Source organism: Glycine soja, chromosome 18 (assembly GCF_004193775.1).
Source record: "Glycine soja cultivar W05 chromosome 18, ASM419377v2, whole genome shotgun sequence".
Lineage (NCBI taxonomy): Eukaryota > Viridiplantae > Streptophyta > Magnoliopsida > Fabales > Fabaceae > Glycine > Glycine soja.
This window is the reverse complement of record NC_041019.1, coordinates 14,870,304-15,014,482: the sequence shown is the minus strand read 5'-3', so window position 1 is coordinate 15,014,482 and position 144,179 is coordinate 14,870,304. Positions and strand designations below refer to the sequence as shown.

The 144,179-nt window shown below is 32.0% G+C and overlaps 6 protein-coding genes, 1 long non-coding RNA gene and 3 pseudogenes across 7 annotated transcripts; 7 read left to right on the top strand and 3 right to left on the bottom strand.

Annotated features, from left to right (window-relative positions):
- The first annotated feature begins 9,237 nt into the window (after nucleotides 1–9,237).
- Nucleotides 9,238–11,004, top strand: LOC114394808. The gene is made up of 2 exons (XM_028356479.1): nucleotides 9,238–10,463; nucleotides 10,782–11,004. The coding sequence occupies exon 1, from the start codon at nucleotides 9,356–9,358 to the stop codon at nucleotides 10,220–10,222; it is 867 nt and encodes a 288-aa protein (XP_028212280.1). The 5' UTR covers nucleotides 9,238–9,355; the 3' UTR covers nucleotides 10,223–10,463; nucleotides 10,782–11,004.
- Nucleotides 11,005–25,816: 14,812 nt separating this feature from the next.
- Nucleotides 25,817–31,489, top strand: LOC114396991 (annotated as a pseudogene).
- Nucleotides 31,490–39,312: 7,823 nt separating this feature from the next.
- Nucleotides 39,313–41,429, bottom strand: LOC114395669 (protein PHYTOCHROME KINASE SUBSTRATE 1-like). Its single transcript, XM_028357501.1, has one exon. It carries the CDS (start codon nucleotides 41,097–41,099, stop codon nucleotides 39,549–39,551), a length of 1,551 nt encoding a protein of 516 aa, XP_028213302.1. The 5' UTR covers nucleotides 41,100–41,429; the 3' UTR covers nucleotides 39,313–39,548.
- Nucleotides 41,430–50,098: 8,669 nt separating this feature from the next.
- On the bottom strand, nucleotides 50,099–58,816 carry LOC114396990. Its single transcript, XM_028359137.1, has 11 exons — nucleotides 58,742–58,816; nucleotides 58,120–58,666; nucleotides 52,370–52,522; nucleotides 52,076–52,242; nucleotides 51,773–51,951; nucleotides 51,650–51,737; nucleotides 51,329–51,543; nucleotides 51,200–51,236; nucleotides 51,130–51,168; nucleotides 50,498–50,557; nucleotides 50,099–50,413 (listed from the first exon to the last, which is right to left on the bottom strand). The coding sequence occupies exons 1-11, from the start codon at nucleotides 58,814–58,816 to the stop codon at nucleotides 50,099–50,101; spliced, it is 1,875 nt and encodes a 624-aa protein (XP_028214938.1).
- A 12,213-nt stretch (nucleotides 58,817–71,029) lies between these two features.
- LOC114396989 (importin subunit alpha-1a-like) lies at nucleotides 71,030–74,632 on the top strand. The gene is made up of 10 exons (XM_028359136.1): nucleotides 71,030–71,188; nucleotides 71,282–71,384; nucleotides 71,477–71,568; nucleotides 71,678–71,812; nucleotides 72,378–72,551; nucleotides 73,119–73,282; nucleotides 73,420–73,498; nucleotides 73,595–73,729; nucleotides 73,886–74,025; nucleotides 74,276–74,632. The coding sequence occupies exons 1-10, from the start codon at nucleotides 71,030–71,032 to the stop codon at nucleotides 74,409–74,411; spliced, it is 1,317 nt and encodes a 438-aa protein (XP_028214937.1). The 3' UTR covers nucleotides 74,412–74,632.
- LOC114396988 lies at nucleotides 74,461–78,425 on the top strand (annotated as a pseudogene).
- A 3,191-nt stretch (nucleotides 78,426–81,616) lies between these two features.
- LOC114395073 lies at nucleotides 81,617–82,085 on the top strand. The gene is made up of 3 exons (XR_003662943.1): nucleotides 81,617–81,682; nucleotides 81,844–81,942; nucleotides 82,039–82,085. It is a non-coding gene; the product is annotated as an uncharacterized LOC114395073 (long non-coding RNA).
- A 2,005-nt stretch (nucleotides 82,086–84,090) lies between these two features.
- Nucleotides 84,091–84,639, top strand: LOC114396987 (protein MANNAN SYNTHESIS-RELATED 2-like). Its single transcript, XM_028359134.1, has 2 exons — nucleotides 84,091–84,453; nucleotides 84,544–84,639. Exons 1-2 carry the CDS (start codon nucleotides 84,091–84,093, stop codon nucleotides 84,637–84,639), a joined length of 459 nt encoding a protein of 152 aa, XP_028214935.1.
- Nucleotides 84,640–105,339: 20,700 nt separating this feature from the next.
- Nucleotides 105,340–110,312, bottom strand: LOC114396566 (probable methyltransferase PMT2). Its single transcript, XM_028358619.1, has 7 exons — nucleotides 110,167–110,312; nucleotides 108,771–109,422; nucleotides 108,422–108,632; nucleotides 107,943–108,237; nucleotides 107,255–107,626; nucleotides 106,931–107,008; nucleotides 105,340–106,008 (listed from the first exon to the last, which is right to left on the bottom strand). The coding sequence occupies exons 2-7, from the start codon at nucleotides 109,413–109,415 to the stop codon at nucleotides 105,783–105,785; spliced, it is 1,827 nt and encodes a 608-aa protein (XP_028214420.1). The 5' UTR covers nucleotides 109,416–109,422; nucleotides 110,167–110,312; the 3' UTR covers nucleotides 105,340–105,782.
- Nucleotides 110,313–140,314: 30,002 nt separating this feature from the next.
- Nucleotides 140,315–141,099, top strand: LOC114396986 (annotated as a pseudogene).
- Nucleotides 141,100–144,179: the final 3,080 nt, after the last annotated feature.

Below are 144,179 nucleotides of genomic sequence, written 5' to 3'. Positions count from 1 at the left end.
ATATCCGAATAAATGTGGACAACAATTAATGAATTAAAAACAATTATACCACTTAAAATTTTTGCAATAGAAGATACTTAATTTATTTAGGAAATAAGATACTTAATTGACTATATTAGTCATCAACTTCAATTTCTATTATAAATAATAAATTATAAAAATATTAATAAATCAATGAAAATATTTATATTCATTATTAAATAATTATCAAACTTTGTTGGTCAATCTCTAAAAAATATATTAAATAAGTAATAATAATATTTTTTTCACATTTCAAGCTTTATTTAAAATTAAAATTAAATCATATATAAGTTGATCGACAATTATTTTCATAATGTTTAAATAGTTCATTAATAATTATAAATATATATTCCACGTTTTGATTTAAAATAAGTTAATAACACCACTTAAAAATTTTAAGTAATTAATATAAACAAGTACATTTTTCATCTAAAGTGTTTATCTAAGTTCATGTGTTATAAATATTTAGCCACCAGATTTAAATATTAATAAAATTTCACATTTATGTATAAATATGATAAATTATATTTAAATTAAATTATAAAAATTTATAAATCTTGCAAACATAGATATTAATATTAAATCACACACACATATTATGAATTAACACTAAAATGGATATAAAGAAAATCTTATACATAATGGTCAATTATTTTTTTGCAACAATACAATACAATAATCTAAAATATATATTAAAGCTATAATCAATAAAATTAGCTGAAAAGTTAACTAAATGTTAAATAACTAGTCATAACTGAAAAGTTTGCTGTTGAAAATTAGTTTATTAAATTATAAGTGGTCGGTATTGTTGAATTAGATGAAAAGTATAAAATGATATAAAAATAGAAATCATAATTTTTTTAAAAATGATAATCAAAAAAATTGATAAATATATTAAGCATAAAAAGAAGAAAAATATAAAAAAGCTTGAAGTTAGTATTTCAAAAAACACTAAAAGTTATTAAAAAAATTTGTTTACCAAAGGGTCAAACAAATTTTTCAGCTAATAAAAAAACTAAAAAATATATTGCCGAATATAGCCTAAGTACAGTGTATTATCTCTCTATTCTTCAATATAAGATTTTTTTAATTAATTTACACTCTTTGAGAAAGTTAGTTAATTTAGACTAGGTTCGATAGAAACTAGTTGAAAAATTTATTAGAAACTGAACAATTATCTGAAAGCTAACTGAAAAGTATAAAATGAAAAAAATAATAAAATCATGACTTATCTAAAAAAAGATAATTATAAAATTGGATAAATATATTGAGAATAAAAATTAAAAAAATATAAAAAGTTAAAAATAATGTCAATGTTTTAGAAGCTAATAAAAAAAACTTGTCGAGTGTAAAATCAAACAATATTTTCAGTAAAAAAAAAAAAACTAGAAGTTTGTGGAAATACCTGGTAAAACATAGCGGTTAATATCCTTGAATAATTGGAATTCATCGTCTTTCCTCTTTTCATTTAATTACTTTCTAATTAATTAATTAATATATGTTAATTTTTATCTCCAATCCTTATAATAGAGAGAATACATTTTTATAATATTTATTGTAAAATAATTAAGGATATATTAGTAAAAAAATAATTAATAAAAAACAATTTGATAAGAGTCTTATAAAACAGAACAAATAAAATTGTAAAAAAATATATATTTAGGAAAGAAGGAAGGAATTAACAATTTTATTACTTTTATATTTCTATGACAAAATGTAAGAAAATATAAATTTTTTTCTTTCAATAAAAATAAAAATTAGTAATTAAGTATATTTATAATATTCTATATTTAAGAATTTATAATATAAAAGTAAACATTTATTTCAAATACTACTTTGCAGGAATCAATTTGTGTAGAGGTATGTTTTTTAAAATTTAAAGTAATTTGAAGACTCGGCTTAAAATAAAGAATTACTTAAACTATTGATAAAATGATAAATGTAAAAAATATTATAATATATTGTTGCAGATAATGTACTGTGAGAAACAGATTATAATTGATACGAAGATATAGACGTAAAAAGTATTTTTTTTTACCTATTTTATATTTAATTATTGATTATTGATTTGAATAATTTTCCTATTTAATAATTTTTGTATACAATCATAAGTAATTTAAATTAGATGGTCATATAAAATTCTTATTTAAATTAAATAAAGATCAACTATAAATATCCTTGGACGATTAAATAAAAAACAATTATTCAATTATAATTGTTTCCTTTCTAAATTGTATTATTTCAATGAGTGTTGTGAAAATGCCCTGGGTCGGCCGGTCGGACCGGTTCGGTCAGGTCTCGAATCCCTTACTAGTATGAGAAAGCAATCAGATCTGAAATATATATGATCCTATTTGGCCAGGTGAGAACCGGTTGGTTTCGGCAAAACTCGGTAACACGATCGGTTTTGCAAACCTAGTCTGGGTTGAGCACGCTTTTTTTTTTTTAAAAAAAAAATATCGCAAAATGGCGCTGCATTTTGTCATGTTGATGAATGATGAAATATTTCCGTCGTTTCCCTCTTCCCTGAGTTCGTTCCCTGATGAATATTTTATTAAACAATCTTCTAAAAAAAATTATATTTAAAAATCAATATATACTTGAAGATCTTTTCATTTAATTTCAACTTGCTTTGATTTTGTGCATTGTTAGAATTTGATAAATATTAAACTTTCTAGTAATGGATTGATTAATTAAATTATATTATACATATAATTTATTTTAATATATATGAGATTAAATCGGACTAATTGCTTATTCACTGGTTTAACCATTACTAATTCGGTTATCCGGCCGAGTTTAATAACATTGATTTCAATCAAGGGGGATTTAATTGAGCATGAGTTATTATAAATTTTTTAGCATTATTTTTTATACCCACAAATTAAAAAAAATTGTATTATTTCAATTAAACTTTCTTCTCCAAAATAAATGTTGTAATAAATTATTTTCACAGTAACTATTTTCACTTAAAATTAAAACATGTCCAAAAAATTTGACAAAAATAATTTCCATATCAAAGATTTTAAAATTAGATGACTATATAGATTTTATATTACTTTACATAATAAACATGATTATTATATATTTTATATAATCATGCACATGCACTCAGTTTTGAAAACTGGACTAGTCTCGTTAGTCCGATCGAGAACTGATGCTCTAGGGCAAAAACACTAAAAGAGGGCTTTTTTACAAATTATTTACCAAAAAGGGGCTCTTTTGCAATTATTTCTGGGGGGGGGTCTGTTTTTTTATTGCAAAGCGCCCCCCAGCCAGGCGCTTCCACTGTGCGCGTGACACGTGACACAGGCGCGACGCACGAGGGAGCAGCAGGTAGCGCCCCTGACGCAGGCGCGTCTGGTAGCACCCTGCCACTGGGTGCGACTGGTGGCGCCCCTGCACCAGGCGCGACCCTAGGCGCCACCCCCCCCCCCCCCCCACCCCACCCCCTCCTGGTCCCCCCTCACCCCACCCCCTCCTTCACCCCCAAACTCTCCTCTGTCTCAGGCTTGTTCCCCCCCCCCTCTGAACACTCCATTTTTGTTTCCATTCTCCCCAACAAGCTATGTTATTTTTTTAATTGTTTCAAATTTATTTATTTTTTATAAATTATTATATTTTATTATTTGTATGTTTTTTTTTTGCAGGTGGTCATCTTGTGTAAAAGAAAATTGTATTAACTTACAACATAACAAGTTTATTTTTTTTATCTTTATATATTTTTGCTGTTAGTTTAATTTGTTTATTATTTTAGTTATTTTTTATTAATTAAATAACAAATTATTTATTTGTGTTACGGTTGTTTAATTTTTAGAATATAAATTTAATTAACATTCATAATAAATATTACTGTAATATTGTTATTAGGCGTATTTAAAAAAGAAAGGCATATTATTATTATATATAAAAAAATATATATATACGTGTTCTTATATTATTTTCTGAAATTGGTGAAATTGAGGAAAAATATATATATATTTTCTGAAAGTTGAGAAAAAAATCCTCAATGTGAAGAAATTATTTTTTATTATATATATATATATATATATATATATATATATATGTTTATTGAAATTGCTGAAATTGACAAAATATATATATATATTTTCTGAAAGTTGAGAAAAAAATTCATCAATGTGAAGAAATTATTTTTTATTATATATATATATATATATATATATATATATATATTGAAATTGCTGAAATTGACAAAAAATATATATATATTTTCTGAAAATGAAGAAAAAATTTCTGAATGTGTAAAAATTATTTTTTATTATATATATATATATATATATATATTGAAATTGTTGAAATTGACAAAAAATATATATATATTTTCTGAAAATGAAGAAAAAAATTTCTCAATGTGTAGAAATTATTTTTTATTATATATATATATATATATATATATATATATATATATATATATATATATATATATATGTTTTTTGAAATTGTTGAAATGGAGAAAAAAATATATATATTTTCTGAAAATTAAGTAAAAAAATTCCTCACTCAATGTGAAGAAAATTTAAATTACGTGTTTGTTTCTAAAATTTAAATTACGTGCTCGTTTCTAAAATTTAAATTACGTGCTCGTTTTTAAAATTTAAATTACGCGTACGTACTTGACTTTATTTATTATTTATGATATGTGTGATTATTAAATTTTTTTTCTTTCTATACAGGAGTTTTAATATGGCTAGTTTGTCATCTTCTCATCATTATGACGTGGCATCTGGACCATTAGAGGATGATTTATTGTGGATGCAAAAAAATCATGTATCCCAACATATTTGGAATGGTGCTAATGATAGGACATTAAAAATTCGACGAGCCACACCACTGTACAATCATAGAGAAGCACCGCCCGAAGAAATTATTCCTCTATTACAAATTTCGGGTTTGTACCCGATAATGAAATTGGCGCAGCTGAAAGTGAATGGAGCATTGGTGAATGCTTTTATTGAAAGGTGGAGTCCAGAAACGCATACATTTCATTTGAAGTGTGGAGAGACAACTATTATACTTCAAGATGTTTCTGTGCTACTTGGTATTCCTGTGGATGGAAGACCATTAATTGGAAATACAAATATTGACTGGTTTGAATTGTTTCATGAATTATTGGGTGTCATGCCTGACGATGCTGCAATTGATGGGAACTCAATTAAATTGAGTTGGTTGTCTTCTCATTTTGCAAATATTCATGATTTTACAGGCAACCAAGAAGGCCTTGAAAGATTTGCTCGTGCTTGGATCTTACGATTCATAGGAGGGGTAATGTTTGTTGACAAAAGCAGCAAACGGGTGCATTTGGAATATTTGCAGTTTCTGAGAGACCTTAGAGAGTGCAACAGTTATGCATGGGGAGCTGCTGTTTTGGGTAACCTTTATAGAGAGATGTGCATCGCAACAGACTATAATGCTAAATCAATAGGCGGTTTCACTCTCTTGATTCAATTATGGGCATGGGAACGATGTCCAACGTTAGCCCCCTCAGTTATTCCTCCACAACAACAAAACACGCCACTTGGTTACAGGTATACTTTCCTTTACTATTTTGAATTCATTATTAATAAACATGTTTGGTTGATGTTAATCATTATTCAATGTAACATTTTATTTTGTTATTTAATTTTTTGTGAAGATGGTTGGGAGGTGAATTGCATCACATAGGCAATGACAATTTAATTGAGTTTCGTCGTAAATTAGATGTCATGAAACGCGACGAGGTAACAATTTTGATGTTTGTTTATTAAATGATGTTGTATTTCTTAATTAATTTATTAAATTTAACTTTTATATGCAGTTTGTATGGGTCCCTTATGCTGGACATGTGGAAATGAATTTGAGTCAAGTTTGTTTTTTTGGGTCTGTATTATGGACATGTATCATACCACTTATTTGTTTTCAAAAAGTGGAATGGCACCAGCCGGATAGAGTCATGAGACAATTTGGAATGCAGCAACCTATTCCGGGACCAGTAATGCAACCCAACAACATACATGACTTGACATTAAAGGGAAAAGAAGGAAAAAATTGGATGCGACTAATGCAACCCGCGCTTAATGAATGGAATAGTCGCTATGAAAGGAGAGTAGAGCAGACGCCGCCATAAACAGGGACCCTCAGTCTGAACTCTGAATATATGAGGTGGTACAGGCGTAAAACAAAAGTTTATGTCGACCCAAAACATGCAAGAAGAGGACTATTGGTATACATTGTCCATTATAATTTAGAAAAGAATGTTGCGCTTATTTAAGATTATTTTAATAACTATTAATTTATTTTCTATGCAGGGTGAAATCGCTGAAACACTACATTTTATGGTGTCTCCTGTTGGGAGAAGGGTTTGTACTTTTGACGATTTACTGCCATGTATCGAGAAGATCACTCTTTTGTCTGAGGAAGAGGATAGGATACTTGAGGCACATGAAGATGCTCCCCCTTCTCAGCCACAATTTGAACATCAACAGTTTAATATACTACGGCAAAGTGTGGAGACTCGAGGCTTAGCGCGACGTCGGGAAACTGTTGATGCAACAACATATAGTTTGCCTCCGATGCCAGAACGACAACATGGAATGTATTACACACCGCCGGCATTCACCCAAGAACCGTCTCAGATGTCGCCGATGTATTCATACTCACATGATTTTCAACCAGGGTATAGTTTTGCAGGCATATTTGGGTCCTCTCCTTCTTCAACGGAAACTCTTTCATTTACCCAAAGTGGTCAAGTATCGACCCCAAATGCCCCACTTGCTGGTTCGTGGAATGTACCTGGAGATATACCCGACATGGACGACTTATTAGGGGTCGATTTACGTCATGATTTCTCTGCCGAGGCTGACCAAGTGGATGAAAGGGCGAATCCTAGAAGAAGAAATCCTGATAGGGTAGCTAGAAATTGGGACCGGCCATGTGGGACTTCGTCGCGACATCACAGACATAGTGATGATTGATTAATAATGAGTTTAACATTTTCATGCACTTTGTATTATTTTTTTTCATGTGTTTCATATTGTCATGTACTTTGTATGATTTTTTTTCATGTTAATTTTATATTATTGTCACTTCAACGTTTCAATCTTATTGTGCAATGCTTTTAAAATAAATAAAAATAAATAACCATAATGTTAATGACACATAAACCAAAAGTGATCTCTAACGTAATTTAATGGCCAAATCAAAAAAGAATTGACCAAATCAAAAAGCATTTTAAAACATTTTAGGATTTCAAAATGTATTTTAGGTGAAAATGTATTTTATTGAAAATGTACTTATATATACTTCAAAAAGAGAGAATAATAAAATATAAAAAAATAACAAATAATACTAATAATAAAAATGAAAAAAAATTTAAATTTTTGATAAACAAATTAAAAAATATACAATTTAGAGTGTATAAAAAATAATCTTATTGAAATTTTGGGGTGGGGGTGTGAGAATATAAAAAAATAACAAATAATACTAATAACAAAGATGAAAAAAAAAATAAATTTTTGATAAACAATATAAAAAATATAAAATTTTGGGGTGGGGGGGGGTGTGGGAAGAGACTGGGGGGTGTGAGAAGAAGAGAGGCTGGGGGGTGTGGGAAGAGACTGGGGGGTGTGAGAAGAAGAGACTGGGGGGTGTGAGAAGAAGAGGCTGGGGGGGTGTGGGAAGTGGCTGGGGGGTGTGGGAAGAAGAGGCTGGGGCCCGTGTGGGAAGGGGCTGGGGGGGGGGGCAGGCGCCTGGCTGCCCTGCGCTACCCGTAGTGCTTGCAGCAGGGGCGCCACCAGTAGTTCCTGACCCCTGGGCGCTACCAAAGGCGCCCGCGTCAGGTGCGCTACCTGCTGTGCCACGTGTCACGTGCACAGTGGAGGCGCCTGGCTGGGGGGCGCTTTGCAATAAAAAAACAGCCTTTTGGTGTTTTGTCGGAAATAATTGCAAAAGAGCCCATTTTTGGTAAATAATTTGTAAAAATGCCCCCTTTTGGTGTTTTTGCCGATGCTCTAGCCTTGAATTGATTGTGATTGAGTCCGTCCACTCCGGTTTGATTTAAACTGGTTCTATGGTTAAACCGATAATCCGACCGAATTGCCTCGGTAAACCAGTTTAGTTGAACCAATTGACCCAATATTGATTATTTCTCTTAAAAAAAATAAAAATTTAATATAAATAAAAAAATGTGATACACTTAAGAATTAAATCAAAGACTTAAAAATTATTTAATGGATCAACTTATTATCAAACTATGATGATTAATTATTAACTTTTGACACAATTAATACAAAAATATTTATATTTTATATTACTTACACCGGTTTGTTTTTTATTATTGACCTACTAACTCGACCAATGATCCATCAAGTCAGTGTCTCAACTAGATCGATTTTTAAAACACTACATGCACTATCAATGAATTACTTACTTAAAATCAATTTACCCGTTAAAATATAATTTGAATATGGAAGAAAAATATTATTTAAAAAAATTAATGCAATATTTGTGATAAATTATTTACTGATTCAAAGCAAATACTTATTATTTTTATATTTATTAAAATGTACATAAATGATAATTAAAATATATCTATTAGTTTCCTTTTTAATTTTTGGTTATTTGTTTAAGTGTATTTAGAATTACAAGACTGACATTTAAACTTTAGACTAACTTTTTTAGGTGATTTTCCCTGGTAAATAATACTTTAAGGGGGGATTTGATTAAGTTTTTGGTTTTTCGAAAATCATAAATTGAAAAACTTAGTTTCTTATATTTGGTATGCATTTTAAAAAAATAATATTCATGGGGAGGTGAGAATCTTATTTTTTCAAGTTAATTTTTTTATTACAATAAAAAAATCATGTTGTTTTTTTATTAAATTATATAATATGGTACATAATTAAAATAATTGGTAAAATATATGTAATTCTTTTAGGGACTTCTTGGATTGAGATTTTAAGAAACTGTTTTGACATGAAAAAGTTTGTGGATTTTAAAAAATTATGTAAAAATGTTATGACTTTTTAATTTTTTTTTAAAAAAATTATGATCAAGATTTGATAGTTTATCTCACGAATAATAGTATGTTAGAATAATAGTTTGTTATAACTATTTTTTTATTATCTTTCGCTTTCTGTTATAAGTTTTCTTCTCTCTCCACGTTGTAATATATATACTCTGTTTTTGGCATTTTATCGAATAATGAGTGGGCATTATGCACAACATATTTTCCCTTGCCATTCTTATTTCATATCTCGTCATCGTATTAAGAGCTTGACGATCATCATTTTCATTTTCGATCTTCATCCTTCTCGTTTGGTTTTGTCATTATGCAACCATGAGTGGTGAAGTTGATCCCTCACTTGATATTCATAGTTTCTTGTACTTGAATCCAAATGAAAACCCCGCTATGGCATTAGTTTCTCCCTCACTTGATTCCATAAACTATTACTCTTGGAGCAGATCCATGCTCACAGCTCTCAGTGCTAAAAACAAAGTAGAATTTGTGGATGGCAGTGCTCGACAACCGTCTTCCTCTTACTGTGTCTACAGTGCATGGAAACGATGTAATATTATGGTGGTTTCCTGGCTTGTGCACTCTGTTTCTTCTTCAATAAGACAAATCATTCTCTGGATGGACTCTATAGAAGAGATTTGGCGCGATCTGAAATCACGTTATTCCCAGGGAGATCTTCTGTGCATATTTGCTCTACAACTCAAAGCTTCCTCGATCAAACAAGGTGACTTATATGTCACTAACTATTTTACTCAGTTACGGATTATATGGGATGAGCTTGAGAACTTTCGACCAGACCCGATTTGTGTGTGCACTGTGAAATGTGTGTGTAAAGTTTCATCTATTCTCGCTCAAAGGAAATTGGAGGATCAAGCCATGAAATTTCTTAGAGGGCTTAATGATCAATATGCAAATGTTAGATCTCATGTTTTCTCCTACGCTGCACAACAGGAGCGACAGTTTTTTGTTCCTGATTCCTTAGCTGAAGTTAATGCTACCATCATGAATTCTATGTGCAATTTTTATGGACGAACTGGTCATACTGAAAGCACTTGTTACCGTAAGCATGGATTCCCTAACAAGAATGGCAAGAGCACCTCTAATCGTGGAAAAGCTTGCTCCCACTGCGGAAAGAATGGTCATACAGTAGATACATCTTATAAGAAATATGGCTTCCCTCCTGGCTAATGTTTCTCCAATAACAAATCTGCATCTGCTAATAGTGTTTTGACCACTGAGGTGAAGGCCAATAAGAAAGATGTTTCTGCCCTCACTGAGCACCAAGAGATTCGCTTCACTCCTCAATAATATCAAGCTTTGTTAGCCTTAATTCAGCAGCCATCACATGCTCCTTCAGCATCACACTCAGCTCATATAAATCAAATTGGTTCTATTACTTCTTCTTCTGCACACACATCTCAACCTTCAGGTAGTGTTCAACCTCTCATTTGCACCACACACTGCTTTGATACTACTCCTTGGATCATTGATTCGGGAGCCACTGATCACGTTACTTGCTCACTTCAATTTTTCACTTCTTACAAACTTATTAAGCCTGTTATTGTCAATCTTCCCACTGGTCATAAGGTCACGGCAACACTCTGGCACAATTTGTTTTTCTTCTAATTTTTAGCTCACTGATGTGTTATATATATCTTCATTTGCCTTCAATCTAATCTCTGTTTCTAAGCTAGTTTCCACTACTCCCTATCAAATGACATTCACTTATAATGTTTGCTTCATACAGGATGCGAGAACCAAGATGAAGATTGGTTCAGTTGATGTGCAGGGTGGTCTATATCAGCTCATACCTCATCATTTCAAATCTCATTTTATACATTCTACCATAATTCACCCAAAATGTGATGTAATACCTATTGACTTGTGGCATTTTCGCCTTGGGCTTCTGTCAAAGATTTTACTTGCAACACTTGTCATTATGCCAAACAGCATAAACTTTCTTTTTCATCAAGTCATTCTACTGCGTCACGTCCTTTTTCTCTTTTGCATATGGACATATGGGGACCCTACTCCATATCTTCCATACATGGTCATAGATTCTTTCTTACCATTGTAGATGACAACAATCGCTTCACATGGATTTTCTTAATGATCAATAAATTTGAAACCTGAATGCACATTGCTAATTTCATTAATCTAATTGAAACTCAATTTAATACTCGAGTTCAAACAATTAGAACAGATAATGGTGCTGAGTTTTTAATGCAGAATTTCTTCAACTCTAAAGGGATTGTCCATCAAACTACTTGCATTGAAACTCCGCAGCAAAATGGAGTGGTCGAGCGCAAACATCAACATTTGTTGAATGTTACTCGTGCTCTTCTTTTCCATTCAAAATTACCCTCTTGTTTTTGGAGTTATGCATTACTACATGCCACTTACTTAATTAACCGCATCACTACACCCCTACTTGATAATAAAACTCCTTTTCAAAAACTTTATGGTCAAACTTATGATATCACTGAACTGAAAGTATTTGGATGTTTATGCTACATGTCTACTTCCACCGCTAACCGAAAGAAACTAGACCCAAGAGCTCACCCCTGTGTCTTTCTCGGTTTTTCACCCGCTGCTAAAGGCTACATCACCTATGATCTTCATACTAGAAACATTACAATTTCACGTAATGTGTACTTTTATGAAAATCATTTCCCACAATTGCAATCACCATCATCTGCATCAAATATTCCCACCATTTCTTTTGGCCTTAATTCTCCTCCCCATGACTTGATTTCTATCACACCCGATCCTCTACAACACACTGTCAATTCTCCAAATCTTGTTCCAACATCACATGATTCTATTCCTTCAGCCCAAGACTCTGATCCTGCAAATTCTCCTCAGCCAAATTTTCCTTCATTGCGTCGTTCAACCAGAATACACAACCCACCCTTTTACTTGCAGGATTATCACCACTCTCTCACATCAACTTCTACCAATCATCATCCAAGTATATGTTATCCAATTGAGCAATACATTTATTATTCTCGTCTTTCTAATGATTTTCGAGCTTTTGTATCTTCCATTTCTACTGTTTTTGAACCCCACTCATATGCTGAAGCTGCTAAGCATGACTGTTGGCTTAAGGTAATGCAAGATGAATTAGAGGCATTGCAAATGAATCACACTTGGACTCTCACTCCTTTGCCACCTCACAAGCAAGTTATTGGTTGTTGTTGGATATACAAGATCAAGTATAATGCAGATGGTAGCATTGAGCGGTACAAAGCGAGACTTGTTGCAAAAGGATACACACAAGTGGAAGGCTTAGATTACCTTGCGACTTTCTCCCCAGTTGCTAAGCTTACCAAAGTTCGACTCCTTGTTGCCCTTGCAGCCATTTTTTATTGGCATCTCAAGCAATTAGACGTGAATAATGCATTTCTCCATGGAGAATTGAATGAAGAAGTTTACATGAGTCTTCCTCAAGGAATGTGTCCAGCCTATTCCAATCAAGTATGCAAATTGCAGAAGTCCATATATGGCCTGAAACAAGCTAGCAGGCAGTGGTTTGCAAAATTATCTTCTTTTCTTATTCAACATGGATATCATAAATCTGCATCATATCATTCATTGTTTTTTAAATTCTTTGGTTTCTCTACTACAACCCTCCTTATTTACGTGGATGATATTGTTCTAGCTGGCAACAATATTTCTGAAATTCAGTTCATTACTAGTCTTCTCGATGTTGCCTTCAAGATCAAAGATCTAGGCAATCTTAAATACTTTATGGGGCTTGAAGTAGCTCGCAACAAGTCTGTCATTCATCTCTCTTAGTGCAAATATGTTTTAGATATTTTGTCTGATTGTGGAATGATGGCATCTTGTCCTGTTTCCACGCCTATGGATTACACTTCACGCCTCTCTGTAACCTCTGGAACTCCCCTCACAGATCCTTCATCATTTCGCAGATTACTTGGACACCTTATTTATCTTACCACAACTCGTCCAGATATTTCATATGTTGTCCATCATCTAAGTCAATTCACGTCTGCTCCATCCACTGCTCATTCACAGGCCACTTTTCGCATTCTGTGTTATTTGAAGCAAGCACCCGGATCAGGACTCTTCTTTCCAGCCAACAGCTCCCTCCAACTAAAAGCTTTTAGTGACTCAGATTGGGCAGGATGTCTTGATATTCGCTGCTCTATCACAGGGTTTTCCATTTATCTTGGTGATTCTCTTGTCTCATGGCGTTCTAAGAAACAACCCACTGTTTCACGTAGTTCATCGGAAACTGAATACCGTGCTCTTGCCACCACAACTTGTGAGCTTCAATGGCTCACTTATCTCCTCAATGATCTGCATGTTTCTGCTAATCAACCAGCTCTCCTATACTACGATAATCAGTCCGCTTTGCAAATCGCAGCCAATCAAGTATTCCATGAACATACAAAGCACATAGATATTAATTGCCATCTAGTTAGAGAGAAAGTTCAATCTGGTCTAATTAAATTACTTCCTGTTGCTTCTCCACAACAGCTTGCCGACATCTTCACCAAGTCTCTCTCACCTTCAATGTTCACAGCCTTATGTTCCAAGCTGGGAATGTTGAATAACAAGTGTGCATTATGCACAACATATTTTCCCTTGCCATTCTTATTTCATTTCTGGTCAGTTTTGATTGGATTTTTATGATAAAAATTTAAAAGATTTTAAAGTATTTCATATATTTATGAGATTTGAACAGAATTCATAAATTTTAAAAAAACGTTCAAGATGATAAGAGCCATTAAAGATTACTCCACTATAGCACACAAATGCTGATATATAAATGCATAAATTTCCAATAAAATTTACGTGTAGAGAAAGATTCATGAACGAGCAACATTTGATACTAACAAGTGATTTTCCGTCGGCAATAATTAATTATAAAAGGCTATTCTTCACAATGCTAATGATTTTAACATTGAATTCCAATTAGTTATTTACGATGCAGTTTTTGGCAGGCAACCAGTGCCTAGAATTATATGCCAAGTAATTTTGCTGTCGAATGACAATTTTGCTCTCACAAAACTGATGCTTTAGATCTGACGAAGCAATTTAACTGCTTATAGCTCCAGTCGTCGATTCACGATCTGAATTGCAGAGTGACAAATTTAAAAACCCTAATCTCGAATTTGTCACTATAATAAAGGAAAATTTGCTTCCCTTCACAATACAGAAGTTGGCTCAGCCTGACGGTGCATATCTCTTATTTTTCTGAATTTTTAGGAGAAAGTTATGAAGTGCAATGAACTGATGAGAGAAAGACAAGTTAGAAAGAGGGAAAAAAAGAAAGTCAGAGGGAAAAAAGAAAATCAGAAGATTTTTACTTATCTAAAGATTTCTAATATATAACCAAACAAATTTTATTCATCGGATTCATGATTTTCATGATTTCTGGACATAAAAAATTTCTCTCTTACTAAAATTTCTTTCCTACTAAACATACCTAAGTAATAAAAGATATGAGATTAATTTATGCACATATAATATAATTGTTTTTATGCCATAAAAATAAATCTTACCAGATTTATTGTCAATATCTGAGATATGATTATAAGTAAAAAAAAAAAAAACTTGAAGATATGATTATGTGATGATAAAAAACTGTCATACAAAAATTATGGGAATATTTGCTTTGCGGATAATTTTTTAGTTACAAGAACATAAAAGTGAAAAAACTTATCCTACATTTATTTTAAAGTGATAAATTAATTAATTTCAAATCTATTTTATTTTTGAATAAATTATAATTTCACATTGAACTAATATTTAATTTCACTGTAGAAGTAGGAAAAAATTATTTCATGTGACTAAAATCCCTCTTCATAAGTAAAAATCTAAATATACTTTCCTTACTGGTCACTATCCTCTTAATGGTCCTTCACATTAAGTGTTACCATTTATTTCCTTTCCCACAAATTTCTTTCCTACGTGCTGTGCAAATTTTATTCCCAATTTGATTCACGTTACCGCCAATTTAATTCCCTCTCAATGTTCTTTTGTGAGTAAATCTCACTCATATTACCCCAATTTCCTGCGTGTTGGATAGAAATAGTGAGGTCTTTGCACATTGGTTACATTTAGTAAAAAAACATTCTTTTAATAAGATATTTTAATAATTATAATATATATTCTCAGAAAAAAAAAACTCAACCAAACATATGTATTAATTATTTTTAACCAATTTTAGTAGTTAATCAAATAACATCGTTGTCTTATATTCGTGAGACTAATAAAAAAATCTAGTATCCAAGGTTCTGTGAACAACATGACAATGTGACAATGTTAGGCATCTTTTGAGGGCTATTGATGAGAAATTCACTACATGAAATAGTTCTCATCCACTAAACTCACCGGTGTAAGAGGTCTCTGTGATCACATCATGTATATAATGGATATAGTGGCTCAATTGAAAGATTTGATGTAATACTTCGATATTTGTTTTTCTATATTAAATAAATATACGATATATTGCAAAATATTTTTAATAATTAAATAAATATTATTTTAAGTTATTATTGTGGAAAAATAAAATGGGTTTATGTTAATAAAAAAGAAGGAATAAAAGTTTTATTATAATTAATGTTTTTTATGAGTTAAGTTTTGGTTCTAACCCTTAGTATGTTAAGTAATTACCAATAAAGAACAATTTTTTCCTCTTTTCAAAACAAGCTTGAAACCTAAACCTTTTCCTTTCTCTGTCTGGATTTTGGTGTCACCGTAGAGTGAATGGGAGGATCGTTACATAGAATTCCGCTGTAGCTGAATCGGAGTCGGAAGGAGTGTCTTTTATGTTTCTATTCTTTTAAGGTAGGGAGGAATGAAATTATGATTTTTTATTTTTCCTTTTTTTTTGTCATTTAGGGTTTTGGATAATTAAATTTGGAATTAATAAATTAATTTTGTATTCCAATAATAAAAAAAATTAATTCCAAATTTGATTATCAAAAACTCTATATGACACAAAAAGAAGAAATTATAAAATTTATTAATTCGAAATTTGATTATCAAGAACCCTAATGAACAAAAAGGAGAAATTATAAAATTTATTAATTCCAAATTTGATTTCGAAGAATCCCATGTGACAAAAAAAAAAAAGCCAAAATTCAAAATCATAATCTCACTTCCCTTACCTTAAAAGAAGAAAAACTCCTTCCGACTCCAACTAATTACTGTGCAGCGATCCTCCTGTTCGCTCTATAGTGGCACCAAAATCCAGAGAGAGAAAGGAAGAGGTTTAGGTTTCAAGATTTTTTGGAAAAAGTGAAAAAATGTTTTGTTCTTTATTAGTAAAAAAACTTATGAGTAATGAGACAAATACCAAAACTTAGCTCATAAAATACATTTTAATAAAACTCTTTTGTTTTAACATAAACCCACTTTATTTTTCCACAATAATAACTTAAAATAATATTTATTTTATTTAATTATTAAAAATAATTTTGCAATATATATATATATATATATATATATATTTAATATAGGAAAACAAATATCAAGAAGTTACATTTGGAGTCATGTCAGAATTTTTTTGGGTACACTACATTTATGCATCCTATCTCACCATTATGTTATTTTTAAGATCTCTTATAACACATAAATATAAGTGATCAATTAATGAATTACTAATCATATGTGTTTAATATGAGGAAATATTGATGATGGAAGAGCGTGCGAAGATGAACTTGACTATTTCTAGAAAGAATAAGAGTCAAGCCAATGTGAAGGACAAGATTGTTGCTTGGGAAGTTAAAAAAAAAAAACAAAGAATCAAAGTGTTTCTTTTGAAATATGAAGTGACACATGAAGAAAGGCTACATGAAGTTTAAGAATTGACTTAAAAAGAAAAGTTCTCTTTTTGCATTTTTTTTGTTATGAATCTAATATGGTTGGTGTCAAGCCATTGGGATGTGCAATTTGATTTTAAGTAGTGATTTTTTTTTTAGGTTTAGAAAAATTTATATGTTTTAAGTTTTTTAAGAATTTAATTTTTGTTTCAAGACTTGCACCTTTGGGTTTTCTAAGAATTTAATTTTTGTTTCAGGATTTAGAAAACTTAGGAACACAACATATTTTTCCTAAAACTAAAATAAAATCATTACTTAAATCAAATTTCATGTCCCAATAGCTTTCATATGTGAACTTTTACTCCTGAATAGATGTATATTAATTGTTCATTTCCCATTGGTTTCCTTTGACTTTTCATACCATACAAGGTATTAGAAACATATATTGTTGAATTAAAATGAATCCATCATGTATCATGATTAACACTAACCATATTAGATTCATAACAAACAAATGTGAAATATCTTTCCTTTCAAGTCAGTTATTAAACTTTATACCACCTTTTTTCATGTCTCATTTTTGCAGAAGAAACACTTTAATTCTTTGTTTATGAGTTACTACTCAAGAATCTTACCCTTATTATTAACCTATTTATTATTATTCTTTTTGGAAGTAGTCAAGTCCACCTTTTCACCCTCATTCATTATCAATATTTTCTCTTCTTGGACATACATGGTTAATAACTCATTAGTTGATAACTTATCGTTATGTGTGTTGTAAGAGATCTTGTAAGGGACATATTGATGAGATAAGGTGCAAGAAATATAGTGTACCAAAAAAGAATTCTATGGCCACTACTGCATAAAAGGGCTTTAACATTGGTTCTGGAGGAGTCTCAATTGATGTTGAAACAACCATTGTTGAAGGTAGGCATTTTCAACATTGATTTTAAAATTGATGTTGAAAATCATTATTTACATCAGTTCCAGCTACAATTGATGTAGAAAGTGTCTTTACAATATCGATTTTTGGCAAAATCGATGTTGAATGTGCTTATAACATCAATTTTAAACCAACTGATGTTGTTTGCTTTTCAAATTTTTTAATAATAATAATAATAATAATAATAATAATAATAATAAGATTGCAGTCCTTTTGTGAGTTTGCAAGTGAATTGTCACATGCAATAAAAAAAACTCTACATATAAACCTATCACACACAAATCAAGCACATGCAATAAAAAGTTAATGCTTCGACCAAACATCTTAGAAGAAAACTAGCTTTCGACCATTGATTGTTTATGTTGAAAAACATTAATAACTGCTACCAACACAATTTATAGGGGCAAGTAAGAAATAACATACCTGCATCATAAATGCAACTACTAACACAATGATAAAAAGTGTGGCAGTCTCGAATAGTTGAAAATTTAAGTCCATTTCTTTTCCCATGCACCATCTAACAATTTTCAAGAAAGCAAGAACCATCAACTTTCTCCAATGATCATCATCTGATTAACTAATTTTAAAAAGTTAATAAACTCAAGAAATGTCCTCCTATGACAAGAAAAAATCCAAGATAGTTTAATCACAAAAAGATACAGTAAATGCATGCCTCAAATAACTTAATAACATTTAATAACAGTTCAAGGCCATACCACAAACATAGATATCTATATAGACAAAATCCAATAGCAACTGTGATAGTGATATCTTGAGGGGAGATTGAATCCATTAGCAGATTAACAATATTTGTAGGATAAAGAGTAGACTTTGAAAGCCACTTACAAGCTTGTCCTTCACGGAAAACATGATAGCACTGACATGTTCTACGACATTGCCTATAATTGAAAGCAAGATGACCAAAATAAAAGCCACAGACATATTCAATGACTCAAATGTCATATTTCCTTTTCTATGGAAGACTTTCAAATCTCCCATTAATCACATTTTGTTATATAGCATGGGTCAATGGGGACAGGACATGTATTCCTTTTGTCCTCTTCTCTCATCACCCAAAAGATATTTTAAATTATGATTGTAAAACAAATAGAATAGTAGTCATTTAGTAATCTGCTATAATGTTTTTCGGGGTGACACCTTTGTGCCATTATTGAATACTATGATTACAAGAGTGTAAAGCCTTAAAACACTCATTTTTGTTTCTTGCCATATCTTAAATACCAGCGTTCCACCACCAAAATTATCTCAGTCCAAAATCTTTTGATTCACTTAAGTTAGAGCCACTTTTTTTATTTTCAATTATCTTCAATAATTTTTTCTTAGAAGTCAAATGTTTATCACCCTTGAGTTGTCACCACCTAGTTCTTGGATTAGTAACTTAGTTTTCTATTTATAGCTCTAAAAAAAACATCAAGGATCAAGATATTATATTGTGAGTGAAACTCTTTTTTGAAATCATTTACAAACCTTGCAAATAAAATCAACAAAAATTAAGAAAATCAACAAATATAAAGGCTCAAATTCAGCAATCCATGAGAAAAGAAGCTATAGTGGTACAATAATAGAAATTAATGAGCAAGAAATTCTGAAAATGATATAGCTATACCCATATGGCCTCTACAAGGTATCCAGACAATATAGATACCTCTGTTGTCAAGATAGCAAGCCAGATTATTGCCTCCCATTGAGTTAATTCATGTTCTTCCTCATCAGAATTTTCCCCATTATCTCCTTCCTACATTATGAAGTGGGGAGATTATGTGAAAATGCACAGTTGAGTAATAAAGAAAAAAAGGCATTCAATAGGTACCAATTAACTCATAAATTCTTTTATATTTCAAAATATATGTAATAATTTAATATTCTGATCAACTTTAAAATAAAAAAAGGCATTTTAAACCCCCACTAGAAGAGTGTAATAATTTAATCAGGTGTCCCTTTCAAATTAGACACACACCTTTATAGTTTTTTTTTTTCAGAAGGTAGTATTCATTGATTATTGCCAGAGGGAGCAACAAAGTTTGTTTAATGCAACAAGTATTACCATTAGTTTGCAGAAAAATTGTTTTTCCTATAATAGCATTGCCTTAATTTTCTTTGTAGTATGTGATTGTAAGTATATCAGATGCAAACACAGTTGAGTAAACATGAAAGTGGACACTTCATAAACCAACCAAGGGAACCAAATAGGTGTAAAGAGACATTGTCAACTTATGCAGTTATAATGATGAGAATAAAATTAAGAACTCAAGAATTTATAGATGTTATATTTTAATAAAGATTACCTTGTACTAAGTCAACCATTGATTTGTAGGTAAGGTAGATTTTGAATTGCATTGTCCGAAATTGCCACTAAATGGACCTAAATCTTCATATTTAAGGCCAATCTAATATAAATTTACAAAAATATAAACTGTATTCTAGCTATGACTTCAACCAAAAAGGAAAAATGAAATTCAATTTACAGTATTTCAGTTGTATCTCTTCAGTTAATGGAGTCAACAAAACTCAAAACGAGAATACAAATAATTGGCTTTAGTTAGGCCGAGACTAACCTAGTATGTCCACTTGTTGAGGGAGAGATCAAGAGTATTGCCTTTCTTCAAACCTTTTAATACCATTGAGCCGGTGATCCCTACACCCCATGTGTCAAAAAAAGCTCCACAGTTCTGATGCAAGAAACTTCAACAAGGGCATTATTCTCGTGAAAAGCTTGCATTGCTAATCTTTCAGCATTCCTTGCCTCCTCAGAAGTTAATTTCTTTTTCTCTAAAGCCTTCTTCATGGCAAATTAGAGTCAAATTTTACATAACTACTGGCAAAGAAAAAATGAAACAATGTTTTCCAAAACTAGTGACAAGATTCAGGTTAAATTGTGGAACTAACGGAAGCAAGATAGTCCAATAACCCCCAATTTAACATTCAAACAAGCAGATTGTTTGGAGAAGTGCAAAGTATGCCACATTTTTGTAGCTAGAGAAGGGATGGAAGAAACTACATTGGCTTTGAGCTAGTTGATGATCTTCGATCTGAGGGCATCAATTAAATATCATAGGCTTATGCTGTCGAAAGAAATTGAGTAAATGAATCTGGTACATTAATTGGTCAACTAAAATTGAGCTGAAGTATGAACTGAAATGTATTAATATGCAGAAACAACAAGTACACACTATGCACCACGATCTTCATGTTGTGAATCACATTCACAACCTTAACCCAAAGGTTGTTAATACTCTTCGACGCTAAGGTCTCTCCTCCGTCATATGTAGTAATGAGCAATGACTAGCCTGGCTGCAGCGTCGGCAAAGTAGTTCCGATCGAAAGCTTCTCGAGGTCCATGATGGACAAGTAATAGTTTGGCACGATGTAGAACCTGACGTTGCTGATGTAAGTGTGCGAACCGGAAAAGATTGAAAGGTCGTCGACAGTGAACATGGTCATGTTGTTCAGCATCACGAGTTTTGCATACTTTACCTTCATCGCTAGGGCGAGGATGCTAAAGCTATTGTTGTGGAGACGAAGCATCACGTCTCGAAGCATTAGGAATACCTTCGCAACAATGTTGTTTGTGTTCCAATGGAGCATATCGGAGGTTACAGTGATGCAATGGTGAAGTGGGTTTGATGGGGGTTTCGAGAGAGAGAGGGGGTTTGAAGTGAGAGAGCGGGTTTCGAGATAGAGAAGGGGGTCTTTTTAAAAAAAACCTCAACATCGGTTTTTTAAAAATCGATGTTCTCTAAGCACTTACAACATCAGTACTTAAAAAAACTGATGTTGAAATGAGAATCTTAACATCGATCAAGTTTTTTAAAAAATCGATGTTCAGTGAGTATTTATAACATTGGTTTTTTTAATAACTGATGTTAAAATTGTCTTGTTAATCAATGTTAACGATGACATTTTAATTAGAAAAATACCACCGCGCATTTTGTAACATCAGTTTTCATCATAACCGATGTTAACAAGGATATGTTAAAACTTATTTTTGTAGTAGCAGGTAACGATTCCATGCATGGTAACCGCAAACCTTTTAGTTAAGTCACTATATCCCTTATGTTCATGATCTGATCACGCACAACTCTTATCCCATTGAGCTTCATGGATGAGAACTACACTGTAAGGGTGTTTGTAAGAGACTTGTCAGATTAGATTAGTGAATTGCTCACCAATAGCCTTCAAAAGATCTCTAACATTATTATGTTGTTCGATGGAACCTCAGATACTATCAAATATCTTGGTCTTTATGAACATCACATAGAGGTGATTAGACCTCACTTTTCATAAAGATTAACATTTAGAATGTTGTTTTGAGTAATACCTGGTGGTTCATCATTTCTAATAACATAATTCATGTCTATCTAGTCTAAATGAAGAAGAATTTTTTATTCCTCCTAAACCTTATAATTATGACTTCTTAATTCGGAAATACAACAATTAATATTAGAAATATCCACATATTGCATAACTACGAAGGCCAAAATTTCATACTTGTTATTCATAATTTGAGACTAAAATAATGTCATTTACCAATATAGATTATGTTTTAGTTTATGAATATAGAGACATTAAACTTTGTGTTAAAGTTTTATTCAATTAGACTCATCATATAATTTTATGAAAAAATAATCAAATTATGTTCATTTTGTTGATTCCTATTGCTAGATTCATAATTTTAATTTGACATTTGGTCCTAATAATCCATACAAATATAATATAATTATAATGGTTAGATTTCATTATATAACACATGATTAGTTATAAACTGGAAATATAAATATCTTGGTTAAAAAATGAATTATAAATATCCCAAAATATATTTTTATCAATAAAATAAATTGAAACTTCTATAAAAATAACACATAAATATGTCTGTTTCTGTCATTTGATATTTTTCAGCTATTCAAACAAATAATTTTGTAATGTAAGCTAGCTTAATAACTTTCTATAGCTACTAATTACCTTATTAGCTTCAAGCTAGTACATCATTAAGTGTTTTTAGTACTTCCTTTATCCCTAATTATAAGACTTATTAACTAATTCATACATATTGAAAAATTGGTTAGTTTAGTTATTAACATTAAATTTGTCTATAATATTAATATTTTTTAAAACTACTCTTAAATAATTAATGTACAGAGAAAAAGTAATAGTAGTGCAGTTATAATTTTTAAAACTAAACACTTCAATTCTCCCATTCTCCAATTCTCATGAGAGAAAGAGTCAATTCATAACATTTATTATTTATAAACTAAAATAATTAACGATATTTTGGTCAAAAAATATTTAGTGCAAGGTACAATTAGAAAATAGTCTAATAACAAGCATAAGGAAATTTCAAAATAATATTTTATATTTAGGGAGGAAAGAAATACTATTTATAATTAGAATTAGAGTATGTATTTTATCAAAAATGTTATTTGATTTCATAACAAAATTTTGTGTTATTTATTATTGCTTATTTCTCTCTTTAATTTCATAACAAATTTATAAAATAATAAAATAAAGTATATTAGATTTTTTACATGCTTTTTATTGATGATATAATTTTGGTTGAGGAATCCAAAGAAGCATTTAACTCAACTTCAAGTTTGGAGACAAACTTTAGAAACAAAGAGTTTACACTAAAATAGAAGTATGTTCTTTGTAATTTTTACAAGAAATAAGAACAAAATAATTTGGAAGTAAATATTGGGGAGAGGGGAGATGTCATATGGCAGGTTTCTAAATTTAAATATCTGATGTCAATTTATCAAAATGATAGAGATATTAATGAGGATATTACAATCAAGAGATAGGCCGGATGAACTGAATGGAGATCAAAATGCATCATAGATTATTTGTTGTGCCAAAGTACTTATCAAATTCAAGGGTAAGTTTGATCATATTGTTGTACATCCAACTTTGCTCTATGAACCCCATATATTATCATGGCCTGATTTTCTTTTTCATGAAATTTTTTCAGTCAAAAACTAAAAAACTAACAATTAACATTTGTCGATAAAAAACTCTTTGATTGTAAATATTAGACTTTAAAGGGACAATAAGATAAAAAGGTTACAATCAAAATGATATTAATGATAGAGATATTAATGAGGATATTACAATCAAGATATAGGTGGGATGAATTGAATGGAGATCAAAATGCAAGGGTAAGTTTGATCAAGATATTTGTTGTGCCAAAGTACTTATCAAATTCAAGGGTAAGTTTGATCATATTGTTGTACATCAAACTTTGCTCTATGAACCCCCTATATTATCATGGGCTGATTTTTTTTTTTTTCATGAAATTTTTTTCATTCAAAAACTAAAAAACTAACGATTAACATTTGTCAATAAAAAACTTTTTGATAGTAAATATTAGACTTTAAAGGGACAATAAGATAAAAATGTTAGAGTGAAAAAAAATGAGAAAGTTAAGATAAATATGTGATCATACAAGAAAAAACAAGACACAAATGATTGTACATAAAGAGTAAGTGGTGCAACACAAATTGAAAAAAAAAATGTAAGAATACAAATTAAGGTGATTTTGACAAATATAAAGAAGGCTCTATGAGGTATTAATGAGAAGAATAGTTTTTTTGGTTTGTTGTTTGATGAAGAGGACGAGAGGAAAATTAAGAATGACATTTTAGATGGTTAAGATGGATTTCAAAGTAAACAATATCTCTGAAACTTTGGTCTTTAGTTGAGTCAATGGAATTGTGTGATCCATGCATGTAACCAATTTTATCTAATGGGATACGATCCTCTTGTTGTTGGTTGTAAAAAATATATTGAATGAAATTAATAGCAAATATTACCTTCAACTTTTTAATCATCAATAAAAAGCAACAACATTTTGTCTAAACAATTATATTTTAAAAAATAATGAATGTAATAGAACCCCTTTTTATTTAATGAAAACTTTACACACACTACTAGAAAAGCTCCTTTCTAAGTTGGTTAAATTCAACTTTCTAAGTCAGTTTTGACCTATCGTCAAAGTGCGTGTCGTAAATTGTTGAATACTCTAAGACGATGGTTCCGCAATCGTTTTAGAAAGTGGAACATTCTAAGACGATTATATCCATAAAACCTTTGTAGAATATTTTACCTTTTAAGACAGGTTTTGATCCAAACATGTCTTAGAATGAGGTACATTCTAAGACGATTTTGGGACCATACCCATCTTAGAATGTCCAGCATTTTACGACGGTTTTTGGGTCATAACCGTCTTAGAATCTTTTACATTCTAAGACAGTTTTTGGGTCATAATCGTCTTAGAATGTTTTAGCATTCTACGACGGTTTTTAGGTCATAAACATCTTAGTAAGCTGAAAAGTCATTAATGGTGCAAAATATCATTGTACGCTACCTGAAGCTCTGTTGAAGATTCTCATGATACACATCAACCCCTTCTACCCATAATTTTGTCAGGTGTTCAATCAAGGGAGCAAGATAGACATCAATGTCATTTCCTGGCTGTCTTGGACCGGCTATCATCATATACAACATAATGTATTATCGCTTGATGCATAACCAAAGAGGAAGGTTGTAAATCATCAGCAAAACAGGCCATGAACTATGGTTGTAACTCAAGTTACCAAAATGATTCATTCCATAGGAAGCAAGACCAACCCTTAGGTTTATGGGATCCTATCAAATTTTGGATACAACTGATCAATTGTCTTCCATTGGGGAGAATCAATAGGATGACGGAGCAATCCATTATTTGTCCTCCAATCAACATGTCATGTTAGGTTTTTTGTGTCATGTGCATTAGCAAACAATCACTTAAACCTTGGTATTATTGGAAGACACCAACACACCTTTGTTGGACGATCGTTGTATGTGGTTGCATCATCACTGCATTCATCATACTTCACTTTGTAGCGTGACACCCCACATGTAGGGCAGTTGCGCATTTGGGCAAATTGATTTCTATACAAAATACAATCATTAGGGCATGCATGTATTTTATGGTATTCCATACCCACGAGACATAATATCTTCTTCGCCTTGTAATGATTCTTGGGTAACATGTTATCTACATCAAGTGTATTCTTCAATAACAAAAGTAATTCAGTGAAGCTTTTGTCACTCCACCCAAATCTTGCCTTTAAGTTCACCAAAGCTAACACCCCCGATAACCGTGTGAAGGTTGTGCATCCTAGATACAATGGTTTCTTAGAATCAGTTTCTAATTTTTCGTAATAAGGTGCATGCGTTTTCCTAAAACCCTCTTGTCCAAGATTACATATCATGTCTTCTATACGATCACCGACTTGTACATCAACTGCCTCAGTAGGAGGGACTATTGACATTTGTGGTAACTCACTATGCCATATCCATTTTGTATAAGTAGGATTGATACCATCACATATAAGATGTGCTCTAATGTCATTCAATGATTGTCGTTGCCCATTTAGACATTTAACACATGGACACAAATATTTTCCACCCATTTCTGGTGCATTTTGTTGGGCAAATTACAAGAATTTTTCAACCCTGTTCTCATACTCGTGAGTTATGCGTGGTGCTTTCATCCAACTTCGATCCATGTTTGGTGTACTGTCATATGGGATAGATTATCCAATATGCATGAAAACCTCTCTTTTTTCATAAAAAGGTGTGACCCTATCCCATTTGGGAAGACAATTTTTTACTTGATTCATACGTACAAGTTAAGACAGTTATGTTAAATTTGATGAAATTTTGGTATCATTTCGCTTTGGTCTCCAAGTCCACGACATGAAAGCGGTGACATCAATTCACCACAATCATGTATGCACCCGAAGAATAAAGCAACATGCACTAAATCAAAATTTAGTCAAAATTAACACAACATACTTAACCTATAAGTAAGAATTAAGTAAAAAAAAAATAGTCTTCCCAAATTGTCCAAACGGACAATTCAAGATTCAATACAAGGATTAATCCAAACTGCCCGCATTAATCGTTGTATTCAATCTTAAATAGGGAACTATGGTTTGCTCACAATGCAGAAAAATGTAATATTAAACAACAGTCACATGTGAACAACAAATGTAATAATTAACGACACAAGTGTCAAAATGACATACATACCTCGAAAGATGTTGCTAACAAACGTTGAGTGTGGTAACGACAGTGATTATTAGATGAGTGTATGTTCAGTCAACCAAGAAGAAGTTATTCGGTAGCCTTAACAGACGATACACGGTTTAATAGTACTACCTACAAACTATACAAATTGTTTAACACCAAAGTAGGAGTACAATTGTCAAAACAAAATTAATTCAAACACACAGACGACATATGTATTTGTCATCCACAAAAAGGAGTGGATATGGCTTTTCAACGGACCACATTTCTGTAACTGGTCATTAAACTACAACAAATCATGTTAATAAGCAATACATATGACACGGCTTTTACTTGCCTACCTTTATTATGTACAATAATTGGTTTGTGATCATAAGGTTACACACTTTTGTTAACAAAGACAATAACTACATATGTTATTTTGGGGGTCGTGGGGGAGGGAGTTGACAAAAAGTCTTTAACATAGAAATACAGGAGGGTGTGACAAAATTGTTTATTTCATTATTTAGGAAGGAGGACTAGATGTCATTGAAACCTATGTTTTTTGGAAAGGCCATCAACTTTCTCCAACCAATGTAAGTAATTTAGAAGCAATACATAGGCCATGCTTCGATAAACTTCTCCCTATGCACTCATGGGAGAAGAAATAAAAATGTTAATGTTTTTAGAGAAACTCTTTAACTACCTACTTCTCCAAAAGCTGAAATACATAACTTCATTTTAATATGAAGATGAGTAAAGTTCATTTCATTTTGCCTTTCTTATTTTCTTCTCCACTTGTAGACAAGATTATTAGTTGTAAGATACATGGATTCATAGATAGATACTATTAGGGCTTACAGTGTGAATTACAAATTTTTTCAGACTCTCCCCTCTCACTTGTTGTGTAGTGTTACTTTGGAGGAAGGTTTGATGTGGTCAAGTTTTCCCAGACTATTGAGGAGGCTGGGCTATAGTTGATTCTTCGAATAGGCCCATTTGTTGTTGCATAATGGAATTTTGGGTCAGTCGTCATCATCATCTTTGCTATTTTTTTTGGCCAACAATAGGAGAGGGAGTATGTAAAAGAACTAAACACAGCTATAAGTTTCAGTAGTGTATGCTGGAGGAATTAATTAACATGAGTAATTCATATTTCATTATTTAGGGCAAATCTTCTCTCAGGGTCCAAGGCTTGCAATTATAGGAAGCTTTCTCACCTGCAAAGTTTGGTTCTTTCCTCTAATAACCTCATTGGTCAAATTACAACTTCCATTTTTTACCTCACAAACATGTCAACATTTGCAGCAAATGTAACCTATATCTATGTATCTTTACAATTTGGTTTTTCTACTATCCACTGGGGTTACATGTTCCCGAATTGTATATATTTTTATTTCTTTTGACTTTATTCCTACTAAAAAAATTAAGCTTTTGAAGAACAACAACTATTTCGGTATAATTTTGTGGAGATGAAACTACAATATGGAATGTCAAGTCTAAATGGCAAGGCCGTGATATTAACAACAACAACAACATAGAGGATAACATTAGTTTTTATTATTAAATTATTGATATTTAAAGGATGCATGGTGGTGCAGTGCACAAAGCTATTGAAGCCAGCCAAACAATCTACATCCCTTTGTTGTGTTGTGCAATTATGACTTGAAATTACAAATAAATAAAATGTTATTTTTTTTCTCTGTTTAGTTCATGTTGTACTAACAAGTTGGCACCAAAGCTATCTTGTTAAGGTGTTGTGAGTTAGAAAAAAATGACTGAGCCTACATAGCACCAGCTAAAACCTGTTGTTGATGGTCACAATTATCATATTTGGGCAGGTAGAGCCTATAATAGAGACATACCTAGAGGCAATTGGTTTTTGGAAAGCTGCACAAGAGAACTATCCTGTTGTTCCTTTGCCAGATAATCCAACAGTGGCTCAGATTAGAAACGGGAAGGAAAGCAAAGCTAGAAATGTACAAGCAAAGCTAGAATATTTTTTGCTATTGAACAACAAAATTCACTTGGATCAGCATTGGGAATTTGACAGTTCCTCAAGGATGAATGTGAAGGAAAACAAATAATAAACATGCTGGAAGTGTTGAATCTGGTTACAACATTTGAGATACAAAAATTCAACAAGTCAAATAATGAAGATTCAAGAGTATGGCAATAAACTTCTCAACATTGCAAATAAGTAAGATTGCATGGCTTTCAATTTTCTGATTCTAAAATGGTTAACAAAATACTTATTAATGTTCTTCAAAGATTTCAAGCCACAATCCATTCTTTAAAATACATAAGATCTGTCTAATATTACCTTAATATAACTATTAAATGCATTAAAATGGCACAAGAAAAAAGTAGAATTGTGAGAAATGCCTAACTCTAAAGAGGGTGTTGTCCAAGTTTAGATAAAAGATTGATGAGGAAGAACAACAATGAGAAGAAGACTGACAAGGCTGACAACAACAACAACAATATCGATTGGATTTATCCATCATGTCCATACTAAAAAAACAAGAATCATCCACAAAGAAGGTGTTGGTTGAGGCCTAATGTTGACTGCATGATAAGCTTTGGATGCATAGACCATGTAATAGTTATAGTGATTCATGACTAATTTATAGTGGCAACAGAAACCACATGAGCAAAACCTATTACAAGGTTTCCTCCAGCAACAGAGGGTCTATTTTGTAGCTACAACAAGGTCTTTTATATGAACCTTATACATGTTTGTAGGGGAGAATTTCTTGCTACATGTTTAACATCATGTACTAGTTCTCCTAGTTTTATCTAGTTTATTTATTTTCTTACGAGCAAAATGACTTCTCCAAGTGTATGGACCATACATCATAACATCACTAAGTGTCTGTCGTCTTGTCAAAACGGCACACAAACAAGCGAACAACCCACTACTAGCTCTGATCTCAAAACGACATATTTTCAGTCAGTGCCCCTCTTTCATCAATCTGGATTTGTTGCCAGATGCTTGTGACACTTTTCATGTAAGGAATTAGTTTTTCTTGTTATAAAAAGAAAAGATACAAAAAAAATTCAAACATTAGTTATCACATTATTGAAATATTAATTCCTTTGGATAAACTTAACTCTCGAAGCTTTGATATTAGTAATGATAGTTCTTTTTTGATTTTTCACATTTATTTTTTTAAGCAATCTTTTTAAAAGCATAGAGTACTAACATTTGTCTCCCCAAAAGTTTGAACTTAACTCACCGTATTATTATGAAAGAACCCCCTAGACTTCACTCTAGTACCTCCAGTAAAATGATAAAATTAATATGACCACAATAGAATTGTGTGGGGATGGAAACTTAAATAAGAAACTAAAAATGAAGTGGAAACAAAAGAAAAAAAAATTGCCCGCATATAATAATATTCCAACATCTCTAACTCTCAACACAACACATCACATTCCGAACTCGCAAGTCTTGCCAATGAAACATTATATTCCAACCTCTCTCTCTCATCCCTTGCTATTCTTCTTCATCACTCTTTTCTTCGATCTTCTCCCCTATAATAATATAATAATATTACCAACACAACACTCACAAAAACAACAGATAAGTAGCCAGAACAAGAAATCCTTTGACACATTAATCACTTTCTTTAAGGAAACAAATTAACATGGGAGGAAGAGATCACATGGGATGGCTACACACCCTTGTTTGGTGACCATAATTTGGCCATCCATAGAGATGGCAAATCAGTTCACCTTTCACTTGATAAAAGAAGAGGTTTTCATTTTTTTTTCTTCTTCTTATATGATGCATTTATTTTTATTTTATTTTCTCAATTATTCTGAGTTATGATTATAGGTTCTGGATTTGTGTCTAATGACCTTTACCTTCACAAGTATTTCAGTGCCTCGATCAAGTTGTTTGCAGATTACACCACTGGAGTTATGGTCGCATTTTATGTAAGTAATGGCTTCTAATGCATGATGATCAAATAAAAATCATACCTTTCTTATTGTAATTTCAAACCCTTTTTACATAATTTTAATCATCCATCATAATTTGTTAGAAATTGTACATGTTTTCCTTTTTCTTCACTCATTCATGAAAAATGATCATTCATATCAATTTGCTTTTTTTTTTTTCATTTTTTCCAATTAGCTAAGCTATTAATTGAGGAATTTCTAGAAGATGTTTTGAAGCTTGCTTGTAAATAATGCGTTATGAGAACAAAAAAAGAAAGCATATTGCTTTCAGTTTCATTTTCTTCATGAGGTTACTAATGGGGACAAAAAAATATTTTTTTTTTCAGTTTTTAAGGGAAACTCCAATGTATGTTTGTATTATTGAAATTAAAACGCCAGTTAGTTTGTTTGTCTCGATTTTCCTTTTTTTTTTAACTCCTTTCCCCAGAAGATAGGGGGCACGAGTCATTTTAATTTATTCCTAACATTTTTCTGCTACAAATGTCAAACGGTGACATGTTCTAGATCAACCATGAGTTTTTGGGGAACATTAGAGGCAAAGACTGGAGGATTCAGACCAATGTTTATGGTAATGGAAGCATCGATATTGGTAGAGAGGAAAGATATGGCTTATGGTTTGATCCTACTGAGGATTTCCATCAGTACAATATTCTTTGGACAAATTCTAAGATCATGTATGTATGATGCAATCTATTTGAATCCCACATGCCATATTTGGTTATTACAACACTTTCAACCACATGGGGAGAAACTCCAGAATATTGGACACTTGGCTAATGTAACCATAGGTAGGTTGGATGGATAAGACTAAAGACAAATGTTAGCAGAGATATGATTAGAAACTCCCAAATCCAAGGACAGAGCGACAAAAACATTGGTAGTTGACAATACAGGTTGATAGGCAACATAATATGCTCATATGTAGTGGCAGAGATAGAAATAGCAGCCAATTTTGGAGTTTGAAAAGAGCAACGAATCTGTTTGAATAATATTGGCAATGCATTGTGGTTTTCCATTGAATTCAAAGAGTAAATGACAAAAGACTTCTTTGGGAAAGCAAGCAGAGAATAGAACCAGTCTTGAGTATGTCATGTGCATTAGCAGACTTGTTTGAAGGATTTAGAGGCACCATTTTTCTTTGACAACTCAATGGTGGCAGAGGATGAATCTAATCTAGTGATGACATTTGACTAGAAAATGAAAAATATAATTTGACAAACATGTTGATAAACAGGTATGATGCATCAATGATAATGAGCACAAACAACACAATGCATGATTAAACAATGAAGCCTTGACCTTCTGACCCCTCGAATCGTAAACCAACAAACACAATGTCACAGGCAGCAAATTGAAATGGTTGTTATCAATGCCAACTTTTACTTTTAATTTTAAATCTTGAATTTCCCGAATACAACTAAAAGCATGTGAGTGACTGAAAAACAAAAATGTAAGTCATAAATTCAACTAATGTTATCGCATTCAAAATGAGACAGAACAATATAGGGCAGTGCAACACAAAAACATTTCGACAGTGAGTCTTCCACATTGCATATGGTACAAAGTGACTTACAATGGATAAGGTAAATCAATTAAGACATACAAAATTTGATAAAACTAGTTATTGTGTCTATCAATTTGGACCGCTTTAGAGTTGAGTTTACCAATAGAAGAAGGAGTAAACTCTTAGCAATACTTCGACATTGCCAGAGTAAAATGCACTTACCTGGCTGACGATGACCAGGCGCGACACCGGGGACACACACGAACGGGACGCCAAACTGGGGCACGAGCTATAGGACCGAGGACACGAACAACAGCAACGTGGGACACAAGCTCTCAACACAGGGTGTTTGAGCGAGAGTGATGTGCCAAATTAATTAGGGTAACAAAAACGACGACGGTCCTTTAGCCAAAATCGTCTTCATTTAAGTTTCTCATAATTACAAAAATATCACCGTCATACATTTTAAGACGATTCTATAAAATCATCTTAGAATGTACGATGCAAAAACAAAATACATTGTCCCTAATTACAAAAATACCACAGTGTCACATTCTAAAACGTTATTTATAACCGTCTTAGAATGTGCATCGTAGAAATACTATTTTTCAGTAGTGACAATTTCAATAAATTTCAAGTAATAACGAATGTATTAAAAAGAAAATATCATTCATTTAACATTTTTGCTTGAAATTCTATGGTTGTGCTAGTATTGTTTTTCCTTGTTATGACTAACGAGCTTGTGCTTGCCCTATCGTTATTTTACTTTCCCTTTTGTCCATACTAGTTAATAAAGAAATTGAGGAATTGGCTATCTACTGCAGTGTCATTTTCACTCTCGCATTGCTGACTTAAGTCAGTTCAGTGGTTATTGGCGATATTTTGCATTTCTAGTAGCTAAGATCGTGATTCTTTTATTTCCAAAATATTCCATTTACCATATATGTGCCTCTTTGGTTCTATTTTTGAGAAAGTTTAAATCATGTCCAAACAATGGTTATGAATATGATAGTTTTTTCAGTAATGAATAAAATATCCGTACAAAACACCTTTTTATTTTATCTTATTTTTATATTTGGAGCCCACAACTAATAATGATTCAATGACATGGATGCATTTATCATCTGTATTCTAGTGCACCCTATTATTTGGATTGTGGATATAAGGAGAAATGTTTGCGTGGGGGCTAATGCACTAATGCACTAATGCGCTATGCAGGATGCTATTGTTAGGAGCGAAAGTGATATGTGCATAGAACATTTTAAGTTGAGTCCGCACAAAAATACAATGACTGTTTGAGCGAGAGTTTATGAAGTTAATTTTGAAAGAAATAAAATTTGTGAAATTGATTATATATATGAAGTAAAAAAATCTACATGTATGATGAGTATTTTTATTATATAAACAAGTTATACAGTAATAAACTTTGGTATACAATTTTTTATTTTAAAAAAATATGTAAAATTACTTCAAATGAAAAATTAATTATAAATTCAAAATGAATTCTTTAATGTGAGACAAAACGTACTGAGTATTTACTTAAATCACATTAGTTCATATTCCAATCTGATTTTAGAAAATTTAACATGAAATAAACATGTAATATATTGAACATGCAAACGTAATTTTAAAAATTCTAATACATACGTCTAGATTCCAAAACACAAAATAAATAAATAAAATAGCATGATATAACATAGGTGGTTAATAATCTTGTTTATTAAGAATACGATTATGAATTCAATTCCTGATTCATACACATGAAAAACATATGTTTAAATAGGTTAATTCGTTAGATAAATCTCAGTATCTCAGGAAATTGATCTTTGATTTTTAATTTAGCTAAGAAATACCTTGATTAAAAAAATAGAATTTATTACTATAAATGAAAATATATAAAAAATACTTTGTAGCTTTCCAATCCAAATATCCACTAAACTTGTTTGTTGCTAGATACTGGATGAAGATAATTGATTATCATGATACACACAAAGAGTTAAATAGTAGCACTTATAACGGTAAACGAGGGTGACGCGGCCGACAAGGCTTTTTTTAAAAGTTATTTTGTTTTCATATTACTATATTTTATAGTATTTTTTATTTATTTTTATCTATCTTATCACTCATTTTACAATGATTTTCTCTTCTCTTTTTTTAAATTTATTGTGAAAAACAAGAGTAAGAATATATTTTTTTAAGAAAAATATAAGTGAAAAATAAGAATCTTTTTAGAAAACTCATATTTGAAGTGTGTAGTTAAAAAGGTATTTATTTTATTTAAATTAAAGTATATTATTATAATTCATAAAAATTAAAAATAAATATATTTGAACTTGTATAATTTACAAATAAAATTTTTAAAAGACTTAAAAAATCATAATTAATTTTGTAATTTCAAGTTTAATTTGCATGTTGTTCCTTTTAGTTTGAAATTCTCACCGGGCAAATATAACTTTGAATCTCAATCAATTTGAGATGAGATGAATATTTTTGACATAAGTTAAATATTGAAAAAGCTCTTTCAATGTGTATTTTTTTATTCATCAAATTCAACTCATTTAAAAAGTTGTCGATATAAGTGATATCATCTTGGATTAAAGAGTCTTATAAATAAATAAAAAATATGAACAGAGATTACTTATCGATAAAGTCTGATAAATATTATAATAATAAAAAATATTTCAACGCTAAGACATGATTTAAAAGAAATCCGGGTCTTTAGTAATTAGACCAATAGATATTAGTTAATTTACAATTTTTTCCATTCTCTCTCTTCTTAATTATAGCTTTTTTTGTGTTTTTTTTCTACTAAAAATGTAGTTGTAGTTCTCTATCCTATAGTTGTGAGAAAATCATTATGATTTTATTAACAAAGTGTTTAATTGAAACGAAACAGTGAGGGAGCTACTGAGGGGTGTTCACAATGCAGTATGATTCGGTTTTTAAATAAAAGAAAAATAAAATATGTTTGATTTTCTTGTAAAATTTAAAAAATATTTATTTGGTCATTACAAATTTTTTTATATTAATTTGGTTTCTGTAAAAAATAAAATATATTTTTATTGATTCTAGTGATAATTTTTTTAAATGGTGATCTAAGGTGACTATTAGATTTATACGAATAATTAGATTAGAGATGAACAAAAAATCTGTGATAATTAAAATCCTTAAAAATTATAATTTTTTATTATTTTCTAAATGATTTTTTCACACTATTTGATCAAATTAGGGAGAAGATGAAGCAACAATGGCTTCTAGTGTCTTCTGATAGTATTTAGGAAGATAGAGAGAAAATAATTAAGTTTTTCAATCAAGTTAGAAAATCGTCTAACAAGTTATTATTAAGGATTAACAAAAATATATTTTATTTTTGCAGGTATCAAATTAATACAAAAAATTTTGAAGACAAAATAAATACTTTTCAAACTTTACAAGGACCTCAAACATATTTTATCTCCATTTTTTTCATCAAAAACCAAACCATACCACCTTGCGAACACCCCTAACTTTGTCCCTTTTTTTACTACAATATCATCTATGATTTATATACTTTATTTTCATCTTTTAAATCATATTATATGAAAAAATAATAATAACAATTTGTAAAGCTTGTTAATATGCTAAATATTCTATGATAAAAAATTTACCAATTTTCATATATTTTAAATCAAACATATCCTGAAAAAGTTGTATGAAAAAAAAGTAGTGTATGTTATATAAATTTTATATACATAATACTATAAAACACTATGAGATAATATTATAAAACACTATGAAACACAAGTAATATACAAAAAAAAAACATATATAACACTAATTAAAGTAGTATATAAGGATTGTGATTTGATTTGGTTTGAAAAACATGAATTGCAGTCAATCAAACCGATCAATTTGAGCACAAAATCATTTAAATAAATCAAAATATTATCAGTTTAATTTGATTTTTAGTATTTTTTTTAAAGTGGTTTTCTGTTGTCATTTTGGAACGATTTGAACCCTAGAGGGAGCTAGAGGAGGGAGAGATTTTTGTGATTTTTTCTTATTTGATTCAGAAATTTATAAGGAAGAGAAGACGAGGATTAGTAGAAGAAAAATGATTTATAATATTTAAAACAAGTTAATTGAATTAACTTAAGATGTTATTTTTTGTATATGTTTACCCATTTATGTATGTGCCATCTTCTTTTTTATTTGGCCATATTTTTAAAATACGATTTTACATACAAGTACAAATTTCAAAATTTATACTTGTAAACTGCCACTACTACAACAGACACAACCTACATCGGTTAAATTGGTCATTCTACATCGATTATGGACCGATGTTGTAAAAGATGTCGTAAAAAAGAGGTTGGTGTTCTACGACGGTTGCAAAGACCGATGTAGAATGACGTTAATTCTACAACGATCGCTTGGTTGGACCGATGTAGGTTGGCTTCTATTCTACTACGGTCCCTTGGCGTGGATCGATGTAGAATTCCATAATTTAACATCGGTTGTCTAGTTAATCGATGTAGAATGTCAGTCATTCTACATCGATTTTTCAGATAACTGATGTAGGATATTCATAATTCAACATCGACTGTCCTAATAACTGATGTTGAATCATTATTTTTATTTTTATTTTTTTCGTATTTCTTCATCAATGACAGTAACAATATTATACCTGCAGTCACAAAACTAATCACTTTATCAACAACAATTTCTGTATAACCGCTTTTAAAAAGTTGGATTTAATTTTAAAAATGTCACCGCTTATTTTTCTACATCAGTTTTTAAAAATCGACTTAAATTTGACAATGTTAAAACATGTTTTTTTAGTAGCATGCTACTTATGATTTAATGTTTAATATCAATTATTTTTTCGTTTCAAAATAATTATTATTTATGATTTTATATATTATAATGTGACATCGGGCCTTGGACTTTAGTATCTAATTATCTTGTCGGATTTTGTTTTCATGTTTCTTTTTTGATAGTTTTATTTAACCATTTGTATAGTATGGTTTTTGGAGTGGCAATGATGTTTAAACTATTTATGTTCATTTTCGATATTTGGATTTGAGGTGAGACACATGTGTGATGTTCTTTTACCGCAATTTTTTTAAAGAAAATTGTCGTATTTACTCCTTTATTTTAATTCTGAAATGTTAATCAGGACTGTATGTTTCTCGAAGCAGAAGGATGCCGCAATATTAGTTTGTACAAGCATAATAATATCATCTCAATGATATATAAGATTTTTTGTTATTTTGTATCTCCTTTTCTTAATATCCTTTTTACAGACCTTTTATTAGTATGTTGTTCTTTTAATGAATCGTCAACGATGAATAGTACTATATATTAAAAATTTTATGACTTCTACAATTTTGTAACACCTCTGCAACACGTGGTTGTATATTTAGCATGAACGTGCATGTCCACGCAATTTTAATCTAATAATTAACATTAATTCTTTTTACTTTTACTGAACATTTTCATATGATATATCACCTCCATCTCTTTTTATGATATTTTTTTATTAGTAAAAATTAAATATTTAACGATTAGACTACTTGAAATTTCTTTATAAACAATGCATAAGTTATCTTTTCTTTGCCATTATTGCTTGATTCCAAAATATTAAACATTATGCATCCATCTATATCAACATTCTAAAGACTTTTAATGTGTAGCCAGAATATGTGGCTATACTTTTAATAGGGATCGATAGGTCGTATTCATCTTTTAAGTTGGAACAAATATACCTTTATAAATTTCTTGGCTCATAATGAAGATATTAAATTGCTAGAATATGGCCCTGGGACAAACATTTCTTTCGATATATAATTTTTCAAATTCTGAATTTTTGCCAGGCTAATTTAGCTCCACGAAGGGCTTCTATAGCCAACTCAAAGACCTTAAATGTCATCATATAGTTAGTCAATTATTCAACATTAATGCACAGATTCCTAACAAGTTGAACAATTTTTAGCCTTCCAATGTGTAATACATATCTGGAACTACTATCTGGGGGATTGACCTATGCCGCTAAAACATTATTGTAGCTTGCATGGACCACCTCATTTAAGAGGTGGTTTAGAATTTATTGCAGAAGATAAAATTCCTTGGTTCTCATATATAGTTGTGGCTTTCGTTAGTTGCATGTCACTGTAACGACATTCTATTCTTGAGTCTTGAAGGTTTCTCTGTGTGATCAATAAAGCTCAAAATTAATTAGTAGCATTCTTCATATCATCAATGGAAGACTTAATTAATAGTGAGCATTCAATATTGTAACACCATCAGATAATTCAAATGAGCCCCTAGCATGAATTTTGCATTATTGATTACAAAATAGAAGAAGAAATTACTAGTATATATATCATGTTTCAGTGTAGCAGATTTAGTAAAGAAGACTCGAGCTAAATAACAAAAATGCATATGGTACCTGTACTTTTTCCATGTAAAAGATTTCATTGTATTTGAAGAGTAATTGTTGAAGATCACGTATTAACTAATGATATATACAGTGAAAATAATGTATATAAGTTGAGAATAATCATTTCTGACTCACCAATTAACTTTTGAAATTGAATTAATTCAGTTACAAATTCTAAAATTATATGGCGGGATTTGCTATAACTTTATTAATTTTCTTTTGTCTTGATTGGTTGGAATTGGATGTACTATTTCAAATATAGCCAACAATTACACAGCAATAAATTTGGCAAGGTATACTGTTTTTTTTACAGGTGGCCCTTTAAGAAAAATATCTTGAAAGTAAAAAGAAAAAACTGTTTTTTCCAATCTATAATGAACTTTCTGAACATGATTCTAGTCTAAGGATCATCAGATCCAACAAAATGCTTAAAAACAAAGGCTTTGTATCATTGGAAGGGGCCTTTCTTCCATGTCTGCACTATACGAGGTCACCTTTCACACCCCTTTCTTTTTATGAGACCAAATGCATGATTACAAAAAACATCCATTTTTCATCACTTTTTTAACCAGATTCTGCAAATACTGTGAATCGAAAAATTATATATGATACCAAAGCCAACAGAAAAATACAACAAGATTACTAAGAGGGGATATAGTACTATAGTACTACACAAGAGACACCTTAACCCTACTTTTGACGTGGGAATTTGAAGCCCATAAGATGCACTCTTTGCCTTTTTCTCTCATACTTTCCATATACTCAAAAATATAATTGAACAAGCTAGTTCCAAAACCAACAAATATCTCAAACTAGTGCTAAATGTATAGAAGTTTTGAGGCATGTGGTGATGAGTGAGAGTGCTGCAGTGGTGATGGTGTGGCATAAGCATGATGATGTCCATGTTTTGCACCAAAATTTCCCAGTTTTGTCTCTGAAGGAAACCTTGCCACCATCGAGGAACTATTAGTCCTGTTACGAAGTTTTGGTGTGGAACTTGGATTCTCATATGTTATGTAAGCATCACCTGCAACTCTAACAGATTTGTGGCTCTTGCAACCCAACAGCATGCTAGGGCGCCTAATTCTCTGAACCTCTTTGGTGGATTTTGCTTTTCCATTAGCAAATGTTGTTGTTCTTATTGGACTTCTTATGGTTACCTCAGACATCTGTTCTTCACAATCTGACATTACTGCAGCACTGGCAGTGGCCACACTCCACTCTATGCTTGCCTCACTTGGTGCATAGCCATTTGTGGGGCTCACACAGCTTGAAGCAGCAACATCTGATGTTTGCCTTGCATGGAAAGGATTGGTTTTGCTTTTGATGCTCTCAATCTCAAACAAGTCTGAACTTGCATCACTTGCAGCATCATTGATGTAGTTTGAGTCAATTTCCTCCAATAGTCTAGGAGTGCCATCTCTTGATGAGGCCATCACAAACCTTGTGGTGGTTCTGTCAAAGCTCAATGACTTGAGCTTGTTTTTCAGTATTGGGGAGCCAAACACCTCTATTGAGTTTCTTGGCTTCTCAGCTTCCACTTCATCTAGTTGTTGATGTTGTTGCATTTTGGCAAGATGGTTTTGGTTTCCTGAGGCAGAACTCAAGGGTGAGAATGAGAGTAATTTTTGGCTATTCCCAAAAGTACTCTCTTGCTTTTGGAAGTAAACATTGTTGATTTTCAAGAGTTCTGCATTAGGCTTGCTTATTTTGATTGAATGGCTAGCATCTAGAGCAGCAATATCCACAAGCTTTCTTCTAGTTTTTCCATGAACTGAACCATATGTGGCAGGTTTGCTGAAACTGATTTCACCTGCATCAACAGAATCTTTATCAGAACAAGAGCATTTGAAGCCAAGGCCAGCAAGAACACTTTTGGCTTGATGACCCTTGTTCTCCTTTTTGTTCCTTGAAGAGTTCCTCATCATCATTCCACTCTGAAGTAGTGCATGTTGGCTGTTGCAAGTTGTTGATTCAGAGCGAATGCTTGGAGTTCCATATGGAAGTGTGTTCTTTCTAGTTGCTATGGCCATTTGTTCATCTCTATGGTGAAGGTATTTTGGAGTGGTTATGCAGTTGACAGATCTTGGGGTCTCAACTTCCACATTGAAGTACTTTTCAGCACCAAATACACCTATTTCTCCATTCTCTTCTTTCTTTTCTAGCTTTTGAAGAGGGGACTTAAAAGGTTTAAGCTTTTGGCTTGGTTCACCAAGCTTTCCTACAATAATGGTCCCTTCATTATTGCCATTCAAATATGGAGAGAAAGTGGCATCAAAGAGGTTGTTGTTGATGTTGTTCTCTGAGTTGAAAGTATGCAACTGATGATGGAAGTTGCGGCTTGTTGAGGATGATATGGTAGTAACCATAGTTGAAGGAAATCAAAGTTGTTGGTAAAAACCAAAAAGAGAAAATAGAACCAAATTGGAGATAGATAGGTTAATAGAATAGGCAAGAAGAACAAATTATAGGCAAAATGAAAATGAAGGAAAAGAACAACACATATATAGGATCAATAAAACAACTGATGATTATGTGAAAGTTGATCATAAAAAGGGCTTGAAATATATGCAGCAATTCCCTAGGTGCTTGTTGAGGATCAAAGTTGAGTGAAAAAAAAACTTATTTTATGAAATGAAAAGGCAAAAGGGTAGATAATAGAATAGGGAAAGAAAATGGATGCAAGAGAGGGTGTGAGATGAAGGGTTGAATGGATGCCTTTCCAATTTAGGAGTGGCTCTATATGTAGGAAAGTGGAATATGCAAAATGTCACGTGGTAGGGTCATGTGTTAGTAGCTGACCTGACATTTCACCCATTGTTTTCACGCGGAAATTACTTTCAATTCAGACACAACTGTTTTTTTATTGGAAAAAATATATTTTTATACTTTTTGCAGATACTGTATAACAAAAGAGATAGGAAGAGAAAAGAATGTTATGTTAAGATAAGTGAACTAATTGAGATAAATAAAAAATAATAATATTATAAAAATATCATAAAAAATATTTTGTGAATAACATTATTAGTTTACTTGGTCAAGTAACATGGATAGAATCATAGATTTTTTTTTTATTACAGGGTAATCATATATAAAGTTAAGCAACTAATATTATTAACATCTAGGAGGGTATTTGTTTTAGATTTTTCTTTCATTAACTTTTTTTTTTACTTAAAAAAAATTTCACAATTTTTTAGTGTGTTTAATATTTTCAAAATAAAAAATAGCTTTTAACAATTGTAATAAAAAAATTTCTTTTTAATATAATTTAAAAAAATAAATTTTTATATATAATTAATTTTTTTTTTAATTTAAGCAAATAGGTTTTACATTTCTTATATAAGTTACATTATTTTTATTCATACTTTTAAAGATACTTTTAACAACTTATTTTTTATTTAAATTGTATTATTCATCTTATTTGATTCTTCTCTTCGTTATCTATTTGTCTTATCTGTAAAACAAATTATGCAAAAGTTTGATTGCAGTAGGATTTCTCTTAATGATTTGTGTCTTTTCGGGAGAAAGGATAACAATTAACAACTACTGAATAGAAACTGTTCAATATACACTCTGATCATTACCTAATTCGTACTGCCTACACGCCTTTTGAATTAAAAGCCAAAAATCACATCCTGACATGAATATCCCTACGGAAGACAAATTATCCAATTAATTCAATTCTTTGAGTTAGAGGAAATATAACTACGTCAGCATCATTATCATTTGGTTCATAAGATAACATTCGAGACTTTATAATAATAAGAAGAAGATAGAATTCGAGATGTTACTTAGAAATGAAAAGAAAATAAACTCCATCACTTAAGCGTCAATATTATATTATTTATTTGATAATTAGATATATGTTGTCCATTCAAAATTGACTAGATTAACAGTGAGAAATAAACAACTTTTTGTTCTTCTTAAAATATATTTTGATTATTAAATTTGGTTGAAATATAAATTTAATTAACCTAATTTAATTTAAATTCAATTAGTGTTTTTTTAATTTATTTTAATTATTAATATATATTCATTAATCTTATCAAAATATATCAAATGCAAGTTTATATGAGTTCATCAAAACATGTTAAAGAAAATTTTTAAAAATATTAAAATATGTCAAAAACACAAATTTAACTTCTAAATATAATTCTAAATAATTGTCAATCTCACAATGTGTCTAGATGTATAATATGTTTGACTAAAGGGGAAAAATTAAAAGAACATTAACTACTGCTCCAAACTTGACACCCTAAGTTTTCATTTCATCTAATTTAATTAATTCTTAAATTATAAATATTAATTTGATAGTACATATTATATATATAAAAAAATGTAGATAATACATGCATCCACATCATACATACAACATTGTACCCTATTGGTCCTAGCTAGGGTTCATAGTTAGTCTCATTAAGTCTTTTCAAGCAATTACAACACTTGCAACTTGCAAATATGTGTACTCTGACTCTCGCAGTCCCAAGGCCAACGACCATTCTTTTCACCTTACTGCACTCACAGCTTGTAGGGTTTTGTTTTTTTGTACATGGGACGAAGAAAACAAAAACTAAGGCCTCACAAAAAAGAGTCCTGATAGCATTGGCCGAGAGCAGCAAGCTAATCTCAGGAGGGGGAGATACAAAATCAACAAAAGACCTCATCCTGATCCACTCCAAATTTGGCAAGAGCATTCACACATTGATTCCCTTCGCGGAGAACATGATGAAGAGTCACCGAGAGGGAAGGGAGGAAAGCTGATCTTTGATGTTTTGGATCAAGGGAGCATATAAATGGGTAACCAACATGCCATCCCTAACAAGCGAGACTGCATGAGCTGAGTCAGGATACACAATAACTTGCTGGAGTTGCATTCTACTGATTTGACAAAGGCCTTGATGAATAGCATATAACTCAGCAAAGAGGATATCAACACGACCCAAATAGCCACTAAATCCCGAAATCCAGTTACCATCCGAGCCTCTGATTAAGCCGCGCGCCATACCCAACTAGACCTTGGGTGCCTTGTCTGTGAGGGTTCCAAGAAACCAGAATAGATGAGAGTTGTGTTAGAGGTTTGCTATGAAAAACACCATTTAATTGCTCAACAAGCAATGTTACAGTATGGAAGAGTTGCTAAAAGGTCGTTTGGATATCCTCAAAACAGTAGCTATTCCTAGCACGCCAGATACATAAAATTGTAGCTAGAAACCCACTATCAGTTTAACCACAAGCCTGAGTCTTGATCCAATTCATACTATTAGATTCATGAAGGAAAACGTCATCCATAAATCCCATGTGGTCCCACAATCTGCGAGGCAATAAATAGTCCCTAAAACAATGAAGAAAAGTCTCCGTGCCTTGGAGGAAACAAGGGCAAGTAGAAGAATGTATAGCATGCATATGATGTAAAAGCTCCCTTGTTGGGGTAGAGTTATGCGCAGCCAACCATATAAAAAACTTAACTTTCTCATGAGCTTTAAGTTTCCAAATCGACACTACTAAGAAAAATAAATTTAACATTACTATATTAATATCGGTTTTTAATAAAATCGATATTAACGAAAACACAATGACATATTTATAAATAACAAGACCTTGGTACTAAGGTTAATAAGGTAACCCCAAAATAAAGGTCTGGTAGAAGGGTTAAGGCTTGCCTACACAATAGTACAGGTCCAAAAGAGATTCCCTTTCTTGATATCAAAATTAACTAAATAATTGTTGGTATTCCTAACAAACCAAGTGAAAGGAGAAGTCACACTAGAAAGGACCCAAACCCCTAATTGATTATGAGCATCAATAACGTGGACAGGGACATAATTTGTTTTTCCAAAATGTCTCTAGCTTGCTGAAAAGGATATGAGGCTAAAAAATAATAAAGAAAGTAGGATGGAAGTTTTTTTTTTTTATTAAATCCTTTATATGTCTCCTCAATTTGGAATTACATGCTCCCTTTATATTCAAGATAGCACTGATATTTCATCAAAATCAAAGATTTTATCCATAAAAATAGATAACAAGAAAGACCATCGATAGACATGACTAACCAATGAAATTGTTTGACAAGTTTGCACTACTACAAAAATCACTTTTACGATATTGATTTTATGTCAGTTGATAAAAAATTGACCTAGAAAGAAACATGATGACATTTTTGTGTGGAAGCAATGTCTTTCAAGATTATTTTGATGATGACAAAGAATCAAGAGTTAAGCAAATTCCAAAAATTCAAGAATCAAGTTTTAAGGATCAAGATTCAAGAATCAAGTTTCAAGAACAAACAAGATTAAGATTCAAGACTCAAGACTCAAGATTCAAGAATCAAGAGAAGACTCAATCAAGATAAGTACTAAAAAAGTTTTTCAAAACATTGAGTAGCACAAGAATTTTTCACAAAATCTTTTACCAAAGAGTTTTACTCTCTGGTAATCGTTTACCAGAAGGTAGTAATCGATTACCAGTAGCCAACATTGTTTTCAAAACTGATTTACAAAGTTATAATCGATTATCATGAGCATATAATCAATTACCAATGTTTTAAAACGTTAGAATTCAAACTTCAACAGTCACAACTAGTGATAAAACATTTTCAAATCATTTTAAACTTGTGTAATCGATTACACAATACTTGTAATCGATTATCAGAGTTTCTAAACGTTTTGATTTTCAAAATTTAAAATGAAGAGTCGCATCTATTGATGTGTAATCGATTACACCTTAATAGTAATCGATTATCAGTGACTGATTTTGAAAAATAAATTTCCAAAAGTCACAATTCTTAAAGTGACTTGTATCTGAAGATTTTTTCAAAAGTCACAACTTTTTAAGTGACTAGTTTTCAAAAGAGTTACAATCTTTAAAAGGTGACTAGTTTTAAAGAAATTGCCAAGAGTCACAAACTTTAACTTGAGTCATTAAATGATTATAAATATGTGACTATGACATGAATTTCTTAACAAGTTCTTTACAAAAATTTCTGATTCATTTCTCAACTTCTTTCTAAGAGTTTTTGTTCAATACTTTCTCTTCCAAGAAAAGTTCATTGTTCAAAAACTTGTGTTATTCTTCTTCTTCATTCACTTTTACCTTTGCCAAAAGAATAGAAGGACTAACCGCCTGAATTCTTTTGTGTCTCCCTTCTCTCTTCCAAGAGAATTCAAAGGACTAACTGCCTGAGAATTCTTTTGATTCTTCCCTTCCCTTTAAACAAAAGATTTCAAAAGACTAACCACCTGAGATATTTTTTTTCCCTTTTACAAAGATTCAAAGGACTAACCGCCTGAGAATCCTTTGTCTTAACACATTGGAGGGTACATCCATTGTGGCACAAGTAGAGGGTACATCTACTTGGGTTGTTGTACTGAGAACAAGAGGATACATCTCTTGTGGATCAGTTCAAGTGGAGGGTATATCCACTTGGTTTTTCGAAGAGAACAAGGGAGGGTATATCCCTTGTGGATTTTTGGCTTGTAAAGGATTTTACAAGGTTGAAAGAAATCTCAATAACCGTTGGTTGCTTGGGGATTGGATGTAGGCACGAGTTGTTGTTGAACCAGTATAAATCTTGTATTTGTCTTCTTCTTCCCTACACTCTTTAATTTCCATTGTGTACTTTTAATTGCCACTTTTACTTTTGGTTAAGTTTCTATTTCTGTTCTTTACTTTCTTAACTTAGTAGTAAAAACCTAGTTGAATCTAGTATTATTAAGAAGGATAAATTTTTAATTAATCAAGACATGCACATTAATAATTAATTCAACCCTCCCTTCTTAATTATTCCGAGGCCACTTGATCCAACATTTTATAAATAAATACAATATTTTTACGATGGTTTTGCAAAAACTGTCTTAAAAGGCTATCATACGGTTTTTACAAAACTATCTTAGAATATTTTCCACTGAGTAGTGTCTCCTCCTCCTCTCCCACGACATCTATCACACCATCGTCTCCAACACCCTCCACAAAGCTACCTTCAAGGTTGTCGATGTTCTCACCGCCATGACCATCCCCGTCGAGCTCTCTGATCGCGACTCCCTTGTGAAGTCTGCCAGCACTTCCCTCAATAGCAAGGTCATCATCCAATACTCCATGCTCCTCGCTCCCCTCGTCATCGACACCGCTCTCTTCGTCGTGGATGCCACCAAGCCCGACATGGTTGATCTTCGCGATGTCAAGATTGTGAAGAAGCTCGACGACACCGAGCTCGTGAAAGGTTTCATTTTTTACAAGAAGGTCAACTACGCCACTGAGGTACCCACCCGCATGTAGAACACCAAGATCGTCGTCATCCAATTCCAGATTTTGCCGCCCAAAACTGACCTTGATTAGAGCATTGTGGTGAGTAATTACTCTTAGATGGATAGGATTCTAATCGGGTATTTACATTACAGTGTTGCATCTTCTTTAGGAACATATTTCCTGCCACAAATCACATTGATCTTTTTGGACATGTTGAATCTGTACATGTATATTCTGTTAACTGAAACATCTCTATATTATTTTGGCATAGATACTTGTTTACATTGGATTAGATTCTTTTTCCCCAGTACATATTAAATAGTATATGTTTTACCTGCAACAGAATGCATAGTGAGAAATTTGCGTAGCTCAGCTGGCTACTGGAGCCAGTTAATGATGCGTAGGGAAAACGGAAAGAGAGAATGCTAATAATCAATTAATCATGAACTTTTTCGGGATTCTAATTGGATACTAGTGATTGAAGTGTCATCCATGTGGCAATTTAGTTTATCTTCCAACTTTTTTCTAATTATAAATTTTTTCTCTTGTTAATATTTTTTGAAAAAATAAAATAAAATATTTTCTATAAGTATGTTTTGAACTGACTTAATGGATGATAGATAAGTTTCATTGACGAGGAGAGGTTGCTGAAGAAATAAGGGAATGATGCTATAAAGTTTAAGTAGGGATCTGGTGCTTATTGTTTGTTTGGCTTGTTTTTGGTGTTGTTGTGCACTAGATAAAGAGTGGAGTTTATCTTCCAACTTTTTTCTAATTAAAATTTTTTTCTCTTGTTATTATTTTTTGAAAAAATAAATAAAATCCTCTATAGGTATGTTTTGAACTGACTTAATGGATGATAGATAAGTTTCATTGATGAGGAGAGGCTGCTGAAGAGAGGCTGCTGAAGAAATAAGGGAATGATGCTATAAAGTTTAAGTAGGGATTTGGTGCTTATTGTTTGTCTGGCTTGTTTTTTTATTGTTGTTGTTGTGCACTAGATTAAGAGTGGAGTTTATGGACTGCAAGACATAAATTGATAAAATCATTCTTGTGTGAGCTTGATTTGTTGGGATAATGTTAGATATAAAGTCATTCATGTGCTTTCACCAATTAGCTCGAGCTTTTGGAATAGTTGGTTCATGACATAGCATTGAAACTTTCATATCACACTACTAGAATTATTACTTTTTAAGTCGGTTAAATCGTACATTTTACGACGGTTTTGAACCGTCGTAAAACAAGGCGTCGTAAAAGGCAAAAAAATTATAAAGACAAATATGAGAACCGTCATTGTATATGTCACTTTTTACAACGGTTATATGTTAACCGTTGTAATATGTTGTATCAATCTACGACGGTTATCTGCTTAACCATCCTAGTAAGCGTGCATGGTAATTGACATTCTACGACAGTTGTAATTTAACCGTCTTAGAAAGTTCCACCTACTACGACGGGCTATGAAAGACCGTCTTCATTTGTGTCTTCAAGAAATGACTTTCTACTACGGTTATTGGATAACCGTCGTAATATGTCCACACACCCGTATTATGTCTTTCTAGTGCAAATTAAACAACTGACAATTTTAAATTGAACTTGAAATTATAATCAGAGAACTAGAATGTAGGTGTCTCCCATATCATGGTAAAGAAAACAAAAAGAAATGGCTTTGTAAGATAAGACATATCCAAGGAGGTGACTAATCTAATATCACGAATGAATGAAATTAAAACTTACTTGCACTTGAAGCTGGAGCTGCTTTAAATATTCTATGGCCTCATCTAGCATTGAAGCTCTGTCTATCTATTGAAAACAAACACAAAGGAGTCATAAAAAAATAATAATTCTATATATAAAAAAGAAAATAGTAATATTTTTTAAGAATATTATGTTTTTGCTTGTTGAGAATTACGCGGCATGGTGCACTTCTATTTATAGTCTTCTTTGGAGGAAAGTTTGATTAGTTTGACCTGTATGGCTTATTAATAATGTACCTGAATATGCCTATAACCCAACTAGTGGGACTCCACTAGCCACTAGGAGTTGTATATTTCTTGAACCATTTTATTTTTCATCTTATATTATATTTTTATAAAAAAAATATTTATAATTTTATTTTTATTTAATAGTATTGATAAAGATTACATTAAAATTTTAAATTATTCATTACAAAACAAAAATTTAAATACCAAATTAGCAATATTTAGAAATTATATATGAAAGTTAATAAATTGTTTTTTAACTAATTTTAAATTATTTATTCCTAACATTTTATTAATTTAAATATAAAATTAACTTCTGTAATACCCTTAAGAAGTATTTTTGGACTTTTTTATGGCAACCCTAAAAGGTACTAGACAAAATAAATAGGTGTGTGGGAGTGGGAAAGTTGGCTAATGAATTTCCACCGTAAATAGGAGTTGAAAGCAACAAGTAACAGTGTCCACCGCCCAAAATTCTTCAAATACATATTTAAATAAATAAACGTTAAGTTCTAATCTCTAGCTAGCTAGACCTGTGAAGCACCATCATATACTTATTTGAGACACAACTAGACACTAAATATAGATATTTTTCTCAAAAGAATTCAAACTTTGATTCATTATAGACTCAACTTGTATTTTAAATAAAATATTTATTGCAAAAATTAATGATTTTTAATGATATCATAATTCAAGATTAGTTGATATATATATAAATTTACGCATAAATGTCCACCACTCATAATTCAAGATTAGTTGATTTGTTCATCATAAATTTATGCATAAATAACAGTGTCCACCGCCCATAATTCATGATTAGTTGATTTGTTCATCATAAATGTTCCTATCCCACATTCCCACTCCTCTATTTGAAAAAAAGCTACCAATTTTATTATATAAATTATACTAAGTGTTAGTAGTATTTTATAAGTCATTTTAGCTAGCAATGTTTCATACTAAAACCCTACAAATTAATTAATAAAAATACTCGTAAAAATTATACGTATTTTTCGGTCTATAAAAATACTCGTAAAAATTATACATAACAAAAAAAGTAATTTACAATATTAATACCTTTGAAGTAATGCTGGACATTGAAATGTTAATGAAATTTGCTACAGCTTCAGTTGCTACAAAATAAAATTTTATCCACAGAAACAACTTCTAAAATGACATTGAGCATTTCTAAGCGCAGTTAGGAAAATTTCACAAAGCCAATGCATGAGATTCCACATATTCCAAAGGCAAATCACACTAATGCACAACAAGTGAAAAAAATAGAAACATGCAGAAAAAATGCAATAAGAGGAAGCATAGGATAATAAAAGCAAAAAAGGCACATAAAAACTATCAGATGTTTTCGGACTTACTGTGCAAACGCTGACAATATTGGATTGAACTTTCATAGTTTCAATATCACGTTCTAATTGTTGCTTCCAATCAGAAAGTAAAGCCTCGTCCTGTACAAGTTGATTTAAAATGGATACATGAACTGTATATAGCAATGGAATAAATTTCATATTGAAGTTAATCTAACATCAAACCTGAGGCAGCTGTATTGTCACTTTGTTTGGGAAAAGACGCCCAAGTTGCTTCAAGGTCATCTATATCAAAGAAGAATACACTAAAAAAATAATGAGTACATCTATGTAGCATAAAGCATTACCCCGTCTCAAGGCAGCAACTTGAAAAAATAATTAAAGTTGTGCCAAGACTCATCCTCCCCTTACATTTTACAAAAATGAAAAACAACAGCAACTTGAAAAAGTTGAACCGGATTCTTCCACCACTTATAGAAAAGAAATTCAAACCATCCATCTATTTAGGCATTTCAAACTAAACCATGGAGAAATTTATCATGTTGCAGCAAAAGCAAAATAATATTACTTTTATATGCACAGAATTCTAGAATCCAGAGAGTATAAGATCTAAATAATTGACAAAATATGCTCCATGGTAAGTACCTATCAAGCATGAGTTATATCCTTAATAATTTTAAGGAAGTATCTGAAGTCCAAGAGGAATAAAAGTGAAAGAGGTAAAGACAAAAAACACAGAGCCAACAGTCAGTCAATTACTACAACATTAGGTGGCAAGCTTTCAAAATTATTTTTCAAAACTTCTACTCTAATTAGAGGTAACCTATGCACAAAACAGAGAAGGGTGTTAGATATACTTCTTCAGGAATAGAGGCATCTTTTGGACCGGTAAAGAACTGGCACAACCTCAAAAATATAATTAATTGCAAATTTATTTGCATCATCCCCTCCAGAATCATCTACCCGTAGTAAATGATTTATCAAACCAGAACAAAAATTATAGCATTCAATATGCTAACATGCAGCTAAGGCAACAAAACTGCAATAAAAACCAGTGAATTACCAGAACAAAAGAACCTACGATCATCCTCACAAAGGCCTCCAAGATCATTGCCATCTGGAATTGATTTATCAAACCTAACCCCAATTTTTGAAGACCTATTATCTTCAAAAGCAAGCAGAACTTTGCCCCGGGAGCCATAGCTTGGTCCCCTGATCAATATAGAAGAAGAATAAAATCTTAATTTTCCAGAATAAGACAAAAATATAAACTAAATGATTAGATATCAAAAAAATAGCAGGAGGACAAAATATCAACATAAACAGATACTTAAAAAATGTGAAACTGAAATAAATAAACTGCAAAGCTTTGTAGACAGTCTGCATAACAGAAATTGAAACACCTTTTGAATAGCTATGAGCAATGCACCAGAGAAAAACCATAAAAACACATAACACGGTAAATCTAGAGCTTAAGTGCATTTAGGTTTAGTTAAATGCAAAGGAGAATGATAAAAACACAAAAATATCTGAACTGAAGTACTAAAAAAACATACACCAGGCAATGAGAGACAATCGACAATTAGTAGCCTGGCACCAAAATGCTTCGCAAGTGCCTTGCACAAAGTCTCCTGATATATTTCCGAACCTACGCAAGAATCATATAAAATATCACTTCTCTATTACAAAAAGGGAAAATAGCAGCAAAGAATATCAACATAGCTATAGTTCACATGTAGTTCAGGCAACATAATCAAGAGATAAAATAATAAGCAATTGTATGCCAGAAGAACCAAAGATCACCTCATCACCTCCACTTAAAATCAGACGGGAATTCTTTCGATATGTCTTGCCATTAACTTGAATAGAAGCTTTGCCCCCTGTGATTTCAAGTAATGCAACAAACAAGCCTCCACGCTGAACAGAATCCAAATAACAACTGGTCAGTAATATTGAAAGACATGGAAATGCTCAACTGTAATTTTCTTCAATAATATCTTTAATCAAAGGCGCGTGCGTTGTCGAGTGAGGTGTCTCGTCTCTATGTTGAGGTGGTTGGACACTGAACACAAAACAAAGGCCTTCATGGAGGCAGACTCATCGAGCGCGTCAGGGCCAAGAGGAACAACATCGGACGGAGGCGGAAGTGGCGACAGAACCTTGGGGACGGGGACCTGAACGGTGGCGTCGTCCCTGCACGTGTCGACGAGGAAGTCGTGGAGCGCTCAAACGTCGTGGAGCTCAAGAACCCTAGGGTATGAGGGAGACAGAGCTTGAGGGGGTTAGAATGTTTCCATGAGACTCTAAGAGGGAGACCGTGCTTGAGGGCATTAGAATGTTTCCATGAGACCCGTTCTTCGTGGGAGACAACGGCGGAGAGGGAGAAGAAACAAAGAACGCTCGTTCTTCGTGGGCTAGGGTAGAAATTGAAAAGGATATACAAAGACGGTCATTAGTAAAACCCGTCGTTGTCTTAGTTTCATGTAATTACAATATTGTCACCGAAGAACATTCTAAGACGGTTGTTTACAACCGCCTTAGAATGTGCGACGTTAAATACAAAAGTTATTTTATTTATTACAAAATTGTCACCGCTCTATATTCTAAGACGGTTATTGACAACCGTCTTAGAACACACGTCGTAAAAAATCCCTTTTGTAGTAGTGTCATATGATCTGTAGTTTGGCCTTATTACCCTATTCTTCTAAATAAAAGATAAATTTCTGCACAAGGTAAAGTGGGTGTCTATGCTTCAAGCCAAGAAGGGTTTCTGCGTGAGGAGGTGTGTAGTCAAATGTTGGACTAGTTCAAGTGGTGAATCCAGATCATGTGGTTTAAGTAAATTTTAGGTTTACAGATTCACAAAAGAAATAGCGAAACAAGGAATTTTTTTAGGTATTCTAAATCATAATTTTGATTCAAGTATGATCAAAGATCAACTTTTATTTGCTACCACTTTCTTTTTCTTGATGATGAAGCAGTAGACTTATCTCTTCCCTATCATTCGTTGTGTGTCACGGATTGAAGAAAATGTAAGAGAAATCATTAATCACAGGTCTTTAAGACATCCTAACATTATCAGGTTTAAAAAGGTTGGTATATTTTTATATTTATATATTTTTATGTTTAGAGGTGGAATAATCGTATTCGGGGAAAATGTTCTTTGAAATTTCACTCGGGTCATTTTAACACCTATTCATCTCGTCATTGTAATGGAATATGCATCTGGTGGAGAACTATTTGAGAAAACCTGCAATTGGGGGCATTTTAATGAGGATGAGGTTCTTATACAATTTGTTTACTTTTTCTTATGCTAGGTCCTTATTTCCTGTGTAACTATTAACCCATTGTTATGCCACATGCTCGTTTCTTCCTTCAACAACTCATATTGGGGTCAGCTATTGTCATGCAATGGTAAGTGATCTTTTTCTCCCTCACTATCTAATATAAATTGTATTTAACCTATGCGAGAATATAGTATAGGCAATGTGTCAATCTTGAGTATTATGTATGATGTGATGTATGAGTCTTATGTATCATAATATGTCTCCTCATGAAGGAAGTGTGCCACTAGGACCTGAAGTTGGAAAACAATTTGTTGGATGGAAGGCCAGCACTTCATTTGAAGATATGTGATTTTGGATACTCCAAGGTAAGTGTTTCTTCTTCATAGTGTGGGTTCCATGCTTATATATTTTACTGGATGTGTAAGCTTTGTTTCAGTAAGATTACCTTTAAATGATACTCTTGTCATATATTTAATTGCGCCTTTCTAATAGCAGCTCAGGCTCCTTCGAAAACTAGCATATCTGCAATTACTTTCTCGATAAGGTTGTTCTTCAGTTTTCTTATGAAGCTATTTTGTTCTACTAATATAGACTACTATATTGAACTTGGGTAACTATCTCCTCGAGTTACTAAAAGGTGATTTTATTCATTTTTTTTATTAGAAGGGACAATTGTGCATGATTATGATTGTGAATTTTGATTATTTGAATTATTAATTAAGTTTGTACTTGATCCATTCATTAAAATTGGGTTTATCCCAAGTCTAAGTAATAGAGTGCTAGACCAGAATGTAGGCTTGAATTCTGAAATGCTCAGGATTTGGAAAGTGTATGTTTGTAAGAAAAGGATTAGGAGAATGATAAGTTCATTATTACGATATCAGTTTTTTAATGAATAGATTAGATGACTGATGCATAACTAATAGACAAAAGAAAAAACAAAGAAAGGGAAAAATTTATTATTATTCCACTAATGTATTGATTTTTTTTTCTTGACATAGCAACTATGCATGTGCCTAGTTAGATCTAATGATTAAAATTTCATGTCATGTTTTGGTTTTTATTTCTTGTGACACAGCAACCACTAAAGTTAACCACTTATTCAAATTTCATATCATATGACTATTAAAAAGTCACTTGACAATTTAAAAAACTTTATTAATTTTGACTATTCAGGATAAAGTTAAACAATTCATGTTTATTTTTTCACTCTCATTTAAAAGGGCATCTCACTATATGCATTTTCATACGTATATAAAGTATCAAATAAAATTTTCTGCTAGAAATGAAAATTCTAAATATGTAACATCTGATCATATTTAAATATTAAAAAATAAATACATATAGTTTTTTGTTATTATTTAATTACTAATCATCACGTTTGATTTTTCTCACTGAATATGTTTTGTATCTATATATGTTTATAATAAGTAAGAAAAAACTATATAACTTTTTCCATTTGTACGAGCAATGGTTTTTTTATGCAATGTTGTTAATAAGTCGTTTGTTTATATTTAATATTCCATCTTTTATTTAATGCTCTATCTCTGCTCATATAATTAATACTTGAACTAATCTTATGAGAGGTTTAATTTATTTTGAAGAGTTGTGCTATTTGGTTCCAATTTTGCTTGAATGAAGGTGTACAATAATTAGAAGAAAAAAGCTAAACTAATATGAGTTAAAAGAACAATTGCGAATTTTAGTATCAAATCAAATCCGTATTGCAGTAGTTTTTTTTTTTTTCCTATCTTAAAAATTAGGAATTTATAGTTTATACACGTAAAGATAAAAAGAGTTGTTACAGATTAAGAAAATTGATATCATGTCCAGTAGCTTTAGATAACTCTATTATCTCTAAACAAAATCAAATCTCCAGTTTAGTTTTGTTTGCCTTATCTAATCTGATATGTAAATATATGAATTTGAATTAATTCTTATCTTAGGAAGTTAGTCTTAATTTGCAAATCCTTCCCAATTGACAATTGTTGTATGCACATATTTTTTGAACACCGAAACCAAGAAAGAGATGAAGGAGAAAATAGAATGTGTACTGATTACATTCAATGTGTACGTAGTTCTTGCCATAAGAAGTTATATAATCTGATTTAATCTGCATATTTAAATTTGAATTAGTTCTTATCTTCTTTTTTTTGAGGAATTGATTCTTATCTTAATAACTAGGTAAGTTTCACAAATCCTTTCTGATCCATATTTATACTATGTACACATTCTATTTTCTCCTTTCTTTCTTGGTATCAACCGGTGGTCAGAAAATGATGATTCTAATTAAAGTTGGAAAGGTTCAGATTGAAGGGAAGCGAACTTCTGGACTTCGACAATTCAAGGCGACAATTTAAAATCATTCTTGTAGTTCTTTATCAGTAACATCATCATCACCAAACTTTCAGGTAAAGGACATTGATGATAGTGTTATTGATAAATAACCACAAAATTTGTTTAGTTCATGTGGCATGATAACATGCCTAAAAGTTATGACGCAAGAGCGAGGAGTTTGGTTTTTTCTCCTTCTCCAACCATGAGGAGGCTAATAATCCTGTGATTACATTTCATGGCTTCATGCAAGACCCTCTCTTTATTTTTATTTTCGTTTTCATCTTCTTCCTCTCTTTACCTTAACACACTCTCACTAAGGTTTTCAAAGAAAACTCACGAACTTGAATTCTGAGAATTGTAGCAATGTTTTAATTTTATATCTTGCAGATGGGAATGTTCCTCTTAAGTCTTGAGGTAAGATTAAGTATGCTTATTTTGCGTTGTATATACCCTATCTAAGTGTTGGGCTTAGGGTAGAGAATTGTTTGTAGCTAAGGAATTCTTCAATCTTCATAATTAGATTTGAGGTAGTATATTCAGTTCGAAGATTTGTTAATTCATATCTCATACCTAACTATTTGGAGTTAGATCCTTGAGGCCTAATTCAAAACACGTCAATAATGATCAAATATTTGTTTATTTATGTTCTTTCAGTAATTTTAATTTTGAAAGCTTTATGCCAAAACAAAACTCATAATTGGACGAAATTTGAGGTTGCAATCGAATCTCTCTATTTGCAAGTTTCATTACTTTTCTCTGAACTCATTATTTATCATATATGGACAAAGGAAAAACAATCCTCCTGACTCTTAACCAACTTCTTTTCATATTTTTCTCGGGACGTGTGTCTCTGTGAGTTGTGACCCCTACTCATTGGCAACTTTCATCACATACTTTGCTTAAATTGTAAAATGATCATTGCATTCTAAATATTAATCATTTCTTTTTTAGTATAGGCAAGGAAAGGATGATAATTTTGAGTAGATAAGAGATGGACAAATTCGTTAGCTTTCTAAATAATTTTAATGTGCAAACACTAACGAAGCACCTACAGATAAGTGTGCATTCTTGAGTCTCAACCAGGTGATGAAATTGTATTGCACTATTATCAAACATTTATTTTTTTTTGTTTTTCTATTGTGTACGTTGGGTATCTTAAACAGATTTTTTTTTTATGTTGTCATGCAGTTAATATCATATTGCAGATGTCTGGTCATGTGGAGTAACCTTATTTGTGATGCTAATGGGATCATATCCTTTTGAAGATCCTAATGATCCAAAGGATTTCCAGAAGACAATTCAAGTTGATCATATATTTAAGATATTTGCATGTTTTCATTACAAGCATCTGGTTGCGTGAGCACAACCTGTTTTGGTTGGTTCCTTGCAGAGGGTTCTCAATGTCATATAAATCAGATTGTGCATGTAGGCAATTAATGTATCTTACAACTACCATTGAAAATTCAATTTTGAAGGAAAATGTTTTCGATTGAAATTTGATGCTAAAAAGTGATAAACATCACCTATTGGTTGCGTGGTGTTTTAAAACTGGTCTCCACTGAACGGATTTTTTAATTTTTTTAGAAAAAGGCATTGTAAGACAATTCTCCAAAGAATTATCTTAGAAAGTCTACTTTCTAAGATGGTTTTAGAGAAAACCGTCTTAGAATTCACAATTTTTTTAAAAAAAGATATTATAAAACAGTTTTTTAGAAAACTATTTTAGAATCCTCAATTTTTTTTAATTTTTTTTAAAAATCATTCCAAGACGGTTTTCAAGTCAAAACCATCTTAGAAAAATTGTCATTCTAAGATGGTTTTGACTTGAAAATTGTCTTAGAACGGTACCCTTCCAAGACAATTATTTGCCTGAAAATCGTCTTATAATGATAGCTTTTTTAAGACGATTTTTTAGGAACCGTTATAGAAAATCTTGATTTTTCACGACATTGGCTTCAAAGACGATTTTGAATCGTATTTAAATTTATAAAATAACTGTCGTTGATTGACCTTTTTCCAATAGTGTTGCTTTATCTTCAATGACCATATTTGCCATTGAGTCATCAATGTGGGGCTCACAAGCCTCGCCCGATGTGGATTCCATAGGCTTTTAAGCACATTGATGTGAGTCAATAGTTATAGAATTGTCATTTACTGACAAGACTGGGGTATTACTCACCGGTTCATGAATAATGGTAGGTTTGAAAGGTTGTGACACCTAACATTGCATGCCCTTCCCATTTCTTAATTGACTATTGGGTGATTTGGGGGGACTAGATTTGGCCTCAACTTTGGTTGGTGGCAATTTGCTAGCTCGTGACATGTTGTTGTGGCAATATCTCCTTCTTTTTTGCACAACAACAATGGGATTAGGGTTACGTTGGAATTTCATAGGAATTGACCCTTTCCCCTCAATAATGGTAATATTTTTCCTCTGTATATCTTTACTCCTAGCATGAATTGACCCCATCACTTTAAAGGGATTGATATGATCATAGACCTTTTCATTAACACCTTTGTTCCTTGGCTTTTTCCTCCTAGGAAGAACAAGCCAATCTCCATGCACATTATCACCAACATTAATAACCTTAACATCTTCTTGTCCCTTCACATTAGTCTTAGAGGGACTAGTCATTGGAGGGTCTTTTGTACTTGATGGAGAAGGTCGGTTCTTGTTAGGGCTTTCATGTTGTGCCGTACACTTCACACAGTTTCTCTCCAAATGGCCATAATAGCCACATCCAACACATATAATGTAAAGACCCTTATACTACACTTTATACCAATGCCCATTCAGCCATATTTCACCCACAATTGGTTGAGTCAAATTTATTTCCACACAAACATGAGCAAAATGGCCATGCTCCACCTTTAGGGTATTTGAATCCACTTTTATAGGTGTTCCAACTCCTAATTCCATAGCTAGTAAAAGAAAACTTTCATCATAGTATACTAGGTTTAGACCTGGAAACCTAATCCACACCAAAGTTCAGTCTATTGTTGCCCTAGGAGAGACAAATTCAGGGCTCCAGTTCATAACAAATAAGTAGTGATCAAAAAGCATTCATGGCCCTTCCATAATGATCTTCTCCTTGTCCTATTCTAGATCATATTTTACTATGTAGAATCCATTATGCACATCTATAATGTCAAATCCCCATTTCAATTTCCAAAGCTTCTTCAATTTCTCTTTCATCAAGTTATAGCCTAGGTTTTTGCCCAGAAGTTTAACCTTAATAGCATCTTTCCAAGGGTTACACAAGTCCTTAAACACTAACTCGTCCAAGAAAATCTTAGGCAATAAGCGGTTCCTACCCTCATGTTCAAAGCGAACAAGTTTTTTCTTGATAAGATCTACTCTTTCTCTCATAGGTGGGGGTTGTTTCATAGCAGTTGGGCTAAGGTTGGTTGGCCATGTGACACCCTCTACCCCATACATATATATACTAATAATAAAAGGAATAAAAAATCAGAGTTAATTAGAAGTTCTTAAAACACATTTAAATACAAGCCTTTCAAAAGGGTAAAAGGCTCGCATTCACTTTTCTAACATCATAATAAAATTTGTCCAAATAAATAATAAATTATCTCAGCTCAAAACAAGGTCGTCCAAGACTTCATGCAATTAATATAGAAACCTATACCCCAATGTCACATCCTATCAAAGCATTGTGTTGTCGTGTCCTCTAGCATGAGGTTCTTCATAGTCATTCACCTAATCATCTGTTTCCACGAATACAAAGTTCGAGATCATCACAGGATCCAAATACAAATAGTACACGAGGAGAAAGTTATCACATTCCTAACTAATGGAGGGAAACAAGACAACATGTAGGTATAAATATCATATAAACATAATAAAACTTACTCAAATATAGCTCACGTCATTTCACCACTTTGTTGCCCAACATCACATCACAACACAACACGTCTCATTCATTTTCACAACACTCACGTACTCACGGATCAAAATACAATATCACCAAGTCAGTCAATATCAATCAATACACAAACATTATGCAACATATACACTAAGACTCAATCCTATATGCAATGTGGTATCATGTCAGTGAAAATCCTCGTCGGGTGCCTAGGAGTACATGACAAGACAAACCACACACTAGTAAGTCAGGTCACTCTCACTAGGTAAAATCATAAGAAGACCAGTCAAGGTCACGCTGTTTTGCGAGAATGCTCCAACCATATGGGATCAACATAGGCTTAAAGGAACACTCAAATCATGTGTATTTACCCCCAAGGCCTACACTTCGAAGAGTCCGTCAGGGCCTCTCCCTCCTGATTCAGGTCCAACAGAGAAAACATTTTAGCACACAGACTCTATCTATGAACTGTACAAAATACACGACTACTCAATTGTTCTCAAAATAGTTTTATCTCGTCGCGCTTGTGATTAAACTCATCGGGTCCCTACAGTGGTTCCCATCACAACACTCATTGTGCATTAACTTGTCACCCTTAAAGGGTCTTAGCATTCACTTGTCGCCCTTAAAGGGACATAACATTAACTCGTCGCCCTTAAATGGACTTAATATCAACTCGTTGCCCTTAATGAGACTTAGCATTAACTTGTCGCCCTTAAATGGTCTTATAGTCGTGTGATTGTACAATTCATAGTTCACAATTCAATGCACACAACATCTTAATGCACATATATATCTCAATCACATACATACTCAATTTATCACATAAACTCGATCTCAATCACAATGGTATAATCTCAATTTAACACGTTATCACACCTCTTGAATCATATACACTTTACCTCTGAACTATGTAATACACACAACTACTCAATTGTTTTCAAAATCATTGTAACTCGTCGGGTTTCCACAGTGGATCCCATCACAATACTCGTCGTCCTTAAAGGACCTTACAATTATGTGATTGCACAATTCATAGCTCACACCTCAATACACACATCTCAATACACATTTATTTCACCATTCATCACAGGTTCAATTTATTACCTACTCACAATTTGAATCACCATTTCATAATCTCAATATAACAATTTATACAAAAGGTTTAGGACAAAATGGGGAGTAAAACCCCTCAAATAATTTCCCACAATTATATCAAAATCAATTAATCAAAATCATAGGTATATAAATAAAACGAAAACACCAAGAGCACTTTATTTTATCAACCAATTTGCATCAGAATATCAATATTGTATTTATAATCATAAAGGAAAAATTGTAATTCAATAAACATCCATAAATAAATCCCAAATTAATCCCCTAAAGATCCCTACACATATTCATTCTAACCCAAATTGTAATAAACTCATCACTTACCTCTAAGCAGGCTCACGTGTGCATTGTGACAACAATAGCGGCATCTCTAATGGTTTCCTGAGATTCCTCAAGTTTTTCCTCCAATTGCTCTGATAGGATTCCCAAACGTCAGAGAGAACAAGGGATTAAGGCCTCCATTTTGTACTTCTCCGTGCGATCCATTTTCTCTCTCCTTGAACATTACCTCGCAAATCCCAATGGTTGAGACGTGTGGAAATGAATCAAGAACCACATATCAAAATTTCACGACAATCCAACGGTTAAAAGATCCAGGATTTTAGTTATACTGAGACAATTTTGGGTTTCTATGGGAAAAGAAAAAGCTACAATTCAAAGGGTATTTTTCTCAGCTTCGACATCTTTTTGTAATTTACAACGGTGAGAATGCTCCAGATTAAGTTTCGAACCTGGTGCTTAAATTTCACAATGATCCAACGGTGAATGAGTCATAGATCATTGTTTTTTTGAGATATGTTTGGTGGTATGCGGGAAAAAAAGAGAGTTTTGCAAGGAGGAGAGGGAAAAACAAAATTGAGAGGAAGATGATGCATCGTCAGTGTGAAAACTGACCTAACACGTAATTATTTATAACTAGGGTATATACAGCTTATTATTTACTCAATTTATTTATTTTTATTATTTTATAAAAATAAACTCTATTTTATTTCCTATTAAATGAATAAATAAAATATTTTTTTATTTTCTCTCAAACCATTATTTTAATTAATAAAGTTATTTATCCTTATTTATTTAATTATAAAAACCTCATCATTTTTTTAAAAATCTATTTATTTATAAATAACAATCCTTTTTAAATTAGTTTACAAAAAATGGGATGTTACAACCAGAGAAAAAGACGCCTTCCATGAGCTAGGGTTTCTTTTAGTAGTTAAAAGGCCATGAAATGGGAAGTCTAGAAGTATGGTTAATTACCACAGCTTGTAAGGATTTGTACACCTCGGTTAATGGTGAATCTAGAATATTTATTTAATGAGAGTAAAAGAAATAATATAAAATATTTTTACAAGACAAAAACATTATAGATCTTTACAAAATACATAGTTTTGTGATAAAAAATAAAATTATTTATATACTTTGGACTCAAATATAAATAAAATTAGCTAACCTTTGTGTTAATTAAGGAATTTAACTAATATAATTGGAAATTACTGATCAAATTAAAATCTAAACTTTTTTTCTCTATAAAATACCTTTGTTTGGAACTTGCTACCAAGAATAAAAAAAAGAGTCATTAGAATTAAAATCTTAATTAATTGAAGAATTTTTTGGGAAGATATCATTAAATAGAGTAAAACTAAAGTAGTTAAAACTTGTTTAATTGTTTTTGAGTCTATTTTTTTCTTTCTTATAATTAAGTATGAAGGAAGATTTAAGTAATTACAATTGGATCAATGTGTGTATTTGTCTCATTGACTTACTATATGTCATAGTATTAGAGGAGCAAAATGATCAAAATTAGATGAATAAAATTTTAAATTAGTACTAATTTATTTTCTCTTTTATCTCTTATAACTTTATACATTCATTAAAAAAAGTTGTCTTATAGGGGTAACACTTGATTTTTTTTTGGGGGGGGGGGGAGCGAGGGGGACAACTTTTTTTATGATGCATATCTGAGAGAAGTGCTAGCAACACACTCCTCCATACACACTCCCTCTTATTTGTTAAAATATAATGAAAACTACAAAATCATGAGTCATTAAATAAGATGTGGGACTCACTAAATTTTGTGATTTCCAATCAATTTCAACCAATAAGAGATAGTGAGTTCAAAAGAGTGTGTTAAAGAGAGTGATCCTAACATTTTTCAATATACATAAGTAAAGAAATAAATATTTTGTGGAGGATATTGCTCTCATACTGCTTAACCTACATTCACCCATGTCTCTGATCCTAAGGAATTAGCCACAAAACACTCACATCTTGCAGGGTAAATCTACCTTTTTGGTCCTAGGATCCATAATTAGCCTCATTAAGCCTTTTTGGCTTATAGTGCTCATGACTTGAAAGACTCTATACTCTACAGGATCTAGTCTAGTTTGCTCAATTAGAATGCTACCTCCTCAATAATCTTGTAGTTCACCTTGTCTATAATTTCTAACCAAGTCGACATGCCATAAGCCCAAAGGTCCAATGATCAATCACATGACAAAAGACTTTAAAACCTCTCAAATGACACCACTTATTATTAGAAAGAATCTTGATTACAACAAGGTATTAAATATATAGGGTCAACAATTGTAATGATTGATTACATGACTCCCTCAATCAAATATCCTAATCAGGCCAATCCTTGTAAAAGTTGTTCAAATCATACCTTAAAATGAATAAGTTACTCCACTATATTACACATTCTATCCTTATATAAACACATATTAAGGGGTATACTAGGTATGTTCTTCTCAAGTCATATTCTGTTGGGCTTATAATTGATTTAAGCATTAGAGTCTTGCCAGTAGCCTATGACTTGGTCTATGCTTGTAGATCTTCCTTAACATATGATCCACCAAATATCAACAAAATATTTGTAAGAGCATTGAATCCCATTGTGGGGCTCGATATAACTCTCCTTGACCACATGAATCAAGAACTTATTGTGGTATTATTTGAGCTATCTGGTTGATTATTCATCCTTGTGGTTTGCCTATTCAAGATTGTTATGCACAATGCAACATATTTTGTAAATAGTATTTTTTGACAATGTGACATTCAATGGAGATATTTTCTTTTTCCACCAAATGAAGCAACACCTCTAATTAAAAGAGTTTCCACTAAGAGGTATGCCACTTACCAACCAACTGTCTTTCTTAGTTTCCATTGGAATTGTGTACCTTTTTGGCCCCAATGTCCATGATTAACCTCATCGAGCCTTTTTGGCTTTCAACACTCACAACTTGCAAGGTTGTGTACCCTTTTGGTCCCAAGCTCCATAATCAATGTTTTCAAGCATTTTCAACTTACAATATTCATAATTTGTGGGATTTTGTACCCTCTTATTCCCAAGGTCCATAGTAGTCTTCATTAAGTTTAATTAGCTTATAATATTCTTAACTTGAGAAATTGTGTACCTTCTCATACCCAGTTTACTCAATTAGCATACTTCCTCCTTCATAATCTTGCATCTCACCCTTTTATAATTAATAATTGATCCATGTTGAGAAGCTAAACATCCCATGATCAACCATGCAACAATAGACTTTTCAATCCCTTGTATCTTACCAATTATTTATTAAAAAAATCTTAACCATATTGAGACATTAAATACACACTATCGACAACCATAGTGATTGATTTCATAATTCTATAAATCCAATCCCAATAAGAGCAATCCTTATAAAAGTCATCCAAATCATACCTTAATGGGAATGAATTACTCCGTCACAATACACATTCTTTTGTTATACAAATGCATATCAAGGGGTATCTCATCGTGTTCTTTCTAACCCATATTCTTTTGGGTATGTAACTTAAACATCAAAGTCCTTGGAGCTACCCCACTACTCAATCTTTACTCGTAGATCTTCCCTAGCACAGTTAGGCAAAATCAACAGAATATTTATAAGAATGAATACAATATAATACTATACAACTTTTAAAAGAAAATGTGTTCAATTAAAACAAAGGTAAGTTGATTTTTAATTCAAGTTCAAAATATTTTTAATAAAAAAAATCATTTTGATTTTGTTAGACCAGCGGCCTTAATAACTTAAGAGGGATATGCTTAGAATGCAGAAGAAGCAACAATCAATTTAATAATGTTCTTTAAATATGAAAGATAAAATTGATTGCAACAAAATAAATGAGATAAGGGAAGAGAGAATGCAAACTTAGTTTTATACTAGTTCGGCCACATCCTTGTGCCTACGTCTAGTCCTCAAGCAACCCACTTGAAATTTTCCTTTCTCTTTGTAAAATCCTTTTACAAAGTCTGAACCACACAGGGACAACCCATCCCTTGTGTTCAGGAATCCTTACAACTTAAGAGACCCTTGGTCCCTTAAACAATCTCTTTGAATAAGAAGAAAGAAAGAAGAATTCTCTCTTGAAGAGAAGGATATTACAATTGAAGTCCATGGAGAAACTCTTAATGGATTTGCAAGTGTTTGCCCAAGAGTTTCTTTTGAGAGAGCATTTGGCAATGAAGTTCTCTTGGAATCTCTCTCATTTCCTTTTGAGAGGATAAGACATTTTGAACCAGCAAAACTCTCTCTTCAAAATTCGTGCCCAAGTCACCTATTTATAGGCCTTTGATGGTCATTCACAAATCCAATAAAAAATGTGATTGTTGGCAGATTTTCTGAAAACTCTCCACTGGTAATCGATTACAATATTTGTGTAATCGATTACACAGTTATAATTTAAAGGGTCATGACTTTTGAATTTGAATTTTAGGAGTTTCATGACTGGTAATCGATTACAGACATATGGTAATCAATTACATGTTCAAAATTCAAATTCAAAACCCTTTTCAATAGCTCTTTTTCATTCTTCCCTTCTGGTAATCAATTACACTTCCTGATAATCGATTACCAGAGCCTTGCATGACTTTGAAACCATTTGTTTTGAGGCAAGGCTTGATCTTTAGTGAATCTTGAAACAAGGCTTTGCTTGTTGAAGCAATCTTGAATTAATCTTGAAGCAAATGTTTATCCTTTGAAGCGGCCTTATTTGATTCTTCTTTGGCATCATCAAAATTCATGTATTCATACATTCACAGATTTTTAGTTGTCAAATAATTTATTCAATTCCATCTCTCTCAAAGAACTTACATGATGTCATCACTGTCATCATTCATATGTACACCAACATCACAACAAGCCAACTACCTCCACTACTATGCGATGCCCTCTTTGTTGCTACCACCATAATCACCACCACCATTGATCTCATGATCATCATCAACATTGCCACCACTATCAATCACCATTGCATCTATCTCCTTACTTCCGATTGGCCATACTACCAATGTCCACCATCATTTTCATTAGCAGACCAGCATTGTTACTACTGCCACCAACAACAATTGTCCCCCCCCCCACGCACAAGCATCATTATCATTGTCACCATAACCACTTGTCATTGTCGCAATTACTAATTATCAATCATCATCATGATCATTATCATTACCATAACCATTGCTACAATCAATATCATCAGATCCGTTATCGTCACCACTATGATTCATCTCTTGCACCACTAGAATACCATTGTCTCCATTTCTCTTATTGTCACTCCCCCATCCATTGTTGCTAATTAATTAACTATAATCATCACTATTAAACTAACCCAAGTAAAAAATATTAATGTAGTGAGTGATTTGTATAATTTAAATTAAAAATTTTAGAACTGAAAATCACAAAATAATTAAAAAAAATAAAAGTTGCATTACATTTTAAGAAACTCAAAATTGATTAAATTCAAATTTATTCGTGATTTTCCTCCTCATTTTTTTCCATTTTGATTATATGTAGTTTGACTTAGATGGACATTAATCTTCCCTAAAAAGAACAAAGTTGGAAAAGGGAAAACTGAAAATTTATTCATGCTTATTTAATTTGAAGAATTTAAATCAACAATGATAAATCTTTATTTTATCATTTTACAATTCTCTTCGGTTAAAGAAGTCAAGCCTGGAATTGAAACCCTTAAATACAAATATGTTCGATGCGAGTAGAAAGGATATTAATTGCCCTAAAACTCAAGCATTCTTCCCAACCAAACAATTTTTTTTAGACAATATCCACATTGTTTTTTTCGCCACATTCTAAGCAAAAATCAAATCAAAGAAGGAGAAGAAAGAGGCTCTGCCAACCAGATTACCATTGCCATTGATGCAGACAGAAGAGGTTGGTTGGTCCTTCAGTTGAATTTTTCAAAATTCATACTTAAGCATCATACGGAGTCAGGCTAGACAAGTTTGCGAGCTATTTGACTTGTTATTAGCTAGCAACTATAAACTAATAAACACTAATTAACATTTCTATTTATACTAGCCAACGTGGATCATAATAATTCCAATTACTTTATTCAAGTGGTGGGTCTATAAAGTAACTAATGAATGTGATTCGATGTGCAAAAGAAACTGAGTTGATAACAAATTTGACAAATTTGGGACACACATGATATGGTTATTAGCATAGTATATCATTCCTAAAAATGCAACTAGTACAAATTCAAGCTTGGTTTATTAAATAAAGTGTTATGTGTAAATAAATCACTTGAAGCGGACTTAACTTAAATCTAGAATTAATTTCCTTTTCGTATCTAATCAAGCATTTACTTTCGAGATCGACAAGCCTAACCTCGATCATAATTCCTAGAACTTGGTTAAAAAATGGTGGGTAATGAATGTGATTTGATGCGACTAGAAATTCAGTTGATATGATGATGGATGTTTCTCAAGAAAAAAAAAAAAACTTGATCACAGATCAAGGGCATACATAGATGGAGAGTTATATATTACCTCTTTCTCATGTTTATTTATGTTTTAACTTTCTAACAAAAATTCTTCGTTTTTTAGAATTTTAAAGTCTAATTAATGTTTTTAAAAAATATATACTTATTTAATATCTATTATTTGTAGGACAAGTATCAAAGGTCAATATATTAAATAAGAATATTTTAATCAAAATGTAATAATTTTTAATTTCATTAAATTTTTCTTAATCTAAATGCAATAAGTCAATAATCTTAAACATCAATAGAGATGACAAGGAAGTAGTAATATTTAAGGTTGATTTTAAAATTTGTCCATATATCAGTCTTAAATCTTAATTAATGAAAGCCTGCCGAACAAGAAGTTAGGAATATCTATAATATATGATTGAAATATTAGTTTTATTTTAAGCAAAGAAAATATGAAATATTTGAAATCCACCCATATATCAAGTCTTAAATCTTAATTAATGAAAGCCTAGAAAAAAAGGTGTGTAGCAACTAAACTAAAGGTTAAAGGGAGACCTTTTCCCATCTTTCCTAGTTTTAATTGAGGTTGGTATTTCTTACACCTCCAAGTTGCTTTCCCCATCCCTTTTTTGATTTTGGAATGACCCATTGTAGATTTTGGCTTTTAGAATGATCAATCTAAAAGGTAAAAAAAAAAATTTGAAAAGGATGCAAGAAAATACTGGAAAAAACAACTTTTAATTGAAGACCACAAAATGATTTTGTTCATGAATTTTGAAATTTTACTTTTTGTACCTCCAAAAAACTTAAGAGACTAAAATACTCCTCCACTTAACCACCTAATACCACCGTGCCTCACCTCCATCCAACCACCCAACACCACCGCTATGTGCAAACACCAGCAGCCAACACCATCGTCAACGACCATTGTGCATGGAAGAAGACACAATGGAGTTGAGATGACAAAGGAGGTGGAAAACATGATCCCATTCTAGAAAGACTATTTTGTAAGACACTATTTTTTTTATACTTCTAAATAGCCTATTTAGCATATGTACCTTTGGAATAACCTTTCTAGAATTATTTTAGCATGCTTTCGGAAAAGGCTACTCTTGAAGACATTGTTTTTTTTATACTTCCGAAATAGTTTTTCCATAAGCACGCTAACATACTTTTGGAATTACCTCTCTGAAAGAATGTTAGCATGCTTTCGAAGGCTATTATGGAAGTATAAAACAATATTGTCTTCTAGAATGGGTCACCTTTCTCACCTCCTTCGTTATCTCGACTCCATCGCATCTTCTCCCTAAACCAAACCAAACCATGGTCGTCGACGGTGGTGTTGGCGGCTAGTGTTTGCAGTTGCAAGGGTAACGATGGCGTTGAGTAGTTGTGTGAAGGTGAGGCATGATGGTGTTGGGTGGTTGGGTGGAGGGGTAGTTTGGATCTTTTTTTTATTTTATATTTTAAAGTATGATTTTTTTGCAATATAAAACTACTTGAATCAAATCAATAAAAAAAGTAAAGCGTTATTTAAAAAAAATAATTTTTTTAAATTTTTTTATTGACTTGAATGCTAAGAATTTTTAACTGCCAAAAACCACAATTTGAAATATAAAATAAATAAAAAATCATCAGTCAAAAGTTGTCACAAAATACAAATCTCTTATTCTCTATTTGACTCATACTTTAAAAAATAACTAAAAAGAACATTTTGCATATTCCAGAGACTAAAAAAATAACTTTAAATTTAAAGGGAAAAATAACTCAAATATAAAAACTAAAAATATATTTAAGTCTAAATTAATATAATTCCCACATAAGAGAAATTGACTTTTCTGGTGTCCCTTTTTAAGTTGTCCATGTGTCATCCCTTCAAAACGACGTCAAACTTAAAAAAAGGACACCAGAGAAGTCAGGTCCCACATAAGACGAATCAAACAACAATTCACTCAATTATAACCCAAAGCTTCAGAGTATCCACAACTTATCCAAGAATTAAACATAAAACTTAAGGATTTAATAACAAACCCACTACCCACACAAGAAATCACGAACAGTAAGAATAAACTTACTCTCCCTTACCTTAAAATTTGTGTTCCCCTTATGTGAGGCATAATAGCATCCTACATCAAACGTTTTGGCAAAAAAACACCAATCAACACTCCTCTTCGAATAAATTTAATTTAGGAATATTAGAGTAATTTATTATTTATTTTTTGAAAAAATAAAAACTCATTTTGTTCTTCTCTCCACCCATTTTGTCTCCTCTCACTTCTCACCGCCATTAATTTCAAGAACACAATAAACGAAAATTTAATTTGAGATTAGTGTTGAAGTACAAGTGTGAGATGAAGTCCTACATGGAGTAAAAGTGAAAAAGTTGAGCACCATATAAGTGACGAGAATACCTATAAACTTGAGCCTTAAGATTTTGGGTTAAAGTATGGTGTTTAGATTCTCTTATGTGTGGACGCTCATGGCTCATTGGATGAAAATGACTTCTCCTCCATAAAGAGACTTGCACTTGAGGGGAAGATTATTGGAATAGTGATTGTGAGAGATGAGAGAAGATTGAAAATAGAGGAGATACGCATGAGTTTTTACTTTTGTGAAAAAAAATGATAAATTACTTTAATATGATTTTAAAAAACTTTTGATATAAGGTAAAGGTGTTAATGCATGTACTCATATTAAAAAAATATATAATAATAATAACTCTTTTTTAATATATTTTACTTATCAAATAACTTTAATTCAAATACTCCTCTTATATTTTACACTATTTCTCTTAAATCATATAATATTATTTTCATTTTATTTCTCACTTATTTATCTTATTTTCTTTTCTTATTTATTCACTTTCATTTTCATTTTTCTCTCCTCACATCAATCATAGGATTCATAGGGTTAATGATTAATTTAAATATTTTATTTATTTTTAAATAAAATATCATAGTTTAAAGTTTAAAATTCCCTTGTAAAGTTTCATACCCGAATTTCATTTATATAAGGGGTTTTTGGCTTTTCCTTAGAGAAAGGGTTTTATTTTTTGCTGAATATTTAATATAACGGTTTTGATAATATTTAAAAAAAGAATATTGATTTTTTCTTTATTTAATACCTTACTCATTAAATTTGAAAACTCTTTAATCTTCATTTCCATTCCTCGTGCATACATTTTTCTTAGTTAATAAAGAATCAGTATTGGAAGCAAAAGACACGTATATAGTAGCGCCCGCTTGCATTGGTTTGAATAAACAAAAGATATTAAGTTTTCAGTTGGAATGGTTGCACATTGAATGATTGAACTCATTCACTCTCTGTGTCTCTCACCTCACTGTTAGTTTCTTCAAAGAAAAAGCTGTCAAAACAAGAAGTGAAGAAGAATGTCACTGCAACCTGGTTCTGGTTCTGGTTCTGATTCTGGTTCTGGTTCTGAGAAGAGGAAGAAAAGCTATGACAGTGAAATCAATCTCGTCGATGACACCCCCCTCAAGAAAGGAAGAAGAGAAGAATTGTCTTCAGAAATCCCTTCCAAAGAAAAGGTATGCATGCATCTTTTCAGCCACAACTTCTTTTTTCTTTCTTACCTTTTTTTATTTAGTAACGTTTTTCTGCCTTTGAATCTTGTTTATCAGCTTTTGGAAGCTATTCCCGAGATGAAGCAACGTATATGGTCTGAGTGCCCTGACGAACAAATGGATGCAATGATGCACTTTACAAATCTGTTAGGATCTATAGGTACCATATATCATCAATTCATATTTTATTTTTATTTTCAATTCATGTAAATAGTTAGTTGGACACTAATTTTTAACATTCACTGGGTTAAGAGCCCCCTCGTCCAATTGATGAGGTGATTGAGGCAGAAGTTGTCCCTCGCTTTGTGCAATTCTTGGATATGTATGATAAACCCGACTTGCAGGTATGCATTGCATTCCCCTCATCTTTCTGATACCTAAAGTAAACGTGGAGGTTTTGGTTGAGTTTTGACCTTACTCACACAATAATTTTTATGTTCCCTCCTTGTGCAGTTTGAAGCTGTATGGTCGTTAACCAATATTGCTAGCGGAAAATCCCATCACACAAGAGTTGTCGTTGAACATGGCGCAGTTCCCTTGTTGGTGAAACTTCTCATCCTTAGCAACAATGAGGACGTCATAGAACAGGTCAACTCTTCCTCACTCCCCTTCTCTAATTGCATTTTAAATTGTTCGCTTACCAACAAGAATAGTTGGTCTTCTAGTACTGAACTCGATCTTTGAAAGCAAGATTTTGGATTTGAGATTGAAAAACATGATGGTCAGAAGGGGAGACTCTTTGATGATTAGTTCTTAATAGAAATTAATTATTAACAAAATTTGTGGATATTTTGTAAGTAGAGTAACATGATAATAAAAAGAAAAATTGTTAAATTTCCTTTGTTATAATGACTCATATTTTATCTGTTTTCCTAAGTCTTATTATTTTCTTTTTTCATATAATTTCTCTTGTGTATGAAGCATTTTAATTTGTTGAATTAATAACTAATTATTTTCTACTCAATGTTTTTACTCTGATTACGATGATTTTACTTAAAATTATCTTAATTTTTGTTTCCTCTAATTATAGAATTGTCATTGCGTCACATTTTAAGATAATTTCTCATAACCGTCTTAGAATGTGCATCGTAATAAATAAGTTTTTTAGTAGTGCTTGCTTGCTCTCAATTTTGGTTTCCCATGTCTTTTACAGGTAGTATGGGCTATAAGTAACATTGCTGGTGAATCCCCAAAATATAGGGATCTTGTTCTTGAGGAAGGTGTTCTTCTACCGTTAATATCTCTGTTGGGTCCACCACTTCCAACAATGTCTATGTTGTTGACTACTACATGGACTTTATCTAATTTGGTCCGTGGAAAGCCTCACGTACAATTTAAACAGGTTGGGGAGATTTCATAAAATCTAGCTTCTGAGACTATAGTCAACATATAAATTTAGTTAATTTGCTTATTCATTGTTGTTATCTTTATTAGGATATGAGACGTGGTTATGTCTTTTTTTTATGGAAGGATATGGTAGAAATGACGTATGATATAAATGATAGGAGTAGGAAGAGGATAAATTTTCAAAAAATTGACACCTTAATTTGAATTGTGTTTATTAACTTCTTAATTTACATTCCCTGACTTGTTACAACTTATGCCTTTATATAGATGATTTCTACATACTTTTATATTACTTAGTCCTAGAGTCTTCTAGACTCATCATCATCTACCATTTATCTCTATAATGTTCTAAGTATTTCTATAAGATATTTTTCTACATCCATCAAGAAGTTTCAACACACTACAACATCTCCATAGGTGTAGAACTCTCTAGATAATTGATCACAAATTATAGATCTACACTTTTCTAGATTAATCTTCAACAATCTTTTCTGCTCCATAATATGCATACTGTTAGTGATAAATGGGCTTGATTGATCTTTGTCAGGTAGAGCCTCTCATGCCTGTCCTTAAGACACTCATCGACATGGACAACGAAGAAGTTTTATTAAATGCATGCAGTGCTCTTTATTTCCTTTCAAATGTCTCAGCTGGCGCAACTCAGGCTATTATCGAAGCAGAAGTTTGCCCAAAACTAGTGGAGCTTTTGCTGTATGCCCTCTCATTGAATTTATTTGATGCCTATAGTATCTTTTTTGTGTCTTTCATTTTCAGGAAGAATCATGTACTCCATTTTCTTTTTCTATTTTTTTGGACAATTTGGGATGATTAATTTTTCATTTTAGCAGGTATTCATCAGATTCAGTTAGTTTACTTGCACTTCAGACTTTGGGAAACATCGCTGCTGGTAATGATGCTCAGACTCAGGTACGGAAAGCATTTTGCCATGATTTTTAAATTATGTGGGCAAGGAATAACTATGTATCTAGCTAGGAGCCTAAATGAACTATTATGTATTTCCAGCATGTAATTGATAACCAATTTCTCCCACCTGTTCGTCTACTTCTTTTTCTCACGCGAGAACGAAATGAAATCATCTTCCGAAAAGCTTGTTGGGCAATCTCAAATATCACAGCTGGTAATAGAACTCAAATACAGGTAAGGAAAAGAGTACAATCTTGATTTTAGGTATCATATGCAAGGGAATTTGAAATTTAAACTGTCATTTTATTTCGCTTGCAAGTTGCCATACAACTTAATGTTTACATAAAACAAGAGAAACCTTATAAAGAATTATTGGGATTATTGTCGCAGGCAGTGATTGATGCCGAAATTTTTCCTATTCTTGTTGGGTTTTTTTGTCATCATCATGCTGACTCTGATTTTGATATCAAGAAGGAGGTGGTCTGGGCCATCACCAATGCCACTAGAAGAGGATCTGCTGACCAAATCATGTATATATGGTTCACTATTACATTTTATTTTCCTTTATCATAATTTTTCATCGTTCTGATATGTACTTTTATTAGTGGAAAAAACAAAGAAAAGGCAGCATATATATAGTATATATGGCTCGAAAAGAAAATGCATGTTGTGTTACTCCTGGTTTATTAATAAAATTATTTAATTATAATGTTTGATTCCTCTGCAGTATGTTCCAATCGATGAAACTTAATTAGGTATGTATGATGAACATTATTGTAGGGACCTGGCGGATCAAGGTTGCGCTAAGCCTCTAAGTGAACTCTTGACCCATCCAAACCCAGAAATTGTGTCAATTTGTGTCGAGGGGCTACAGAAAATTTTGATGGCTCGGATAAGCCAACAACAACGAAGATAGAGGCAACATCTTTGCTGAAAGGGTTGATAAATGTGATGGATGCAGAGCCATGACAAGAAGGAGAGAGATCAATGAGAGAGCTGTGAGGATTTTTAAGACGTTGAATTTTTGGGCTGAGAATGACTTGGAAGATCATATGAAACTTCAGGATCTGGGAATATGGTAGTCAACAAGATTTTTCATATTTTTGGATTATAGTAGTAAAGTAATACCATGATTACATCTGTTAATAACCCAGGTTTTCATGTTTTTCTGTTTTTGTAGTGAATTTTTTTATTTTTCATCATTGAATTTTCACAAGTCAATTTAATTTCTCCTTCTATCTTATTATTATATATTATTCTTTTTATTAAAAGCATGAATACGAGTATACTTTTTCAACGAAATTTAATTTATTTAATTGTTAATTATACGTATTCATCCATTCCATTCAAAACTAATGCAATGCGTATATGATCACTTTGATTTCATAATCCATGTATTGATAATCAAGTCCAAGACAATAATAAACATAAGGCTAAAATGTATTTTGGTTCTCCTATGATACCCAGTTCTTACACAAAATCAAGATAATGAACCACTAAGTTTCATAATTTCTTAAGTTAATATTGTAAACAACTTTTGTTATATATGATTACTATACGAGTTATTATTTTTTTTCTTATTTTATTCTAATTACAAAAATTAATTTAATTGCGTAAATTAGTATTTAAATCATTTACATCAATTATTTTACATATTAGTTTATGTAATTATAATGATTTATATAATTAGAATAAGCATAATTTATATATTAAATAAATTAATTTTTTTCATTTTATTTATACAATTTTTTTCGTTAAAGATATCAAGGAAAGGTGGAAGGCGTATTTCCACAACTTATTTAATGATGGATATGGATATGACCCTAGCAGTCTAGACATAAGAGAAGAGGACCGGAACTATAAGTACTATCGTCGGATTCAGAAACAGGAAGTAAAGCGTTGAAAAGAATGAGTAATGGTAAGGCGGTGGGGCCAGACAACATACCTATTGAAGTGTGGAAAACTCTTGGAGATAGAGGTCTTGAGTGGCTCACCGAACTCTTTAACGAAATTATGAGGTCAAAACGCATGCCGGAGGAATGGAGGAGAAGCACGTTAGTGCCAATCTATAAGAACAAGGGGGATATACAAAATTGTGCAAATTATAGGGGAATCAAGCTCATGAGTCATACCATGAAATTATGGGAAAGAGTGATCGAACGGAGATTAAGAAAGGAGACTCAAGTTACTGAGAATCAATTTGGTTTCATGCCGGGAAGGTCGACCATGGAAGCGATTTATTTATTACGGCGGGTGATGGAGCAATATCGCATGGCCCAACAAGACTTGCACTTGATTTTTATTGACTTGGAGAAAGCGTATGATAGAGTGCCTAGAGAGATTTTGTGGAAAGCTCTAGAGAAGAAAGGGGTTAGGGTTGCATATATTCGAGCTATCCAAGATATGTATGATAGGGTATCGACTAGTGTTAGGACACAGGGTGGAGAGTCAGACGATTTTCCCATCACAATTGGTTTACATCAAGGGTCAACCCTTAGCCCCTACCTTTTTTCCTTAATTCTGGATGTCCTCACGGAACAAATCCAAGAGATAGCGCCGAGATGCATGTTTTTTGCAGATGACATAGTCCTCCTTGGAGAGTCGAGGGAGGAGCTGAATGAGAGGTTGGAAACTTGGAGACGAGCTCTAGAAACACATGGCTTTCGCCTAAGCAGAAGCAAATCGGAGTATATGGAATGTAAGTTCAACAAAAGAAGGAGGGTTTCTAACTCAGAGGTGAAAATAGGAGACCATATTATCCCTCAAGTCACACGGTTTAAATATCTTGGGTCTGTAATACAGGATGATGGGGAAATTGACGGGGATGTGAATCATCGCATTCAAGCAGGATGGATGAAATGGAGAAAAGCATCGGGGGTGTTATGTGATGCAAAGGTACCGATCAAGCTAAAGGGAAAGTTTTATCGGACTGCGGTAAGACCGGCGATTTTGTACGGAACAGAATGTTGGGCGGTCAAGAGCCAACATGAGAATAAAGTAGGTGTAGCGGAGATGAGGATGTTGCGGTGGATGTGTGGTAAGACTCGACAGGATAAAATTAGAAACGAAGCTATTAGAGAGAGGGTTGGAGTAGCGCCTATTGTAGAGAAGATGGTGGAAAATAGACTTAGGTGGTTTGGGCATGTAGAGAGAAGACCGGTAGACTCTGTAGTGAGGAGAGTAGACCAGATGGAGAGAAGACAAACAATTCGAGGCAGAGGAAGACCCAAAAAGACTATAAGAGAGGTTATCAAAAAGGATCTCGAAATTAATGGTTTGGATAGAAGTATGGTACTTGATAGAACATTATGGCGGAAGTTGATCCATGTAGCCGACCCCACCTAGTGGGATAAGGCGTTGTTGTTGTTGTTGTTGTTGTATTTATACAATTTTTTTAATAATTAACATATTATAATTGCATAAAGTTTTTTGGTGGATAACTTACGTATTTTAACTATTCAAATTTATTTTACGTATTAATATAAATTTAATTAAAAAATAATTTATATATCAATTAAAATTATCTTTAATATACAAATTATTTTTATTTTGAATATTTTACATATTTTTATTTAATTTATGAAACTTTAATTAATATATAATTTTTTATTTTAATTATATAAATCAATATAATTACATAAATTAATATGTAAAATATTTATATAAATCATTTTATGTAATTAACTAAATATGGCAAATTAATGATCAATAGTGACTGGGGTGTCAGTCTAGTTACCATCATTCTCTTTATTGTTATGTCTTTACATTTAATAAAATGAATATGACATATAATAAGTAAAAGTCAACCCAATCATATAAAAAATATATGAAGTTTGTTTATCTAAAAGGGTCGATAAAGTACATACATAATATTAGTCATATGTATCATAACCAAATATACTAAATCTCCAAAGTGAAATATACAACACAACCCCGCACTTTCAAAATACTCCATCAATGTCATGGCATCTAATCCATGAGCTAAGTGGAGGAATAACAAAAGTCACAAAATATTCTCCTACAAATATGTAATCGTGTATTTTTACGACAATCATTCTATGACGATTCTTTTGGAACCGTCTTAGAAAATGAACCGATAATATTTTTGTAATTATGTTACTCTTGTATGACATACATTCTAAGACGGTTATTGAAAACTGCCTTAGAACGTGTGGTGGTCATAAAAATTATGACGGGTTTTATTAAAACACAATCGTTACCTCAATTGAATGTGTATTGGTCTTGTCCACACTCTTATCTTCAACCTTGTTTTAAACCCTTCACTCACTCACTCCCTCACTCAGTCCTGTTCGTAAATGTACGTCTATCACTTTCATCACTATGGCCGAGTCTTGCCTCCTCTCTTCTCCCTCCTCACTCTTCCACACCAAATCCAAACCCTCTTTCTTTACATCCCCCTCACACTCCAGTTTTCATGCCTCAACTCCTCCCTCATCGCACGAACTCGCGGTTCTCCCCTTGTAACTTTTGGGGCCTAAACTTTTGATTGGGCCCAACAAGAAGAAGAACAGAGCCTCGGTGAAACCCAACAGCGAAGACGCCGGCGAAGATAGCTTCGTTGAACCACCAGAAAGAGGCCAAGCTCTTCGTTGGGAACTTGCCTTATGACGTTGATAACCAGAAATTGGCCATGCTTTTCGAACAAGTCGGAACCGTTGAAATCGCTGAGGTCAGAAACAAAGAGAGAGAGGCTTTTTACCTTCTCGTGTTTTAATTTGAATTAATGTTATGTTATTGTGTTGGGGTTGAAAACTTGAAATGAGCGTGTGGTGTGGTTCTTTCTTTTTTGTTATTTTAGGTTATTTATAATAGGAAAACTGACCAAAGTCGCGGGTTTAGGTTTGTGACGATGAGTACTGTTGAAGAAGCTGAAAGCGCTGTGGAGAAATTCAACCGCTATATAAGTTGATATATAACTTGTTTTGTTTTCAAATGTGAATTTGGGGGGAGGGTTGAAAAAAGAGGTTTGATTTTCGTATTGAATTTATGTGTGGTTATGAATTAACCAGTGAGGATAGGAACTAGCTATGCAGTGAATCCTTGTTATGAGTTTGTGACTGTTGAGAAGGGATGAAAGTATGTTGAAATGTTTGCAGTAGTAAACATGCCTCATTTAAAATGAACAAAAGGATAATGGTAAGTATTATCAGTTGGTGTTTGCCTAATTGTCTATGGTTGTAACAGGGTGTAAATAAATATGTACAGGGTTGCTTGCGTAAAAGTTTGCAACTTTGTTGCTTGCGTAAACATATTCAGAATTTGAAGGTGTCAACTGTTGGTGTTGGTGTTATGGGCTATATTGATAACAAGGTCTTTTCCTTTTTCTTTAGAATATTCTTTTTTTTTCTTTACTGCTTGAGTTTGTAGTGTTTTCTTGTTACTCATTACATTATTATCATTTACATAATATATCTTTCTCTTATTCCTTTTATTACATATGGCTTTCTACATTACTTAATTAGCATAGGTTCTTATATATTTTTTGGCTATCTATTGTGGGCTGGAATACAGTTGGTCTGTTTCATGGTGCCACATAAACTAAAATTTTGTGTAGTTCTGATGTATGGATTGCCCACCCTTCAATGATGACACTTTCGTTGTACTGATTATCTCATTCACTATTAGAAAATACACTTTCAACATCGGTTATTTACGGCATTCTACATCGGTTATAAAACCTATGTTGAAAGCACCGATGTTGAATGTATTATTGTTAACATCGGTTTTCCAAAATCAATGTTAACATACAAATGATAACATCGATTTTCTTAATACCCGATGTTATACACAAAGAACTATAGCAAAATAAGTGTATGCATAATGAACCTTAACATCAGTTTTGCTCTGGACGTCCAATAGCAGCGGTGAGAACATCCTGACGTCCATGGGGGACGAAGGATCCCTGTGTCGCCTGCTCCTCAAAGGAATCCTGCACAGAAAACACACAATTGTACATGACATTCACAAAATATTGAAATATAATTCTAATGGTTAGTTGAAAATGACTTACGATCTTCTTAGCGATTTCCTTTGCGGTCTCAGTCGTCATCTCCCCTGTTTTCTTTGTGCCGGCCATCTTCCACTTCACGTGGCATCTGACCGGGGATGGAGGATCGATGACGCCATCAACGCTTCCTGACTGTGCAGCTTCCTCCAGCTTCTTCTTTGTCTTCTCAGCCAGGAGCTTCTGCTCCAAATATTCATAACCCCCACGAGACAAAACATGGGGGTAGTATTCTGTTTCTGGATGGCCTGTGCCTTTTTGCGCACATCCTGCAAAAATAAAACAATAATGTTTCAAATTGCTAGAATGAATATAACAAGTTAATGTTTTTTTAAAAACAACTTAAATGGCAAGGAACATACCTCCCAAGAAGGGTCTCTGCGAGTCTGGCAAAACTGGACCCATTTTTCCTTGCTTATGTCGTATTTCTCACAAATAGTGTCGTCCACACCGTCGTGATCGGCTGCAAGGGCCCATTTCCTCGTGAGGTCTGATTTAAATTTCCTCCATCTCTCGCCCACAGTCTGAAGTAACTTCCTTTTCGTCCTACTGTCAGAAGCCTCTAGGATTTCAAATTCCGCCTGAGAATAACAAATAAGCTTATTTATTGTTACAATAATGTAATTTTTGGCTATTAATTAAACAACATCAAATAAGAAAATAAAAATGCCTAAATATCCTCCTAAATCAAGTCCTTCTGAGCAGTAGGGACCTCCTTCCAGTTCTTGTACGTGATGTCCACCTTATCACACGCCACAATCCCCAAATATGTTCTTAATTTCTTCCTGTGGGGACCGTCGGCCTTGCCGATAGTAGGATCAACGTGGACCACTGGTCTGTCAGCACCAGGTGGTCTGGTAGACAAGGATTGTAGACGTGAGGCTTTGCGTGTCCAATTCACGGAAGATGGTGAAGCTGATGCGTCTGAAGGAGGGGGAGGAGGAGGCAAGGCAAATGAAGAAGCCATGATCCTGTATACATCATGAAAATGTAAATTTCGATTACAGACAAATATCGACATCAACAATTCTTTAAATAAAATGTGATCAATGTTTATAATTTCATAAACTAATTTTGTATGACTATTCTAGATAAACAAATAAAATCTCATATATAATATATCATAGGTTAAATTTCCACTCATTTTCTTAGAATGAGATAAACATAAGCTTTTTTAAACCTTAAGACACTCTCCCTTAAATTAGAGTAACATTTTCTCACCCCTAAAATTTTACAAGGCAAAAAGGAAACAAAGAATATCCTAATCTCATTTGAAATTGAAAACCAATCCCACTTAGCCATACTTAATCTACTTTAACATGTAATGAAGCACAACAAGATGCTCCTCGCTATAATGAAATGACAAAGAAAGAACATATCAATTCTTTAAATAACAAGATGCATGATGTTAGGGGTCAAGTAGTCTAAAGGCCCAATTTTGCCTAAAATTTTCTACAAGTGTGGTGGATTGTTTTGTTTCTGGGGTTTCTAAGGTGGGTGTGAATTTGTTGGGCTGTTGAGGTTTTTGGATTTGGGTGGTGTTTGATTTTTTTTAAGGTTTTTTTTATTTTGTGGGGGGTGTGGACTATGGAGTGAATGCATTGGCATCATCATGGAGGAGGAGAATGTTGGGAAATGCTTGTGCAATGGCTTGAAGCAAATTGAGGGTAGTGGCTGGTTTGAGCTAGGGTTTCATGTTTTTATGTGATTGGTTGATATAAGTACTAGTGTCTCTTTGTGTAAAGGAGAAAAACAAAAGAAGGTAAAACTTGATTATATGAAGCTTTCAACATCAGGGTTGGGGCAGCATGGACATGAAGGTATCCATTCTATTCCAATTCTCTCCTTTTGTCTTTTTATTAATATTTTTTTGTTAAATTGAGCTAACATTCTGTGCTCTTAAGTATGGCTTCTTGTCATAATTGTATATAAATGTAAGGTGTCCCTTTCATACCCCCTTTTGTGTTGCTTGGACATGCTTGTGAGTTTTTTGTTTTCATTTTCTCTTTTTGATAATTTGATTGATGTGTGAGCAATGATGGTTAGGAGGGGAGAAGAAGTGTCTGAATTCTGAGCTATGGCATGCATGCACGGGCCCCCTAGTGTCCCTACCAACTTCAGGGACTCGTGTGGTTTACTTCCCTCAGGGTCATAGTGAGCAGGTTTTTTGTTTTTTTAACTACTTACTCTACTCTATATTGTGTCAATTTGCATAATACAGAAGATACTGGATGGTTTCTTGCAAACTTGATGTTGAAACCAATTCAATAGATTCTCTGTAAATGGAAATTGAGATGCATATGATGTTGAATGTTGATTCCAGGTTGCTGCCACAACTAACAGAGAAATTGATGGACACATTCCCAATTACCCTAGCTTGCCACCCCAGTTGATTTGCCAACTTCATAATGTCACAATGCATGTGGGTATACTATCTTTTTCCTTTTTGTTATGTATGAGGTATGATTGCCTACATTTACAGTAAACTCAGTGAACTGGAGTATGTGTTAATTTTCAGGCAGATGTTGAAACGGATGAAGTATATGCTCAAATGACATTGCAACCATTGACTCCGGTATCCTTTTGTTCTTTAATTAGCTCAATGTATGTGTTGTGAAGCTCTCTTAATGATTCTGGAGCTGAGAATTCTTTTTTCACTTTGGATGTAGCAAGAGCAGAAGGATACATTTGTTAATGATATTTTTCTAATCTGAAAAGTCCCTATACTTTTTCAGTAATTTTTAAATGAGTTCTTGTAGGTTAAAAACTACAAATAGGTCCTATAGTTTTAAAAATGTTTCCAATGTGGTCCCTAAATCTAGATTATTGTTAAAAACTACAAATATGCACAACAAAATGCTCCTCGCTATAATGAAATGACATAGAAAGAACATATCAATTCTTTAAATAACAAGATGCATGATGTTAGGGGTCAAGTAGTCTAAAGGCCCAATTTTGCCTAAAATTTTCTGTAACAACTAATTAATGTTTTTTTAAAAGGAACTAATTAAACCTTAACACCTATGTTAATGCTATTTTCACATAACAACGTCTCACCATAATAATTTTTCAACCCAAAGTCCATTTTATTGACCATTAGTAGGATTTTATAATTGGATTAAAAGTAATAAGGTCTAATTAAGGCTGTTGAAATAAAAATAAAAATACAGTAAGGTCATGTTATCATTTAAGCTTATTTTGGTTAAATACAGTAAGGTCATGTTATCATTTAGTTGGCAAAGAAGAATGGTGTTAATTTATAAGGATTAAATTGTATATCTCAACACAATGTAATTCTTACATCTTTCAAAGAAGGAGAGTGTAATTTAGTGCAATGTTTAGACAACATTTCCTCATATTTTAAGTATCAAATTAACTTAAACATGCAGTAAACACTTTTATTAAATAAAAATAAATAAGCACGAAAAGTTGATTTAAATAACTCGTGTAAAGTGAGTAAAAAGAAAAGGATCCAAACAGAGGAAACTCATAGATGCAAATTAAGGATTACGGTTGGTCTAGAGAGAATTTTTTCATTATTGCTTTCTTTGCTTCTTCTGAATTTAATCAATAGTATAAGGTTTTTGATGAAGAGGACATCATAAGATGAATCGGTTTGGTCGACTTAGACATTCATTTATGTTTGAGAGGAAGAACCAGCCAAATTAACCTTAATCCCATGAAATTAAAACATTAATTATACATTTGTGATTCAATTGAACTTGAAGGAACTCAATTGAAACAAGACAAGTGTATCTGGGATATTATAGTTATCTAAACCTTAATTGGAATTAGGAGTATAAATAGGCTTCCCTTGCTATCTACTTGACTCACATTGCTATATTGTACTATATTCACATAGGTATTTGAGAGCTACTTGTTTTCTATCCATAATTTGAGTTCTCGTAAGATCATGATGGCTACGTCAATGATGTCAAAAGTGTATAAGATCTTTTTTCTCCTTTTGTTTGATATATAATGCCAGTGTATTCCAATTCATTTTTCTCTAAATTCCTGGCATTGCTTTAGAAACAAAAGTAATTGTCATGGGTGGGTGGTTTCAGTTTCTATTTTCTATAATCTGTACCTTTAGAAGCTTTGCTTCTTAATATATGTGTCCTCCCAACCCTCCATCTAACAGACACCACTCCAAGATGAGGCTAGAAAAGGCCAGCCAAGTTTGAAGTTAAAAACTGGGAAAATGACTCACGTTCTCTGCTTTAAAAAAATGGAAAACACTTTTATGCTTTGTTAGTATTGTAAGCTTGTTTTGGATGTAGTTTACTTTGAAAATGCTATATTCTGATGACATTGTTAAATAGCTGACAATTGAACTTAATTTGAAATCAGTCTAATTTATTGTGTTTACAGATGCACTTGCATGTACCTAATATAGTTATGTCTCATGAACTTTGAGGACATTTACGATGTCGATGTGTTCATGAAAAGCATGGAAGAAGTGGTCAGAGTGTTAAAGGATCTTCCTTCTCATGTATGAACATATAAAATTGCCACCGTGAAGGTTCCTAAGGGGAGTGTCAGGCTTGCTACTTATTTCCCTTCAATAAACATGAGAAAAGTAGGTGAAAAAAGTGATGTTGATTCTGTTGCATGCTTAGCAATGTATGGAAGCTTAGAGTTGCAACAAGAAACGCATGACCTTGTTGACTCAATGGTTGAAAGACTTAGGACTTTAAGTCGAAAGTCAGATGGCCAATTTATAGTTGTGGATCTGAGGGTTGAGATGTTGGATAAGAAGGGTTGTCAAGGAAGGGATAGTGAAAAAGAGGAGAGTTGCTTCAATGCACAAGAGGTTGCAGTGTTTTTGAGGAAGATTGGTTTTGAAAAGGATACTACAATCTATGTGACACAATCAAGGTGGGATGAAAGCCTTGACTCTCTTAAAGATTTGTTCCCTAAAACATATACAAAGGTGAGATATTTGTTCTAATTTCATCTTCTCATACACACATTTTATTTATAATAAGCATAAAATTTCTCATTTGCTCAGAAATTGTTGTAGGAATCCATCATTCCTGCAGATAAGAAGAAAAGGTACCTAGACTCTATGATGCTTTCCAAAATGTACCCTTTCGGGAATTTCAGTGTTATGGCCTAAGGCCTCTTGTTAGAGTGTTCACCAAAAAATTGAAGTTGCTGTCATTTGACATGTACACAAGGCTTTCTGAATGGATATTTAGTTTGTTAAATTATGGTTGCCCCCATGGAAGGGGCATTATATATGATAAAAGATCAAGAACATACTATTGGTATGGAGAATATAAAGATGGGCCTACCTACCAAATTCACAAGAAAGGAGCTGCTCGGGTAATTCATTTTATTCAAGTGAATTGTTATTTTGTTTGCAAGTTAGTAATTGTCATCATTGTTGTAGGATTTTATGTATCTTGTTGTTCACTATTATAATTTATAAACATTTAATGGTTGTTAAAATGGCTTCCATCGTTTTATATAAGTGCAATGCTTACATGGTTTTGTCTTTTGCTTATTTTGAAAAATAAAAACCATAAGAAGACTACCTGGTTAGCAAGAACTTAGTAGATTAGAGATGCATGTTTGATTCTCATATCTTCATTTTCCTTCTTTGCATCCTATAGCTTATTTAGAGATGCATTTAATTTGTGTTAAATTATTGAAGGTACTTCATCTTTGAGTCTATTTTAAGCAATTTCAATTACCTTGCTCCGACCAAAAACTAAAAACCAAAGTTTGGATAAGAATGTAATCTATGTTTACACATTTAATCTATGGAAAATCAAAGAACAATATGTCAATAAGATTTGTGTTGAGTAACCTGATTGCAAAAGCAGTATGGACAACAAGGTCAATGTCTCGAGCTAACAAGAAGATGATTGAGGCACTAGCTGCTAGGAAGAAGGAAGAGTACCTGCAACAATTTAAGATGAACTGCCATAAGTTCCATTTTCAAAGCTTTCATCCAATATATGCATGTTTTCAATAATGCAATCAGTAAACCAATCACACAAACCAATCATATAATAACCAATCACATATAATTGGTTTGTGTACACTCTATTTAGTTTCAATGTTTTATTCTAAATACAAATGTAGTATTGGTTTGTGTAAATGAATCTAGCAAAATCAAATATATAAATAGAAAATTACATTAGACGATGTTAATTAATTCTCCTTCATCATGATCATTACGATTAGCATGAACGTCGTCAGCTTCTTCTTCTCCGACAACGTTAAGAGTGATTTTTGCGGTCAAAGGACTAACATAGGTGTCCATGTATGAATCATCATCTTCTACATTAACACCAATTGTTTTGTCCTGGAGAACCTCACACCACCTTTCATCACAAGGGTCTTGCACGTAAAATATTTGTCTAGCTTGTTCTGCCATGATGAAAGGGTCATTGTGGCAACCAAGTTTCTTCAAGTCTACCAACGTAAATCCTATATCATCGGTGCGCACACTGGTGTTGCTGTCAACCCATTTACTTTTGAAAACACATACAGTAAATTTCACATAGTTAAGCTCCCAAATTTCATCAATGAACCCAAAGTAAGGGATGGAAGCTACACAGGGATTGGTGTCATTCACACTTGCGAAGTGTTGAGATTCAGCCCTTAGGGTGACCCCGTTGTTCTGCATTGTACTTTTGTCATCTTGTGCTTTTGTGTAAATTGAACACTTGTTTATGTCGTATCCTTGCCAAGTTATAACATTTCTTTTAGGCCCATTTGCTAGCTTTCTTAATGTTTCTAAAGCATTCTCATCTGCAAAGATTGTATCTTTAAACCAATCACAGAAAGTCTTGTTATGCTTTTTCAACACCCAATTCTTTGAAATTTTTGGATTATTCTGTTTGACTAAAGCTTCATGCTTAAGTATGTATGGCAAAACTTCATTATTGTTGTTCAAGACATACAAGTGAGCTTGTAACAAATCTTCTACACTTGGAGTCATCACATGCAGTCCTCTTGAACCCTTACCACCCACCCTGTCATCATGCCGAGACTCAGGAAGGCCAACAGGTTTAGCTTTCTCAATGTATTCAGAACAAAATTCAATGGCTTCTTCTGCAATGTACCTCTCAACAATAGATGCTTCTGGACGATAAAGATTCTTCGTATACCCTTTTAAGATCTTCATGTATCGTTCAATCGGGTACATCCATGGCAAATAAACAAGACCACAATATTTGATTTCTCTGACTAGATGCACAATCAAGTAAATCATGATGTCAAAGAAGGCAGGGGGAAAATACATCTCCAACTGGCACAATATAATTGCGGCCTCATTTTCCAGCTCATCAAACTTCATAGGATCAATGACTTTGCTACATATAGCATGGAAGAAAAAGCACAGGCGATTTATGGCTAACCTGACTTTGTTTGGCAAGATGTCTCGTATAGCCACGGCTAACAATTGTTGCATGAGCACGTGACAGTCATGAGACTTTAACCCTACAAGCTTAAGCTCCTTCAACTGCACAAGGCTATTAATATTTGAAGAGTATCCTTGTGGAACCTTCACCCGACGAAGACACTAACAAAAACTTATCTTCTCCTTTTTGGACAAAGTATGGCAAACTGGGGGCAAGTAAATTTTCTTCCCATCAAACCTTGGATGCAATTGTGATCATATCCTCATATCAGCTAGATCTTGACGGGTATTCAGGTCATCCTTCGTCTTGTCTTGAATGTTAAGGAGCGTCCCAATCACACTGTCACAAACATTTTTCTCCACATGCATAACATCAATACAATGTCTAACGTGTAGATCAGATCAATATGGAAGATCAAAGAAAATGGACCTCTTCTTCCATATGCAACTCTTACTTTTATCCTTCTTTTGGGTCTTTCCAAATACAGTATTCAGGTGTTGAACCCGCTGATATACCTGTTCACCAATCAACGGTATCGGCACAATATCGTGCTCTTGACTTCCATTAAAAGCTGTTTTCAGTCGTCTGTAAGGATGATTGGATGTTAGAAAATGGCGATGCCTATTGTAGACTGTTTTTCTTCCATGTTTTAGTTGTATGTAGCTTGTGTTTTCTTCACAGATGGGGCATGCTTGATGACCCTTAATACTGTAACCGTTGAGATTCCCATGTGCTGGTACAAAACAAAAAAGCATTGCACGCATTTCAAACGTCTCCTTACGAAACGCATCAAACACAACAACCCCCTTGTCCCACAACTTTCTTAGGTCTTCAACCAACAGACTTAGATAAACATCAATGTCATTTCCTGGCTGTCTTGGGCCTGATATCATCATAGACAACATCATGTATTTTCGCTTCATGCACAACCAAGGAGGCAAATTGTAAATTACTAGCAGAACTGGCCATGAACCATATGGATTCATTCCATCACTGGCTAGTCCAAGTCTAAGATTTTGTGGCTCTTTCCCGAAATTCGGATACAAACCATCAATCTTCTTCCACTGCGAGCAATCAGCCGGATGACGGACCATTCCATCAGAAATCCTTCCATTTGCATGCCATGTAAGGTCTTTTGCGTCGTCCTCGTTAGCAAAAAGACGCTTAAACCTTGAAATGATTGGAAGATACCACAAAACCTTCTCTGGAGGGCCCTTCTTTGAGTTTTCATCAGAACTATTTTCCCCTTCATCCTTCACTTTGTACCATGAAGTCCCACAGATAGGGCATTGGACATTTCTTGGAATTCATGCATGTACAGTATGCAATCATTGGGGCAAGCATGAATCTTCTGATACTCCATACCCATCGGACACAATATCTTTTTCGCATTATAGTAAGTTTTAGGAAACGTGTTGTCCTTTGGAAGCAGATTGTGCACTACCTCAAGCACTGAGGTGAAACTTTTGTCACTCCACCCATACCTAGCCTTCACATTAACCAGACTTAACACCGCAGACAACAGAGTTAAGGAATTCTTGCACCCCGTATATAAAGGCTTCTTTGAATCACTCTACAATCCTTCATACACAGGGGCATGTGCTTGCTGGAAAGACTCTTGTCCAAGGTCACGAATCATGTTCTCCAAGCGATCTCCCATTTCTATATCAAACGGTTCAGATTAGGACCCACTCTATATGTCTGTCACTTCACCATCCCATATCCACGTCGTGTAATTCTTCTTAATCCCATCACACAATTGACGTATGTCGTCCAGTAGTTGTCGTCTTCCATTCAAACAGTTGATGCAAGGACAATAATATTTTCCTTCTTCATTTGGTCGACCTCTTTTGGAAGCAAATTGCAAGAACTGCTCGACGCCATCCTCATATTCTGGGCTTATGTGACATTCATTCATCCAACTTCGATCCATCTAAGCAATTCCATGCATGAAAATCTCACTTTTTATTTATAGGTGTGGCCCTATCCCATTTAGGAAGACTATCTTTTATGTTAGCTTCAAACGTCAGGGTTAGCATTATTTTGAAAATTTTGACTAAATTTCGGCAGCATTCTGCATTGGTCTCCAAGTACACGACATGACATCGGTGAAATGAATTTCCCGATAATCAAGTAAGCACTCAGAGAACAACTTGAAATGCATTGAACCGAAATTTCATCAAATTAATCAAAATAATAATAACCTTAACGAATGAATCTAACATAAAAATACCAGTCTCCCCAAACTGTCCAAACGGGCAATTCAAGACTAAATACAATGACTAATGCAAACTACCCGAAAGAATCATTGCATTCAGTCTCAAACAGGAATCTAAGGTTCACTCAGCATGAACAACAGTTGTTTATATAGCAATTTACATTGATGACATACAAGAACATACAAATATCGACATCAACAATTATGAGACTAGTCATAATAATACAAGCAAAAGCAAGATGCTAACCAACATGTAAATATCGTTATAAAGTTATAATAATCCAAGCAAAAGCAACATGCTAACCAAGATCCAATGTTAGGATCCAACAGGGTATGAGACTAGTCCCACATTAAAAGTATGGGATTCTAGTGTGGGTAGTAAAAGAAAAATCCCTCCCACTGGTAGTGAGAAGGTGGTCTCCAAAAACTCTCTTGCCAACTAATAGGTTCACTTGTCAGATCTACAACAACGAATTTCAAAGAGACCACAATCTCCATGGAAGCTGAAGCAAAGATCAAGCAACGAGATTATAAATGGTTTTTGTAGCTCACACATTCTTAACCAAGTTATTTTTTTAACTTTATTCGAAGCTCACGAAGAATTGTCTCATTGGAAGTTGACTAGTGATGGTAATTTTTCTGTGATGCACGATTATTTGTGAGATTTGGGAAATGATTCTACCCAAGAACCTGAAACTGAGGTACATGCTTTATTATTATGTGAAGAATCGAACATGGCATGGTTTGCATCTTCGTTAGAAGGAAGAATGGATGTTTTGTAAGATATGGACTTTGCGGTCTAGTTTGACAAGTGTTTACAGATTGGAGTGGCTCGTATCTGTGAATTTTTGTGGACCATCTGGTTTAGAAGAAACCAATGGCTGTTTTCCAAAAAGGAAAGTCCCCATGTGACTACTGTTAGAAAAATATCAGAATTTAGTTGTGCCTCCAATTGAAGTGGTATCAAATGATAATGTCCAAATTCAATGGAAGCAGCCAATTGTTTGTCTTATGAAAGCCAATTTGGATGCCTCTGTGAAGAAGAATATGGGGACTTGGGTGAAGTCCTTGCTACAGCATCTTTGCTTATTCCTCACTGCTAGAAACCCCATGTACCAGAAAACCATTTAAGAAGGAATTGTTGTACAGTGAGCAAGTAAAAGAGTTGGATTAAGCCTAGGTAAGTGTGTGTGTGTGTGTGTGTGTGTGTGTGTGTGTGTGTGTGTGTGTGTGTGTGTGTGTGTGTGTGTGTGTGTGTGTGTAAGTCCCCATGTGACTACTGTTAGAAAAATATCAGAATTTAGTTGTGCCTCCAATTGAAGTGGTATCAAATGATAATGTCCAAATTCAATGGAAGCAGCCAATTGTTTGTCTTATGAAAGCCAATTTGGATGCCTCTGTGAAGAAGAATATGGGGACTTGGGTGAAGTCCTTGCTACAGCATCTTTGCTTATTCCTCACTGCTAGAAACCCCATGTACCAGAAAACCATTTAAGAAGGAATTGTTGTACAGTGAGCAAGTAAAAGAGTTGGATTAAGCCTAGGTAAGTGTGTGTGTGTGTGTGTGTGTGTGTGTGTGTGTGTGTGTGTGTGTGTGTGTGTGTGTGTGTGTGTGTGTGTGTGTGTGTGTGTGTGTGTTTCTCTCTGTGTGTTGTGTGTCTGTGTATAATCGTGCATTGGATCAACTTTATATCTCCAAACACATTTTCACTAAGGTTACTCACTGAAGGTCTTCTCAATTAATAACTGTTCAAAGCAAATTGTAAATCTTGCCAGATAAATCTCTACTTCATTTCTCAAGTGTTTAGTTTTGATAAAGTTCAATAGGTTGAAGCTCTATTAAAGTTTTAAAATATTGTTGATTTCATTTGTTGTATATCCAATCGGCTTGAAGTCCTTAAAGTCAAGGCTTTGACTTGTATCGTGTCATTGATAAATATTGAGGAGTGCATGAAGTATTTCAAGAAGTTTGAACTATTAAGTATATCCAAAGCATTTTGAGATTTCTTTTTCACGTTTTTTACTTTTCTCCTTCTCCTCAATCCTGATCATGAAGCACAAATATGTTCAATATTTATCTATATTTTGGTGCATGAGTGTATGATAATTTACTCAGTTTCTTTGGACCTTCACAGGAACAACTAAGATTAAGAACCTGAATCAAAACATGGAGGCCTTAACAGTGAAACTGTCATAAAAGGACCCGAGAGAAATTTCTGAGGCGGTTCCCATTGGTGATGTAGCAGGTGGTAGACACTACAATGGACTGGATCACTTTTCATGGAAGTATGCTAACACACCTCCAAAAGATTCAAAAATCTCAACCTGATGCACTCAACCATCCCTTTGGTTAGAATCTACCAAGTCATAATGAATTGAGGGTAACAAGGCTAGCAAAGGCTTAATATCAGGATGCTATTTATATATAAATAATGTAGCCCTTCTTGATGTTCGACTTTCTAGATGTTTGGTTGGTTGAAATTTTTAGTTTAGACTACAATACTTTTTGTTATGCAGCAGAAAATTATGAGTATTTTGGAAGGCATGACTTGAGTTTAGGATGGGTTTAACATGATTTTTGCTTTTACCAACATGTTTGGATCTGTGTTAGAAACATGACTTGAAATTATGGACTCAAGTCACATGGTCCCAACATCAGACTAAGGTCAGTCCCAAAGGGAACCAATAGCTGGGTTCAAATTTTGTTAACATTCCAGTTGTGATCGTTCAATATCCCCAAGCAAGAGCATGTGGATTGTGGTTTTCATTGGAAAGTGAAGTGTAATGGCTTTTAGGTTTGTGAAGTGCTTTGACTATGGCCAATGTGTTTGTCTACTAGCCACATCTCCAAGTGCAACCCTTCCAAAATGCTTTTATCCATTTCTTTTTGTTTCTTTTCATACATGAATTTCACCATTTTTTTCCATCTATCATACATTATACATTGAATTAAAGTCAAGTACACCTACTTTTCTATTTTGTCCATTAGTACCATTACCATATTGATATTGATGAGGTAATGATGGTAAGGCACAAACATTATTTGTACAGTGGTGCAAAACTCTCTTTGGGGTCGAAGCTTCACTAGTGATTACTTTCTTAGATAGGTAATGAGACAATGATTATTAGGTATTGTCTACACAGATTGTCACTCTATAATAACTCATATGGGATCCATGCAAAAGTTAATGACACAGCTCAAATCAAAATTATGGCAGTACCACCTATGTACCTCAGAAAGATACCTAATATCTATATTATTAAACTACTATATGACAAGAGATGTTGCTCTCCTTTCCTAATTGTTCAAAGTTTATAAATTATAAGCGTTAAGATTTCAACTTCGAATATCATAGTTCTCTTTTAAAGGGAGTCAACTAACTGAAACTGAATGACATAGACACACTCACAAACACGTTATTTTTATCATGAATGTCACCAAATTGGCATTGGATGGTGTATGTTTTATTCCTTGTTATGTAAAGAGTGGTAGCTCAAACTTCAAAGAGGCTTTAAGTAAAAAAAAAAAACAAACTTAAATTCAAAATTAAGATAATGACATCAAAGAAAGTGATTGTCCTAATCTATTAGGGAAAGCTAGGAAGTAATTTAGGGGTGATTGACGATATGGTTTAGTATATGTCTTGTTGTGTTATGGAACTTTTTATTTAATAGCCATTAGCCAAGCCTTGCGAGAATTGGCCAAAAGAAGAGATGCAGTTAAAAGTATTTAATTACCTATTAATTTGAGTTAAGTCTATATATGTATACAAAGACTATATATGTATACAAAGACTATTTTGAAGAGCTAACTCACGGTGGGAGATCCTATCACGCATTCCACGAACACATATGGACATCAATCATATTATGACAAAACCAGGTACATATAGAGGTCACAATAGGTACTAAGGTATTTCTTAAAGCATCCACAAACTTTTTCTATATTAAGGTAAAAAGAACTAATATTTATCTTGCTAATCATACAACTATCATCAATAATCTTTTAGGTCACCTACCTTACGCAAGAACACTCACTCTTGAATCCTTCTATGCTTAACAATTAATGTCTTACTAACTACCTTACTCTCTTCTTAAGGTTCCACATTAAACCTCTTAACTATACTTCATAACTTTTCCAACTACACTATGTTCTCAAACAACTCTACACCTCTACACTAGATATTTCCCACGAACTACGGTTACAAGTTTGTATGGGTACTACACTTATAAGATTCTCAATCTTGCACTTAGGTGGTAACTAAGCATATCCTCAAGGAACACAAGTACATGACTTACTAAGTTTGACTATCATCTATGGGTAACAAGGATAATGCATACTCAAGTGGTTCGCTTCGAAACATCTTAACGTGATTAACAAGGGCGAAGTCTCTCTCTATTCGTAACAGAAGTAACAACATGACAGATTATCAAGTAGTTTAACTAGACATGATTGGAAAATGAGCAACCCATAACAAAATGAACACTCAATTGATTAGAAGAAAATAATTTTAAATCAAGAAGGATCACTCATCCAGAATCAACAACAAATATTCCAAATGAATTCTAGAAACGAAAATATAATCACAGTGTACACACATATGGAGACATCAATTATCGCTTGATTGTGACAGAAACATCAATAATCCAATTGTTTGATGTAGGCTCATAACACATAATGAATTATACTCAAGTTTGCAAGTGAAATTGAATTACTTGACTTAAGCACGCAGCACAAAGAATAGTTTGCACTAGAATCAGAAGGTATGATCAAAAGAGTATTCTATATGAAATATATCTCGATACGATTTCTCAAACTATAGAGTATCAACATTGCTAAGAACAAGAAATCACGAACAACCATTCTATCTATACAATCAAGGCAAAACATCATACTACAAACATACCTAGAATTATAAGGTTCTTATAATAAGTATACAACGTACATATAAGAAGTAAGAATTAAATAGTTGATAAAGATGTATTAAGGAATCACAAACTTCAACTACTACATTCACGACTACGCACAAAATAAAGGGAGTTAAGTAGTCATGCGTTTACACATCAAGATAGAAATAAGTTTATTAACAACATACATGCAGGAAGATAAGGGCTCATTAAGGCATTATCCATCAGTATCAAGGCTTCTTGCATCACCTAACGGCTTGCCATAATGTCGAACCGCACTTCATAAATTATAGAGATGACCAGTCTCATAACTCCTGACTCAACAGTGGATTTATGGTATAGCAAACATTAAGGATGCAAGACACATACAAGCATTATTATTAAGTCTCATTTAATCATGTAGGAGAAAATAAAATAATAATTAAAGCATATTCAACAAAACTAGTCTTAAGTAACCACACAGAGTGCACACCAGAATATGATAAGCACATAACACATTGGCCGAAAGGTTCGACCTGCTCTGATACCACTAAATGTGACACCCTCTACCCCGACATATAAGTAAATAAAATATATAAAAAATATCGGTAACCAAATTTACACGGGTAAAAGGTTCACATTCACTTCACTATTATCAATTAAAACTTATTAAAAAAATATATTCGGCTCGAAACAAGGCCGTCAAAATTTACAAAAATATTTTGTTAAATCAATGAGATAAAATAAAATAGACTAACATTATGCAATTAATATAAAACTTATGCCCCACTGTCACATCCTATCAGAGCATTGTGTCCCAACGTCCTTCAGCACAAGGTTCCTTTAAGCACTTCACCTAGCCACCTGCTCCCCCGAACACAAGGTTCAAGATCATCACAGGATCCAAACACAAACAACAAACCGAGAGTGAGTTATCACATTCCTAACTACTAGAGAGAAACAAAACAACATATAGTAGCCAAATACAATTTACTTAGCATATCTCACATTATTTCATCACTGTTATTCAAAATTCACTTTTCAATCATCAATCAAACCTTTCAATCATCAATCACAATACACAAGAATCACACACTCCGATCAAGACATAATAACACATCAATTTCATAATGAACAATTAGCAAGCGCATGAGACAGTTATGCTAAGACTCAAGCCTATATGAAATGTGGTACCATGTCAGTGAAAAACCACCCTGGGGCACTTAGGAGTACATAACAAGACACAGCACACAATGGGTTTGTCAGGTCACTCTCACTAAGTAAGATCATAGGGAGACCAGTCAAGGTCACGATGTTTTGCGAGAATGCTTCAACCATATGGGATCAGCATAGGCTTAAAGGAGCACTCAAACCCGGTGACCCCCAAGGCCTACACTCCGAAGAGTCCGTCAGGGCCTCTCCCTCCTGATTCAGGTCCAACCCCTAAAATCATTTTAGCGCACAGACACTGCTAGTGAATTATACAATACCCACGACCTCACACTCGTGTCTTAAACACGTATAACATATTGCGCTACAATTTAACACTGGTTCCTAAATAGGAACCTACACTTTCTCTTTAACACTGGTTCCTAAATAGGAAACCTACACTTTTTCTTTAACGCTGCGCATTTACACTTCGGGTTATTATACAATTCACAACTTACAACACAAATAATGTCACATCAAGAATTAATCACACACTTATTCACAACCAAAACTCATTCACAATTTCACATCTCATAATGTCACAATCCACCATCACATGTTTTCACGTATCTCACAATTCAACACATGTTCTACTTTACACTTTTACTCAATCTCAATAACAATATTATAATCTCAAGGCAACATATTATTCCACAATTCATCACATATTTCATTTATAAGCACTGCTCATGAATTATACAATATCACGACCTCACATTCATGTTTCAAATATGTTTAACACAATTGCGTTACAATTTAACACTGGTTCCTAACTAGGAACCTACACTTTCTCTTTAACACTGCGCATAAACATTGGTCGGGTTATTGTATAATTCATAACTCACAATATAATTAATGTAACATCAAGTGTTAAACACATCCACTTATTTACAATCGAATATCATGTCCACACTTTAACATCTCATAACATCACATCAACCATCTCATAACATTCCTAATGATATTCATAAGGTACAACATACACATGTTCATCAAATTTAACCATAATATTCTCAAACTCCAACACTTAATAATTTTTGGAATCATACTATAACACTCTACAATATTATTTACATAAATTATTTATATAAATAGCTATCTCTATATATATATAAACTAGCATACATCATATTGAATCACAAATTACAAAGTAAGCTTTCAATGCACAAATTCTAAATAATTATATGAACACTTTGGTCAATTTCAATTATGATATTAATTTTTTAAAATTATATATAAAAACCTGAACAGCAAGAAAAAGAGAAAATATAAAATCAATATCTCTCTCTAAATTTCTCCTTTATTTCATCAATTCATATTAATTAGAAAAAGTACTTGATTTATAGGGTTCACGCTCAACACAATAGCATATCAATTTCACAACAATTGGTCTGTCAAACATATATAATTCACTGTAATAATTATAAGGATAAAATGAAAATTGCAAAAACACCCCAAAACCCCATTCCAATTGATATCTCTAAGGATCCTTACACATGTTCTCACTAACTCCCAATTGTGAATAACTCATCCCTTACCTCTAAGCGGGCTCACGTGTCTTCAGCCAGCGATAACAGCATCTCTAGCGGTTCCCTGAGATTCCTCTAATTTTGTCCTCTAACTGCTTCGATAGAGTTCCCAAACGTCAAAGAGACAGAAAAGGGATTGAAGCCTCCACTTGTACTGTCATCATGTGATTTATTTTTCTCCCTCCAAAAATATTATCTCGCAAATCCCAACAGTAAAAGCGTGCGAAATTGAATTTCGAACAATATATCCAAATTTCATGAAAATCCAACGGTTAACGAAACTGGGATCGTAGTTTTACCGAGACAGCTTTGGGTTTCTATGGGAAAGGAAAATACTACAATGCGAGGGGTATTTCTCTTATCTCAGACATAATATCGATATTCCCAACGGTGAGAATGCTCGGAATTGGGTTTTCAACATAGTGCTCAAATTTCACGACGATCCAACGGTGAATGAGTCCGAAATTGTCATTTTTCTGAGATAGGTTAGGTGGCATGCGGGAAAAAGAGAGGGTTTTGGGAGAAGAGAGAAAAAACGAAATTGTGAGGCAGAGGAGGCCGAGGAGTCAGTCTGAAAACTGACCTAGCATGTTGTTATTTATAGCTAGGGGCATTTACGACCTATTATTTACTCTATTTATTTATTTATTATTTATTATTTTATAAAAACAAACTTTATTTTATTCTCTATCAAACAAATAAAAAAAAATACCTTTTTTATTTTTTCTCAAATCATTATTTTAATTAATAATTATATCTCCTTATTTATTTATTTATAAAATCTCATCATTTTTTTAAAATTTTATTTATTTATAAATAACAATCATTTTTAATCTAGTTTACGAAAATTGGAATGTTACACAGTGTATATCAAACCAATCATATCAATGCATATGAGGCCTTATGCAAGCTAGGTGAGGCCTTATGCATGCTAGACAGATTTTTTAAATTTTTAATTTTTACTCTCCCTTCTTTGTTTTGTTATTTACTTAAATCATCCAATGTACAGGTTTCACTACTACTTTATAGAAAAATATATGTATAGACAACTTTCCTAATTTATAGTTATCACTAAAATCTTTATGACTTATTGAAGTTAGTGAGCTTCAAATCACTACCTCCTCAAGATATTAACAAAGGCAAATACTCCTAGTCACAGGCAGATGTTGAATGACTTAGTATTACAACTAGCTATTCAAGAATAAAAATCAATATTTTAAACTATTTTTCCCTCAGGGCATGACCTGTTAATATAATATTAAAGTCACTTTTATATCATATAACTTTATGAATAAGAAAAATCTTACTCAAGCAAACAGACAGTGGAGCAAGATGGGCATAGAAATATTATTGATTGCCCATTTGACATTAATCATGCCTAATTGTCTAGACTCTAGAGTTGCACAAGTTACATATACTTATTGGTGAATGCGAATTAATATAAGTAGTTAAGAATTTACTATGAATTCTCATCTTTCTTATGGGTGTGGGTCCAAATTTTTTACACCACTTTTTTACTTGGTAGATAACTCTTTTGAAAGAGATTTCGTTACACATAAAAATTAGTTGAATAGTTGTGACTAGATGAAATTGTTTGCAGTTTGAATTTATAATCTTTTAGATAGATATCTGCTCACAGTCCTAACATTTCATCGCACAACTTGCCTATTAGGGATACCTTTGCATTCTACTACTTTTTTTTCAATAAAAAAATGCACTAATTCACTTCTTGCTCTGCTTGCTGACTCTCCATGCTAATTTACTTTCTAACAAATACATAAAAATACATAAAAATATATATAAACTATTAACAAGTGATAACATGATTATAAGTAAATCTAAATGTAGTAAAAAAATATGTAAGTGAATGTAAAAGACTCAAACTAGGCATAAAAATGAGTTCAAAATTGAAAAAACTATTATGAATAAGTTCAATTAAATAAAGCCTAAAGAACCTTTTTCTTTATTTTCTTGTATTCTTGCTGCCAATTCAGCATGCAATGTGGATACAATCACTCCTTGTATCAGGATCTCAAGTACCTAATTAAAGTGTAAAAGGAGAGATTAATAATCCCAAATTTTTAAATATATAAAGAGAGACAAAATTGCCTAAAGTATATATGTAAAATGAAAGAACTGAGCAATGGTGTAAAATCATATTGTATGGGAAATTTGTCTTCTTCTAATAATGGTATTTTTTTATGTAGATAACAAAATGTTAAATTTGACAACAAATTTCTTTCAAAAAGAAGGAAATGATGAAGATGAACCTAAGAAATTTCACTTGGAAGAGTCCAAGGATAATTAATATTTAGGTTAATTATGTTTTTAGTTACAATTTTTTTTTTTTTGAGTTTTCACTTTTAGTCTCTAAACAAAAAATTGAACTATAATGCTTTTGTTTGTTAATATTTTTAGTCTGTTATAAAATCCCATAGTTAATTTATGGCATGACTTTAATTTCTTAATTAATTGATATTTTTGTGGTGGTTAATATTTGATGGGCAGAATCCGCCAAAAAATATTTGTGGGGAACAAATTCTGGACGCTAGAAAACAGCCAGAAATTGCTTCACTAGTGTTTCAGGCTTCACTTCTCCCCTTTCCCCTATTTTCGTTGCAAGTCAGAAGCACTTGTCGATCAACAAATTCCAAATCATGCACACATGAATCCAAATATCCAATCAACAGCAAAATGGATAAATTTCAAATAACAACAAGAAAAAATCATTCTCATAGACCAATATTAAAAGGAATAGCAAAAACGGAGGTGTCAATCATTCACTTAAACCAATTCACAAACACATGATCTTGTTCACCTACCTACATTGAAACTAACATGTAGCCCAGGAATGCCTTATCCACATCAAAATGCAAAAATCATAACGCAAAATTAAAAAAATTAAGAGTAACCAAAGGAGTTCAAATTCTGAGAACTATTAATTATACCCTTGTTACAACGATTTAATCATGTCCTAGTTAACACCTAGAGACACAACAGAAAAAGATACAGAAGTATATATATGGTATGATGGAATAGGAAAACAGACAAAAACAAACAAGAGATATTAACGAGTTGTTTGAAATAAAAAAGTGATCAAATATCGTTCATCTTTTTTTAAAAATGTAAGTATCAAAAATAGCATATGAGGGTCAATCCTTTTTTTTTTCTTTTTAGGAAGTTACTGTGTAAGCTTTGTCAATTCCTCAAGCAATGCTTCTAAAGGTAAATAAGTCCAAAGACTCGTGCCTAGGGATCAATGATTTAACAGAAAACTTCTACAGAGAACCATGTCCTTATAAAAAGCAGAAGACAACACAATCCACTCATATATAATGATAAGCAGAACCACTTTATATCCTTTTAAATATAATGATAAGCAAATGGTTTGTGAATAGGTAATTGTTATTTTAACAAAACTAAATTTTCTTCTCTTCTATTTTCTCTATACTAAAGGATAAAAAATGTGCATTTAGATGGAGACACTGCTGAGATACTAGAGTTAACAATTGATAAGCAAATTAATTTTAAAATATGAGAGGGAGCAATCACAGAAAGACTTATGAGTTAAATTATTCAGGTTTACTAGTTCAATTTCAGCTATTACTTTTCATTTGTCCTGCTGAAGAGTTGAAACATCCTTGGTTTCTTTTGCAGGCCTAAGTAAAGCCACAACATTCAGAGAAGAGCAACAACAAATCTCATATGAATTTGATACCAAGTTGGATGCAGCTCCTGTAGTAAACCCTACAACTCCAGCCACAACAAATTTATTTCCTACAATCAACCCAACAACAATTTCTCAAGCACCTGGCTCAACAGGACAAACCACACCCACAACCCCATACATGAACCCCATAAACCCTTACACAAACCCCACAACACCAAAAACAAGCCCTACAAACCCATAGTTGTCTTCCTTTCATTTGCCTCTTTCAAAAAGGTCATATAGGCTTTTACCTTCTAGGTCTTTTAGAAGTGAAAAATGCAACAAAAACAAAGCACACTGACCAGCAAATCAAGTGAGACAATGACTCCTCAAAGCTCAGAATACACAACAATAAAAGGAAAAGTAGAACATTGTTACATTTGTCATGGTGCTATACGCATTACAACACACACCTACCTACCTAGCCATTAAGCATTCAAAGGACACAAATCAATCTGAATTACCTCACTGAAAAGGACACCTTGCGAGCATGAGTGATCACCCCAAACGGAATGCAAAGTCAGCACCCCAAACAGCCCACGACAATGACAACAAACCAACTCCTTCGAGCTACCACAACTTCCACAAACCAACTCCTTGCAACACACACAAACAAACATCCTTGCAGTGAGCACAAGTTCCCCAAACAAACAAACAAAGAAGAAGAAAAAGATAACAGAGTCTAAGGTCGCTAAGAAGAAAAAGAAATTGTACCTAGGTAACGTGGCTAAGCCGTACAAACAAGCTGAAGAACCTGTACTCACGGTCGCAAAGAAGAAGCGAAGAAGAAGCAAGAGCGAAGAACAGAGAGCGCGAGGAAAGTGTAGGGATCGGGTTCTGAAATTTTAAAATATATAAGTCCAACATCGATTTTCAATAAAAAAAAAATCCTTGATATTGGAAGGAGATGAACATAAAATAAATGCTTATGTGCGCAAAATACATCAACGAACCCATTTTTATTCTCTTGCTGATATTGGAGTTCCCAGAAACATCCTTGATCATGAGTGAGTGCATTTTTTACATACCTAGATACTTTTACTCGATGTGTACTGCCTAAGAACGGTCCTCTGCAGCAAAATTATATGGTCCAAAAAAAATATCCACACAAGTTGTTGAAGAATTTGATTTCAGTTTATCTAAGTGGTGGATCTAGTTGTTTCTTTCTAAAGAAAGGAATTGTATTGATAGAAGCGAAATAAAATATGTATGACAAGTCTACCAAAAAATTCTACATTAAATTATTTTTTTTCAAACTACTGTTTAAAATATTTGGTGCTAGATTTTTATAGCATTTTCTCGATAATTATGTAGGTGATTTTACCCTATTGTTTTGTTTGACAATTTTTTCATGATACATGTGGTTACTGTAGGTTTGTCATATTTTTTTTTTCTTCCAAATCTGAGGATCTGAATTTGTAATTGTTGTACTTGTACTTGTCTTTTTAAATTTTTTAACTTTGGTCTTAATTTTAAATAATCTTTTTTCTCTTAAAGAGAACATTTGTCTCTGCTTGTAACCATGCAATAATGGAACTATTATTTATAACATTCCTCACGCTTCCTAATTGGACCAAGTTAGATAACTATGCTTTATAGTCCATGCCATTTTTTTGTGCCATGAGATGGATTATAAAATGTTGAACGTACCAGCATAGAAAAAAAGAACATAGTAAGAAAACACAAAAGTAGAATTTTTTAATTAGAAATGTAAGCATTTATTGTATTGAAAACACAAAAGTCATTAACACATTTTTTTTAAGTAAGAAAATGCTAACTAGTACCCTTTAAAGCACTGTTTAAAGAATCAAAAGTAGAATTTTTTTTATTGAAGAATGTAACAATGCACTCCTTTGTGATTTTAATGTAACTTTAAATTTTTTTAGATATAAATACCTTATTCTTATTCGTGTCTTTAGAATATTGGTTAACAAGAACTTTAGTAATTAGAAAATTACTTAATATGGTGTATTTAATGCTCCTTAATTGTTGGTAAAATCCTTCTTTATATAAAATGATATGATTTTTCTTTATAGAATTTGCAATTACCTTTCAGGTGCGATCGTATTCTTTCATATGACACCGGAATGAGATTACTTAGATATGGAAGGACTGAACTCAGGTTTTTAGACCACAGACCAGTGACTGCCACATACATGACTGAGGACTGAGGTTGAGGTGTTCTCTCCAAGGAACTTCTAATTATGCAGTAGCCATAGATGCAGTAACCATAGGCTAACTGATCAACTATATCATAGGCTAACTGATTTTCTTTTGTACCCATAGATGCAGTAGCTAGTAGGTGTTGAATACAAACATCTGCTTCAAATGCTACGAAGAATTCTAATTATGCAATTGCGTGATTGGCAAATATTTTTTTGAAGAAGTTTGTACAATAAATGGTCTAATTCTTATTTTTATAACTTATATAGGTGTATATCTAATTATCTCAAGGCGGAGAAAGAAAAGGCCGAGAAGAAGAAGAGAGTTCATCACTTTTCTTTCTTTTTTATTTTTTATTGCTTTTTTCTTTCCTATTTTTGTATTTTTTGTACATTATTTCAGCTAATTAAGGTTATATTAAAATGTTAATGAATCTAAAGTATAAAGATGAGGAAAAAAGTAACCATACAAGAATATGTTGGATTGGAAATTAAGTAGAAAGTGTTAGTGATTAAGTTCTAGATTTCATGTTCTAGCGTTTTGATGATAAACCAATGACCGTTGATATGAGGAACTTCTAGTTAGGATACCAATAATTATTGTCATTATATTTTGACTTGTGATTAGTGTTTGACTTCAAACTATTCACAATAGCTACAATCATGGATACTGATGAGGAATGTTCAATTGTTCTTGAATTATCTGAAAGAGATTCTTTTTTTGACAAAAATAAGGTAAAAATAAGACAATCAAGTCCTTTAGTGTTATGTTTTTTACTCTTTTATGGTACATTCTAAGACGGTCTAATATAACCGTTATCATAAACATCCACACTTTCTACGACGTCTGATTCAACGACGATAAACAACTAAGTTACAAATAACCGATGTAGTAGACTTTTATTGTAATAATGAATGATGTCAATACTAATAATAATAACAGTATCCTATGAGAGAAGGAAGAGCAATAATGATCCTGATCAAGTGTCAAGATACCTGGTGAAAGATCCAAAGAAGAGTAAAGTAATCTTCATATCCATGGGTATCCTAAAATTTTCTATTATTGGGATTATAGTCCCACACCCTTGAAATCATCACTAAAAGAGTTGCTTCAGCTACCATTGTCACTAAGCTCTTTATATATATGAACATTATTTAAAATATAAAATAGAGAGGGGCGAGAAAACCGTTATTTTATAATAATAAAAGCTAAGAAATAAATTAAATAAATAACCAAAGTATTAGCTAATAATAAAAACAAACAATCTAAGATAACAACTAGTTTACGTGTTAGAAAAATTATCTGATAAATTATACACTCAAACAATAATAATAGCCGATTAGTCATAAATAGAAAAAATAACCAACGAACAAATAAACCGTAAAAGTCACATTAATATTAATGTGAATATATTTGTGAGTCTAATTTATTTGTACTTTTAATAAATGATGTTAATTGGCAGGAGTAGAATTGGGAGTATACATTTTGAAATGTTGACTTATAATATCATCACACAAGTTAGATATTGGTCAGGAACTAATTAGTAAAGTTTCGTAGGTCGACTTATAATATCATCACACAAGGATATAAGTATTAGACACTAATAGACTAAGCAAGAAACTTCATCCTCAAGATCATCCAATTTTTTTCCTTTTCCAATTCACTACAAATTGATATGGTTCAACTTATATCGAAAAATGTCAGCCTGTGTTTCTAATGAATATAAATGCTTATTATAAAAATTGTCAATTATTTGCTACCAATATTGTCATGTAAATCTATTAAAATTTCGATTGTTAACGAACTATTATCCAACATGGGCTTTAATTATCTTGTTTAACATTCATAATTTACCATTCAAGTCAACAATATAACTAAGACATATTAACACCATGATAGAAAAATTGTTTCATATTTTTACTCATCCATGTAAATCAATTTGTCAAGCTACAAAAACAAATAAAAACATGTTGCACACTCATAAATCAATATGAACTTACAAGATAAAAGTTTCACTAATCATTGTCACCACTTAATCAAGAAATAAAAAAGTTGATAAAATGTATAGTGAAATGGTGTCTTACAACAGAAAAAAATGCAATAGTTTAAGAGGATTTAATGTTTTATTTAGATGCAAAAAGAAGTAAAGAGAAGATAAAATTTAAAGTAGGATATATTAAGTAAAATCCATGATTCTCAAACATGAAAAAAATTTCCTACCAAACGCTTCATATTAAGTAACATATATACCTTTTTTAAAAACAAAAATACATGTATGCATATTAATGATTTTTTAAATAATCATATAATCACTAACTATTAATCTTGATTATTCATTAAAAAAATTGTGCAAATCACATTTATAATTATCACGATCTTAAAATAAGAATTAATTTTACTTAACATGTCCCACACCCCCATCTATATTTTATTTTTATAAAACAATTGAAAAACATTGGAACAATATTGGTCATGGCCGTAAACATCCGGAGTGGAAACAAATACGCAAATCCATTTGTTTGAAAGTTGATTTTTTTTTTTCTAGACCACAAATATTCTTCTTTGAAGACAATATGTTCAACTTAGATAAGATTATTATGGATCATAAAACTTTTCCTTCAAGTATTTAACATAATTACAATATAATTAATCTTGAGCCGATAAACGTTAAATAAAATATGTGGCCAAATTAATTCTAACCACAATTCTTTTAATAACAATGTGCTAGTTGCAAAGTGAAAAGGTATCCTAAATATATTGGGCCAATAGAGGCTACAACTCAATTAAAAAATAAAAAGATTTTTTTTTTGGTACAAATTAAACCTTTTAAATAAGGAATATAACTAAAAAAAAAAGGGAAGAGATAGAGAGACAGGGTTTGCTTTTGAATGTAACATTGTACAAGATAACTAAGTTAGACCAAAAAATGCCAAGAGGCATAAACCTTAAGCATAATAGCTTTGTAGCTTTCTTCATCAATAAATTAACATAGGAAACCTTAGGTAAGTGACAATTGTGCAAAACTCCTTTAACCAAACCCCTTTGTGCCACGGTTGCAAATTGCAATGACTAATTGAGCCAAAATACCATGTGAAATTCTGTGAAGATCGTATAGAGAAATGTACTTGGCAGCCAAAAGCCAAGCCAGTTCTTCAACTTTGATTTAGTTGATTATTGAGTTGATGTGGAATTAGTAACCCAATACTGCTTGACAGCAACCAGCACCTTCTCAGGAACAAGAGGACCATCCTCATGGTCAACCATTTTAGTGTCCCATCTCATTCCTCCAACTCTTTTCTTTACCTTAATTAGCACATCAACTTCATCGCGGAATATGACAGCACCTTCCGGTCGCAAAATCCGGTCCATCTCCAGAAGAATATCTTCTGCATTGCATCTGCATTTAATTTTCATACACATGCTTGAGTTGAGGCACAGGAAATGACCATACAGTTGCTATGAAAGTAAACTCAACTAAATAACAAGTGTTTCTGCTAATGGTATGCTAAATGCAAATATGTTATAAATTATAATCTCCAATTACAGGATCTAGTCAACATTAGCTCGTGATTTTTTTAGGTGAACATGAGGAATCTCCAAGCCTGAGAGTCAAATATTACTCCTTCAAGGTACTAAGATTTATTTAAGGGGTTGATCTTTCTCAATAAATGTTATTCTATGTACAGACCCAAGACTTGAACCCCTTGACAGCATGTTTAAGGAACATGGTTATCTAACAACCATACCATACCATGCTGATAACTTTAGCTCTTCATGAGACCTATTTAAGACATCCAATAACCCATTTTTCAGGTATCAAATTGACTTCTGAATTAAACAAACACAGTTATAGAACTCTCACTATAAGATCATATGTTATCACCACCTGATTCCCCACAGCATCATAAAATGTCAAACAAGTTGTGCAGAACTTAGAAACAGTGTAATCACAATATATAATCTAGTTTCACATACTGGTTTTTTTTTTTTTTTGGAAGGCAAAAGATATATATATTATTAATAATAGAAAAACTAGTACCAGTGGTACTAGAGATAGATACAAAGCACCAGAGTGCTGCCCTCCAAAAAAATAGACACAATCAATCACAGGTCAAAGTGATTTAAACCATAAGGTTAACACAAGGTTACTGCTCCATTGCAACACTAAGTGAAGTTGTTTAAGCCTATTACCAATTTTTGAGGTCATATCATCTAAACTATAATCACAAGCCAATCAGGTCATAAATAAGGATTAAGAAGTGACTTCAGTTTCAAATGTTAAGAAGACAAATTGTTGAATAGTGACAAAGAAAACATACTTATCCTTGTACAGACTAAAGACTCCATGGGCATGAATGAGGTCATAAGTCCTTGGATATGTTGAAAAGGCTTCACACCTGGATGAAAAAGGATGAAAGGAAAAATTGGTGACAAACTGGCTATAAAATTTACAGACTATGATCAGTCACAATCGAAAACAGAAAAGCACAATTTAATCAATTGGCAGAACTTCACACTGTAAGAGGTAATTGAGAAATTATTAAATAATAGTATATGATTTGTTTAGTTATAAATTGCATTTCAATACTTTAGATTAAGGGCTGACTTGAAGAAAATAGGATCAAGAAGTTATGAAACCATACCAATCATGATAGATGCCAATCAGTCCTCGCTCATATATCACACCCAGTGTATTCATCTCAGCTATAGTAGGCACAACATTCATGACCCATAGATTTGAAGAATGAATAGCTGCAGCAAAACTACCCAATCCAGAATTCATATCCATAATGTTGCGATACCTTCCCGAGTCCAACAGTCTATTAGTTTTCTTGTAAGCATTTACGTGTTTTTTCCACTTTTTGTTATCATCCTGATATGTCTCAGAGGAAACTCCTGGAACTGAGCCACTAGCAATTCTGGGAGGAATGGCATATAGCCTGCTTGGAAATGGTTTAAGATTCCCACCAGTAACTTTAGGAGTGGGAGTAATGCAGGTCTCCATTTTCTTATACCTATAACCACAGAACAAAGCCATTCCAACTAAGTACACCACTTATTTCTGAACAAAGTTAAGCGTTGCTCATATTTATAGGATTTTCAAAATTAAGACAGACAATAACAAAATTTTGTAACAAATGTGTAAACAATAGGTTAATATTAACTAGACAATATCAGCTCTTTATCCCACCACTTTAGTTTTCATGTATACAATTATACAAAAATATACAGATATGTTTGTTTTCATGACTAGTAGAAACAAATAAAGGCAATATCAATAATAAACCATTAAAATGTAGAATTATATAACTAATAAGGGGGCTTACATACCAGACATCATCGGCATCCGAGGACTGGCAAAATTCTACACTAGAATCATCTTGTCTCCTTCGACATGATTCAGAGTCTACAACCTTTTGCCAAATGGCCATTTCAGCCTTCTCCGACCTCTTCTCCCAGCAAAGTTGCTTAGCAATCTCTTCAATCTTTCTTTGCTCTTCCTCAAGTTCTTCCTTAGGTCTCAGCCAGGATTTGTAGTTAGCCTTCCAATTGATTGGAGGACCCGAAAGCACCCAATAACCACCAGGCCTTAGAACTCGATCAACTTCCATCATATAAATTCCATCTGCAAATGAACAACCCAAAATGCAATTTTAAACAGTTGCTATCACAAATAAAACAAAACAAGTAGACATCAATAATTATCAAATAGACGCAGGAGAAACAAGACCGAATAGGAAAACAGGGCTTTCTAATTATTTACAAGTAGATCATAGATTAGAAGCTAGTGTTGAATGTGAAGTTCTTACTATTTGCTCCCCAAGGAATCAAACAGCGAGAACAATGAGCCATATCAAAGGCTCTAGAAGGATAAGGCAACTTTATGGACCCCAAAACACCAATAATAGCAGGGACACCCCTTTCAAGAGCAAACTGTACTTGTGCTTCATGATTGTCCCTTGGTGCAAATGACATGGCAACAACATTTCTGCTCCAAAGATATGCACCCCAACTGGCAACCTGAGAAAACAACCTGACATGAGAATATATTGCTAAAAACTAATGAAGCAAGCATGAAGCTAACGATCAGAGAGCATATACAAGAACGGGAAAGGAGATTTGACAAAATTCATTTGGAATTAAAGATGACAAACATACCCCACAACCAGTGTCAAGTGCTGTCCTCACTGTTCCATTAGTTATAGGTATCACAGATGCAATTTGATCAATATATTTATCAGCACCTTGAGGAAATTGGGTTCCGCCACCAGGGAATTTGAACACATTTCCCTCGTATTGTATCCAATTCTGAATAGCCTTCTCAACTGTAAGGCTCTTGTAGGGAGCATTAGCATATGGAACATAATCACGGCTCTTCGGCCATGGAAATGGTGTTACATACCCCTTGGGTGCAGGGATCATACAGCGTAACTTCTCTTCCTCTGGGGGACAGTGTCTCTCTCTATAGACCATGTTTTCTCTAGGAAAGGTCATGGCACGCTTTTGATCTTGACAGGGAGTGTAATCGGTATAGCGAGCAGCACATGGTTCAAATACCTTAGGCTTTGAATCAGCTTCATCAATTTCGCTAACTTCTCCACCATGGTGGGAATCAAAACTTAAATTTGGAACTATATTACATTCTGCTTTAGTCTTAGTAATCTCCAATGCTATGCTATCTCCCTTTCCGAAACCACTTCTCTGCCATGCGCCTAATATATAGAAGAAACAGCATAGACCAACTACTATAAAGATCTGCACAGAACTTCTAGTCCTACCATCAGCTGAACTTGGTTTTGCCATTTAGAACCTGAAAACGGACAATTCTTATTCAGAACTACATTACCAAGGCTGTAGTCCACAACATCCAATCAAGATCAAGCATAAAAAACTCATGGCAAAGCAACATACTTGCTTATAATGAAGAAAACCGAAAACTTGCTACTCTATGATACACATAAAGGAATTATCCAACTCATGATCACACCAAATCATCAGTCACAACTTAATTAACATTGAAAGTAAAAAGCTTTCCAATTTCCATAATTGACAAAAATCAGGTCAATTTACTTTCAAGCACCATTAATTAGTCAGTAACATACAACAAGAGTTATCAAAGAAAAGAAAAAGATAGTTGTGAAACAAGCTTCAGATCTGCTCCAGTGTCAAGCTTAAGCTCCATAAGTTTAACTTATTTCTTTAGGCTCTCCAACAAGGAAAACATAAGCATTTACACACTATCCAAAACAACACAAACGTTAGGAAAACATAAAGACATCTTAAATAACCCAGTAGGTGAAAGGAACACGAACTTTAACTAGTTACTTATGTAGAAAACACCCAAGTTCCACAAAAGACCAAATTAAGAGCTATAAACGAATACCTACAAAAGCTAAGTAAAGAAAAACAACTTCAGCTAAGTAGTGAAGCATAAAAGACTCAACCTTGGATTCCAAGAAGAAAGGAAGAGAATTCAAAAAGACATAGACAAGAAAAATAAGAAGAAAGGAAAAAAATTTAGAAGATGGGTCGAAAGTTGAGATCTCTTACGGACCATATGAAGGTTGGGTGAACACTGGTTTGGAGATCGGGGATTCCCCAAAAGAGAGGAGTTAAAGAAAGAGAAAAAAAAGTTGACAAATGTTTTTTTATTTTCTGAGCACCAAACAATGATGTATGCTACACTGAGAATAGAGAGAGAGAGAGTCAATAAAATTTACCAGCTAGCTAGCAATGATGATATAAAGCATATATACTACTTTCTGAAATATGGAATACGAGGAAAAATTCTGGTTAGTTTGTTTTAGTTTAATTATTAGTAATTTCTATTTTGATTTCACATTAATATGATGTTGTGCTAAATTTTTTGAGAAAAATTGTCTTCTTTTTAAAGAGTTACCCGAAACAATTGTATTCAAGATATATAGGACTCTTATCTATGGATAAAGTTCTCTTATTAAACATTATTACATATTTAATTAGAACTTAAACTTGAGAATATGATTATTAAAAGAATCTAATTTAATTGGTTAAGATACGAGTTATTATAAGCTTTTGATAATTGATTTTTATTTTTATGAATAAAAAATTCTAAATTCTTATTAAATTAAAATAATTTTGTATTAATTAATTTATGTGTTCTTATTTATAATATTATTTATAATAATCTTATAGCATGGATAAGATTATTTTTCCAAAATAATACATGTGGTCTTAAGAAAATAAAGAAAGAAAAGTGGAAAAATGGAAAAGAAAAAGCTACCAATGTATGTATTGTGGTGGAAAATTATTATAATAGTCTTATCACCATGAATAAAATTATTTTTTCATAATCAAAAAAAATATATATTTTTCCAAACTAATACATGTGGTCTCAAGGAAAAAAATAAATAAAGAAAAGTGGAAAAATGAAAAAGAAAAAGCTACCAATGTATGTATTCAGCTGGGAAATCTGAGAGTGTATTGTTCTTTATTTTATTTTTCAAGTTTTACCGTGAACAATGATTAGTAAATAAATTGGATTTGGACTCGACAATAAAGTAGATCGTGTACGCACGCCCCTTCTGTTTATTCCCTGGATGAGATTGGTACATGTTAAGTTTAGCCTGTTTAGGATATCTTAAAATACAAGTCATGCATGTGCTAGTTAAATAATAGGAAATAAATAGATAATAAGTTAATTGATATTCGAAGAGTTAGATGAAAAATAAAATATTAATTTTGAGTCGAAATTTGAAATCAGTTAGAGTTAATTTATTAAATAAATTGATGGATGTAAAATGAGATAAATGAATTTTTTTTATTTTATAGAAAAAATTATACTTTTAGACTTAGTTCATTATATTTTTAGTTTTCTTAATTAAATTCACACTCCTATAATTCTTTGTTATCAAATATTTCAGTAAAAAAAATAGTATAAATTATGTAATAATTTAATAACAAAAGAGATAGTAAATAAAAAAAATTAGAATAAAAAGTAAGCAAAATTATAAGTTCAAATACTATTTTAAATAGTGCTTTAAAAGATTTATATAAAAATTAATGTGATAAGTTTGTTTATCAAAACTTTCTATTTTAGTCAAACGATCAAAATAGAAATTAATTTAATTTTGCAGTTCTTCTCTTCCTTTTCATTGTCAATGATATTATATTTTTCATTTGAAAAAAATATGCAGTTATTCTAATACAATTGTGTGTAGTTGAAAATTTATTTAAATTCATGCGCTTTAGGATAATTTGTTTGATGAAATAATTATTTCAATTAATTTTATAAAACCATTTTTAAAAATTAAACATTTTAAATTATTATTTATTAAACATACCATTTGGACTTGGGTGAATTTAATTTAATTTTAATTTTAATTGTTTGAATTAACGATTTTGTATTTATCTGTTTGAATTAAAAAAATTGAATTTATTTAGATGAACATTTTGCTTATTATAGTTAAGCCTATTTAAAAGAGTATTTATCATATATATTCAAATGTTCATCATTAAGAAAGATTGAAAGGTTATAACTTGTAAGGCATTCTTACAATGACATGATCAAAATTATCTTTAGCTTATAATGTTTATTTTTTCAATGTTATCCCTGAATTTGTTGTAATTTGCTTTAGGAAGATGTTAATGTTGGGGATAAATATGTATGTTCAAGATCCAATCTATTATGTTATCAATTTTAGTAAAAAAAATTATTCTTTATTTTATCATCATATTTATTTATTTATTAAGTTGTTAATTTAACAAGTCCTTGATTGAAATTAGAGATTTGTTACTTTGATAGAGATTTGTTTTTTTATCGTATGATTATTTTGAATAGGATACTAATAATTTGAATAGATCAATACATATGTATTGGTCTTTATTGGATAAAAATTAATAGATTTCATTTGTTAAAATGTATATATAGATGATGTATATGTGGATATCATCATTGAATTGACTCAATTGAAATTTTCTAATGGTTAAATTTAACATAAATTGTTAATAGAAAATTTTCAATAAAAGGTTTAATAGTTTTCTTTGACCTAATGGTTAAATTTACCATAAATTGATTCCGAACACCTAATGTTTTAAAGCACTTGTTGAATGGATATCAAGAATTAATGATTAAATACATGTAGAATTAATGATTAATCAGGAAGGAATTCATCAACTCTTAATGAGTTTAAGCTCTATGAATAAAATTATATCTTGGTCAGGAAAATTAAATGGAAGAAGAAATGAGTTTGTCATTATAAGTTAACTCCAAGAAGAGTTTGACAATAATACCGTACTCTAGAGTTAACCTAGAGATGTAAAGATGAAGAAATTATTATACTATATTTTTAATGGTCATTGAAAGTAAAACACTACTTCATGCTATATCCCAATGTTAAGGAGTATTGTTAGATGTCTTTCTTAATTAATATATTATCGGCTTAGTATTGAACCTACGAAATCACACACAAACAAGTGTTCTAATCTTTGTCAAGGAAATTATTTTAATATTTGATGATAAATTAAATTAGAGAATTTAATATGATCAAATAATTAATTAATTTCCTATGTGGAATATTATTATATTTTTTGCTAACATTGAAAATATAAATAATTTGAAACATTTGATGAAAGAAAAGAAACAATCTGGAGGATTTCATGTTCGAAATTTGGTTTGAAAAGTCGTTACATACAAGTTAGACTTCGTCAAATATTATTTCTAATTTCAAATTGCTAAATGGTTAGCAACAAGAGAATAGCACGAAACAATATTTTAAAATGGCTTAAAAGATAAGATAATTGTTTCAACTTTATCATAAATGTGCTATCTTTGGCATGCTATAAATACAACCTAAGTTGCACATTGAAGATATTGGTGATCACTTTTCTTCTCATTCTCTCTCACAACATCAATTATTGTTTCACATGTCAAAGTTGAATAGAGATTAGTCTCTTAGTGTGGATACACGTGAAATCTTCACATTGTCAAAGAAATTTTTTATGCTTCAAGAGTTCATCAATGGCTACACATTTAATATGTCGTCCATTCAATATAATTTAGATGCAAAATAGATTTTTTTTATTTCATTGTGTTTTTGAACACATTTTTCCTTCAATTGGTATAAGAGCCATGAGTGCTTAGTGTTTAAAATTATATTGTGAAATATGTTTTTCTTCTAAAAGTGAATATGTTTTTTGTTCGGTGTCATCAAATATATTGCAATTTTTGTGAAAATTATGTATTTTATTGAATCTGAAACATGCCAAGTCATTACATTAGATTAGTAGATATGTAATATCTTTTATTTTTGGGAAGAAAGTCTTATCCAAAAATAAAGTACCATGTGTGTTTTTTTTTTTTGTTATAAAATCTTTTCATTGACTTTATTGTGAATAATAAAAAAATTGTTTTATTAAATTGTACCACAATGGTTGCAGAATTGTTTCTTGAGATCAAAATCGTAAATGTATATACTATGATATATTTGTTTAGATGTTTAGATTTTCTAAAATTAATATCTCATTTTTTACGTGAATATTTATTAAATATTTAGGGAGATATTTAAATTGATCTATAATTCATAGTTGGTACTGCTTTGTGAAATATCACATATACTAATATGTGTCAATTCTGATCAGTGATCTATTTTTATGATTGTTATTATATCATATGATTACAATATATGGAGATATATTGTAGCATATAATTTATAGGATTATACCAAAATTTTGATTAATGTGATAAAAGTTAATAATATGTGATATTATATATATATATATATATATATACATCCTTTTTTCCTGTATGAAGATATTTGATTTATTGATTAGAAACAAAAAGAATTTTGTTTTTAATGTGCTAATAGTTGGCAAATAGAAATAAAAAAATAAAATTTTCTTTTAGATTTAAATATGTTAATAGTTGACAGAAAGAAACAAAAATGGATTTTATTTTTAAATTTAAATATGCTAAAAGTTGGTAGATAAAATAAAATAATGATTTTGTTAAGAACTAACAGATAGAAAGAAGAGAGAACGTATGGTGAGTTTTTATTTTTGAATGGTTTTCCTATGTATGATGTAAGAAGAGTCTTAGATTACTTGTTAAAAAATACACAATTACCTTTCTCTTGTTATCATCTATCATTATACAAACAAGGTCCTAGATGGCCTAAGTGTCAAGTTGTGGTTCATTGCAATTCTCGCCTAAAAATATCAATTCGTATTACAGTGCTTTATTAAATGACGTGTTTCCAATAAACGAAATGATGTGTTTCAAATAAATAAAATGATGCGTTTCAAATAACTAATAAATTAAATGTTTCGAAGACTGATGCGTTTCCAATACTCATGTTTTTGAATACCAATGCTTTTGGATTACCAATGCTTTTCGAAAACCAACAACAATTATGACCACATGACAAGACGTTTGTCCTTTTATTCATTTGTAATTAAATGCCGCACAATTATCAATGTAGTTTAAAAAAAACATAATTAATGTGCTTATTGATGCACTTTTTTATATTTACATTTACCAATGGACTTTGCTTCTGCACTTCCATTTCATGCTTCTCCATATTTCCTATTTTTAATTATTTAATTGTTCTTGTCCTTTTTATTTATTTATTGCATTTCTTCTTTCCTGATATATTTGCATTTTCATTCCCGTAGTGACCATTTTTCCATTCTTTTTTCCCGTTCTCCCTCAGTTCTCTCATCCCAATTGGTATCTTCTTGTTTTCTCTTCTGTTCATTCTCTCCATTTTTTTATTTTCATTTCCCACCGTAATTGCATACGCATAATAATCCTTAGTAAGTTTTCATTTCACTTCCCGTCTTCTATGTTTTTTTACATCTATTGTGTATGATTTGTATGATTGATGATTGAAACATTTTTTTTTGTTTTTTCAGTGCTTTTCCCTCCCCTTTTTGTTACGTACAAATACTATTTGATTTGGATTTGATTTTTTTTGTGTTAAGCCTTTATTTTGTGTTCCTAAGCCTTCTCCAACGTGTTCATTGTGATATATTTGATTTTTGGGTTCTGTTGGTACAAAAGATTGAATTTTTTTCGTGTTCCTCAGCCTTATTTGACTGTGGTTGAGTATTGTTCTTCCTTTGCAAGACAAAAGCTTTGATTTTTATCTTCAAACTCCATGAATACAGGTTTGGGTGCTTGCTTTCTCTATCAAAGCTTAAATTTTTGTGTGTTCCTGAGCCTTCTTCGATGTTGTTTTCTCTTGGTTTTCTTGCATTTTGGGTTCATATCTATAGCATTGGGTATCTTTGTGACCGACTGCAACAACGAAGAAAACAAATAGTGTCCGACATTTGGAGGACATGTTTGTGATGTATTTCATTTCTCCAAAAAGCTTTGATTTTGTATGCGTTTTTTTTTCCGGTTTTTGTTTTTTCACTGCATGTTCATTGTTTCTTCTAAAGCTTCATTTTTATCTCAAAAAACTTTGATTTTTATCTCCAAACTCCATGAACACAAGTTCGTTTTTTTGCTTTATCTCAAAAAGCTTCGATTTTTGCCTTTATCCCTCTTGATGTGGTTTTGATGTGCTTCGTTTTCCCACCCCGTCTTATTCTATGTTTTCTTTTTTTACCTTTATATTTGCATTTGTATGCATTTTTTTTGTTTTTTGTTTTTTAACTGCATGTTTATTATTTCTTCTAAAGCTACAATTTTTTTTCTCCAAAAAGCTTTGATTTTTGGGTTTTGACGGTACAAAATATTAATTTTTTTTCTCAGCCTTATTTGATTGTGGTTGAATATTGTTCTTCCTTTGCATTTGGTGTTTCTTTTGTTATGTCTTTGTTTTATTTTGTTAGTTCTCGCAGTGAAAAAGATTTAATTTTTTGTTGTTCCTGAACCATGTTGACCTTTTTGGTGTTCTTGAACATTCTTCACCATTCTTCGTTTTCTTTGGAGGAGAAAGCTTTGTTTTCTTTGCTCACAATGCTGACGTTGCTAACGTGGACGAGTCCATGCTTACGCTTGGCAATGTCAAGAGCCTTCATTCCCGCCCAAAAACGTCGGTGTCAGCCTCCATTTATTATTTTTATTAATTAATCAATATTAATGATTTTTATTAATTTTAATTTTATTGCGCATTTAATACTTATTGTGTTTATTCATTTATTTCCATTGTAAATGTAAATATGTAACAATTAATCATTTGTATTATGTTCCTAAGACATTTACCTTTCCAATGCGTTTGTCTGTTCCCAAGACTTGCCTTTTCAATGCATTTTTCTTTGCCTTTCCAATGTGTTTTTCTATTCCCAAGACTTGCCTTTCCAATACGCTTTTCTATCATGGTGCTTTTAGTCATCATTATAATAAATTAATTATTTTAAAATTTAAATGTTAACATAAGATTAATGTTTCAAACGAATAATAAATAAATAATTAATAAATATATTATATTATTATGTGTCAGTTGTTCTTATCATTTTAATCATAAGCCTTCATCAAACCTATTTTTCTTTTCTCTTTCTCCTTTATTCATCATCAAAATAAATCAAATTCGTCAATGTCAATCAACATTTATTATTTTTTTATCTTTTGCGTTTAATTTGCTTCAGTTTCCCTTGAATGAATGTTTTTTGGGCTGTTTGGATTTTGTTGAGCTTTCACTTCAATTTTTTAGTATTTTGTATGATATGGAAATAATCATAATTTAGATGTTTACTTATTCCTACTTAGTAGGTACTTAACAATCAATTTTAAAAAATTATACTTTCAACTTTAACATATTATTAAAACCAACTTCAATTTTATATTTGTTTTTACTGTAATCATTGTCAATTTATTAATGTTTAATTAATAAACATATTTTTTCTTATTTTTGTTAATTTTCATTTCAAATTAAATCAGTATATCATAATAAAAACATGATAAAAACGATAATATGCATAGATTAATTTAATGTCAATATTAGGAAAATCGTGACATGCACTATTCTTTCAATGCATGAGTATAGAGATTTCAAAATAAAGATAGTAAAGACAATGGACATGATAAAGTAAGTTATAGTATTAAAAAAAGTAAATAACTCACACTAATAGTGAAATAATTTATACATTTTGAAAAAATAAAAAAATCTTTAACTGTAGTTAATTTTTTTTTTATCAAAAATAAGTTTCATACTTGAATCAAAGAGAGATATTTCAAATTTTTATTGAAGAGTTAGATATTTTAATTATATTAGTTAAAAAAATAAGATTAATGTTAACATAAGATTAATGTTTCAAACGAAAAATAAATAAATAAATAAATAATATAATTTAATGTCAATCATCATTAAAATAGTAGGTACTTAACAATTGAAAAGACTTTGCTAAAGTAATGAGCACGCTTCAGTTCAAACTATTTAAAAACATATTCAGTTAGGATATGGAAATAATCATCATTTAGACGTTGACTTATTCCTAATTAGTAGGTACTTAACAATCAATTTTAAAAATTACAATATCAATTTTAACCTATTATTAAAACCAACTTCAATTTTGTATTTTTTTTTGCCATAATCATTGTCAATTTATTAACGTTTAATTAATGAGCATATTTTATTCGTATTCGTATTTTTGTTAGTTTTCGTTTCAAATTATTAGGTACTTAACAATCAATTTTAAATAAATATTCTGTTTGGATACGGAAATAATCATAATTTTCAAATTAACAAGCATATTCGATTACGATATGGAAATAATAATCATAATTTACACGTTGACTTCTTCCTACTTAGTAGGTACTTAACAATCAATCTTAAGTATTACAGTATCAATTTTAACATACTATTAAAACCAGCTTCAATTATGTATTTGCTTTTGTCATAATCATTGTCAATTTATTAACGTTTAATTAATAAGCATATTTTTTATTCGTATTTTTGTTAATTTTCATTTTAAATTAATAAGTACTTAACAATCAATTTTAAATATTCTATTAGGATATGAAAATAATAATAATTTTCAAATGCATGAGTATAGAGATTTAGAAAAAAAATAGTAAAGACAATAGATAAGATAAAGTAAGTTATAGTATGAAAAAAAATAACTCACACACTAATACCGTAAAATAATTTATACATTTTGAAATGGTACCAAACATGCTTCAGTTATGTGGTTAACCCATTTTTCTGCCCAAAAATGTCAACATCAATACCGGCTTACGTGACATTTTTTTTGTTTATAAGCTTTTTTTAATTCATTTTTTAAAATTAAAAATGAAATTAATGTGCTACCTTCGTAATTAATGCAGTACCAATACTGATGCATTTCACGCTTCTCCATTGACGTGACCCATTTCACGCATTAATTGTGACACCATACTAATGATGTGACCCATTTCATGCATTAATTGTGACACCATTATCAATGCATGTGCATTAATTGTAGCTCCATTATCGATGCACCAACTACGATACCAATGACGTGACCCATTTCACGCATTAATTGTGACACCAATTCCCCAACGTTTGTATTTTCCAAATACGTTTGTATTTTGAATTTGTTTCTGAACGAAGTGATCTCGAAGGGTTTTCGTGATACGCTCACATTTGGATCCTCTTCATCTTCCATTTTCGTTCCTCTTCATTCATTATACTGATCAACAATAGATATGGATAACACACGAAAATCGTAAAAGGTTAGCGCTTAATATACTAAGTAAATTACTAGAGTATATATGTGGATTAATACACTACATGTTCGCTGAGGTGCAAAAGATTATCATGGGAAGTGAAAAAGATTATCATTATATTATTAGCAATAAATATGGATGACTCACGAGATAAACGTATTATTTTCCATGTTTACGTCATGGGACCTCTCATACGTTTTCTTTTATAATTGTTTGTTCGTGAATATATGAGAAAGATTATCATTATACTGATCAGCAATAAATATGGATGACGCACGGTAACCGTAAAAGGTTAGCGCTTAATATACTAAGTAGATTATTAGAGTATATATATGGATTAATAGACTAAATGTTTACTGAGGTGCAAAAGATTATCATGGGAAGTGAAAAAGATTATTATTATATGATCAGTAATAAATATGGATGACCCACGGGACAAACATATTATTTTCCATGTTGATGTCATGGGACCTCTCATACGTTTTTTTTATAATTGTTTGTTCGTGAATATATGGAAAAGATTATCATTATACTGATCAGCAATAAATATGGATGACGCACGGTAACCGTAAAAGGTTAGCGCTTAATATACTAAGTAGATTATTAGAGTATATATATGGATTAATAGACTAAATGTTTGCTGAGGTGCAAAAGATTATCATGGGAAGTGAAAAATATTATCATTATATGATTAACAATAAATATGGATGACCCATGGGACAAACATATTATTTTCCGTGTTGACGTCATAGGACCTCTCATACATTTTTTTTATAATTGTTTGTTCATGAATATATGGAAAATATTATCATTATACTGATCAACAATAAATATGAATGACGTACAGAAACCGTAAAAGGTTAGCGCTTAATATACTAAGTAGATTATTAAAGTATATATAAGGATTAATAGACTAAATATTTCCTGAGGTGCAAAAGATTATTATGGAAAGTGAAAAAGATTATCATTATATGATCAACAATAAATATGGATGACACACGGAAACCGTAAAAGGTTAGCGCTTAACATACTAAGTAGATTATTAGAGTATATATATGGATTAATAAACTAAATGTTTGCTGAGGTGCAAAAGATTATCATGAGAAGTGAAAAAAATTATCATTATATGATCAACAATAAATATGGATGACCCACGGGACAGACATATTACTTTCCATGTTGATGTCATGGGACCTCTCATAGGTTTTTTTTAATAATTGTTCGTTCGTGGATATATGGAAAAAATTATCATTAATGTATTTGTCAAATCCAGTATTTTGTCATGGTCAACTATATGTTGCACTTTCACGAGTGCAAAGTAAAAAAGGAATGCATATTCTTATTCATGATAAATAAGGCATTGCAAAAAATACTACCATTAATGTAGTATACAAAGAAGTACATGCAAACTTATAAATAGGTATGCTTACCAAATTGTTATACTTATAAGTCCTACATTCTCAACCTACTACATTTTCCTTTGACATCATTTTCAACATGTCATTATTTAATTTACAAAATTTCCACATATAATACATTTAGTTCTCTATGTTGCAGCATCACATAACAAAGGCAACAATTGGATGTTTGTTATTATATCACCTCCACTAAAGTATATTGATTTTAAATGTCTACTTTTTAGGTGAATATTGGTGTATATAGTACCATCGTCATACTTATGATTATTAAATGATCACTAACTGTATCCACAAATCTAATCAACTCATTTATCTCTCTTTATTGTGCATCCTCTCTTTCATTACTACAACAACACCATCCAACAATATACAATAGCATTAGGTTTGTTTGTATTCTTACTTTATGTTACTTTTTCTAAACATAGTTCAACATTATGATCATACAAATGAAAATCGTTATTGACCTTTACTCATGTGTTGATAATATTCAAATAGGAGTATGAGCCTGTGCATCAGCACGGGCAAAATGCTAGTTCTCTCATAATGGAAACACCAAAAAAATTTAAGTTTTTTTTTTCTTTGTTCCACTTGTCAAAGAAGTTGACAACAAAAGTTAATTCAATTCCAAACAACTAACATAGAAATAAGATTTTGAATTAAAATGATTTAATTCAAGTTGTATCTTGTCAATGACTATAAAATCTTATTTTAGGAGCAAAATTTTGTTTCTCAACATGTTGTTTATAGTCTTTATGGAAATATATATGCTGATATGTGTTTTATTATATGGTGATATATCATCCAATTTTTTTATATATTAAATTATTTAGTACCAAGGAACTTGTGGTTTCAAAAATAAATAAATAAATTGGAGCATATGATGCAAATTGTTTTGATTTATTTTATTACAAGGAACGATTTGACTAACAAGAGACTTGTAATAAATTGGAACATGTGATGAAAAATGTTTTTATCACATGGAACGGACAACCAGGAGACTTGTCGCTTAAAATAAAAGCATGTGATGCAAGATATTTATTTAATTAATAATAAGAAACGACCTGACAACCAGGGGACTTATAATTAATTAATGTAGCATGAGATGCAAATTTTGAAATTATTTTTTATACTAAACATCTGGACTATCCACGGGAGTATAAAATTTAATTTGTAGATACCAATAGGATTAACTTGACAACCAGGTACTTATTTGATATGATTATTTTTCAAAGTGTATGTGATACATTATGTCTTAGAAAAATATATGTGATATATTTTGTCTTAGAATATGTTTGAGAAATGACTTGACAACTAAGTGACTCCTTCATAGTTTTAAGGAATTTCCCACATAAAGAAACATTGAAACAAAATAGGTTGAATCCAATTATGACGATTAATTACCTAAGAATCGTTCTCATGCATAAGATGCTTTATATGCTAATTGACTATGAGAATCAAGTTACCTATGATCTTCTAGTAAGTTTATGTACATATATGCTTTAAAAGCAATAACTTATTTGCCAAATAAAGTTTCCACATAATTAGTATCTACAACTTCATATGTGATATGGAAAGTGCTAGAATGAATCTCAAACATAACAAGGTTTAGGATTGTCCCACTTTCATTAAGAGATTGTGAATAGACAAATGTTAACAGATTGACAAGTGTATCAATTTTATCATAAGTAGTAAAGTTTAAAATGGAAGTCCAAGTGTCAAATACACAGGGACTTTGGTTGTATTTAAGTGATACAAACCCAATTATTAAGCAATGAAAGAAGGGAGAGAAGAAGACAGAGACAATGAATTGTAAATGTCAACTTTGGAATAAGGCAAACAAAAATTAATAGGAAAAACAAACAACAATCTAAATGTGAAAAGATAGAATTAGAATGCAATGATGTTGAGGGCCTAGTATGCCAAAACTACTTATGATGTAATGTAAAAGATTTACTATAATTAATGAGTTTCCTGTTTCCACCCGTATCTACTGAATTACCCTATCTTTGGTTTCCCGCACGAAGGGCCTAGTTTATTTATCATTTTCCCCTAAATTTCTTTGCGGAGATAAAATAACAAACTGTATTAAGATAAGAGATGCAAAATTTTGTGGGCAAAATAAATGTCAATTTATTTCTAGCAATGAAAGTATTAAGTTACCCTTCCCGAGTTCTTTAGAAAATAACCATTTTTCAATGCATTACCCTCTAAACATTATATGGATGAGCAGACCATAATAATAAATAAGCACAAAGAATAATAACGGAAACAGAATAAAATTAATTAAATAATAGACAGAGAATTACATTACAAGCATTTTTGGCCTCTAAGCACCCAACAATGGGGATTTTTGCACTGGAGAGCTCTGAGACTCCATGTCTTTTCCTTCTGCTTCCTTCTCCTTTTATAAGCCTAAGGTAACTTATTTTTCACGTTGATCTCGCGTTGAGTGCACACTGGGCTTCTCCTCGTGGGCCTTGTTGTGCGCTGAGCGAGAATTGCACGCTAAGCAAGACATCACGCTAAGCCTGGAACTTCTCACAAAGCGAGCATCACATGCTGAGCCTGGGTTGCACCCTAAGCGAGCCATGCAATTCTTCCAACTATTCTTCAATTCTTTTTCTTCCACATTTTATTATCAAATTCCCTCTAAAACACTTTAATTCTTCTTCTTTTGATTTTTGCTAATCATAAATTGCAAAGATGTTAATTTCTTCGTAATTTCATTAAAAACACTACTAAAATGAAGAAACTATTATCATTATTAGCCAAAAATGACTATCAATTTAGCTCAGATTTCGTAGTTATCAACAAACTTAAGGCAATGTCTGACAAATGTAGATTCATTAGGTATTCCAAAGAAATTAGGGGATATTGTTTAAACCAACCTTTTGACCATAAAATGTTTATGGCAAGAGGAGTTATATTTTTTAGAAAGGAAATTTCTTGCAGGAGGAAGAAGTCATGGTAAAGTTGAGCTTGATGAAACTCAATTAACCAATGAAAAAACTCAGGACTATGAGATGGAAACTGAGATACCTTTCTTTAATGTTCCAAAGGTACCACAAAGGTCATCACTTCCAACAATTATGGCTCAAGAGCAAGCTATAGTTCAAGATCAGGTTAATGAACCTATCTTAGAGCCAATTCAACAACCTATGAACCCAACGCATGAGCCTTCTAGAAAATCTACTCGAGTGCACCATGCACCTAATAGATTAAACTTCATGGTCCTAGATGACACATCAAATGAGGTTTATTATGATGATGACGATTCCAGAAGCTATGAAGAGGCTATGCAAAGCTTAGATTGTAAGCAATGGCAAGAAACTATGGAATCTGAAATAGAATCAATGAAGATCAACAAAGTATGGACTTTAGTTGAAGCTTCAAAGGATATAAAAACAATTGGTTGGAAATGGGTTTACAAGAAAAAGGATATTGGAGCATATTGGAAGGTTGAAACCTACAAAGTTTGTCTTGTTGCCAAGGGATATTGTCAAAGGAAGGTATAGATTATGATGAAACTTTTCAACTTTTCTCCTGCGGCAATGCTCAAATCAATTCAAATTCGTTTTTCTATAATAGCATACTATGATCATGAAATATGAAATGGATGTGGAAAATGGTTTTCCTTAACGGTGAACTAAAAGAAGATGTGTATATGACACAACCTAAGGGATTCACATCCTTGTCTGATCATAATAAAGTCTACAAGTTTCAATGATTCATTTATGGATTGAAACAAGAGTGTAGAAGTTGAAACATTCATTTTAACAAGATAATTGAATGGTTCAATATTGTTAGCTATGAATAAGAACTTTGTGAGTACAAAAAAGTCAGTGGGAGCATTACATTTATATGTAGATGACATATAAAATAATACATAATGCAAGGAAGAAAGATTTGGCTACTAATATAATATCCATGAAACATTTGGGAGAAGAACCTACATTTTAGAAATAAATATTTATTGAGATAGATCTAGAAGGTTGCTTGGTGTCTCCCAAACTAGGTACATTAATAGCATCCTAAAGAGGTATAACATGGAAACTCCAAAAGTGACTATTTTCCAATAGGAATTGGAGTTACTCTCAGAATGAAAGATTGTCCTAAGACTCATAAAGTGAGAAAATACATGACTAGAATATCATATGCTAGCATAGTTGGAGCTATTGTATATGACATGATTTTTGCATGTTCTAATATCATTTATGCACTAGGTGTAACAAGTTGATATCAAGAAAGTCTTGGTGGGAAGCATTGAAAGTGGGTAAGACCATTCTTAAGTACTTAAGAAGAACTAAAGATTGTGCCTCATTATGGAGACTCAATTAAAAAATAAAGTAGTTTGATGAGAATAAGTTGGAATTAGTAATGGAATACATGAGTGATTGACTCTAGTGCAAGTAGGAGATTGTTGGGGATAAATATGTATGTCCAAGATCCAATCTATCATGTTATCAATTTTGGTAAAGAATTGTTCTTTATTTTATTATCATATTTATTGTTTTATTAAATTGTTAATTTGACATGTCCTTGATTAAAATTAGAGACTTGTTATCATGATAGAGATTATGATAATGAGAAACAAGTCTTTTATATTTTTAATCTAAATTGGCCTTGATCGTATGATTATTTTGAATAGGATATCAATAATCCGGATAGATCAATATATATATATATATTGGTCTTTATTGGATAAAGATTAATAGATCTCATTTATTAAAGTGCATATATAGATGATGTACATGTGAATGTTGTCATTTAACTGACTCAATTGAAATTTTCTAATGATTAAATTTACCATAAATTGTCATAAAAAATTCTCAATAAGAGGTTTAATAGTTTTCTTTGACTTGAGATTGTCATAGTAATTAACAGGTTATTTGTTATGTTTTGATTCTAGACATCTAATGCTTTAGAGCACTTATTGAATGGATATTGGATATGATTAAATACATATAGAATTAATGATTAATCAAGAAGGAGTCAATCAACTCTTGGTAATGAGTTTAAACTCTATGAATAAAATTATATCTTGGCCAGAAAAATTAAATGAAAGAAGATATGAGTTTCTTAAGTCATTATAAGTTAACTCCAAAAAGAGTTTGATAGTAATACCATACTCTAGAGTTAACCCATAGCGATAAAGATGGAACAAATTATTATATTATTCTTCTAATCTCTAATCTCTATCTTATATACAAAGAAGGCCCTGAGTGCTTGTTGTTTCTCATGGTGACACATGTCCAATAAAAAAATAATAAACCCTCAAATCCCCATTTTTGCATTTTTTTCTTTTCCCCTTCCCATTATTTTGCCCCTCCCTCCACGTGTCCTGCCTGGTTTTTTCATCTCTTCTTTTCCCATTCCCATTCTCACTCCGTTCACCCTTTCCCATTCCCATTCTCTTCTGATCCCTTTCTCTCACTCCTCATTTCTTCTTCTTTCTCTATTCTTTTCTTACTCTCTCTTGAACTACAATGGTAGAAGATGTGTGTTTCATCTACAAGGTACTTCTTTTCTACTTCCTTATTGCTCCTTTTTACCGTCAAACCCGTATTTTTTTTTCATTTGTGCGCTGACCCCTTTCATTCACGTCTCACTTCTTCTTCTTCTTCTTCTTCTTCTTCTTCTTCTTCTTCTTCTTCGTCTTCTGTTCTTCTCTTTTTCCCTCTTGAACTACAATGGTAGAAGACGTGTGTTTATTTATGCAGAGAAGGTGGAAGAACACATTAAAACTGCGATTTTTATCTCAAAAATCCAAGAGTACAGGTTCGTAAACACAAAAGCTTAAATTTTTTTGGGTGTTCTGCCTTTATTTTGTTTTCTGACTTCTTGCAATACAAAAGTTTACATTTTTTTGTGTTCCTTAGCCTTCTCCAACGTGCTCATTGCTTCCTATGCCCAACTTTTTGTGTTTTCGTCCTTTTTTGGTTGTGTAATGGTTCAATATATTTTTTGGCATGTTGTATGCAGAGAAGGTGGAAGAACACGCTAAAGCTGAGATTTTTATCTCAAAAACTCCATGAGTACAGGTTTGTAAACACAAAAGCTTAAATTTTTTTGGGTGTTCAACCTTTATTTTGTTTTCTGACTTCTCGCAATACAAAAGTTTAAATTTTTTTGTGCTCCTGAGCTTTCTCCAGCGTGCTCATTGCTTCATATGCCCAGCTTTTTGTGTTTTTGTCCTTTTTTGGTGGTGTAATCGTTCAATATATTTTTTGGCATGTTGTATGCAGAAAAGGTGGAATAACACATTAAAGTTGCGATTTTTATCTCAAAAACTTCATGCTACAAGAGTTGTTGCTGACTTCTTTTTGTTTCTCTTATATTCTTTTTTTTTAAATGATCTTCTACCATTTTTTCTACAAGAGTTGTTGTTGATTTTTTGCAACAATATGATTCACAAGGTGGTGTTGATGAATAAAGGTTCCATTTTTATCTATTTTTTGCCCGTTTCTTTTTGTCTAATTTTTTGTGGTATGATTTTGTGTTATTCGATTTTTTGGACAAGCTAACGACGGTGCTATGTTGAAGAATAAAGGTGTCATTTTTATATTTCCCCCCTTTTCTTTTTATCAAATTATCTTTTGCCATTTTTGCTTGCTGATTTATTTTTGCTACTAAAGTGACAACGGCGATGCTAAAGACATTTTCAAGGCAGAGTTGCTAATTTTTTTATTTTGTGTTCTGACTTCTCACAATACCTTCACTATTGTATGCAGAGAAGGTGGAAGAAGACACTAAAGCTGTGATTTTTTATTTTTATTTCAAATAGGTTTGTTTTCTTTGTTTCTTTGTCTACGTTTTCTTTATTTCTTTGTTTCTGACAATACAAAAGCTTAAATGTTTTTAGTTAGCCTCTATTGCATGCACAACAGGTGGAAAAACACACTACATGTACAGTTTTTATCTGGAAACTCCACGAATATAGGTTCATTTTCTTTGTTTTTTTGGTTTATGGTTAAATTTTTTCATCTTCATCAGCCTTCTCGAATGTGTTCATTCTTTCCTATACCCATTTTTTTGGGTTTTATGATTTTTCGCAAGACAAAAGCTTTAATTTTTTCGGGTGTTCTCCCTTTATTTTGTTTTCTGAGTTCTCGCACTACAAAAAGTTTAAATTTTTTTGTGTTCCTGAACCTTCTACACCTTGCGTTCCATTTTCGGTTTATATATGTATCATTGGTTAATTTTTTTAATTGATTTTTTGCAGCCCAAAAGCTTAAACCCGTCTTCTGCATTTTTTAACATCTAAAGTTGCGATTTTTAATGCCAAAACTGTGATTTTTATCTCTAATTCCTCCCCAGTGGATTTTTGTATCGTGTTCTTGGTGGAGGAACACACTAAAGCTGCGATTTTTATTTCAAAACTCTATGAGTACAAGTTCCTTTTCTTGGTGACTTCTCACAATACAAAAGCTTAAATTTTTTAATTTTGTTTTCTAACTCCTCACAATACAATCACTATTGTATGCAGAGAAGGTGGAAGAAGACACTAAAGCTTTGATTTTTATCTACAAACAAGCTTTGATTTTTATGTTGAACACGTTTGTTTTCTTTGATTTTTATCTACAAAAAGCTTTGATTTTTATCTACATAAAAACTTTGGGTTTATATATGTATCATTGGGTAACTTTTTTTTTTTCGCAACCCAAAAGCTTAAATTTTTTTGGGTGTTCTGCCTTTATATTTTTTTTCCCTTTAACACTAGCTAAAGTTATTTGAATGGGTTATATTTTTTTATTTGTTCTGTCCCTTTAGTTAGACACTTCCAGTTTGATTTTCAAATATATGACATGCTTTATTATCACATATATGACATTCTTTGTCTATGTCTTATCTTTATTATCAAATATATGTCATCCTTTATTTATATGGTCAGATGATTGAATATAGTAGTTTTGGACTTCTTTGTTTATGGTTCTTTTTGGGTTACAGGGATTTGAATTTACATTTTGATGCAGAGTCTCTCAACATTCGCAGCTTGAATTATATTTATTGATTATTAGTAATATAGATAATTTTTATTACTCATTGTTAGGTTTTACTTAATTTAATATTATTTTAGTAATATACTTAATTTTTATTACTCATTGTTAGGTTTTAGATATTTTTTATTACTCATTGTCAGTTTTGACTTTATTTAATTTTATATAATTTTATCTATTCATTATTATTAATATAGATAATTTTGTAGTTATATATAAACAATTGTTATTAATTAACCTCATATTTATTAATTACTATGTGTTTTTTACCCATCTCCACCTTTGTGCTTTCTTCCTTTTGTTGGGGGTGTAAAGGTTCAATATATTTGTTTGCGTTACATTTTTGCGTAGGAAATCAACTGACTCCGATGATAGGGTAGCTCATAATCGGGAAGCAGCAAATTTGGAGTGATGATGGCCCCATTTGATTGATGAAGAAAATTTTATGTTACTTTGTTTTAACAGTTTAAAGTTGTAATTTAATAATTATGCTTTCCAGTATTTTATTAATATTGTATTCAAACATTGTCAAAATAGACAGAGTTGGATTCCATATATATACAATTTTATTATATATTGCAGAAAGAGTAGTGTTGATGTTACTTTAGCAGAAACCTATATAACAAACAAAATTATTGAATTAATAATTGAATTTTAGAGAAATAAAAAAATGTTAGGATGATGTGTTGACGTTTTAATTTTCATTTTCAATCATTCAAAAATAATATAATGATCAACTACGAGGTTTGGGTGATTAATATTAAACTAATGTTAGTGCAACAACCTCTTTATTTAAAAAAAAAATAGATTTCCGAGACTATTGCATTACATAATTATTTATTTGAGTTAGTTATTATAATTTTGTGGGTCTTATATTTTCATATAAATTTAAATATTTTAAATAAAAATTCACTCCTATGCTAAGATTACTAAAGTAAGTTTTTAAATTAATTTTATGGATCATATACTTGAAAATATATTATTTATGGTATAATAATATTATTAAGCATGCAATGATTGCTTATAAGCAATTGTTATTATATAAACAATTACTTCATATTATATACTTCAATAATAAATAAAAAATTTAGTAACTTTATTCAACATTAAACAACTCATGTAAATATCCCATTAAAATTCCTCTAAGCAATCAATCCATATATACAATTAATAGCAAATTTGATTAAATTAATGTTACAATTCCTTTATTTGTGGGATTTATTTCTCATACGATAATTCATTAAATTATGGAATGGATTTTTACCTATGCCTACATCTCGGATAAATTAAAATTGTATTGATAAAACCTTTTTAATTGTGGCCAATATCTTGCTACGGATAATTCTGACAACCTCGGGAGAAAAAAAAGGCATTCACTTATTACAGAGATGGTGCGATTTGATTCTCATCATCTATTGCCAATTGAAAAATCCTAATCCTATTATTCAATTTGAGCCTGTCACCAATACCATACCTAGATTATAGATATGAAAGAATATTTTTGGTTAAAGTAATTATTGATAATTTGTAATAAACGGTTTGACTCTTAACACAAATCCATTTGTTTAGATTAAACTCAGCTCACTAAAAATGAAACAAAAACTTAGGAAAAAATGAAAAACCTTTCCATTAATAGGTACTTGGCAATTAATTTTAAATATTCTGTTGAAGTATGAAAATGGTCATGATCTTCAAATTAATTAGAGTATTCTGTTAGAATATGAAAATAATCATAATATTATGTTACTTAACAATCAATTTTAATATATTATTAAAACCAACTTCAATTTCGTTTTCCTAATTATGTAGCTATTTTTCCTTTAATCAAACTAATCATTATAATTAATTAATTATTTTAAAATTTGAATATTAACATAAGATTAATGTTTCAAGCGGGAAAAAATATAATTTAAATATATCAAAGATTAAACTCAAACTTTTAGAATTCAGTTTATTCAAATTAACCAAATAATTAGATTGATAAAGAATTATAGTAAACCAGCTTCAATTCAAATTAGTAGGTACTTAGCAATCAATATTGAATATATTATTAAATCCAAGTTCAATTTTGTTGTTGTGTTCCCCGTAATCACGACCAATTTATTAACGTTTAATTAATAAGCATATTTTATTAGAATTTTTATTATTTTTTATTTTGAATTAATAGTTACTTAGAAATCAATTTTAAATGGTCTGCTGTTAAGATATGGAAATAATCATGATTTTCAAATTAATAATTATATTCTGTTAGCACATGAAAATAATGGTAACTTAGACGTTAACTTATTCCTAATTAGTATATATTTAATAATTAATTTTAATTATTGCACCATCAACTTTAACATGTTATTAAAATCAACTTTAATTTTGTATTTGTTTTTACCGTAATCATGTTCAATTTGTTGACATTTAATTAGTAAGTGTATTTTGTTCATATTTTTGTTAATTTCCATTTAATTTGGAGTATAGTTGTCAGCCAAAGGTAAAAAATAACATACAAACATCAATTTTTTCCATTCTAGAAAATAACTAGAAAATAATTATTACAATTGTTAATATTAATGAATTCTATTGATTTTATTTCACATTTATTATTTAATATTAATGAATATTATTAAAACCAACTCCAATTTTGTATTTGTTTTTGCCATAGTCGCGGTCAATTTATTAACATTTAATTAAAAAAACATTTTTTATTTGTGTTTTTGTTAATTTTCATTTCGACAGGTGTTTAATAATCAATTGTAAATACTCTCTAAGAATAGGGAAATAACGATAATTTTCAAACTAATTAACATATCCTGTTAAGATACTAAAATGATGATAATTCAAACGGCTTATTCCTACTTAGTAAATACTTAACAATCAATTTTAAATATTACACTATCAATTTTTACATATTATTAAAACCACCTCTAATTTCGTATTTGATTTTGTCGTAATCATGGTCAATTTGTTAACGTTTAATTAAGAATTTTCGTTTCTGGGTTGCAGAAAGTTGACATCTTTGTGTGGCCTTATTTAAAAATTAAAATAATCCTTCAATTGTTTAAACATATTCAATTTTATAATTCGAAAAACACTTGAATTAAAGATCATTTTAAATATATTCAAATAATTAAATTGTTATTTTAAATACTTTAGATAATATGAGTCACCAATATGAATCTCTTAAATATGAATGATTTTGGAACTTTCAAATCTAATGAATAACTAAAATAAATTATTTATAATGGATAAATAGTCAGATTAAAAAAATCAAATTCATCATTTATCCTTCTAACTAGCGGCTTGATCACCTCTAATATTTTAGGAGACTTTGTACTAATATTCCACTTTCCTCCTTCTAATATCTGCTCTTATCCTGTATCATTGATCTTTGACTGTGCTATTAATGGGAATTTTTCCCCTAAGGGCATCCTCTTTACACAACAAATACGGCTATGGGCAAACTTTGATGGTTTGGCGGTTTTTGGGGGTGCATCTTTGACGGATACCTATGACTTGCGTTCTTTCTGACAGTTGTCGTTCTCGGATTGTTTGCTGTTCTCGACCAAGAACATAGCGCAAGTGCAACCAGTATATAGAAAAGTTAAAGATGGTAAAGCAAACAACATCATTTTTAAACTCGCATTACCTGCCACGTTATTTGCATGGGATCATGATAACAACATTTGATATGTGTATCCAACAATATATTAACTATCTCCTTATGTTATTTAAAATTTGTTCTTAATATGCATCTGATATATCCTCTGTTGTAATTACAATCACACTCAATCCTTTAAAACCTTTATTCTTCAATAGCATGTCCCAACCCTTCCATGGCACCGTCGTTAGACTGTCCTAAAAATCAATCCACAAAAAATTAGACTAAAAAAAGGGAAAAAAAATAGAATATTGACGGACGCAAAAGAATAAAGGAGGAGAAACAAAAGCAGAGAAGAAAAGAGGAAAAGTTGAGGAAGAGAAAGAAAGGGAACTGAATATTGATAGAGAAGAAAATAGGAGAAGTTGACAAAGAGAAAGAGAGGGAGGGGGGGGGGAAGAGAATCTTGACGGACGCACAAGAAATGGAGGAAAGATAAGAGAGTTCTGAAAAGGGGAATTAAATGGTGCGGTGAAATCTGGCAATTAGAAAGCGACACGTGTGGCTTGGTGGTACTGGAGAAAAAAACTTCAGCATGTGAGGAGGCGTGTGAGCACTGAGCAAAATAAAAAAAAATTAATAAATAAATAAATTTAAAAAATGGCATTGCAGGACACGTGGATTGAAGTGAGAAAAGAAGGATTAGAGGGTTTATTATTTTTTATTGGACAAGTGTCAACATGAGATACAACAGGCAGTCACATTTACATGCATATATGTATAGTTAAAAATCATCTAATTTGGTTAAAAAGCTTTGCGTTATACCAAAAAATTTACCTTCTGAAATGATTTATATTATATATATAATTACTTTGTTAACACCTGTCATATTAAATACATGCTGATTTTTTTTGCTCATATATTTGTTTCCCTGCATTTTTATAAATATCAATATTACTTGTGGACATTCAGTAAACAAAAAAAAAAAATACTTTGGCTGTCTACACCACCACAGATACATTCAAAATGATTCAGATGACTCTTCACATCCAATCTTGCCATACTGCATTCAATGCTCAAGAATTCTCAAACCCCTTCGTATTCCACGACTTACACATTTTCACCAACCACTGTGTCACTTCAACATTTATTCTCCACAGAGCACTTCTTCAGCAAATATTCAGTCTTCATTCCTTTAAGAAAAAATACTGAAACAACTTGGAGAATGGCTTCAAAGTTATCGACTGACTCAACGAAGACAAATACCAGTTCTGATTCATCATCAGCTACAAGCAAGGTCAATGTAAAAGCAATTACTCGCTTACTTTCTCAAATTACTTTGAACATTATAATCCCAGTTTAAAACCTCTGCACCATTTTTGTCAGTTCATACCTAGGTTTTCTTTGTCTCCTGCTATTTTATTCTAGCTATCAAACCAAGACTTCTTCCTTGATTTATGTTTTGAATACATGCACGGATATATTTTGACTCATTAATATTGTCAACTGTTATAAATATTGTTTTGTTAATTTTTTACCAGTAGACAACAAATACCCAATTTCCTTTGTTATTTGCTCTGTTTATTGATATTAAATTGCAATATAGTACTATATGTTGGTTATAATTTGGAATATACCACTGGTAGATAGCAATTAAATGTAGAAGCAAGCTTCATGATGAATCAAGATTGATTCAAGGAGTTTTGATGATAACAAAGATGATGAAAAAAAGCTCAAAAGTCATGATCACTTCATGATAACAAAGATGATGACATTCAAGAATGAGTTCAAGATTGAGTCAAGAACACTTCAAGGATCAAGAGCAAATTTGATTTCAAGAATCAAGATTCAAGATTCAAAGATTCAAGAATAATCGAGATCAAGATAAAAGACTCAAAGATTCAAGAATCAAGAGAAGACTTAATCAAGATAAGTATTAAAAAGTTTTTCAAAACATTGAGTAGCACAATAAGTTTTCACAAAATCATTACCAAAGAGTTTTACTCTCTGGTAATCGATTACCAGATTATAGTAATCGATTACCAGTGGTTTTTAAAATGTTAAGATTTTCAAAATTCAAAATGAAGAGTCACATCTGTTGATGTGTAATCGATTACACCTTTATGGTAATCAATTACCAGTGACTGTTTTCGAAAAATTCATTTCCAAAAGTCATATTTCTTCAAGTGACTTGTTTCTGAAGATTCTTTCAAAAGTCATAACTTTTTAAGTGATTAGTTTTAAAGGAATTGGCAAGGGTTACATGTTTTGACTTGAGTCATCAAGAAACTATAAATATGTGACCTTGGTATGAAACATTTGAACAATCATCTCATTCATATATCCATCATCTCTTTCAATCTATCTTTCAATATCTTTCATCTCTTTCATCAGAACTTTTTGGTTTCATTTTCTCTTCATCTTTCTAAAAGTTTTTGTTCAAAACTTTTTCTTCCAAGAAAAGTTCTTTGTTCAAAAACTTGTGTTATTCATCTTTTTCATTCCCTTCTCCCTTTGCCAAACAGAATTTGCCAAGGACTAACTGCCTGAATGCTTTTTGTGTCTCTCTTCTCCCTTTTCCAAAAGAACGAAGGACTAACCACCTGAATTCTTTTATGTCTCCCTTGTCAAAGAATTCAAAATGACACAGTCTAAGAATTCTTTTGATTCTTCCCTTTCCCATAAACAAAAGATTTCAAAGGACTAACCGCCTGAGAATTCTTTTGTTTCCCCCTTCACAAAGTTTTGAAGGACTAACCGCTTGAGAACTTTGTCTTAACACATTGGAGGGTACATCCTTTGTGGTACAAGTAGAGGGTACATCTACTTGGGTTGTTGACTGAGAACAAGAGAGGGTACATCTCTTGTGGATCAATTCTAGTGGAGGGTACATCCACTAGGTTGTTCAAAGAGAACAAGGGAGGGTACATCCCTTGTGGATCTTTGCTTGTAAAAGGATTTTTACAAGGTTGAAAAGAAATCTCAAGAACCGCAGGTCGCTTGGGGATTGGATGTAGGCACGGGTTGTTGTCGAACTAGTATAAAACTCTTGTGTGTTTGTCTCCTTCTTCCCTACTCTTTTAATTTCCGTTGTGCACTTTAATTTCCGCTTTTACTTTTGGTTAAGTTTCTTTTCTATTCTTTATTTTCTTAACAACATAGTAAAAGCCTAAGAAGGGTAATTTTTTAATTAGTAAAGGTCTAGTAATAATTAATTCAACCCCCCTCCTTCTTAATTATTCCGAGGCCACTTGATCCAACATTAAATATAATATTCTGTTGGTAGGATTGTTATTTGCTCTGTTTCTTCATGACTTTGAGTGTCTTATCACATTACAAATCCTTTTTTTACGCTTATTCTTTACCTCAATTGTTTCTGGATAGCGAATTATGCTGCTAAACTTCGGAATTTGGACCTATATTGATCTCTCATGTTCAACAATAGTTGCACATTGTAATTCTAGAGGAAACTAGAAAACAGTCATAGTCATATTCTATTTTATCATATAAGGAATCTGACATGTAACCAAACTAGAAAACAAATATAGTCCAGCAAATTATAACTTTGTTTACTTTCTGACAAACCTAAACAATCCGAAAACTTGGCTATAGCTTTTCTATTCTGATTGTTAATCTACATTCCAGTCGAAAAATACTTTATGTCAGTAGCCTGTTTTCATCTCAATGTTTAATTCCAAAATAGACTTAATGTGACCTTTTAAGTTAGGCATGAGTATCACCCTGAAAATTTGATCCAAAAGATTATAAGCACATTTACAGCAGTAAGAATGCTGCACAACTTTTATGTTTGTTAAGTTTAGAAGTTTTTCATTTTAGTCATTCGATGATACATTCATTCATTTTATTATGTTGTTGTCATTCTCCAGATATTTTAAACTTTCCTATTTCAGTACCATACTTGATTTTAATTTTTTCATTTCCTCTCACTGCAGATTCAATATCCAATTCACACAAATCCATTAATCCTACAGTTCACTGCAGTATTCCATAATGATATGATAATGTTACATACCAATTGTTTTTATTCTTCATGTAGTTTCATATTTGCTTTCTTGCTATGATTTTTTGCAGGACATGATAGAAGTGTCCTCTTTTTACCACCGACAATGGGCACTAGAATACCTTGAGTTTGTGAACTTTAGATATGATGGAACAACATACCAAATCAGGCTAAGACAGCATCGGGCAAAAGTCTACTTTGCGGAAGGGCTGAACGAATTCAGGAAAGATTTATCAATTTTTGAATCTGTGATCATTAAATTCTTGGCATGCAACAACAAATCCATGTTTGATCTTTATTTCGTTCCCTCACTGGAATGCCAGACTTGCGGAAGACCACAACTGATGTCAAGACAACATATTTGGACACTTGAAATCACACAATCAATGCTTGGTGCACCAGGACCATTGGTAACAATGAAAACCTCTTCAATGTTGCTTATTAATTCATGCTTATATATCATACTATTTTTTCCCATGCAGAGACTCCCCAACTGTGCCATGACACATGTAAATTCCTGCGGTCAACACATGACCATTCTCAGAAGATTTGGACCTCCATTATAGTGGAATGTCGTGGTGGTTGATGGTGGAGTTGGGCGCAAATATGTTGTACAACCATGGTATCAATTCCTTGCAGATAATGATTTCTCCCATGGTGATGAAGTCTCCTTCTATTACAGGAGTATTTACAAAATATGGGAAATTATCATCCGCCGGAGAAATAATTGGGACTATTAGATTTAGTTTATGTACTTTGATTTTTCTATCTTTTTGTCTTTAATGAACATTTTGTCAACTACATGGTCTCTTTCTTATTTACTTATTTGACTTTGAACATCAGATATATTATAAATGTTTAATCTTTTTTATTTTACAGATTAGCTTAAATTTCATTTCTGTTTTGCAAAAGGAAAAAGCATAGATCCCAAAAAAATTGCAAACCAAGGGAATAAAACTGATCCCCGATAAGAAAATCATGTGCTACATCCTCTTCATCATTGTACAATATGATGCAACTTAACATAACTGTTAAGTTGGTACTTACACAACTTTCTGAATTATATATGATGTCTGAATAGTTCACATTATTAATGCCTTCTATTTAAGTTCTTTCTAGCTATCCTTTCCTACCTGTAGATGTTTACATTTTAGGAACCTCCGACATTCTCTTATTTTTTCTATATTCTGGTGCCTATCCATGTTTTTCCCCTCTGTTGTCATTTAATTGAAACAAATTATAAAAGCTATTCCAGAATAAAACAACTGATGGTCACATCAACATAGTTTCATCTTAGACATTCCCTGCTGCAGTCATCTCATATTTATTTGCTGCCTATTCGAGTGCTTATGTTTTACAGACCATGTAATATCCATGTTCTGTTTTCAGATTTACTTGATCAAAAAATGAAAACCTATCCTAGCATGTTGTGTTCTTAGACCAGATACATATATATAATTTATGTGTTTGCCTTTGTAGCTGTTTGATCTATATCCACATATGACACAATCAAAGTTCTTCTGTTTCATCCATGTTAAGCTTGATTACCATCACACATAGCCATTTTGCTGTACTGGTTTTTTCACATTTAATTCAATTATATTAACAACTTTGTTAGATACTTAACTCAATCCTAATCTTTTGTCCTCTCCATTTAGTTATTTAAGCCTCTATTTCTTTGCAACATCACCAAATATAACTTCTCTTGCTAAGACAGCATACTCAAATGCTAACTTGTGTTTTTTCAAATGGTCTCGGACAGCAAATCAACCACCCATTAATATTGCAGTCTACAACAACATTCGATTGTTACAACGTTAATAAAATGCCTATTTTGGCAACTTTTTTCTATACTACTTTGGATATTGTTATTCTTTTGTTTTGTTGTTTTGTCAAAACACTGTATACCTATATTATTGTAATTATTATATCATATTAATCGCTTTTCTATTATCCTAATTGTCTTGATCGAAATTTCGAAAAACAATTTTCCTTTTTTTTTCTTGCCATACATTTATATCTATTTTGTCAAAACACTATATACCTCTATTATTGTAATTATTATATTATATTAATCGTTTTAATATACACTCAAACTTGGTTTATACATCCAGAAACATTTTTTATCTTTTTATATTTATTGTTTGGATCTATATCTTTTGATGGTCATCTTTGTTTTCAATTTTTATCTATTTTCTAGGTTTGTTTCATATTATTTCTTGCAATTTTTAAAAGTTTACAACACAATCAATCCTTTTTACAAACAATCTACATAGTGTTTATGTCACTTACAGTAAGTAAAACACTACTTCATGTTATTCAGAAGTTAAGGAGTGATACTAGATGTCTACCTTGATTAATATATTAATTTGATTAATATATTACCGGCTTAGTATTAAACCTACGGGATCACACACAAACGAGTGCTCTAATTCCTATCAAGGAAATTATTTTAATATTTGATGATCAATTAAATAAGAGAATTTAATATGATCAATTAATTAATTAATTTCCTAAGTGAAATATTATTATATTTTTTTACTAGCATTGAAAATATAAATAATTTGAAATATTTGGTGACAGAAAAGAGACAAATAGGAGGATTTCGTGTTTGGAATTTGATTTTAAGTTATTACATACAAGTTGGACTTGATCAAATATTATTTCTAATTTTAAATTTCTAAATGATTAGCAACAAGAAAGTAACAATAAATTTTTTTATGTTAAGAGCTCATCAATATGTACATATTTAATATTTAATATGTCCTCCATTCAATATAATTCAAATACAAAATAAATTTCTTTTTATTCCGTTGTGTGTGTTTTTGAACACATTTTTCCTTCGGTTAACTCCCACAATGAGTAATAATGTCTTAGGCTCATTGGCTAGACAAGTCCAAAGAAAAAAATAATAATCTCAACTGGTGTGTCCTTGAGCATTCATGTTGTTTCTTCTTCTTGGCCATGTTTAATAAAATTATTTTTGTCCTTATTATATATTTTTTGGAGTACTTATTGTATTTAAGCATATATAGAAGAGTATTTATCATATATATTGAGATGTTTCTCATTAAGATGGGAAGGTTATAACTTGTACCACATTCTCACAATGACATGATCAAAATTACCATTAATTATATTTATTTGTATGAACATTTTACTTATTACTTAAATGTATTTAAAATAGTATTTATTGCATATATATTTAAATGTCCATCATTAAAAAAGATTGGAAGGTTATTTTGTTTTCATTCTAGTGTTACTATTTTCTCATTAATTTTGCCCTGTTATTTTGTTTGCATTTTGATGTTGTCTTGATTTTCTGTTTAAGTTTTTCTATTTTTCCTCTACATTAAAGTCCTTTTATTTGTCTCAGTTAACTAGTTTTTGTTGATGATTTTACTCCATGATTGTCTTGAGCCCATAAATTGTTCAATATTTACTCCCACCAAAATGTTTCGAGACTTTTTTTTTTTTTACTGATTCTCTTCCTTCATACTTCTCCTTGTATGTGGGTCAACAACAGTATGCTAGTGATCACTTATATTTTCTAAATTTATTATTTTTATTTTGTGGTGGGTCATTTGTCTTTCTGAATAGCTTGAAATATGGAGGCGATGGGAAGAATATTTAAGTCCTAGAAAGGAGCAAATCAAGGATATTTTTGGTCTGAAGTTTGTGAAATAAGTTGGGATCCTCTCTCTCATATAGCTCATATCCTTGCAATTTTTGTTGTCCCTTCTTCATCTTATATGTTTCTTCTTGTTTGATGTATGTGGCGTTTTAGTTGTACAATCTTTTCTCGTTACCCCTCCAATGAAGTCACTGGAGACTACAAAAGATGCCACAGAAGAGATTGGCACCCAAAGAAAGTTAAAGCGAAAAACACAAAGCTGTAGTCAACCAACCCGGAAATCTTTCAGAATATTGTGTTCGTCCACGTTTAACACTTGATCAAGATGCAAACGAGGTCATTGACTTGTGCCATCTGAACGAAGAGGAAAGAATTGATGCAACTGATAATTTAAGAGACATCTTAGATTCTATGGAAGGGGTTGGTATGCATACAGCAGAAGAGAAAAATCCCATAGAGAATTTTGATGACTACCTTGATACCTTGGAGGACATACTTGCTATTTCTCATACTGACATTACACCTTTTGATCATGTGACTCCTGCTACCTCTATGGATAATAAAATGAAGTGTTGCAAGAAGAAGTTTTCTTCTTTTCTTGCTGTAGACTTCCTTTCTTTGGTCTCTATGTTGTAGAAGTTGCGACGCTTGCATCACAACTTCGTAAAGATCCTAACCTTAGTGTTGATTAACTAGCAAAGCTAAAGTTGGTGGAACAAATTCTGTTATTAAGTGTTGCTTTCTTGGAGGCTAAGGGGAACATTAAAGAGGTAGACAAATTGTTAACTGATCTAGAGGAAAAGAAACTTAAAGTTTCCAGTCTCAAAAACGAGTACATTGAATTGAAAGACAAAGTAACACAGAGAGAGGCTAAAATGGATGGATTGGTTTTAAACATCCAAGAAATTGATGATTAAATTCGGCAACTTCAATCAAAATTGATTGAGAAATCCAATACACTTGAAACTGTGTGGAAGAGTAAAGCTAAGCTTACCTCTAGGCTAGCAAATACTGACAACTCAATTCCAATCCTTGTTCACGAGATTCGACTTGGATTATCTCAAAGATCAAAATGGGAGATGAAGAAAGCCAACAATGCCAAGCGTGTAGCTGAGATAGAAGAAAATTTCATCACTTCAAGAGGGTTAACATTTAATCAAACAATTTTAGAGGTTATCATTTTGATAGAAACATAGCTAATTGCGGCAGTGATTTATGTGTTATCTATATTTCTAACCAATGGGCTTTTTTGTTGGGAAAAATGTAAATTTATATTAAATCCAAAATGATACAACAATAAACGGGGCATACCCCGCAGCTAGAGAAAAGCAAAAGCCTCTCTAATACAAGAAGGCCTAGATCAAGATGTTAAAACAAATGCAACAGGTGCGCTTGTCTATACATAAGAAATTTAATCTTGCTAATAACCTCTATTACAGAAAATTGATAATCTTCAAAAATCAGCTTGTTCCTAGACAGCCAGATGCAGTAGACTGTAATTGCTATAGCCAGGCAACGGAATTTTCCTTGAACACCTGATGTGGATCTGCCCCTAATTAAAGAGTCAGTAATGCGCTGCAAAGAAGTGAGACACCTGCGGAAAGGAGCCAAATCACGAATGTGAGCCCAAACTTGGAGAGATTTCCTGCAAGAAAAGAACAAATGAGTATTTGACTCAGCCTCATTTGAACATAAAGGGTAGAGAGAACCCTTGTTCAAAAAAGCAGTTTTGTCAAGAGTAAGCAGCCGATTCCTTTTAGCAAGCTATAGAATGAAAGACATCTTAGGGGGATTGCTGGGTTCCATATAACAGAACATCAACTAACAGTAGGCTTGACACCTCTAATGTATTCATAAACTTTGCCAACAAGCAATTTTTCATTGGTGCTCCAAGATTGAATTCTCTTTTTGGCCTCTTCCGTACTTAGCTCTTTGGAGATAATAAAGTCCCTTATTTGAATGATTTTCTTTATTAAAACTGAATCTGATGAAGAAGTATTGTAATTCCACATATCGCTCCCTCTGAACCCACCGAACCCATAGAGAATCTTTCTTACAATGAAAGTCCTACATGATACGGAAAAGAAGCGCAAGGTTCCAATCCTTGATATTAAAAAGGCCTAAACCCCCTTCTTTTTTCGGAGAACAAACTACTGACCAAGCAACCAAGGGCTTGTTTTTGCCAATATCCGCTTTGCCCCACAGAAAATTACGGCACAAAGCGTTGATCCGGTCCAGAACAGATTGAGGCAAAGGAAAAATCCCCATCCAGAAATTCACAATTCCTTGAATAACTGCTCTGATCAACTCTAGCTTACTTGCATAAGATAAAGACTTCCTGCTCCATTCCTGAATCAGGCCAGTAATCTTGGAAAGCAAGGAAGCATAATGACATACATTTAATCTAGATGATAAAAGGGGAACACCCAAGTATCTAAAAGGGAAGCCACCCAAGCTAAATCCAGTAAGCTGCTGAATATGAGAAAGCTCATGAGGCTTAATACCGACTGAGTATATGACAGATTTATCAGAGCTGATGGAAAGCCTTGAAACCTTACAGAAGTGTTGAAGCTTGGCAAACATAGTTGACACAGAAGGGATATCTCCTCTAGATAGAAGCATAATATCATCTGCAAAAGCCAAATGAGATAGATGAATACCTGCACAGCTGGGATGAAATTTAAAATTGGCATCATCCTTGAGGATGCTCATATCTCTGGAAAAGTACTCCAAACAAAGCACAAATAGATAAGGGGAGAGAGGATCCCCTTGTCTAAGACCCTGTTGCCCTTTGAAATGGCCATAAATGGATCCATTGACTGCCACACTAAAGGAAGTGGAAGAAACACATTCCATGATCCAAGTACAGAATTGGGCTGGGAAGCCAATGAACTTAAGCATCCTGTGACACCCTTTACCCCACACATATATGTACTAATAATAAAAGAAATAATAATAAAAAATTAAACTTAATTCAAGTTTTTAAAACGTATTTAAATACAAGCCTTTCAAAAGGGTAGCAGACTCACATTCACCTTTTTAACATCATCATAAAACTTTTCTAAATAAATAATAAATTCACTTCGGCTCAAACAAGGCCATCTATAAAACCCTATATCCCAATGCCACATCCTATCAGAGCGTTGGGTCCCGACGTCCTTCAGCACATGGTTTCTCAAAGCAATTCACCTAGTCATTTGCTCCCCCGAACACAAAGTTCAAGATCATCACAGGATCCAAACACAAACAACACACGGGAAGTGAGTTATCACATTCCTAACTAATAGAAAAACAAGACAACTAGATATACATATCATATAAATCAAATAAAACTTAGTTACACGTAATTCCACCACTTTGTCATTCAAAGTTCACTTTTCAATCATCAATCACATTACACAAGAATCACACGCTCTGATCAAGACATAATAACACATCAATTTCATAATAAACAATTAGCACGCGCATGGAACAGTTATACTAAGACTTAAGCCTATATGCAATGTGGTACCATGTTAGTGAAAAACCACCTTGGGGCGCTTAGGAGTACATAACAAGACACACCAAACAATGAGTTTGTCAGGTCACTCTCACTAAGTAAGATCATAGGGAGACCAGTCAGGGTCACGATGTTTTGCGAGAATGCTCCAACCATATGGGATCAGCATAGGCTTAAAGGAGCACTCAAACCCGGTGACCCCCAAGGCCTACACTCCGAAGAGTCCGTCAAGGCCTCTCCCTCCTGATTCAGGTCCAACCCCTAAAATCATTTTAGCACACAGACACTGCTCGTGAATTATACAATACCCATGACCTTACACTCGTGTGTTAAACACGTACAACATATTGCGCTACAATTTAACACTAGTTCCTAAATAGGAAACCTACACTTTCTCTTTAACACTGCGCATTTACACTTTTCTCAAGATAACACTGGTCGGGTTATTGTACAATTCACAGCTTACAACACAAATAATGTCACATCAAGAGTTAATCGCACACTTATTCACAACCAAAACTCATTCACAATTTCACATCTCATAATGTCACAATCCACCATCGCATGTTTTCACGTATCTCACAATTCAACACATGTTCTACTTTACACTTTTACTCAATCTCAATAACAATATTATAATCTCAAGGCAACATATTATTCCATAATTCATAACATATTTCATTTATAAACACTGCTCATGAATTATACAATATCACGACCTCACACTCCTGTTTCAAACATGTTTAACACAATTGCGCTACAATTTAACACTGGTTC

Coding starts and splice junctions, on each gene's coding strand:
- LOC114394808 (XM_028356479.1), top strand. CDS start 9,356: ATGAGTGGTGAAGTTGATCCCTCACTTGATATTCATAGTTTCTTGTAC.
- LOC114395669 (XM_028357501.1), bottom strand. CDS start 41,099: ATGGTTACTACCATATCATCCTCAACAAGCCGCAACTTCCATCATCAG.
- LOC114396990 (XM_028359137.1), bottom strand. CDS start 58,816: ATGGAATTAGGAGTTGGAACACCTATAAAAGTGGATTCAAATACCCTA. Junction 51,738..51,772: donor TGTTTTTATCATTCTCCTTT/GCATTTAACTAA, acceptor CTTAAGCTCTAG/ATTTACCGTGTTATGTGTTT. Junction 50,414..50,497: donor TGACAATACAGCTGCCTCAG/GTTTGATGTTAG, acceptor CAACTTGTACAG/GACGAGGCTTTACTTTCTGA.
- LOC114396989 (XM_028359136.1), top strand. CDS start 71,030: ATGTCACTGCAACCTGGTTCTGGTTCTGGTTCTGATTCTGGTTCTGGT. Junction 71,813..72,377: donor ATGAGGACGTCATAGAACAG/GTCAACTCTTCC, acceptor TGTCTTTTACAG/GTAGTATGGGCTATAAGTAA. Junction 74,026..74,275: donor GGATCTGCTGACCAAATCAT/GTATATATGGTT, acceptor ACATTATTGTAG/GGACCTGGCGGATCAAGGTT.
- LOC114396987 (XM_028359134.1), top strand. CDS start 84,091: ATGAGAAAAGTAGGTGAAAAAAGTGATGTTGATTCTGTTGCATGCTTA. Junction 84,454..84,543: donor TCCCTAAAACATATACAAAG/GTGAGATATTTG, acceptor AAATTGTTGTAG/GAATCCATCATTCCTGCAGA.
- LOC114396566 (XM_028358619.1), bottom strand. CDS start 109,415: ATGGCAAAACCAAGTTCAGCTGATGGTAGGACTAGAAGTTCTGTGCAG. Junction 108,633..108,770: donor CACTTGACACTGGTTGTGGG/GTATGTTTGTCA, acceptor TTGTTTTCTCAG/GTTGCCAGTTGGGGTGCATA. Junction 106,009..106,930: donor TTTAGTCTGTACAAGGATAA/GTATGTTTTCTT, acceptor AATTAAATGCAG/ATGCAATGCAGAAGATATTC.